We start from the raw sequence: 107,151 nt of genomic DNA on the forward strand, positions 1-107,151 counted from the left end.
ATTAGAAAAGGTGAGAACAGAGTTGCACCGACAGGAGACCCCCCCGCACCCCTCCCCCGGGGTTGTAGTGCCTCTCAGGGCGCCCCCACAGAGGGGCTGCGGAGCCCGGCTGCTCCCCACCCCGGCTCCCTGATAGGTTTATTGCACTTAAGAAAAAAAGCTCTGATCCTCTGCCCTGTCCCCCACCCACCCTGCTCTGCGATCTGGGGCTCCATCACCACGCACTGCCCCGGCCTGCGCCGGCCCACCCACCACCACCCATGGCACCCTCACGGGGTAGCCGGGACCCCTGGACCCCCGGGCCCTGTGGACAGCCTCATGGCCAAGGACCTCGCCGCCTCCCGGTGCCCCCAGCTCCCCCCACGGCCAGACACACACAGGGATGCTCTGGTGGGGCGGCAGGGCCCTGCTCTGGGCGTCCGCCCCCTGTAGTGTTGGGGGGCAGGGTCCCCAGGGAGGCCCCACCCCGGTGTCCAGGCCTCCGGAGGCTGGGGGGAAGGGCCAGCAGTGTCTCATGGCTCTGGCCTCAGCTCCTTGAAGACCCCCTGGAAAAAAAGGAACTTAGGGAGACGGGGAGGGTCAGTTGGCGCCAGGCTCCGTTCCCATCCCCACCAGTCTCCACTCCCTCACCTAAAGTGTCACAGTGTCTCCTGCCCGGAGTCCTGACTGGCTTCCAGAAGCAGCTTCTCGAGCTCCTGCTCATTCCGGGAGCAGCTCAGCTCTGCATGAGATGGAACTCCATGAAGGGGCAGGGGAGGGAACCCCATCCAGGGGCAGGGTTTCTGAGGCCCCAGCCCCTCTTACCGTGTTCCAGGCCACAGCTGCTCCCCTTGACCTCGGGCCTAGGGGGCGGCTCTGGGGGCAGGGCGAGGGCAAACTCGGGCTTCAGGCCGTTGGGCAGTGGCTGACCTGCCAGCGGCGGCTCCTGTGGCGGCGGAGGCTCCGGAGTGCCGGAGTCCTGGGGTGCCCTGGCCTCAGAGGGTGGGGAGAGCGGGGCAGGCAGCAGGGGGGCGTCCACTCTCTCCGGGGGACTCTCCACCCGGGTCACCACAAACACTTTGTGGCCCCGGCCGGGGCTGGACACGGAAATGCGTTGCTCAGCAGGGGAGGAGGGGCTGCTGGGGGGCACCAGGGCCGGGCAGGGGGCGACTGCCTGCTCTGCAGCCGCCTCCTCCTCCTCCCCATCCTCCCGCTCCGAGTCTGAGTCTGAATCCGAGTCCGGCTCGGGGCCAGCCGGGGCCCCGTTCTCGTGGGCGCGGGCTGCAGCGGGCGGGGGCGCGAGGTCGGGGTCCCCGTGGGCCGGGGCGGCCGTGACCGTGATCTCGGGCATGGCCGCAGACAGCTGCGCCTGCTCCTCGCGCTCCCGCGCCAGCACGAAATTGCGCTTGCAGCCGCTCTGGATCTCGGCCAGCAGCGCCTTCTGCGTCTCCAGGAAGCTCTTCACCTGCAGGGACAGGGAGCCGGGCTCAGGGGGCTGCTCTGGCCCGGCCCGGCCCCCCCCCCCCCCCCCGCCCCGCCCCGCCCCGCTCACCGCCTCCTTCTTGGGCTCCCGGTCGAGGTCCAGGCGCAGCAGCGAGTGGTTCACCTTGAGAGCCAAGGACAGCGCCATGAGCCCGCCCGTCTTGATCTCGTTCTCCCGCAGGTCCAGTCTGAGGAGGCGGGGGCTCTCGGCGATGAACTCCGCCACGGCCACCGCGCCTGGGAGGGGGACCGCAGGGGCTGGCCACGGGCCCACGCCCACCGCAGCCCCGCCCCGCCCGGCGCCCCGCCCCCGCCCGCCCGCCTACCCTCGCAGGTCAGCTTGCTGGAGGCCAGGCCGAGGCGCAGCACGCTGCGGTTGCTGATGAGGCCATTCTTGAGGCTCCGCGCACCCTCGTTGCCGATGGGGTTGTGGCCCAAGTTCAAGGTCTCCAGGCTCTGGGTGTGGGGCTGGAGTGGAGGAGCGGCATGAGTGGGCGAGTGAGGATGCCCCCCACCCCCACTCCCCCACCCGGCCAGCTCTTGGCACCGAGACCCAGATGTGGGTGTGAGGGCAGGTCCGGGCTCAGTGGGCAAGTATGGTGGCCCCCGTATCTAATAAATCAAAATGCTACTGAATCAAAACTGAAGGGCTGGAGAGAGGGTCCGGGGTGAGCGCAGGAGCCCTGTGCAGGTGCAGCCCTGAGCGCCCCAGAAGCCCCTGGCCCCCCACAGAGGACGGAACGCAGCAAGGATGGGGATGGCAGTCAGGTGGGGTGAGTGAAAGGCGGGTGAACCAAGTATGTGTGTGGGGGAGGGGGGCACCGAGGGCCAGGGAGGGTGCACTAAACGAGACTCAGTGGGCGAGGGGAGATGGCCCCCAGGACTCACCAGCGTCATGCCCAGGAAGGCCATGCCTGTGTGCGTGAGCTGATTGTTCCACAGAACCAGGGTCACCAGCCCCTTCCGCTGCTCCTTAAGGCCCTCGCAGATGTAGGCCAGACCTGGGGGAGCAAGGGAGTCCTGTGGGGTTGCACTCCTGGGGCATGGGGATGGGACGGCGACCCCCAGCCCCACTCGAGTCTCAGGACCTCTGCTTAGTCCTCTGCAGCCCTCCGTGGGCTGAAGGAGGTGCTGTCTCCTCCCCTGGCGGTCTCTCAGGGAGATCCAGGGGGTGGGGTATTCCCCCAACACACCGGAGCTCTCCGGGCTATTCTAAATGTTAGGGATGATCAGTCCTATTCTCAGCCCCACAGGCTCCATTCACTCCATTCAGTACTTGAGAAAAGTCCCCTGCTCCAGGAAGTCCTCCTTAAGCCCCCGTGCCTGGTCAGACACTGCTCTGGGCTCTGCAGTCCCGCCCAGGGTCCGCACCTGAGTCCAGCACGTGGTTGTTGCGGAGGTCGAGGATCTGCAGGGAGCAGTTGAACTTGAGCAGATTGCCCAGCTGGGCCGAGTCCTGCAGGCCGTTGAGCTTGTTGTCGGCCAAGTACAGTTCCCGCAGGTTCATGTTCATCTTCAGGGCGGTGGCTGGAGGGGACGGACAGACGGACGTGACCGGCCGGCCCCCGTGCAGGGCAGCGGGGCGGGCGGGCGCGGGCCTCACCGAGCAGCATGAGCGGCCGGCCCGACAGGCTGGCGCTCTCCAGGTGCAGCACGGCCAGGCTGCTGCGGATGCGCAGGGCGCGCGCCACGAAGGGCGCCGAGTGGTCGAGCAGCGGCGTGTTGCGGGCGTCCAGGTACTGTAGGCAGCTGGTCTGCGGGGCCAGGGGTGGGCTCAGGAGGACCCCCACACCAGTCCACCACCCGGGCTTTCCCATCAGGGGAAACTGAGGCCGGGGAGCGGGAAGGGGGGCAGAGACCCTGTGGGTGAGACGGGGGTCCAGTCCCCACTGAAGGCCACGCGAGCCCTGGAGGGAGAAGGCCCCAGGGGAACCCGGCACCCACCTTGCGCATCATGTGGGCGGCAGCCTGCCATCCGCGGGTGCCGATGTGCTTATTGAAGGAGATGTTGAGGTGTGTGGCTGACTCGTAGTACTCGATCATGTCAAAGAGGGCCGAGGCGCCCTGAGAAGACGGGGTTCAGTCAGCACTGGGCCCCCCCAACCTGTGGGGGTTGTGGGGGGGTGATGCAGGCTGAATAGGGGGGGCTAGGAGCCAGGGTGAGCGCCCGGAAAGGCTCCCCTCAGCCGGCTCGCTGCAGCTCCCCTGCTTCCAATGTGTCTGCTTTTGGGGTGGGTCCAGAGGCCCTGCTGGGGGCCACCAATGTTGGGGTCTCAGGAGCCGGCCTGAGACTCTGACTAAATCCCCTGCCCCTGAAAGAAAGAGCTGGCCCTGTGGCCCACTGAGACCCCAACACACCAGTCACCCTGTCCACTCTGATCCCCCTGCCCGAGGGTCCCCACAGCAGGTGCGGGCACTCACGTCCTCGTCCAGGCTCGTCTGCTCCAGGTCCACCACTCGGAACTGCAGTCTCTTGAAGACCTCCTCCAGCGCCTCGCACGTCTTGTAGTCAAGCTTCTCGCCTGCAAGGAAGTACGGCACTCAGTCTGCGACACGTCTGGCGCAGGGCCCCCTTCCCCCTAATGGCAGCCCCTTCCCCTTGGAGCTCTGGGCCCAGCAGGATCCATGAGCACCCCCAATGGGCCCCCGGGGGTCCACACACACCTTTCAGGTCCAGACAGTCGATGCGGTGGCCCAGGTCAGTGAACTCCTGTCAAGCAGAGGGTGGGGGCTCAGGCAGGGACCCCCCTCCCCCAAACCTCACCCCAAGGCCTGGCCAGACCTGCAGGTCTGTGTAAGCTGGACAGATCAGGGGAGCAGGGGATAGGGAGGTCCCTGGCAGCAAACGCTTTCAGCCAGGGAGGCATCTGGTGCAGAGGCCATGAGCTGGCTTGGGTGAAGTTCCAGCCAGGGTCACACAATACTGCAGAGCCATGATCCCAACGCCCACAGAGAGAGGCTGTGCCCCCTCCACGTGCCCAGGGCCAGTCTGAGTGTGTGACCCTGGGGTTGCGACCAGTAGCGATGCCTGGGGAGAGGGGACTTAGCAATTCCATTTTTTTTTTTAATAATAAGCTTATTATTTTGGGCTACACTTGGTAGTACTCAGGGATCACTCCTGGAGGGACTCAGGGGACCATATGGGGGGCCAGGGATCAAACACGAGTGGCCATGTGTGAGGCAAGCGCCCTCCCATTTGAGCCCCTGGGTTTTGTGTTTCAGGTGTGGAGTAGTTGCTGTAATTCAAGGACACCTAGATGACCCTGGACCCCAGACTACAGGAATGAGGACAAAGAAAGAAAGAGATTACGGGAGGAGGTGGAGGCGGGTGGGAGGTGATGGGGCCACATGCTTGTGTCTGGACCAGAGCCAAGGCCCAGCAACAGGAGACTTAGACCAGAACCATGGACACATCAGGAAAGTGAGCTGGGGGTGGGGAGGGACCTGGGGATCTTGGCGGAGTGAAGGTGGTGGGACTGGTATTGTTATACAATACCCAGAAACTCTATTATGAACTACTTTAAATCACAATTTTAAAGTGTATTCAGACTTTCAAGAATAGGGGTCAGGGGCTGGAGCGATAGCACAGCAGGTAGGGCGTTTGCCTTGCACACAGCCGACCCGGGTTCGATTCCCAGCATCCCATATGGTCTCCCAAGCACCACCAGGAGTAATTCCTTAGTGAAGAGCCAGGAGTAACCCCTGTGCATTGCCGGGTGTGACCCAAAAAGGAAAAAAAAAAAAGAATAGGGGTCAGAGAGATAGTACAATGGGGAGAGCGCTTGCCTTGCACATGGCCAATGAGGGTCAATCCCCAGCACCCCACAGGGTCTCCCTGAGCCCTTTCAGGAATGACCCCTGAGAACAGAGCCAGGAATAAGTCCTGAACATTGCTGGTGTGGCCCAAAAACCAACCAAAGTCAGACCCTTAAGAGTCAATGGCAGAGATGAGAATAAGCTCGGCCTGCAGCCCCCACGGTGCAGCCCCCAGACACTCGAGATGTAGGCCCCACTGTACCAGAGGATTTTGGGGAGTGCAAATCCCGAGATTTTTTTTTCTTTTTGATGCTCAGGGCTTCCTCCTCGCTCAGTGCTCAGTGTTCACTCCCAGCAGGACTCAGAGGACCGCATGGGGTGGCCACATGCAAGGCAAGTGCCCTAGCCACTTTATCCACCCACTCCAATATCCTTTCCCATAGTCTACATGGTGACAAGCTCGCCAGGGCCTGGTTCCCTTCACAGATGTGTCCCCACAGTCATGAGCCACAGGGTCCCCCAACTTTGTACCTGGAGCTGCCGGAGGAGCTTGGGGATCTGCCTGCAGCTCAACTTCTGGCACGCCTGCTTGTAGGCGCCAATGACCTCATCCACCGTCACATTCTGAGCTGTGGGCACAGGAACAGGCCGTGACTCTACATACCTGGGACCCTCACAGCCACCCCCACAGTTCCCCACCTCCAACCGCCCAAACCCAGTCACCATCATACCAGGTTTGTGCCCTGTCAGCACCCCCCTCTGTCCTTGATGCCACCCAAGGGCAAGACCTCAATTTTTTTTTTGGGGGGGGGCACCTCCAGTGGTGCTCAGGGCTTATTCCTGGAGGGAACTGAAGGTCCCTATATGGGATGCTGGGGAATCAAACCTAGGTCAGCTGTGTGTAAGGGAAATGTCCTACCCACCGTACTATCTCTCCGGCCCCTTGATTTAAATTTTTCAAAACTATTTTGGGGGGCCGGAGTGATAGCACAGAGGGTAGGGTGTTTGCCTTGCACGCAGCCAACCTGGGTTTGATCCCCTGCATCCCATATGGTCCCCCAAGCACCGCCAGGATTAATTTCTGAGTGCAGAGCCAGGAGTAACCCCTGAGCATTGCTGGGTGTGAACCAGAAAGAAAAAAAAAAACACCCTATTTTTGGGCCTCCAAGCCACTCCTGGTGATTCCTGGCCAATGAGGTCAGAGATTTCATGCGAGGGCAAATCAAACATGAGACCCTGTAGACTAGGATGTGCTCTTTAGGCATTAATCCCCTGCAGTCAGGTACACCCATAAACACTGCCAGACAGTCACCGCCCCAAGACAAAGAGCCCCTGTAAGGGAAAGGGTGAGCAGTCAGCAGACTGGTTCCAGGTATTTCTGGCCCCAAAGCTGTGCTGGTGCCATTCCAGCACCCCAGACCCTCTGCTGGCCCCATGGGGAACCTAAACACATGGCTGAGGTCCGGGCGGGTGCAGTCCCGCCTGCTCCTCCTTCATGCGTTCACCTGGACAAGGAGATACCACCCAGGAATGCAGGAACTCCCACACTTTGCCCCTCCTTCCTGGGTATGCAAAGGGGGTGTGGGTGGGCAGGGGTGGAGCTGAAGAGAATGGATCCCCCACTTAGAGACACCCACAAAGGGACAGGGTCTCCCCTCCAGGGTGCCTCAATGGGCCCAGGTTCCCCGCAGCAGAGAATCCCACATCGCCTTCTCCCCCAGAGGTCATGAACAGAGTTGGGGATCCATGTGCCCAGAGGGCAGCGACCCCTGGCATGTGCTCTCCCCAGTAAAGGGCAGAGATCCCCACCCCATGCCCCCAACTAAAGGAGAGACACAAGGGAGTGCAGGAAAGGGGTGCCCTGCCCCTTTCTGCAGGGACACAGGAGAAGGGACATCAAGTGCTATAACAGGCTCAGGAGAAAGGTAAGACCAGCATCAGGGCGTGGCCACCGGAACATCTGGGCAGGGGCCCCTCACCCCAGAGCAGAAGAAACCCAAGGCAATGTCCGGGGATGGAACAGAGGGAAGAGAAGCAGAGCAGATCCCCATCTAGAAAGCAGTAGTGCATGGGGCTTCTGGGGGAGCAGAGGAGGAGGTGGGGGGCTGTCAGGGGCCAAGCAGGGCTAGGGTGGCCCAGGGCTGATTACCCATGCAGAAGTCATAAGAGCTGGCACCACAGGCACTGCATGAGGAACCCAGAGTGGGGGCAGGGGTAGGGATCCCTCTACAAGCCAAGCCAGCACCTCCCAGGCACACAGAAAGCCCCTGCCCACCCATCCCAGAACTCCCCAGGATGCTGCTCCCAGGACTCAGATCTGGGGAACAACGTGTCCCTGCCACCACCAGGTGTCTAAGCTTCCCAGAGGGCAGCCACCTGGGGCCTCCCCTCGCGCATGTGCAACAGGAGCCAGTGGCTTCCGGGCTTCTTCCTGGTGCAGCGCTACAGCACGGTAGGGTGGAACTGGACAGGAGAGGATCTAGAGATCGCAAAGCCTCTGGGCTCTGAAATACGGAAGATGCAAAGCCTTCAGGGAAGGTCCCCAACTCCGGTCCAGCTCTGACCCCTCCCTCCAAAGTCTGACTAGCAGCTCCGACTTCCCTGGTGCGCAGCTGCAGGAGGGCGCCTGCAGAGCCCCAGCCACAACCCGGCTGGCACTTCCCTCACGGGCTCCAACTCGGTCCCTGTGCCAGGCCTGCAGGGCCCCAGGAGGTGAGGCTGGTACATGCCACTGCCTCAAACCAGGTCCGGGGCCTTCCTCCATGGGGCTGGCGGTACCCCGCCTGGGCGCCTCTTTCCACCTGGAGCCGGTGACACACCTGTCCCAGAGACCAGCCGCTGCCGGGTGCAGGCGGTGCTACTCCCCAGCTGCAAGCAGAGGCAGTCTGCATCCGTACCACTCACGTGGGACCCCCTTTCGACTGGGCTACTCTAACTTTCCCCATTCCAACCTGTCCACAGGCATCTCAGAGTTAACTCCCCAGAGCAGGGAGCAGAAGCTGAAGAACTCAGCCCTGAATGGCACAGTGGAGAGCTGGTTTACAGCAGCAGCAGCAGCATGGGGGGGGGGGGGGGGGGGGGGAGAGGCTGAAGCTCAGAGGGTTAGGGGGTGGTGGCTGGTCAGGTACTGCCAGGAGCAGATCCTGAATAGCATGGTGTGTGCCCTGTCTCCCCAACACCCCACAAGGAAAAGGAGGCAGGCGCAGGGTGGTGCCGTCTGCAGAGGTGGCATGACAGGCACCCGCACCCAGTGTGGTCTGAGTGGGGCGCCCAGTCTGAACTCAGACAGGGAGGGAGCATCCCCAGAAGTGGGGAACACAGAAGCGCCAGCCCCTCCACTGGGCTTTCCGGTACCTTCCTGGAGGGCAGAGGGCGCTGCTGGGGCCAGGTGTCCCCAGGTTCAAAAGCCAGTCAGGAGAGGTCACAGGGGAGCCCTCCCAGGCACCGGAGCAGGGCCCTGAGCCCCAGGTGAAGGTCTAGGCTTAGCTCGCAGCCGAGCCAGTACCTTGTGACCCCTGAGCACTGGGTGCAGCCCTAAGCCCAGCCCACCCCCAGAAAAGGGAGTGGGAGAACTGCTGCTGCACCAGGGCCAGGCCAGGGTTCACCCCGGGTCACCAAAGGGAGGGTCCCGCGGGTCCTCAGGCAGCGTACCTGGCGGCACCCTGAGAAACCTGACCACTAATGGTGGGCCACCCCTGTGAGCCCCCAAACCAACTGACTACTGTCCCAGCCCAGTTCCCAGGCGTCTCCGCACCCCTGGGAAGGGCTCTGAGCCAGGACCTCACTCAGCCCTGGGTAACACTCCCCAGACGATGCCTCTCTCGCAGCTCAGCTGCCATGGCTGTCAGCCTCCAAGGTCAGCCCCCAGAGTCAGTGCCAAGCGTGCCAAACTGACTGGCTTCCAGGAGGAAATGTCCTGGGCTCAGCAGGTCCCTCCCCCTGGTTGGAAGACACCCCGCCATCTGCCCTGTGTTCGAGGGCCCGCTGGTGGCCTGGTCACGCCAGCCTCACTAGGTTTCTGCAGGGGGCACCCTGTGGAGGGCGTGCCGAGGAAGCGGCACGACGGCTCACCACATCTTCTGCTGCACCTCCAGCATCCCAGGTCCCAGCTTCCACTGCCACCAGCTTCCTTCCCGCTTGAGCCCCCTGCTCCTCCCCTAGCCCGCCCCAGCTCCATATCACCTCCTCTGAGAAGTCCTCTTTGACTCCTAACCTCTGTTTACTCCTCTAATCTCGGTGGGAGACCAAGAAGCCAGCAGTGATCGCCTGAGTTTGGGGAGCCCCTGCAGAAGCCTCTGGCTGAGTGAATGAATGAGGGGAGGAGCTGTCCTCCTGTCTCCCTCCTGGACAAGTGTGTCAGGACTCAGGGTGCTAGGGTGAGGTCCTGCTGGAGGGCTGGGCTGACACAACATCCCTGCTGGGCAGGGCCTGCCCACTGACAGCTGGCAGGTGCCTGGGGCTGGCCCATTTACCCCTCACTACTCCCCATACCCTGAACTTCCAGCCCAACATGACACAGGCAGATCCTGTTACACGTGAGGGGCCAGGTCCCCCAGCACCCCCACCCAGCAGGTGCCAATACACAAAGGGAACGCCCCACAGTGCAGCCGATAGAATGAACACGGAGGGGGAGCCTGCACCCCAGACACGGCACTTTCCATGTCACTCCGTGGACTGCTTTTGACCACACCCTGCTTTGAGGGGGACGATAAGGAAGGGGGCCATGTGGGCACCCAGCCCTGGCAGTCTGGGTTCCACAATCCTTGTCATCACATATGACTGGCACCACCTTTCAAGATACGGACCCTCCCCCCTTTTCCAGAGGAGAAAAGTGGGGCTTAGGGTTAGGAGGACTCCAGCCTGGCTCCAGCGTCCCTCTGCGGGGGGTGCAGATGAGGGCCATGTGTAAAACAGGGACCCAGGATGCTACAGATCACATGTGCCTAAGATCACATCATGCCCAATCGAGGGCACTGCTGAGATGTGTGTGCCAGGCACACCTGGTAGTCTGAGCCTCCCGCGGGGGTGGGGAGGGAGTCCCTGAGAGAGGTGGGCATGCGAGAGCCTTGTCTGGGGGGCTGGTGGAGCCTGGGGGCACCCAGTTCAGAGACAAGTGCCCTGAGAGGAAGCATGTGGGTTCTCCTGAATCCGTAAGAGTACCGACAGACCCCTGCGGGGTCACCAGTCCTGGTTCTGGGGCTCTCCAAACTCCCTCCTGGGAAGAGGCCTGTGCACTCCGTGTGCCAGTCACTGCAATCTCCACACCTACATGGCAACACCAGGACACGGAAGCTTCCAGAAGCAGCAGTGTGAGAGCCCCCAGGGATGGGGTAGGGGGTCCCTGCTCTGATGACCACCCCACACTGCCCATCACCCAGTACAGCTCCGGGGGGTTGATGGCAACCAGCCAGTCTGAGCTGCCTCAGACTCCCTCATTTGTGAAACAAGTGACAATTGTCTGCCTGGTGGGACCGGGGAGGGGGGCCCACGTATGCTTCTATGGCCTCCGGAACCCAACTTTGCTTGGCTCCACCCCTTTCCTGGGTTTACTTCTTGCAGAGCTAGAGTCTCACCCCGACCTCCAGGACGCAAAGCTTGTGCTTAGGCCCTGGTCCGCTGGTCTAGGCTGGGCTCTGCTCCCAAGCCCACCAGCCTCAACGTCACAAAAAAGCAGCTCCAGAGAACACTCACTTCCAGGAGTGGATTTAGGGCGGGGGGCCCTGCAGCCCAGCTCCCCCCACCAGAGCCAGTCACTGTGGCCCCAACACTCCAAGGGAAGACGCTGCCGTATTCACAGGGGCCTGCTGGAAACCCACAGCCACACCCAGAAGCCAGCAGTCGGTCTCCTGAGGGGCACAGGTGCGTGGACTCCACCATCAGTGCACCCTGTGCACCTGGTGACCACCTTTTAAGAATGTCTGAGAAATCTGTTGAGACCCCAAGATTTCCAGTGGGCGGGTGAGGCCCGTGGACGCAGGCTGTAAGGGTGAATGGAGGGATGAGGGGCTGATTTCAGGGAGGGGACACACAGTGACAACACCAGGGTGTGTATGGGTGCCCAGTCCCTCCAGATTTACTTTCATCCTGCTGACCAGTGCTGGGGCATGTCCTGTGACAAACACGGGAGCTGGGGAATCCGGGATGTTTCCCTGCTGGAGAGTCCTCGTGGGATGCAGTTTCCCCCCAGTCAATGCCAAGATAATGTGGGGTGCCTGACTGCAGGATAGACAAGGACATGTCACTACATCCCCAGGAGGCCACAGGACTCCAAAGGACGAGATCAAGGGGGGTGAAGAGGAATCAGACCCCCAAGCGCTGCACTGTGGGGCAGAGAGCCAAGAGCCCCCATCCCTGGGGCAATGATCTGGCAGATGTTCAAAGCGTTCAACTCAGTTGCCCCAGAGCAGGCAACTTGGCTGCTGGAGAAACACACGCGCCCCCAGCAGCCCTGGGTGGGAACAGCCGCTGCAGCGCGGAAACCACCCAAGGGACCAGCAGTGGAAGGTATGACCAATCAAGCAGGCAGAGCCATTGCCAAGAGGTGGTTCCTACAACGAGTGACGTGGAACCACACGCCAACTAGACACGGGGAACTGCGTGATGCTGCAGGGGAACTCATGCACACACCAACATGCTCAGGCTCATACATGTGTTGACACACACACATACACACACATGTTCACAGACACACGCATGTTCACGCACAGGCAGAAAGAGAGTTCTGGAGCCAGTGCACAGGCTTCGTACATGGGAACCTGGGACTCGTCACCTTGCCACCATAGTCCCCAGCCCCAAGCTGGGAGGTAGCTGCCACAGGCCCCCAACCCAACAAAATATGGTGAAGAGAGAGCAGGTCAGCTGGGAGGGTGAGATGGGGGCAGGGGCCGGCGGGGAAGAGGTTTCTTTTTGGAGATTATGAAATGTGCTAAGGTTGATGGTGATGGTAAAGAGAAAACTCAGGGCCGGACATTCTCAGTGGGGAATGCACATGTCCAGCGTGTCACAGCAGAGATGTACTCAGAATAATACAATTCCACAGCGGGAGAGTGACAAGTCTGTGGTTTAAAAAACAGGAAATAATCAATGCAGAAAATGGGGCGGAGAGAGAACAAGAGTTAAGGTGCTTCCACCCAAGTAGCACCTGGTCCCCCAGCACTGCCAGAGGACCACCGAGCACAGAGCTGAGGATCCTCCAGCACTGCCAGGTGTGGCTCTGAAATTTGACTGACAGCTAGGGCACCCCAGCTTTCTGCTCTTTCACCAACAAGAATTCACACAAATGAGACTCTTCTCCCAGTCCCCTGGGGTGTAGCCTTTGACTCTTGGAGCTGCGTTGGGAGCAGAGGTAGGTCCAGGGTGCCCACACAGGCTAGCTGCCCAGAGAGGTGCACGAAGGTAACCCACCTAGGCCTGGAGCCATAGCACAGCGGGGAGGGGACTTGCCGTGCATGCAGTCGATCTGGGTTTGATTCCAGGTACCCCACCTGGTACCCCAAGCACTGGCAAGAGAGATCCCTGAGTGCAGAGCCAGGACTAAGTCCTGAGCATGCTGGGTGTGCCCACTCCCAAAAAAGCAGGTAAGCCCTGATTATCTAACTCTGAAGATGGGGAAGGAATGGACTCAGCAGTCAGTGGGCACAGAATCGCCGGCCCTACCCAGGACGGCTGGTGCTGCAATACCCACAACTCAAGTCATCCTAGAGCTCCCACCGCCACCCCAGCACACATACCAGCATGCAGCTGTGCCTTCCCAGGACTGTCCCCTTCCCAACAAGCACCACCAGGATGGGCGGGGGCAGGGGATCCCAGATAACCTCTGGGGGCAGAGCCCATGTCCTACATGGAAGAAGGTGCTCCCGGGGTGTGGGAAACTGTCAGATCATTTGGATGGCAGTGGCAAGAGCTGGGACAAGAGAGCTCCTCTGCCTGGGACAGGAAGCAGGTTTCTGATGAAGAGCGGGTGGAGGCAGAGGAGAACATCAGGCCAGAGCTGGGGGCTGACTGCTGCTGACAACAACACGCCGTGTAACAAGTGTTGGGGGCGAGGGAGAGCACAAGGGCTGGAGCTCGGGTTCACCCCAGCACTGCCGAGCACAGCCCTGCGCCCCCAGCACTGGTGGTATGCACTTCCCCAAAAGAATCTGGGCTCTCTCAGTCCTACCCAACAAGCCCTGGTCCCTCAGTGCCCTCGAGGGCCATGTAGGAGCAGCAGCCCGGCCCTGTCTGGGCGCAGAGGTAGTGAGCAGCAGCGATGGGTCTGCACCCACCCCATGTCCCACCAGGGCGAGGAGCTTGTTGACACTCCTCAAAGCCAGACAGTCTGTGCGTGGCCAGGTCAGAGCCGAAGGGAACCTGAGCCGGCCTGCAGGTAAACAGATCCAGGGCCAGCAGGCCCGCAGGGATGGTCCTCCCTCCCCCCAGCCTGCTCCCAGGACTGAATCTAGTAAGGCGCTGGGGTGCAGGGCCGGTGGGGTATGAAGAATCTGGGGAGTGATGAAGAGGGGTTGCACCTCCTTTCCCAGTACAGCCACTCTGAGGCCGAGCCACCAGCGTGCATGACCCAACGGTGTCCAACAAGCCCCTGCAGCCTTCCTCCAACTCTTGGGGGCCCCATTAGGCTGGGAGGGGCCTGGGAACGTGGTTCACTCCCTCCCGGGAGCCAGGTGGACAGGCTGCAGTCCCCCAGGCGCGCCCAGGAGGGAGGAGGGGCCAAAACAAACAGCAGTGGTGTGGGGAGACGCCATGGCGACCTGCGCCTGGGACTGGGGCCTTGCCCGCGGGACCTGGGCCCCCCCGCTGCTGTGAGGAAGGATGAACAGGCTGGGTTATGAGGGAGGGGACAGACATCTGCTGGGGGGCTCACACCTTCCCCTGACCTCAGGGTCTAAGGGAAGCCTCCTCATGCGCAGGGAGGCTCCATGCCTGAGTCAGCGCAGGTGGCCAAGTCCAGTCCGAGTGGTTCGAGGATGGCCCTTGTCGCCCTGTTACCACCTCCCGGAAGCCACGGCCTCCCCAGTGCGCCTGCCTGGTGCCGAGAAGCCCCAGAAGCCAGCTTCGCTCTGCGCAGGGACCGAGCAGCCGCCGGCAGCTGGCAGCAGCAGGAGCCGTGGGTGGGAAGTGGCACACGAGTCTGACCCCGGGTGCCAGCGCGCAGGGCCGGGCTGTGAGCGGGGCTGGAGCAGCGCTGCGGGAAGGGGAGGCGGCAGGCGCCTCACGCGGAGCAGGCGGCTGTCAGCAGACTCTGCTGAGACTGCTCAGCCGTTGGGGGGAGGGGGGCTGTACCCCAGCCGCCACCCATCCAGCCTACAGAGGAGAGCAAGGCCCCTAGGGATTGCCTTGGCAGTAATGCCTTCCTGAGGGGGACACAGGGCCAGGGCCCACTGCAGGGGGGTGGGAGGGTTCACCCCCTCCCGCATCCAGCAGGGAATTCAGGACTCTAGAACCTCCTCAAGCCCCTAGGTTGCCAAATAGGGGGATAAAGGCAAGAAGGAACACCTCGCTGCACCCCAGTTCCCAAGTGGTACTTGCAGAGTGGAGCACCCCCATACCCCACAGCCCCGCAGGCTGGGAGGGGCTAAGCTTGTTCCTGCTCTGGCCCACTCTCCCACAGAGTAACCGGGAGTTCTGGGGGCCGGTCCCTCCCTGCACGATAGTTCTGGGCTCTCAAGGAGTGGGGGTCACACAGACTCCTGGGGGCCCACCCACCAGGGCAGGTTAGCTGTGGGTAGGGGTGAGGGGCCCACGAGCTACAACTCAGGAGAAGCAGCTCCAACCCCCTGAAGGCTGGCACGGGCGAGACCTTGCGGGAGAAGGTCCCCAATACCTAGGGGGCCTTTGTTCCCAGCACCAGCTTCAAATCCTGACTCCCAGACTCAGTCTTCCCCCTTTGTCAAAGTTCTGATCAAAACAGCAGCTCTCCAAACGAGCCTTCCCTGGGGAAGTGGACTCAGGGTGCAGGGAGCCCCAGCTTCCATCCTAGCACAGGCCTCTGCCCTTCCACTAATCCTCCAGCCCTCTGCAATCACCCCAGTACCTTCGCGGTGGCCTTCAGTCTCAGCCTGGTCCCCGCCCCTGCCCCCCCCCCCCCAGTCCCCGGCTAATCAGTAGTGGCAATTGTTTGGTTTGACAGGCGCTGGTCCCCAGGTCTCCCTCATGTGACAGTAACCCCTGTGGATGCAGGGTCAGGGCACCAAAAGCCCAGGGAAAGGAGGGCCCAGAGGGCACCCCCTGCAGGTGGCCACTCCTCATTCTGGGTTCCTCTCGAAGGGACTGAGACCAGCGCTGTGAGCAAGCGCTGCCCCCAACCGAGTGGGCGCACAGCAGCAGCAAGTGAGGAACGGCCCCTTCTCTGCAGTCATCTCTAGGCAGACATTCCAAGGCTCATCCAACAATCTGCTCCCAAAGTAGCCCCTGAGGTGCACCCACAAACTCTTGCTGGGGTGGCTGACGGCGCAGCTGCCCACACACTCCCCACCCCCCACAGGACCCTCGCACCTAGGGCAGCTGCCCACTCGCCCCAGCTCCCCCCAGACCCCACACACCTGCACTCCATGGGCCCATGCCACTCTCCAGCCTGCATGTGCATGTGCTTTCTTTCCGAGGATGACGGACAGCACTCCAGGGCCTCCGACTGGCATGGATGGAGGGACTCCCAAATGCTGCCGTGTGCCACAGGGTTGTCACATATCCTTGTCCTCCAAGGACACCAGTGGACCAAGTGGACCATGGGGCAGAGGGCAGCATGAGGATTGGGGGGGGGGGGGGCTTCCTAAGGAGGGTCCGGGCCAGGCAGGAGCTGCACCTCAGACTGACCACTGTCCAGGTTGTGTGGGGGCAGGAGTCTGGACTGTAGGGGCAGCTGGCTCCCCACGGGCTGGGGACACCCTCACAGTGCTAAGCTGGAGGCTTTCCCATGCCTGTCTGCAGTGTGCACTGTGTGTGTGATTGTGTGTGTGTGTGATTGTGTGTGTGTGTGGAGAGGGGAACAGCAAGACTGTGGCCACTCTCCAGGTTGTGTGGGGGCGGGAGTCTGGACTGTGGGGGCAGCCGGTTCCCTTCCCATGCCTGTCTGCAGTGCACTCTGTGTGTGTGTGTTTGTGTGTGTGTGTGTGCGTAGTGCACTCTGTGTGTGTGTGTGCAATACACTCTGTGTGTGTGTGTGTGTGTGTGCGTGTGTGTGTGTGGCGGGGGAACAGCAGAGCTGCCCAAGCTATGCGCAGGTGGGAGAGGAAGCAGCGGGCAGCCAGCCTGGCCCTGTCCTCAGAAGGGGCTCTCTGAGCCCAGTGAGAGGGTGACGACAGCCCTGCTGGGGGGTGGCCCTTCCAGCGCAGACAGGTGCCCGCCACCTGCCAAACCAGTTTCCAAAGTCAACCTGGGGTTCAGTAAGGACAAACAGAGAGCCTCTGCCCCACCTTGCTCCCCACTGGAGAAGGGCACAGACCCCGGGTGCTGCTGCAGCTCAGAGGTCTGAGTCACCCCTCCCCCCCCCCAAACATCGTCCTGGTGCCCCCAGCTGCTGCCCTGGCTGGCCGAAGGTAAAGTAGAGGGTGAGTCACTGGCATGAGGGAGAGGGACAGTCACCACATCTCCCCCACAGATCCAGGATTGAGCTTGCCACAGGGTCTGGAGGGGTTCAGGGTCACATCTGGACCTGGCCCTCCAAACGGCAGGAGCCCCCACCCCCAAGGCCAATCCCTTCCCTACTGGCACCCCAGGGACATGGGCCACGGGGTGGGGGATTCCTCCCCTTCTGAGTCACCTCTTCCATTCACAATGTGTCCCCCCCACACACACAAACTGGAGGGCCCTGGAGCCCAGCCCTAGGCTGTCCCTGCGAGGACGCTTCTAGAAGAGCTGTGTGCCTGCCTGGAAGGTGGGGATGGGAAAAAGGGGTATTGTTTTATTCACAGGGCTGGGGGGTCACCCAGAAAGACTCAAATACAAAGGTGCCATCAGATGGTTCTGCATGCAGGGGGTCAGGCGGACCACTTTGGGGACACCTGGGGCCATGACCCTGGCCTTTTGTCAGCCCCTTTCCAGCTGGCTTCAGCTGCAGGAACCCTCTCCGGTGACCTCTTGCAAAACCTGCTGGGGGGAGGGGTGTGTCCCTGATTCTGCTACACTCACCTGATTCTGCTACATCCCCCCACTTGCATGTGGACCCTCCAATCCCTTGTCCCCATGGGCCTCAGCAGGGCACCTTCCCACATGGGCCCAGCATCAGGGACTCCTGAGCTGTCCCCAGCTTCCAGAGCAGCTCCCACAGGTAGGCCCACTCTTCTGGCACGGCACCAACCTCACCACCCCAGGCCCCCCACTTCCCACCTCACCAACCTCACTACCTTCTCCCTACCTAGGGGGCAATGTCCCCCAACACCTTCACTGACAGGCCAATTCCTTCCTCTGACAGCCCCAAAGCTGACCCCCACCCCCACTTCAGACCTCACAAAGTCCTGACCAGGCCCTTGTCCTTCTGGAAACTTCCCAGAATGATAACAGCCCGACCCAGCAATTCCTCCCCATGCCCACAGACCCTCTTCCTGGGCATACCTACCCACCCCAACTCCTGCGTGGCCTCTCCACGGGTGAGGGGATGGACGGAAAACAGCTGCTATCTCTTTTTTGTTTAGTTTGGGGGCACAGGTGCTCAGGAGTTACTCCTGGCCCTGTGCTCAAGAATCACACAACCATATGGGGTACCAGGGACCGAAGCTGGGTCGGCTGTGTACACGGCTGTCCCTGCTGGGTGATTGCTCTGGCCCTGACAGCCGCTTTTCCTGTGCAAGGCCAATCTGATCTCATGCCCCCCACGGATAATCAGCACCTCCACCTGCAGACTCCGAGGCTCCAAGAGGAAACTGCTCACGGAGTCAGGCAGCCATTCTTCTGCGGGGTACCCACTGCCCTGTTCCCCAAAGCTCCCTGCACCTCTGCCCTCCCCCACTCCATTTTCCCTGCCTTCGTCCAGACCCACTAACAAACCACCCTCTGGGTCCTGCTTCTGGGGGTCTATCTGTAAGGCACAAACAGACGGGCGCGGACAGAGTGCAGCCCGGCTGCACCTGACATGTACCAGTCAAGGGCTTCTGCCCACAGTCCCTAGCACTGCCGCCCCCTTTACAGAAAGGAGGGCAGGATGTGGGGGTACCTAGGAGACCATCCCAATCTGCCTTGGGGCGGCTGCCCTGCCCACTGGATCCCCCACTCTCCAGTGGTTGGATACCATGCGACAGACCAGTCCCTTCCTCAGGCCCACGACCCCCACTTCTCCACCCAAAAGGCAGCTGCTGTGAGGCTGGGAAGAGGCTCACGGGGCTGAAGCTTTGCATGCAGGGGCCCCAAGTTCCATCCTTGGTACCACGCAGTCCCCTGAGCAGACAGCACCTGGGGACCACTGGGTGTAGCTCCAGAAACTAAAAAAATGACCCAGTAGCGACTACTGTTTGCAGGTTCCTAGGAGGATGGGGACCCACACAGAGCTACCACTGCCTGGGCAGGTCACACTTCTTTCTCTGTCCCGGGAAGGCCCAATCTAGCCAGATTTCTCTCTCCACAGACCCCCAGCAGGACCCCCGCCTGCACACCCAATATCCCGGGCACCTTCCCCAGGTGCTCAGGAATCCCGATCCGGCTTCCCGACTCCCCACGCCTCAGGACCCCAAACTGATTCAAGGAGTCCACCTCCTCTGGGCACCTGTGAACCCTGTTCCCCAACTCTGGGGGTGGGGGGGAATAAAAGCCCCTTCCCACCCTGTTCCCAAAGTTCCTTTGCTGCTGAAAGGCTACCTCTGCTTCCCTTTGCAGAAAGGAGGTGCGCAGTGACCTTTCTCCTTTTTCGGAGGAGGGCTTTGGAGTCACACCCTCCGGGGCTCAGGGGTCACTCCTGGGCGGGCTGGGGGGGCGCTCCTATGCGGTGCCAGCGATGGGCTGTGTGCCAGACCAGCGCCCTGCTATCTCCAGCCCCTGCTTTTCTTGGCACCTCCCCCCGCAGCCCCCCGCAGCCCCCGGGCTCCCCTCCCGTCCCGCGGGCTGGCTGAGCACGTTCCCCCTCCCCAGGCCCCCGCGTCCCCCCTTCCCCCGCTCAGCAGCCCGCGCCCACAGTCATTCCTCTTCCTCCTTCCAGCCGCGACAGGAGCAACATGGCCACCCCTTGTCCCGAGGCCCGCAGGCCAGCCACCGAACCCCTCTCCCACCCCCGTGGGCCCCTCCAAGGCGATGTGGACCGCCGCCTTCTTCCCCGGGGAGCCCCCCGCCCCCGAATCTCCCCAGGGGCGCAACTTTCTTGAACTGCTCCTAAAACGATCACCTTCGGCGGTTCGGTTTCGTTTGGGGTTTTTTTTTTCTTGGGGGGAGGGGGAGCACTTTCCCGCTCCCCCACCCCGACCGCTGCCTGCTGCCGCCCCCTGCCTCGGCCCCGGCCAGCGCCTCTCTCCACCGTCACTCGGGGCAACTCGCGGGGCGCCCCGTGCGCGCCCGGCGTGGCCGCGACCCTCGGGTCCCCTCCCCGCGCTCGCCCCCGCGCCCGCGGGCCCCGGCTACCGTGTCTCCAGGGGTCTTTGGGCTCCACGGCTCCCGACACGATATCCTCATCGGAGGGGAAGGTGACGCGCTTGGCCGCGGCCTTGAGGCGCCCGTCGGCGGGGGGCGAGGTGGGGCTGGGCGCCCGGGCCTCGGCGGGGGCCTCGGCGGCGTCGCCGGGCCCGGGCGGCGCCTCCTGCGGCGGGACCTCCATCGCCGCCGCCGCCGCCTCCTCAGGGGGGCCCCGGGGACATGCCCCGGGCCCCGGACTGGTCTCTCCGGGCCCGCCCGCCGTCCCGGGGCATGGGCTCCGCCGCCGCTTCAGGCGCCGCCTCCGTCCGCGCTCCCGGCCGTCGTAGTCGTCGCCTCCGGGAGCCCGAGCGCGCCTCCCCCGAGCCCCGCGCGCGCCTGCTCATTCGCCACCGCACTTTCGCCAGGGGCCGCCGAGCCCGGGCCCGTCCGCCGGAGGCCGAGAAAATCCAGGCCGGCCGGGGGCGAGGGGGAGTCAGGCCGGGGGCCGGGGGCTGACGCGGGAGGCGAGAGTCGCGGCCCCGAGACGCGGGAGCGGCGAATCGGCGGCGCCGGAACCGCGGGGCGGGGCGGCCGCGTCTCCCGGCCAGCACGCAGGCGCCGCCCCCACCCCGCCTCGGCTCGGTCTAAGCTGCGCTCGGGTTCGCACGCTGGCGTCATGAGCTCGGGCTGGGGAGAAGGGAGTGGACTGGAGAAAAAGTGGAAACAGCTGCTTGGTGGGGCGCCGCGAACTCGAAGGGCGGAGCTGTGGTGACTCTATGAGCACAGGTGCTCGCGGTGGACAAGGGGGTCTCGGCCTGGAGACGCCGCCGAGACTCTCTGGCCACCTACTCTTTAGCAGTCCATTTGCACCCTCCGTTCTCTGACTTTGGAGCACGTTGGGGCCCGGCCACGCCTCTCCCGGCTCCATTCCCGCCCACCCTCAAGTCTAAATGTACATTTTAGACTTTAACATGTTAAAATAAATGGGACCCCCCCGTGAGGAGTCTGATTTAAAAATACAATAAAAGCGGAAGGAAGAAAACCCGAAAAGAGCTAAGTCTGCTAACAAAAAGACCAGGCGACGGCAGGTAAATTCAACAAGCCCGGAAAAAAAAAAAACCCGCACGAACCTAGGCCACGCCCCCCAGGAGTCCAGCCCTCCGGGCTCCTGCCGATTCGCCGCCGCACTTTCGCCAGGTTTTCCCAGCCCACCCCCACCCCCCCCCCGCGGACGGGGCGGGGCTTGAGAAAATTGGGGCGGAGCGAGCGACGTGGTTGCCAAAGCAACCCGAGCGTTAGGCCGGGGACCGGCGGGCGGCAGCGCGCTGAAGGTGTGGGAGCGGTGCTCTCCGCTGCCCCTTCTACATCCTCGACTGTCGTCCTTTCACGATTGAAGTGGGACAAAGCAAATCTCATCGGTGCTTAACGGAATTCCTCACTTGCGGACAGAACCTGATGAGCCTCAGGGGGCGGAAATCCTACCCCCGTTTTTTAAAAAATAAAGACTCCGAATTGATTGGGTCTGGACAGCTGGAAGGGTTTGAAAAGGAACGAAGCCTCCCCGGGGCGCCAAGCCTAAGTCTTTCCTCGAGGCGTGGCTGCACTGCTTCCTCGCCCGGGGAATGGGAAGCGAATCTGGTCAGCCCGTGGCGGGTCACTCCACCCGGGTCTGCGGGAAGGACGGTCTCTCCGAGACCCGGGGCTCATCCCCGCCCACCCTCCGCGCCAAATAATCGAGCCAACCAGGCTTTCAGATCCCTCTAGCCACGCCCAAAACTAACTGCACTTGCCTGGGCCAGGCCCAGCTACCCTAGACCTCGTTCTGGGGGAGCCACCCGTCCACCCCCTCAGCCTGGCTGCAGCCCTGAGGATGTACCTCAGGGTTGGAGATCCTGCACGTGTGAGGTCCTTGGTGGGATCCCAGCACCTCGCAAGAAAACAAAAGCAGAAAGTGATTTTCAGTAGCCGAATTGGTTCTTTGCTAGGTGGTGAGGATCTTCAGAGTTGCTCCACCTAGCAACCTCAAGAACCTAGAAAATAAAATAATTTACCTCCCTGGGGAGCACGTATTGTGTGCTGGGGCGCACGTTTGATCCCAGCACCTCATGAGTCTCCAAACACCCAGTGGTAAAAGGCTACAGCAACGCTCTAAACGTGGGGAGATTGGATTCTCTCCTTAGCACTGTATGATCCCCTGAGCTCAGCTGCTAGTACTTTGCATGTGAGGCCCTGGATTTGATCCCCAGGTCCACAGAAATACTCATTCTCGACCCTGGAAATAGGTCAGCATCTCAATTTAAGATGCACTCCCCACTTTTTTTCTCCTCTGGAGAAGCCTGTGTTCTCTCTCAAACATGTGTCCACCCTCCCCCATCCCACCTCCATACTCCTGCCAACATCTTTCTAAGTAAATTTATTTAAAACTACAGTTTTGGGGGCCGGACAGTTAGTACAACAGGCAAGGTGCTTGCCTCACACACAGCCAATCCAGGTTCGATCCCCATCATCCCAAATGATCCTCAAGCACTACAGGAAGTGATTACTGAGTGCACAGCCAGAAGTAATCCCTAAGCATTGCCAGATGTCGCCCCAAAAGCAAAATAAAACAAATGTGGCCATTCTTGGCGCTGTTCTGGCTAAGAACTCATAAAACTAGTTTTTACTAAGAAAAAGAAAAGCAAATTTTTTTTTTTAATGAAGCAATTTTCTGCTGCACAGTTCATGTTCCTTTATTCGCCCTTTCTTCCCCACTCGTCATCCTCCAAAGTCCTCAGGATCTGCTTTGGTTTTGAAGCCTGATTTCTACAGTTCTCTGAGGCAGGGCAAAATAACCTGGGCTGTAGAATTTAACTGATAGATCCAGGGTACCCCAAAAAGCTACAGTTGCTTGGAGCCCACTGTTGGAAAAAACGAGGCAGTTCTGAGCTTCCAGGGACACACGTACGGTTCCGAGCCCAGGAGCACCTGCAGGCCTGGAGAGTCCCTTGGGTTCATTCTCACAGCTTGAAGGTGTAGGCGATGATGTCGCTGCACCGGAGCAACGCCTCTGCCTGCACCCCTATCGGAGTCTGCAGCTGCGACACGTAGAAGTTGGCCACGTCCAGGTCGGTGGCTCCGAAGTGTGCGGTCACGTGCACCCCCTCGTGCAGCGTGAAGTTCACCTGATGGCCCACCATAGCCAGCAGGCTGCGCAGGTAGCGTTCACGCAGGGCGGCTCGTGCCCGCTGCTCCTGGACCTCGCGAGATTCCTGAGCTCCCGCGGCAGAGCCTGAGACTTCAGCCACATCCGGCTTCCGGGCCGCCCGGCGTCCATCGGGGGCGAAGCCCCGGCTGAAGCCGTCTGGGCCCCGGGGGAGCCGCAGCACGGGCACGGGCATGGCCAGCGGGGTCTGCATGATCCGGGCTGCGGGGGGAAGAGGCACAGGGAGCTGTTTGAGGGGCGCGGGGACTCAGGAAGGGGGCGGGTGTAGAGGCTGGTCTGGCCAGCGCAGTTCCACTTGCCGGACCCCGGGCTCTGAATCCCTACCCCAAACCCCCCGGGAGCCACCACAGTCCCTTTCTGACCCTCCACAGCCTCCCCAAGGCCCTTGGTGGGAACCAAGACTTACCCCGCCCCCAACACACACACACACACACACACACACACACACACCACCACCACCACCACCACCCCCTTCCTCTCCTTTCTCACACACAGACCGCCCCACCACATCTTACAGAAAAATTCCCAGTCTCGAGAAGCGGCTCCTACGGGCTGATTGGAATACAGAAATAATGTTAATTACAGATGATCAACCACCAACTGAAAAAGAGAAAAACCTGAGTACACAGAAAAAGGAAGGAGGGGCTGGAGCAATAGCACAGTGGGTAGGGCTTTTGCCTTTAACGCGGGCGACCCGGGTTCTATTCCCATCATCCCATATGGTTCCCTGAGCACAGCCAGGAGTAACCCCTGTGCATCCCTGAAGGCGACCCCCAATAAATAAATAATGGAGGTGGGGCTGGAGCGATAGCACAGCGAGTAGAGCATTTGCCTTGCAACCCGTCAACCCGGGTTCGATTCCCAGCATCTCATATGGTCCCCCGAGCACCGCCAGGAATGTGAGTGCAGAGCCAGGAATAACCCCTGAGCATCAATGGGTGTGACCCAAAAAAAGCAAAACAAAAACAAAAAACTGGGGGTGGTCCAGAGAAGTAGTATAGAGTGGAGGGAGGGAGCTTGAACACAGATGACCCAGGTTGGATCCCTGGTACCCCATACGGTTTCCCAAGCCTGTCCTGGAATCCTGAGTGGAGAACCCAGACCTGGGTGTGGCCCAAAGACAAAAAGGAATCGGGGATAGTATGGAGGTTAAGGCACACCTTCAATGCCCCACCAACGGGGCTCTGATCCCTGGCACCACCAGGGGTCGCTCCTGAGCACAGTCAGGAAAAGCATCCCCTCAAAACAGGTAAAAGACTATCAAGGGGGTGGAGTCTCAATATAGTGGGTGCATGTGGCCCACGCGGGGTTCAATCCCCAGCATCCCATATGGTCCCCCAAGCACTGGCAGTAGTAGTTCCTAAATGCAGAGCCAGGAGTAAACCCCAAGCATCGCTGGGTGTCATCCAAAAACAAAAAACAATCAAGGACCCTCTACACCTCCCCCCCCAAATCAAGCCTAGAAGACAACTGAAGACAACTGCACTCACTCACACACACACACACACACACACACACACACACACACACACCACTGCAATTATCAACATTCAGTTCTAGCCACCATCACTTCCTGTCTGCTGTGTTAAAGACCTCACCAGACTCCACCCTGCCCCACTTACACCTCCCATACCGCTAGAGAGCCCCTGTCACACCACATCCCTTCCCCGCTCAGAACCTTCCCCTGGCGGAAAAGGGAGCTCAGATAGCGAAGGGAGCACCAAATAAAGGGTGTTGGGAGGATCCTCCCAGGATGGGAGATGCATGCTGAAAGTAGACTATAGACCAAACATGATTGCCACTCAATGCCTCTCTTGCAAACCACAACACCCAAAAGGAGAGAGAGAACAAAAGGGACTGCCATGCCACAGAGGCAGGGTGGGATGGAGGGGATGGGGGGTGGGAGGGATACTGGGACCCGTGGTGGTGGAAAATGGGCACTGGTGGAAGGATGGGTACTTGATCATTGTATAACTAAAACCCAAGCACAAAAAATTGTAAGTCTATAACTGTACCTCATGGTGTTTCACTAATAAAAATAAATTAATTAAAAAAAAAGAAAGAACCCTTCCCTGGCTTCCAGCTAGTTATGTCAAAGCCCAGGTCCCTGGCGGCCCAGGCCTGCTGACACCCCTCTACTGCCCTTCTGGGTACTGCCGCTGCTACTCCCTGTGCGTAGGTCCTTGAGTAGCCCATCCAGGACAGGAGAGCACCTACTACTTGCCCTGCCTCTGTGCTTGCTTTCTGCAAGGTGGCTGTCTCCCCCCAGTATCCCCTGCTTCTCCCCTCCCACTCCACAGGAGAGGATTTTTTTCCCCTCTCGGCTGATTATCAGGATTCCACAGACTCGCACAGGACAGATTTGGTGGTGATTATTTGTCTCACATATTGTACTGAAAGACAGTACAGCAAGGAGGGCGCTGGTCTTGCGCTCGGTCAACTGGACTCAACCAACCCCAGGGATTTCCCGGAGCATCATCAGGAGTGATCCCTGAGTGCAGAACCCAGAAGCCCTGAGCATCACTATGTGGGTCCCCAAAACAACCATATTGTATATCTGGCCTACGAAAGGGACTGAACTCAGCACCAGCTGGGGACAGGATAACGACCGCCAAGGGGCAGGTGGACACACAAGTGTGGCTTTGTGGGGAGAACGAGGGCAGGGATCCCAGCTGGAGGCAATTACAACTCTTCCCTAGAGCTCAGCCCGCGGGTAAAGTGTTAAGTGGGGGATGCAGCTGGAGAGAGAGAGCGCAAAGGTTAAGGTTCTTGCCTGGCACTGAGACAAGCTTCCATCCCCAGCATCACATGAGATCAGGGGAGTGACCCCTGAGCATAGAGCCAGGAAAAGCTCCCAAGCATCACTGCCCCAAACCAAAACCCCTCAATAAAAGTGCTCTGTGAGAGGCCGGAGCGATAGTACAGCGGGTAGGGCGTTTGCCTTGCACGCGGCCGACCCAGGTTCAATCCCCAGCGTCCCATATGGTCCCCCAAGCACCGCCAGGAGTAATTCCTGAGCGCAGAACTAGGAGTAATCCCTGAGCATCGCTGGGTGTGACCCAAAAAAAGCAAAAAAAAAAAAAAAAAGTGTTGTGAGTTCATTGACAAAGTCCCAGCCTGGGGCCTGTGGGGCCAAGTAGCAGCGAGGGTCCCTTTGCTTGCCAGGCTCTTCCGGGCTCTGCAGCTCAGTGGGGAACCCTTTCTCAGGAAGGCGTGGGCCAGAGTGTGCAGTCTCCGCACAGTACCATACGGACCCCAACCGCTGTCCTGTTGATACGGGGAGGCTATGGAGAAACAGCTCCAAGGGCCAACTCCTGACTTAGCCAGGCAGGCCCAGGTTCTCACCGCAGCCTCCAAAGGGCCCCAAAGTTGGGCAACTTCTTCCCCTCTCGGTCCAGCAACTGTGGCGGCCCCACCCTCCACCTTCTCCTCATAGGCTGGCCCCCCAGGGAGTGGAAACTGCTAGAACGACATCTGATCATGTCTCCTCTGCTGGGGCACCTTGGAGCCTGCCTCCCAGAGCCCAGAAGCCTCATTACTCAGGGTACAAGGCGCCAAAACCAATCCCACCAGCCACCCGGCCCCCCGCCAGTCTCCAGAACAGGCCACACCCCTCCTGCCTCAGGGCCTTTGCACTTGCTGGCCCCGAACCCTCCAGCCGGAAGACTCATTATATTCCCAGATCCGGCTCCCCTCCTCCCCTGCCCTCAGCTCACTGCTCAAGGGTCCCCTTGTCCCCTCACCAGGGAAGGACACAAGTGACCTTTCCACCATGTGCTAAGCTTGACCTACCACCCCACCCCTCCTGACTATGTGCACTGGCCTGCTGTCACTTGTCCCTTCTCTCCAAGAACAGAGGGCCAAGAGTGGGGATCTAATCAGCATGTTCACCACGCCCTCCCCACCCAGCTCCGGGTCTGGCAAATCAATCAACTCGCATGGGAAAAACGAAGAATCACCCAGGGCCAGAGTGACATTACAGCTGGGAAAACATTTACCTTGCACAAGGCTGACCCAGGTTCCATCCCTGGCACCCCATGTGGTTCTCTGAGCCCTGACAAGAGTGATCCCTGAGCACCCCAGGTGTGGCCCAGAAACCAAAAAAAAAAGATCAGGATGGAACAACAGTACAAGGGGTAGGCCATTTGCCTTGCATGCAGTGGACCCAGGTTCAATCCCCGGCACCTCATATGGTTCCCTAAGCACAGAGCCAGTAGTAATAAGCCCTGAGCATCGCTGAGTGTGGCCCCAAATAATAATAAAGGGTTACCCATTCTGGTAATCCTTACCTGAGTGTCAGTGCTGTGCCCAGGCTGTGGGGGTCAGGAAACATAGGCTCGTGGCCAGACGAGGGGTGGCAGGGTGGTGGGGACAAGAATGAAGAAGCCCAGGGCCTGGAGCGATAGCACAGCGAGTAAGGCGTTTGCCTTGCACGCAGCCAACATGGCCGACACAGGTTTGATTCCCAGCATCCCATATGGTCCCCCGAGCACCGCCAGGAGCAATTCCTGAGTGCAAGAGCCAGGAGTAACGCCTGAGCATCGCCCCGTGTGACCCAAAAAGCAAAAAAAAAAAAAAAAGAATGAAGAAGCCCAGCGGAGGGGCTGGAGCTATAGTACTGTGGGTAGGATGTTTGCCTTGCACGCAGCCGACCCGGATTCGATTCCCAGCATCCCATATGGTTCCCCAAGCACCGCCAGGAGTAATTCCTGAATGCAGAGCCAGGAGTGACCCCTGAGCATCGCTGGGTGTGACCCAAAAAAGCAAACAAAAAAAAAAAAGAAAAAAGCCCAGGGGAGCAACCAGCCAAACCACCAAACCAGGGAAGAAAGAGGGGGCTCCAGAAGGGCAAGGTGGAGATCTCTGATTAGGCGTGCGTCGGCTGGAGATCTGAGGGAAAGGCAAATGCCACCCTCAGGCTTCGAGGGCGCAAGGCAACGTGTCCAGTTGGACAGGTGGACGACTGGGGCAGTGGCGAGACACTGGGCGTGTCTGGGTGAGCTGGGAATCTTCCAGGACTGACCATCCTCTGCCAGATCCCACTGCCCGCTGCCCAGAGAACGGAGGCGAGGGCAGGAAGCAGGCAGCGCAGTGAGGAGACCCCGCCGAGGGCCATGTATTAGAAGAGGGTAGGGGTGGACAGTGAAGATGAAAGAAGTAGTCAGATAAAGGTACATTTTATTTGGGTTGAGGGGTCCAGATTCTGCAGTGCTCAGGAATGACTGGGGTCCAAAGTACTGAATCAGTCTGGGGCTGGCAGCTTGCAAGGCAACAGTCTTAACCTCTAAACTATCTGTCTGGCCCATTCAAGCATACACTAGTGTTTTTGTTTTTGTTTTTTGCTTTTTGGGTCACTCCTGGCTCATGCACTCAGGAATTACTCCTGGAGGTGCTTGGGGGACCATTTGGGATGCCAGGGATCGAACCCGGGTGCCCTGGGTGCAAGGGAAATGTCCTACCTGCTGTACTATGGCTCTGGCTCCCTAGGATAGACTTTTAAGGTTAAAAGCCCTCATAATTTGCTAACAGACAAAGGGAAACAGCAGGGCAGGGGAGCAGCCCCAAGACTTTGCTGATGGGCAAGACCCCTACTAATTAATCTGAAATCGTTTCATTTTCATCTGACCGCACTTCGGGATGGAAGCATCCTAAATTCTCTCTGACCAATAGGCTCCAAGTTCTGGCAAACGCCCCTGGGACTACCTCTCCATCTCCCTAGAGCTAGAATTAGCAAAGGATCAACAGCAACAAAGCTGCGGCCAGGAATTACCTCCGGTGCTGAGATCAAGCTCAAAGGTGGGCCTGCCGGTGGAAGTATTTGTCCCCTCTACCAGGGGAAACCCCAGAGCAGAGCTTGTGGTCTGACCCACAGAATCCCACTTTTCCCAAAGGGGAAACTAAAGCTATTCATTTCTAGGCACAAGCTGGGAACTGGCAAAAAAGGGGCCTGACCCCAAGGGGCCACCGCCCACCGCCAACCCAGGGCAGAAGGGCAGACTGTGATGGACAGTGAGTGCAGGGCAGCCGTTGGAGTTTTCAGGGCCAAGGTGTGACCTGATAAGAAAGTTCTTTGAAAAAGGTCACCTAGGGTGTGCCCAGGCAGGCATTAGCCGCTCTCTAGGGAGTGAGCCCAAAGTTCTTAATCCTTTCAATTTATTGGATGAGTATCCTGCTCCACCCACCGCCTCCCCACCCACCCATGCACACACACTCCACTTTTCAGAACATCCAAATCCATCTCTCACTCCAGGAAAAAACAATCAGCCAGGCTCCTCCCCAACCTGGAGAGAGAGGGCCAGCGGGTGGGGCATTTGCCTTGCTCACAGCCTATCAGGGGGTCCATCTCCAGCATCTGCAACGGTCCCCTGAGAACCGCCAGGAGCAGGAGTGATCCCTGTGCTCAGAGCCAGGGGTAAACCCCTAAACATCGCCGGATGTGCTCCTTCCCCTCCCCCCAAAAAAAACTGGAGAGATAGTACAGCGGGTAGGGGACTTGCCTTGCACCGGTGGCTCGTGTCCCCAACCCAGAGCGATCCCTGAGCACAGAGCCAGGAGTAAGCCTTGACCCCCCCCCAAAACCAAACCAAAAAAGCCCATCGCTAGGTCAAAAGCAGGAGGACTGAGAGACGCGGCGCCCTCCTTTGGGGCTACGCGCGTTGAGTTTCAATAAAAGGGGGGGGGGAAATCTGCGTCTTGGAAGAACAGTCACCGGCGGGCGAGGAACGCGGCTGGGCGGCCGGCTCAAGGCGCAGAGTGCGGAGGGGCGCCGGGCCGTGCAGTGCCGTGCCGGGATGCAAACGCGCCTGGTGCGGGCTCCCCCGAGGTTCCAAACCCCCGCACCCGGGGCCGCCCCTACTCTGCGCGCCCCCCGGGGCCGGTCAGTTTCCATTGCATTCGGCACGTCCTCCCACCCCGCCGGCGTCCTCCGGGCGCCCAAGCCCTGGGCGTCGGGGTGGACCCGCGTCCCACTTGGGCCTCCAGGCCAGCGCGTCCCGCCCGCCGCCGCCGTTAGGACTGTTACGGCCGTCCCGGCGCTGGGGCCCCGCCCGAACGTGGACGATACGGAGCCCGGGTGGCCCTGCATCCGGCGTGGCCGCGCTGCCCGCGGGCGAGCCCGTCCGCGTCCGCCACCCCCACCCCGGGCGCGCGCCCCGCACTCACCCCGCCGCGGCGCGCGGTGCCCCGACTTCCGCCGGCGCGCGGGCTGCAGACGCCCGGCCGAGCCGCGAGCCGCCGCGCCCGGGTTCCGCCCGCGCCGCCGCCCCACGTGGCCGCCCGCCCCGCGCTGCCCCCCGCCCCACCCCGGCCGCCGGCGCGCGCCGCCGCCGCCCGCCACGCCCTGGGGACGGAGGAGGAAACTGAGGCTCGGACAGGCAAAGCCACGCCCGATCTCCTCTCTCCGCCCGCCGCGGTAGCTGCAGGCCAAGGCAGGTCTTGGCTGCTCCCTCCAACTCCTGCACATGTGCGCTCCGACTCCCACCCATACCAGCCTCGACTTCCCCCCGACCGAGAAATTGGGCTCGGAGAGTGGCAGCTTCCCCCATACACACTGCCCTCCCTGGGGTCATATTGTCCCCTCTGCCCACCCTAGAGTGTCGTTTTACATTGAGGCCCTACAAGGATTTCTGTCACCCCACCCCCAGACAATTGAGCGGAGACCCAGACTTGAGTGCTCCTGCCCTGGTCACTACCTCTCCACTCGGTCATTTCCCTATAGGGCCGCCCGAGAATATATTTCTCCCTGCGCTGGGTGTCTACAGGCTGTCAGACCCTTGGCTAATAGTTATTTAATCCACCTCACGGAGCCAGGGAAATATACAGCCTTTTTTCCCCCTTTTCTTTCTTTCTTTCTTTCTTTTTTTTTTTTTTTGCTTTTCGGGTCACACCCGGTGATGCACAGGGGTTACTTACTCCTGGCTCTGCACTCTCTGAATTACTCCTGGCAGTGTTCAGGGGACCCTATGGGATGCTGGGTAATCGAACCTGGGTCAGCCACGTGCAAGGCAAACGCCCTACCCACTGTGCTATCACCCCAGCCCCAGTATACAGTCTCTTCCTTGCACTCCACTACCCGTTTTGATCCCTGACACCCCATATGGTCTCTCAAACACTACCTGGGATAACCCCTGAGTGCCAGGTGCTCAGGAATAACTTCTGATCACCAAATGCTCAGAAATAACCTCCTAGTATCCCTGGGTGTGCTCCCTGCCCTCCCCCCCCCCAAAAAAAATGAGTCTACCTCATGTGGTCTAGGGTGAGGGAGCGGGTGTAAATTGTCCCAGCCTTGGGGATTTGAGTGCTAGAAAAAGGATTAAAAATGAGTGTAATAAGGTAACAGGATGAGGAGGGGACAGCCTGGAGAAAGCTTCTTGCACGGACTGGTCAGAGGGGAAAGCGCTGAAGAGGCCACCACCTCCAGGAACAGATGGGGGAAACTGAGGCCCAGGCGCTGGGGACAGATGGAGGTCAGGGAGTGTACCTTGTAAGGCCTTGGGCCAAGTGGGGCCACTTTAGATATGGTGGTCAAGGAGGCCCTGGGCTCTCCGGAGGACAATTGAACAGAGACCTGAATAACAATGAGCAGCCCCGGGGGGCCTCCGGCCAGCTCTGGTTGATTAGCATGTGAAATTCCCGCATTGGGCTGCGGACACTGGGGCTGGGAATGGAGGACAGATCCTGGCCCTGACCTCAGGGGATTTGAATTGAGTGGAGAGGACAGCCCACAAACAGTTCTGATATTATGATACAGACTGTGCCAGGAGAAAAGAAAACGTGTTAAGTGTGGAGGGTGGGGCCCGGTGTTGATGCCACTTCAAACAGTGATCAGAGAGCTGCAGGCAGGCAAGTTCAAGGAGGCCCGGTGGAAGGAGGTGAGACAGTTGGCTAATGAGTTCTAGAAGGGCATTCTAGGACTAGGAGCGAATCCGAGGTACACGAACGCCAACCTCCTCTGCTCAAAACCTGCCTCCGAAGACCAAGACCCTCTTGCTTGGGGATTTTATTGGGGGAAGGGCAGAGGTGCTCAAGGGTTACTCTGGAGGTGCTGAAGGCACCAGCTGCGCTCAGGTTGGGTTGAATCGGGATTGGCTACATACAAGGGGAGTTCTCAAGTGCCAAAGAGTTTCTTGGATCTAACCCAGACCCCCCACCCCCACCCTCCTGAGCTTCCTCCCATCATTAGTCTGGAATTTCCAGGTTGACCAGCCCCTCAGCTCCCTCAAACTCTACTGTCTGCTTCCCTGGGGAAGGAAGAACACTGAAAGCCTCCATCCCATTAACCCGTCCAGTCCTTAGAACCAGTCGTAGCATGCTTTTTTTTTTTTTGAACCAGAAAGGCCAGCGCCTTTCCCACTGGATTCTCTGGCCCATGCCATTTGTCACTGTAGAAGACACTTTTTTTTCTTTTTTGTCTTTTTGAATGACACCTGGCAATGCTTAGGGGTTACCTCCTGGCTCTGCACGGAGGAATTATATACTATCGCTCTGGCCTCCTTACAAAGTCACGAAGGCAAAGAAAATGAGGAACAGAATAATCAAGCTTGAAGTTAAGAAGCTTCAAAAGGCAGCTCTCCTGAAAGCTTCTCCCAAAAAAGCCGCTACTGCAAAGGGTGCAGCCACAGCCACTGCTGCTGCAAAGGTTCCAGCTAAAAAGGCTGCTGCAGGCAAGAAAGTCCCTGCCCAGAAGGCTCCTGCACAGAAAGCTGCAGGCCAGAAGGCAGCAGCATCTCCTAAAGCACAAAAGGGTCGGAAAGCTCCTGCTCAGGAAGCAGCTGCTCCAAAAGCATCTGGCAAGAAAGCCTAAGAGCACATAGAGTAATAAAGATTCTTGTTGACAAAAAAAAAAGAGAAGAAGACACTCTTTATTTTACCTACTTCTCTGGTCCAGAGCGATCTCCCTGAGCAAATGGGTGGTATTATAGAGGGGTGATGCTGGTTCACTGCCCTCTGTCTCCTAGCTCTACAAGTACACACAGGGCACTCAGCACTTTGTAATGTTGGCCCAGCACAGTTTTCTTGTCCTACGTTGAATGAAGAAGTGCTGATGATTAGAAGGTGACCAGTTCGGAGGATGACCCTGCTATTTTCTGGCTGGAGACAGGGTTTGGAGGACACACACCACACACACACACACACACGCATGCATTCTGTGCCTCTGTTCCACCAGCCCAGATATGGCATCAGAAATTGCCCTTCAGGGGCTGGAGCGTTAGCACAGCGGGTAGGGCCGTTTGCCTTGCATGCGGCCGACCCAGGTTAGATCCCCTGAATCCCATATGGTCCACCCCCCACCCCCACCTCCCCCGGCACCGCCAGGAGTAATTCCTGAGTGCAGAGCCAGGAGTAACCCCTGAGCATTGCTGGGTGTGACCCAAAAAGAAAAAAAAAAGAAAAGGAAAGAAACTGCCCTTCCTTGGGGCGGAAGCGATCGATGGACAGGGTGGGAAGGCTCTTCCCTTGCACGCGGCTGACCTGGGGTCCACCCCCAGCATCCTGCACGGCCAGGAGCGACCCCTGAGCGCAGCAGCGGAGCCAGGAGTCGTCCCTGAGCATCGTCAGGTGCTGCCCAGCCCGGAAAAAAGAAAGAAATCGCCCTTTCCCGGCGCGGTGGGATCCTTCACGAGGACTGGCCACCCCGCCTCTGCGGGTGGGCAGCGCCCTGACCGGATTGGGCGGCGGGTGGGGCCCCTGGCCGCGGCCCCGCCCTCAGGCCCCACCCCGGGGGCGGAGCCACAGGCCGGGCCAGCACGTGTAAGAGGAGTTCGCGGCGGGTCGCCGCAGCCACTCACCTGAGCGCCGCGGTCCGAGCGCGCACGGCTTGCGCGTCCTCCGCCCGCGACTCATGTCCCGCCGCAAGGCCGGCTGCATGCCCCGCCGAGTGGAACTCGAGCCCGCCAGCAGCTCGGACGACGAGCTGGAGATGCCGGACCTCGTCATCGACGTGAAGCTCGAGCCGGACGCGCGGCCCCTGCAGGCCCCGGCGCTGGAGGAAGCGCCCGCGCCGGGGAGCTTCAGGAGCGAACCCTACTTCTGCTACCCGGAGCCCGAGGCTTCCGTCCAGCCCGCGGACGCGCGGGACCCGTGCTGGGCCACACTGATCGCCAGCCCTTTCGGTGAGCGCGCGCCCCGCCTCCCCACCCGTGGCACCGCGCCCCGCGGGGACCACCCCCTCGCCGGTCCCCGACCCCCTGCCCCTCCCCCCGCCCCTCGGCGTGCGCGGCCACTCGGAACCCCCAGCCCTCATCCTGGCCCCACCCGGTGCTCACCAACCCGCTTCCTCCCTGCAGACCGCCAGCCCTGCACCGAGAAACACCCCGATCTGTTGACCTGCGGCCGCTGCCTGCAGGCCTTCCCGCTGGAGGCCATCACGGCCTTCATGGACCACAAGAGGCTGGGGTGCCAGCTGTCCAGAGGCCCCAGCCCCGGCCAGTACTCAGGTAAGTGCGGTGGCCGCGCCCGGCTTCCTGTGAGAAAGGGGCCGAGCTGGACCGGCGGGCAGCGACTGTACTTCCCCTTTCTCGCTCCCCTTTCGGGTGCAGCCTAGGCGTGGCCAGGGCCTGCCCTGTCCCCAGGGCTGGGACTAGTGGTGAGGGGGTGGTGGAGGCAGGGGCCAGCCTGCCGGGCAGGCAGGGAGGGCCGCCCACAGGGTGTGGCCAGCTCCAGTCTGGGGATTTGCCATGATCGTCGCCCCCCTCGAGTCCCCAAATCTGGTTTCACTTCTCCTTCCCCTTGGCCAGAAATAACTGGCCAGGTGGCTGGACCAGGGTGGCAGTAAGCGGGGAGGACCTCTGGGGAGGGCAGTGGCCTGGAGAGAGGCCAGCTGGGAGGAAGATTTTTACCACTTGCTGCCTCTTTCCCACTTCTGCTCCTTCCGATGGACGGGCCCAGGGGTGCCCCTTGGTCAGCCGGGAAGCGGGGTGCCTGTAGTGTGTGTGCCCCCCCCAGGGGCTCTCCCAGGCCTGCCTGCTGGGAAGCCCCTGGTTTGAGTCAGGTCTCTGGCCATGCTGGACACCTGAGTCCATTCTCTCAGGCAGGACCTAAGATGCCTTTCCAGGGTGGGCATCTGAGTGGGCTGGGGGCGCCTCCAGGCTCCGTGGGGTCTTTCTAGATGTTTGGGGTTTTTTTTGCATATCTTTTTGTTTCCCTTTGGGTGCCAGAATTAGAACCCAGAGCCTCATGCATCCAAAGCAGTTCTGCTAGGAGGGTGCCATTCCCAGCCTCCGAGGTTTTTTGAGAAATGGATTACCTGCCCTGGGTTCCCTGGAGAGAGGGTCTGAGAAGCCCAGTGCCTAAGGCCAGGCTGGGCAGGGGGTGTGGCCTCTCAGGCCTAGCAGGTCTGGGACAGGATTAAGGGGACTGAAGCCCCGAGGGCTCAGCTAGCCTGGTCCTGGTTCTGTGCTTCCCCATCACACTGCCTTCAAAAGGAGAAGGCCCCTGAGGTCCCCAGATTCTAGCCACTAAGGAAAGTGAAGCTCCGAGATGGGGCGTTTTTTTGTTTGTTTTTATTTTTGTTTTTTTGTATTTTTTGTCCAGGGTTACCCAGCTCAGAGGCAGGACTCAGAACTGGGGGCCTTGAAACGTTTATACACTACCCCTGGGTTCTCTGCATCCATCAACCGCCCCCAGGCTAGGATTTGAAACTGAAGGGCCAGCCGGTCCAGAAGCTGCCACAGGGACAGTGGCCAGAGAGGACAGGCCCGGAAGGCTATATGCCTCATGCCCCTCCCTGGGGGGCTTCCGGGGCCACTCGGGGCCCTCCCTGCTAATTCCTTGAAGAAGGCAGGTTTGCCCTTTTTTCCGTAAGCCAAACAGGTCTGGGAACCTCAAGTCTAGACAAAACACCAGGTTGGGGAGTTATCATTTGGGGTCCGGGCAGAGGGCGGGGAACTAAGTCACTCTCTGTGTGGCTTCTAAGCTTGTCCCCATCCAGACCTGGACCCGCTCTCTGGAGACAGGGATGCGGGGATGATGGGAAGCTGTTTCTGTGTGTCTGTCTGGGTTTGAGGCACACCCTTCAGTGCACAGGCCCACTCCTGGCTCTGTGCTCAGGAGACCCCCTGTGGTGCTAGGGATGGAACCATGAAGGATTGGCTGCACACAAGGCCAGAACCTCAACCCCTGTGCGAGCTCCTGGGTCACATGCTGTTTTTTAGTGCACAATCTGCCTTGCACTCCCTGTTTCTGGGTTGGTACCCCAGCTCTGCCCCTTCGCTGCTGTGTGAGAGGTGTGGGGACCAGTGGATGTCAGGGAGTCAGGGAAGACCCGGTTGAGCTCGGGCAGGAAGCCCAAGCCTGTCCCTCTCCGGCCAGGTCCTGGATCCCACGAGCCCCAAACATTCGGAGCTCTCCAAGCCCAGAAATCACCCCTTGGGCGGCAGCAGCATCCACAGGGGTGCTGTCTTCTCCGGGATGCCCCCTAAGCGCCTCCCACTCTCTCTGCAGATCACCCCGAGGACCTGAAAGTCCTGAGCTGCCTCCGCTGTGGCCGCCAGTTCGCCGGTGCCTGGAGGCTGTTGCGCCACGTGCAGTGGGACCATGGACTGTCCATCTACCAGACGGAACCCGAGAGCCCTGAGGCCCCGCTGCTGAGCCTGGCTGAGGTGGCCGCTGCCGTGTCCCCCGTGGCAGGGCCGGAGACCGAGATCAAGGTCAAGGTGCCGCGGCCAAGCAGCCTGGGACGCCGGAGCCCCACCTGCCCGGTGTGCACCAAGACCCTGAGCTCCTTCAGCAACCTCAAGGTCCACATGCGCTCCCACACGGGTGAGCGGCCCTACGCCTGCGACCAGTGTCCCTACGCCTGCGCACAGAGCAGCAAGCTCAACCGCCACAAGAAGACCCACCGGCAGGCACAGGCCCTGAGCCCCTGCCCAGCGCAGCCCCCCAGCCAGGAGCAGGCGGCCGCGGCCCCTCCTGAGCCCGCGGCCCACGCCGCTGCCCCGGCCAGTGCCCTCCAGCCCCATGGCGGGGAAGGGGCCGGGGCAGCTGCCACGGCAGGGATCCAGGAACCCGGGGCACCTGGGCTGGGGGCTCAGGCAGGCCCCAGCGGGGATGCCTGGAGCACTGCCCCCCAGGAACAGCACATGGACCCTGCCAAGCCCCAGAAGCCATCCCCCAAGAAGGCGCCCAAGGCCGGGGGCAAGAGCCGCGGGCCGGGCGGCAGCTGCGAATTCTGCGGGAAGCACTTCACCAACAGCAGCAACCTGACCGTGCACCGACGCTCGCACACCGGCGAGCGGCCCTACGCCTGCGAGCTCTGCCCCTATGCCTGCGCGCAGAGCAGCAAGCTCAACCGGCACCGCCGCATGCACGGCCTGGGCGCCGACGGCCCGCGCTTCCCCTGCCCGCACTGCCTCGTGCCCTTCGGCCTGCGCGCCACTCTGGACAAGCACCTGCGGCAGAAGCACCCCGAGGTGGCTGGGGAAGCCTGAGCTGCAGGCCGCGCCCCTCCTCCCACCCCGGGCGCCCTGATGTGAAACCCTGTCCATCCCCCCCGCCCCAGTAAAACCTCCCCCTGACTACCTGCATTTGCACTCTGGCTTTCTTGGGGTGTCGGGGTGGGGGGAGGCTGGGCAGACCGGTTTGGGGTGAGGGGTGAGGGGAGGCCAGCCCGCGGCGCCACAGGACTGGCACAGAAAGCCGCGCTCCCGGTTCCCGGCCAGGGCGAGGCCGGGCAGAGGCCTGGGCCTGTCACCAGAGGCCCTGGGCAAAGTCCTGGCCCGGCCTTGGCGGCTGGGCACCGGGCCCTTTCCCACCGGCCCTGCCCCGCTGGCCGCCCTGGACACCCACGCGGGCAGGCGGGACTCCCGCCGAGGCCCCGCTGAGGGGCACGGGCCTGTCCCCACAGGTAGCAGACACAAGGCAGGGTGGGAATTAAATAGTCTTTATTTCACTGGGAACCCTCGCAGCCTCACAGCCTCGGCCCTCGGCCCTGCTCCCCGGCCTCCCCGGCCCCCCTCTTCTGCTCAGTGTCGATAATGGGGGCTGCGGGACCGGGACCTCGAGCGCCTGAGGAGAGAAGGGGAGGGATTTGTGAAGCCGCAGGCAGGCGAGGGGTGCAGCGAGGGAGAGGGTGTCCCCAGCTCACTCACCTCCGGGAAGAGCTGTACTCCCGACCTGGAAAGGAAGGAGGCAGGTGAGGGGGGGTTGGGGTGCCCCTGGGGGTCCCCTGGCTCTGTACACACCCCACCCCCGCACTCACTGTAGCGGGGGGAGGGCGAGCGGCTCTGGCGGCTGTACTGACGCTCCCACTCTTCTCGCTCCTTCTCACGGCGCTCCCGCTCCCTGCAGGGTAGGGGGCACCCAGGGGTGAGCACACAGGCTCCGCACAAGGCCACCATCCCCAGTGTGGGACTGGCTGGACTGGGATCTGCAGGGCCAAGGGCCAGTGTGCCAGGAAGTGGGCCCAACGTGCCCAGGCTGGCCAGGGCACAGAACAACATAGGCTACTGGTCAGAAGCGGGGGCCGGGCTGCAGGCAGGAGGCCTGGCTCAGCCTCCCCACACCTGCCCCCCCACTTCCCCCAGGCCTCCCAGAGGCCGGAAGCAGCTGCCCGGAACTCCCCACCTCCATGCTAGAACTGATGCTTGCAGCTTTTTTCTGACTTTTTCAGAGAAAATGGTTTCACTTTAATATAACTTCACCATGTTCAATGACAAAAACCCAAGGCAGAGCAGCCAGGTCCTGAGCTGGAGCCGCAGGAGCGAGGCAGGACAGCCTGGCCAGGCAGGGGTGGGGTGAGCACCCTGCAGGAAACCAAGGGCAGAGCTGGGGTGCGGCCTTGGCAGGCTGGTCAGAGGCCTCTGCAGGGGTGTGTGTGGGGGGAGGGGGGGCATCTCGTAGGTATTAGGGACAAGGGAAGGACTTGGCAGGACTCTGGGGGCAGGGGTCTTACTTCATCCGGATCTTGCGGGCCATGGCGCGGAGCTCGTCTTCCCGCTCCTAGGACAGGGGGAATGAGGGGCTGTCGCGCCTCTCTGAGCCCCCTTCTCCCGCCAGGCTCCCGCCCAGGGCCCTCACCTGGCGCTCATGCTCCTGCTGAATCATCTTCTCCTGAGCCGCCTTTTTATCCGCCTTGACTGGGGGGAACACACGGCTGAGGGGTGCCCTCAGGAGCCTCATGCCCCAAAGCTACCCCCCACCCCAGCAAGCTGCGGGCACCTACACTGCCTGTTGAGGGCTTTCTGCATCCTCAGCTTCAGCTTCTCCTGGGGCGTCAGCTTGGGCTGGGGAGGGGAAGAGGCAGGAACGGGGGTGGGTGTCCGAGCCCCTGCACCCGCCTCACCCAGAGCCTGGGATGCCCGCTGGGGAGTGGGGGTGGGTGCCCAGGGCTAAAGCCCCAGGGGCCAGCGTGGAGGGGCGGGGCTCTCACGGGGCAGAACCCTCCCGGCCCCCCTGCAGGCCCGCCGGGCCCTGCTCTCGGGCACTGCCGCTGCTGTGGGACTTAGACGGGCGAGTCCGAATTCTTACTGACTTTGGCAGCTCCTGTCTCTTTACCAGCGGCAGGGTCGTTCCTGGGGCGGGGGCAGAAGCGTGGTCAGGCAGGGCTGTGGCCCCCATCAGCCCCAGGGGTGTGCCCCGGCCCCCAGCCCTGGTCACACACTCCCTCACTTTTTCAGCTTCTCGCCCACGGCGGGGGACGCTGCCGGCCTGGCCAGCTTCTCCCTCGGGGGCGACGGCGAGGGGCTGCAGGTGGGGCTGCGGGAGGGGCTGCGGCTGCGGGAAGGGCTGCGGCTCTGGCTGGGGCTGCGGCTGCGGGACAGGCTGCGGCTGCGGGACGGGCTCAGGGACCAGCTGCTCCGGCTCCGGCTGCTGCTGTGGGGCCGGGGACAACGGCCACCCCGCCGGTACCGGTCCCCTGAGCGAGAGCGGCTCCTGGGGTGGGGGGAGCGGGTGTGAGGCTCCGGGGCCACCTCTGGCTCCCCCCTGCCTGGCTGCTGTCCCCCCTGCCCTACACACTGGTTCCCCTCTGACCACAGCAGCCGGGGGGGGGGGGGGGGGTGGCTTCACGCTGCCCACGCTAGACGCCCTCTGGCCAGCACCCCTTTTCCACACAGGGCCCAAACCTGCCCCTCCAGCTCGCCTGCCGGGGTCTGCCCCCGCCCCGCCTGCAGCAGACCCACAGATCAGTCCGGGGACAAACAGGATGAGGGTGGAGGGACTGTCCTAGGGGCGCCCTCGGGTGAACATCTGAGGTTTGCCCGACGATACCCCCCCATAGCCCTTTCCTGTCCACACGCTCAGGCTGCCGGAAATGACCTGGAGCTAGAACGAGTGGCCACGCTGACCGCTGGGCTGCCCAAGAGTTTCAGACTCCAGCAGTGAGCAAACCAGATGGGGCCTTCAAAAACCTCCCGGGGGGGGGTGGCGGGGGGGGGGGGGGTGGCGGGGGGGAGGGTCCCACAGGGTGAAGGCTGGCGCACGGCCAACACCAGTCCAATCCCGAGGACCACCAGAGGGCCACTCCTGAGAGCAGAGCAAGGAGCAAGCCCTGAGCACCACCAGCGCGGCCCCAAATTCAAGACAAGTGGAGAAAAAGGACAAAAACCCTCAGGAGAAAGTGGGCAAGGGAGCCCCCTAGCAGCCCCCACCAGGCTGAGTCGCGCCGGGGTGTCAGGGAGCTGTTCCCCACCCACCCTGCGCACCACAGCACAGGGACTCCTGCCTTGGGAAGCCCCTGGGACGGGAGTTCCAGTTCCCAACCCTGAGAGCAGCAGGGCACCCCCACCTGCCACCTCGTGGGGCCTTTCTCAGTGGCAGCCCCTGTACCTCCCGGGGCTGGGTCCCCCCCAACGCACCTGCTCCTGCGGCGGGGTCCATGACCCCCGCGCCGGGCCGGGGAGCGGGAGTAGCGGTGGCCGTCCCGAGACCCACACCCCGAGGGCCGCCGTCCACGGCTGCGGGAGCGCGAGTAGCGGCGGGAGCGCGAGCGCGAGCGCGACCAGGAGCGGGAGCGGGAGCGGCCATGGCGGCCAGTGCGGTAGTAAGCCCCGCCGCGGCGGGAGCGGGAGCTGGAGCGGGAACTGGAGCGGGAGCTGGAGGTCCTCGAGGCAGAGGAGGAGGACGAGGAAGAGGAGGAGGAGCGGCGGCTGCAGGCGGGGCACGGAGGGTCCGTCAGTCAGCGCGGGCCAGGCCCGCGGGCCCCCCTGCCCCGGGGTCAACCCCTCGACGGCCGGGCATAGGGCGGGCGGCGTGAGCGTTACCGACCGGGCGCTGGCATTACGTCCCAGTGCGGGCCCGCCGGGCTGGGGGGGTGCAGGGGGCTTCCCTGCGGTGGCCCCTGATGCGGCGGCGGCAGCAGCGGCGGCAGCAGCCTCCTCATCACTGCCCCCAAAACTGGTGATGAAGGTGATCTTCTCCTCGCGGCCCGGGGTGGGGGAGCGTGAACGCGAGCGGGACTCGGAGCTGGACTCGGAGGGTGACCTGCTGGGCACGCAAGAGGAGGCCAGTCAGGTTCCCTGCGGGAGGGGGGGTGGCTCGGCCGGGAGGGAGGCGCAACGCCCCTGGACTCACCTCTTGTACGGGTCGTAGGTGGGACTGTCCCGGCGGGCATAGCTGCGGGAGACGGGACAGGAGCAGGGTGAGGGCTGGAGACGGGGCAGGCTCGGAGCTAGGCACGGCCCTCGAGGAGATGCACGGGCCGGACGCCAGCATGGGTGGGGGGCCCCGCCTGGCCCTGTGCAGCCACATGCCCCAGCAAGAAAGCCAGGCACAGGGCACATGGATGGTCTACAGCGTGGAACCCAGGCTGGGCCACCACATCCACCAGCTCAGGGGTCACAGAGCCGCCGTCACCCACAACGTGAACAACCTATCGATGGGGGCAGGGGAGCAGGGGCCCAGAGCAGTGGCACCCCCGAGGCGTCCCACAGGCCCACCAGGTCCGTCCGTAGCTGGACCGAGTCCCGGATGGAAGGAAGCGGGAGGAGCAGGAGCAGGAGGTCCCGTGGGTGCCCGCCCGCACAGGGCAAGCACATGCCCTCCCGGTCCCTCCCGCCGCTCAGTTTTTCTTGAGGAGCCCCACAGGGGGTGCTATCTGCAGGAAGGGTGCCCTCATCCCAGCCAGCCCCCATCCTATCAACCAAGTCTGGCCCTGGGGTCCCACCTGGGGGGGCTGATCTTGCGTCCACGAAGCCTCTTCTCGCGAAACTCCCTCCGCTGGCGCCGGGAGCGACGGCCCTAGAGGGGTGCCCGGCTGTTGAGGGGGCCGGGCCAGGCACACGCCCTCACTCAGCCCACCCCCCGACCGGCCCCACGCTCACCGAGTACATGGCCTTCTCCTCCTCCAGGGCCTTTGCATGCTTGATGGCTTCGGCCTCCTCCTTGTCTTTCCGGAGCATCCTGGCGTGGGGACGTAGGTCACTGGAGAGCACAGGCAGCCCGAGGACGGGGGCAGGAAGCCAAGGGCAGCCCTTGGGGCTCCCAGCACTGGGCACTGCAGAGCGAGCACCCCCGGCACAGCTACCCAGAACTTGCCAGAAAGCAAACCAAAACCCAGCACTCTGGGGAGCAGAGCAGTAACCAACCCTGTCCCTCGGGCCACTTGCACCAACCCGTGCACGTGCCTGGGGCCTCCACTAGGGGGCGCTGCCCACCACACCCAGCCCTGCGCACCTGACAAAGTCGCCATCCGCCATGCCATAGGTGGTGGCCTGCTTGTTGAGATCAGCCACCTGCTCCTGGTTCAACTCGTCCACATCAACCTCCACGTCTGCACCAAGAGAAACACCGTCAGGGACCATGGCCGCAAAGAAAGACAGGGCAGCCGAGGCCGAGCCCCGGAGAGGGACTGGGGGGCGGGGGTCCCCACCACTGGGAGCTCCCGCAGAAGGAACCAACCAGCTCACCTGGGTGCCCCTAGCCGGCACAAGCCGGGCTGGAGGCAGCAAACGGGGAAGGGCAGGCACAAGGTGCTGAGGGAAGCCCCAGGGGGATAGGGAAGGGGACAAGTGGGGGTGAGGGCAGGGAAGAAGGAAGAAGGAAGCAGGGGCACGGGCAGGCTGTGGAGGGAAGCAGGACGGTGCCAGGGGGTAGGGGCACCGATGTGTGAACATGCAGGAGGGGGCGCACCAAGGGAAAGGCAGGTGGGACGTCAGTGAGGGTCCAGGCGGATGAGAAATAGGGTGGGAGCCAGCCGGGGCGGGGCGCCTCCGGGAGCCACCCTCAGCACAGGCAGCACAGGCGGGAGGGGGTCGGGGGAGGAGGGTGGAGGTGGCTCTAAGCTCAGGGAGCACCAGGCGGGTGAGGGACCAGAGAACCGAAGCCCGGGGGCTGCTGGGGGGCGGGGGGAGAGGGCAGAGAGGGGACCCCACCGATGTCGGGGATGACCTCATCTTCGTCCGAGTTGCTCTCCTCCTCAGCTGGGGACTCCTCCTCCTCAGGCTTCTCAGCTGCCTTCTCCACCTCGGCCACAGTGCTGTCCTCGTAGGTGTAGCCGATGGACGCCTTCTTCTCCGCCAGCCTGGCACAGGGCAGCCGTGAGCCGGGGCAGTGCCAGAGGCAGGCACAGCCGAGACCTTCCCACCGCCCCACCCGCTGCCTCCTCTTGCAGGCCCAGCTGTCAAGAAACACTGTCCCCACACTGGATCCCCACGTGCTGCTGAACTGGGAGGCAGGCCGGGCGGCCTCTCCAGGGCCAGCCTCACCCCAGAAGAGAGTTTGGAGTCAGGGGGAGCCAAGAACTCCCAGCAGGCCTGGGAATTCTTCACCCATATAGGGCAGAGTAGGTTGAGGGCTATGGGGCTGGCAGGACACTGGGACTATGGGTGCAGAGGGGCCGGGGTGATGGCAGAGAGGGACCAAATGGGGAGAAGCAATTGCTCCCCCAATGCTAGGTCTGCAAATGGACTCGGGGGGGCTCCTGCTCTGGGGTCTGAGTCCCAGGCCCCTTCTGCCCTTTTCACTGTTCCAGGGACTTGGACTCGACAGCTGCACAGGGAGGGGGGAAACGATACACAAACCCGACCCAGCCCTCGCCAGGAGTGGCAGCTCAGGGAGGGCAACTGAAGGGCGGGGAGAGCAGACATCCAGGAACCCCCCATCTCCCTAGACCCCACTGTGTGCCCTCGCTCCTCCCTCTCCCCTCCCCATCCTGGCCCCCAGCCCACTCACTTCTTCTTCTCCTCCTCACTGGGCCGCTGGAGACCCCCATAGAGTTCATCGATGTAGATCTGGTACAAGCACTGCTCTTCGGAGACTGGGGGAGCCAGGACACAAGGTTGATGGGAAATCGGGAATTCAGGGATGGGGCAGGAGAGCAGGGAATCCCCCCACAGGGCTCAGGGCAGAGGTCACAACACACCCAGCCTTGGGAGCCAAGCAGCAGGAGACAATCTTGCGCTAGGTCTCCTGAGTCCAGTCCTGTCCCTCAGTTTCCCTCTCAGACATAGCGGAGCCTGGGGCCCCCAGGTTCTCACCCACCGCCCAACTCTGGGGGCACTGTGAGGGGCCGAGGCACCTCTCTCCTTCCCTGCAGCAGACACCCACCCGCTTGCTGCGGGGACCCTGGGAAGTTCCTCCACGTGGGCCTCCACCCTCCTCAGCCCACCCTCCAGCCCCAGTGGCAGCAGCCAGGTCCATGGCAAAGGCTGTGGCTGCTCCTGGCCCCTAGGGGGCGCAGGGCCCGTGGCCGGCCTCTGCTGGCTCACTGCCCCCACCAGCACAGTGTAACCACTGAGGTCTCATGAGGACTGGGTGAGGGAAGGGCAGGTGAGAGAGAGATCCTGCCCACACACCCACGTCATGGCCCTGTCTCTGGTGAAGACGGTGCCAGCAAAGCCCAATCTCCTGCTTCTAAGTCCTCGCTTAAGTTTACTACAATTTTGGCCATTTGGGGCCCACTTCCGGTTCTGTGTCTACAGCGCTGGAGATGAACTATCCTGGCTTCCCGCATAGAATCTGTCCCGGGCCCCCAGCAGCTTGATTTCTACATGCTGAGATACCTCCACACCTCCAACCTGGACAGGGAGCCCGGCAGGTGAGTGGGCTAGGCCAGGCTTCACACGGGGCTGGAGAGGACGAACCGTGGGGAAGGAGCCTGCCTGGTACCTGTCAATCTGGTTTCATCCCGGCACCTCCCCCCTGAGCACAGAGCCATGAGTAAGCAGGCCCTGAGCACTACCAGGTGCAGCCTTCGCCCCCTCCACGACAAATGAAGACAGCACAGCCCCTTTCTGCGGGGCCCCGTTCTTCCCCAGATTGCACAGGGAGCCCCAGAAATAAGCTGACATGTGGGGCCCTTGCCTGTTTTTATTTGGGGGTCACACCCAGAGATGCTCAGGGCTTACTCCTGACTCTGCATTCAGGAATTACTCCTGGTGGTGCTCAGGGGCCTCTATAGGGTGCTGGGGATTGAACCTGGGTTGGCAGCGCCCTCCTCACTGTGCTATCACTCTGGCCCCAGAAGGGACCCTTGTCTGTAGGATGAAGTGTCCCCACTGCCTTGAAGGGCGCAAGCAACCCCCCCCCCCGGAAGCTGCAGGTGAGGCATGAGCCCCCTGAAACAGTGAGACAGAAGCTGATGAGACAGGGAGAGACAGGGAGACCAGGCACCTGTGGGCTTTAGGGAGGCTTTGGCAAGAACCCGCAGGGTGGGCAAGGACACTGGGGACCTCCACGGCCCCCATGTGGCCAGGGAAGGCAAGCAGAGTCAGGTACAGGCCACAGGGAGACAGACTGTAGCAAGGACTTCCCTCTCCCCAAACTGGACCCCATTCCCAGGTTGCAGGGAACCTGCCCCAGGGGGAGGACTCACTCCCGGCAAAGTCGTTCTGCACCAAGCCCCGGTAACGCTCATAGTTGCACTTTCGCTCGTCCGACTCCTGCTCTGGAGAGCTGTGGGGAGGCCAGGGCAGGGGTCAGGGATGGGGAGTTGGCACCCCTCCCCGGGGGGGCTGCGCCAGCCAGACACTTACACGGTGGTGAGCAGCGGCGGGGTGTAGTCGGGGATGTGGTCCAGGTGGGCGCGGACGTCAAAGCGGTCGATCATGTTGTTGGTGTCCCCCTGCCAGGGCATCCTGGAATGGGGAGGGAGAGCCAGGGCTGGAGGGTCCCCCGGGTCCTCTCTTCCCCAGGGCGCTACCAAGAGGCACCCCCAGGCCCCAGGCTCAGCAGCAGGAACACTGGCGCCATCTCAGGGCCACTGAGCTGAGTCCCATCACCCCAGACAGTCCCACGCCGTCTCCCCACATGCCCCCTGCCTCGGCCAGTCCCAGTGCCCTCAGCCTCACATGTTGACGGGGCTCTCTGCAGCCAGCGCCACGGCGGAATCCAGGTGCACCTTGCATGCCCGCCCATGCACCTGCAGGAACTGCGCTGGGTCCTTCTTCTGCAGGGACAGGAGGGGCGTCACCACTGCACCCGACCCTCCAGCACTCCAGAGACGGCGCTCAGCCCAGCTGCCTCCCAGCCTCCCCGCAGGGATCCCAGTCAGCCAGGCTGAGCACCCTGCCGCCGTGGCTCCGGACCACAGGCCAGGCTGGAGACCAAGGTCACCGGGGGTGGGCTCCAGGGGAGCACCATCCCCCTTGGCGGCACAAGCCAGCTCACCCCAGGCCATGACTCGAAAGAATAGATGTGGGCACTGGGCTGAAGGGCCGGGGAAGGCACACACAGGAAAGTGGGGTTCCTGCAGGGAGGTGCAGGGGGACAGAACACAATAGACAAGAAAAAGGAGCCACCTAAGAGCATCACACAGCCGCGACGGTCTCTGGGGTCAGGCCCGCCACTGGGGCCACAGTTCACCATGGACCCACACGTCACTCAGCAGCCAGGACTGTACAGGGCCACTGACACACTGGTCACTGTTCACACAGCTAAACAGTGGAGAACAGGCCCTGGGTCCAGCCAAACACTCCGCACTCAACAACAGGGAACCCAAGGGTGAGGCGGACGCCTCGGGTCCAAGCCCGTCCCTGGCAGCCCGCCACGGCAACCAAGTGTGTGAAGCCGTCATGACCACAAAAAACACACGGGGATGAGAGGAAGGAGTGCTTGGGCCAAGGAAGTGGCACGGTGACAGTGCACATGGCGGACCTGAGGGATGTCCTGGGTCCCATTCCCAACACAGCACAGAGGGGAAGGGCCGGAACCCCAAACACATGGGAGGCCCGGGAATCACCAGGATCCAGAGTCAGCAGCGGGCACTGGCACTGCTGCTCAAGGGCACAGGGTCCTTTAAGGTTTCCACCCTCCTGAAGTCAAGTGAGGACCCCGAAAATGTACCACACAGACACCCAGGAACGGGGCTTGCCAGGTACAGCCTGGGGCAACGTGAAGAAGTCGATCTATGAAGCTCACGCAGGGCGCACAGCTAGCATGGGTGGGACCTGGACCCCAGCAACCTCCCCAGTGAGAACGGGGACTTGGGGGGGGGGGGGGCTGAGGGGACACGACGGACTGGAGCGCAACATGGCTGACCCCATAGGGTCCCCGGAGCACTGCCAGCCGTGACTCCTGCAGAGCCAGGAGCGAGCCCTGAGCACAGCCAAGTGTGGCCAAAAAAATAAAACAGTGAGAGAGGAGTTGGCTCCACAAGTAGGGGTCACATTACACGTGCCGGCTGCAGGTACCACCTCCCCCCAGGTACCATACTGTCCCCCAAAGCACCACACGGCCCCCTCAAGCACTACACAGCCCACCAGGTACCACACCACCCAAGTACCACATGGCCCACCAGGTACCACTGGAGCCACTCCCAAGTACCACCAGGTGTGGCCCAAACGCATGCACACAGACTCAGGACTTGAGGGGCACCAGATGCCAGAGCAGCCAAGTGCCTGCCCTGCCAGCAACCACAGTGCTGGTCCACAGCAGGCTTGAGCACAATCCAGAGCGCCCACAGCACGGGTCGGAGTGAGTGCCACCTCCTGGAAAGGCACTGGGCCAAGAGTGGGAGCTCGCAGGGAATGGGCGGCCCCGGCAGCACTGCGCAAGCCTGAGAGTAGACGGGGCCCCAGTCTTTCATTGTGGGTTTCTGAGCCACCCAAGCCATCCCAGGGGCGACTCCTGGCTCAGAACTCAGAGGACCACGTGGCGCTGGGAATCAAACCCAGGCTTCCCGCACGCAAAGTCCGTGGTGTCTGCTGCCATCTCTCTGGCCCATCCCAAACGCCAGCACCCAGACACCACAGCACAGGAAGGACAGAGAGCCGTGGGGGCGGGGCCCTATGCCAGGACACCTCAGCAACCCCGAATGGGGAGTCAGTCCCCCCCCCACATGGCCATGATCTGGGGAGCCCAGGCAAGAAGGGGCGGGAAGGGGAGGAGCTCAGCCTGGGGTCTCCATGCTGAGACCTGCTGGATCCGCATTTACACCAACTGAAGTTCTGGTTCTGTCCCCAAGAGCTCTTACAGCAAGGAGCCAACGAGGAGGGAGGCTGGGCTGGAACCCGAACAATGAGGGCTGTGCGGTGGGGAGTGGGGGCAGGAAGCACAGGCAGGGAGCACAACAGGAGCAGAGCGGGCAGAAGACAGCAGTCTCTAGCACTGCCCGGCAGCCACATCTGCAGGCGGGTCACGCAGGCTCCCAGGGACAGCGGCTGTTTATACAGGCTGGCCCACAAAGGACTCCACAGACACTCGTCCTGCGCCTGAAACTCTTCCTTGTCACCCCGTGAGAGGGACTGGTCATCGCCATCCCCAGGGAGAAACAGCTCAGGACCTGCACCCACAAACACGGAGAGCCCCAAGCCTGCTGAGTGGCCCAACTCTAGCCACCCTGCGGCTGCCCCACACTACCCTGGCCCACCGCTCCCCTTCCAAGGAAAACATGCGCTCACTCCTGTGTCCCATGCCCCCACCCCGCCCCAACAGCAATCTGCTGTTTGGTTTGTTTCTGGACCACAGCTGGTGGTGCTCAGGGCTTACGCCTGAGGATCACTCCTGGCAGAGCTCAGGACCACATGGAGCGGACCACAGGATCGAACCTGGGTCAGCTGCGAAGCAAACGCCCTCCCTGCTTTACTATGGCTCTGGCCCCAAAATCCACCTTCTTTATGCAAACTATTATCAATCCCCAGGAGCCCCCAAGGCTGCGACTGCCTCTCTGAGGGGCCTGGCGGCATGCTGGGGATGACAGCCTCCTCACCTCACTTGGGAGAAACTCTTCTATGGGACCCACTGACTGTGACAAGCCAGGACCGAATAGGTCGGGGGTGCCTCTGCCCAGGATGACAACCCGCCCCTCAGTGAGCACAGTCTGAGCCATTTCCTCCCCTGTGGCAGCCAAGCAGGGCCCAAATGCTGGCCAGCAGGACCGCAGGGGAGGTGTCAGGTGAAAACACTCCCAACTTCTCCCCCCACGGCACAGGGGCCTCCCCACCCATTCCTCCTGGCTGGCTGGAACAAAGGCGCAATGGCCACAATTTGGCAGCCCCCCGATACCTGGAGGTCCTGCTGGGATGAGAAGGTGGGGGTCGCTGAGGGACAAATGGGCCCCAGGCAGACATACTACCACTGGGCTTTTAGCTCTTTGCGGGGGGCCAGGGGGGCCTTTGGGACCACACCTGGAAGTGCTTAGGGTTTATTCTTGGCTCTGCAATCAAGAATTCCTAACGTGGCTCAGGGGGACAATATGGGAAGTCGGGGATCGAACCTGGGTCGGCCGCACCTCCCCACCATGCTAAGGCCCTGCCACCGGAGGTTAAAAAGCAAAGGTGCCAAAGTTGTTGCTGCAGCCTATCTGGCCACCACCTGTCTGTCAAGCTGCTTCTTACACAATGGGCCTGCCCACAGGCCCGCCCACGCTGCAGCCCACACTTCAGACCAGAAGCAGCTGGAATCTGAACCCAGAGGGCTCAGGCCAGAGCCCAAGGCCCTGCCTGTCTGCTATCTGCCTGCTGTCCACGTGGCCTTCACCTCTCAGCACCGGTTTCTGCAGTATGAAGTCGAAGAGAGAAGTCAGAGAGGCCTGGTGGGAGGCTGCAGCAACAGGGGACACTTCTATGACCAACATCAACCACCACTGGGACGCTGCCCCCGAACAGAAGGAATGAACCTTGAAGGCAGGGTGCTACTGAACACGAGAAAAAAAACTTACCAGGAGGCAGGCGGAAAGTAGCGCAAGGCCAGTGAGGCCTGCGGCATACCAGGTGCCTGAGCAGCATCAGGAACAACCCCTGGGCAGTGACCAGTGCGGCCCCCACCCCCAAGACAGAGGGGGTGCTGGGGGCTGAAGCGATAGTACAGTGGGCAGGGTGTTTGCCTTGCAAGTGGCTGACCCAGGTTCCACTCTCAGCATCCCATATGGTCCCCCGAGCACTGTCAGGAGTAATTCCTGAGGCAGAGCCAGGAGTAACCCTTGTGCATCGTCAGGTATGACCCAAAACGCCAAAAAAAAAAAAAAAAAAAGGACAGAGAGGGTACCAAAGGAGGGAAAGAAAGGAGAGGTCCGGGGCTGGACTGGCACCTGGAAGCCACTACAAGAGCCACCGTTCCTACCCAAGCACTGGCACCATCTCCCTGCAGGAAGCCGCACCCTGGGGGCTGTCTCTCTGAAAGCCCAGCCAGTCTGGTCCAGTCTCGGGACAAGATGATGCCCTCTGAGGGAGGGGAGCTGCCATCCTGCAGGAGTGAGCACTTCTCACTTTTCCAGGAGTCTACTTTTTGTTTGATTTTTGGGCCACACTTGGCACTGCTCAAGGCTTACTCCTGGCTCTGCACTCAGGAATCACTCCTGGAGGTGTTCTGGGGGCCATCTGCGATGCTGAGAATTGAACCTAGGTCAGCCACATGTAAGACAAAGGCGTGACCTGCTGTTCCATCACTCTAGCCCCTCTTGGGTGCATAAGCGGCCACTGCAACAGCAGGCGGGGTGGGAGGTGGTATCAAAGGTTCTGCACGCAGGAAGTCCAGGACACAGCTTTGGCTGGCTTGGGCTCCTTTGGTCTCAAATCCAAACAAATACCAAGAATCAAAGAGTAACTGCCCCACTCCCCTTCTCTGTCTCTCACCTGTCAAACCTCCCTCGCTGGCCTGACCCTGGGATTCAGACATGACCCAAATCCACGCTGGCCCCAGTCTGGACAGGATGGGCACGGGATTCCATGGAAGGGAAGGATGGGAAGCTCAGTCAGCCAGCATCTGGGGTGATGCTGGACAGTCATGAGGTTTAGGGAAGGCCGCACAGGGCGACATCGGCAGCTGGAGCCACAAGCCCGAGATGAGAGGGATGCGAAGGACTTGTGCCCAGGCCAGGGGCTAGGGCTCAGGGCACAGAGCCAGGTTCCAGGATTTATGCCCAGGAACACAATAAATGCAAATTCTGGGGAGACAGTCTTTTCATACCTCCTGAGTTATAAGAATCCCCCTCTGTTGGAAGCAAGAAGACCAGATTTTTATCGTGGGGGGGGCAGTTTGAGGGTTGGGGGAGAGAAAGGGGGGGGGGGGAGGGAGGGCTGGTGCCAGACTGCAGGGCCCTGAGGGTGGTGCTGTGGTGCTTGGGAGTCCACGCCCCACTCCCCAGATCTGAGCATGAGAAAGGCAGGGTGGATTTTGTGCTGGAGAAAGACCCTTCTCCCTGCCACCAGGAGAGAAGGTCTGGTCGGAGAGGGGCAGAATACAGGAGCAGCAGCTGGAGCAGGGTGGTGGCTGCAGGGGCTAAGATTGGTGTCACATGCCAGGAGACAGGGGGAGGCAGCATCGCAGTGACAAAGGAACAGGACAGGGTTTGCCAGAGAGAAAGGGGCCTGAAAGCAGGGTGTCAGGAGGCGGGGCCCAGCAACACAAGGTCCAGCCCAGGTGGGGGTCCACCTGCCCAGCCTCCCTGGGTGTCTCGGGTCCAGAAGCAGCCAGAGAAAGGACCCAACTGAACGCCCCAAGCACGAGCACCCCACACAGAACAGCCACGTAGGAGCACGTGCTCACCCACCTCAGGCTTCAGAAAGGCAGGAACAAGGGGGGGGGGGGCAATCGTCCTTCCTGAATCCCGTCCGGATAACCCCATCTCCACCCCCCAACACTGGGGTCTTTCTGTCGTCCAGCTTGTGTGTTTGCTTCTAATAAATGCTCTCGAAAAGGTGCCAAGAATCTGTCTGTGGTCCCGACTGTGCAGACGTCAGAGTCACCAATGGGAGCAAGGTGGGTCCCACACAATGAGCCGGCCAGCAGCCACACGAGACCCTCCTCCTTCCCGCCTGCCGGCCCTGGCCTCAGAGTCGGCCTATTCCTCATGACAAGCCACAACAGAAACCCCCCCGAAAACAAAGCAAGGCGTCCCCAGAGATTCAACTCAAGAGATGGAAGGCAAGCGCCAGAAGGATAGGACAGCAGGCAGGGCGCTTGCCTTGCATGTAGCCCACTCTAGAGTTCTATCCCTAACACCCTATAACACCCCATTATGGTCCCCTGAGTCCAGCCGGGGCGATCTCTGAAAGAAGAGCCAGGTGTAGCCGAAACACCAAAAAAAAAAAAAAACACAACAACCAGGACAAAAGAAAAGAGCGAGCTTGAAAAAGGATTTTGCCTGGGAAAACTAGATCTAGCCTCTACATGTTTCCAAGCCCCAACTTTAACAGGGGGCCCCAGCAGCCCCCCGAGACTGGAGGGCAGGACTCACAATCTTCTCATAGTACTCCCGCCGCCGCTCCGCCCGCTTCTTGTAGTCCACCATCATGCCTCGAAGCTTCCGCTCATGCTTGCGAGCCTCGTGCCACATGGTGGAGAGGCCGAGCCCAGGGCCTCCGCCTGTAAGAGGAGGAAGGTCAGACAAGCAGAAGGCAAGAAGGGCCCGGGGAGGCGGGAGGCGGGGGGGCCCAGAGAGCCTCCCCCCTCCCAGAACCTGATCCCTTCCCCTGCGTTTTGAAAGTGAAGTGTGTGTGTGTGTGGGGGGGGGGGGGGGGGGGTAAGGGGGAGTGTAAGCCTGGAAAAATGCTGTGCTGGGTTCCAGGTGCGGGAATCAGGTAGGGAGGCAGAATGGAAGAAATTTTGTTTTTTTTTCTTTTCCCTATGGTATTTTTTTTTAGTCTTGGGTTTTCAGGCCACACGCAGTGATAGTCAGAGCTTACTCCTGACTCTGCACTCAGGAATCACTCCTGATTGGCTCAGGGAAAACATAAGGGTGCTGAGGATTGAACCCCGGTCAGCTGCATGCAAAGCAAGCATCCTACTGGCTGTTCTATTATTGCTCTGGTCCCAATTATTTTTTTGGGAAAAAGGGAAAGTTTGGGGCCACACCCAGCAGTGCTCAGGAATTCCTCCTGACTATGCTCAGGGGACCATATGTTGGGTCAGGATCTAAACGGGGTGAGATGCACCTTAGTGCTTATACTGTTTCTCCTGCCCAGGGAGCATTTAGAACAAGGTGTGGAGGCTGCACTCCAGCATCTGGGGCTAATTCCCGGGAAGGAGAAATACAGAACTGGCTCCAAGGAGGTCCAACCACGCGGGCGGGGATAGGCTGCACAGCCAGGGAGATGCAGACGGGGAGAGGAATAAGGCATTTTGCGGAGGAACCAGAGCGATGGTACAACACGGGGTAGGGCGCCTGCCTCGCACGCAGCCAGCCCCGGTTAGATCCTCCGCATCCCATATGGTGCCCCTCCTGGAACGCTGCCAGAAGTGATCCCTTGGGTGTAAAACCAGGACAAAGCCCCCAAAACGGCTGGACGCGCCCCCCCCCCCCGCAAAAAAAAAAAGTTATTTTGCGCGGAGTGGTCTGGAGCGTGGGGTGCGTAAAATTGGGGACACGTGAAGGGCGTGGATGGATAATGAGCCTCGCAGGCACGCCTGGGAGGGGGGGAGACTGTGAGGGGAAGACCAGGGCAGGGCCGAGCGCTAAAGAAAGGATCTAAATTGGGGGCGGCCGAGGAAAGCAGAGGCGAAGGGGGGGGCTGAGCTGAGGGGGGAGAAGCTCCCAGACCTGGGAGGAGCCGCGGATTGGGCTGGGCAGTGCCGGCGGCCGGGATCCGGGTCGGGCCCTGGGGTCCCGCGAAGTTCTGTTGACAGGGGGCGGGTCCCGGCGCGGCGGCGGGCGCCGCGGCCTGCCCCGACCAGCTCGGCCCGCGGCGGGGGCAGCGGCGCGGCCCGAGGCCCGGCAGGCCGCGGCGGGGACGGAGCGTGCGGGACCGGCGGCCGGCGCCAGGCGGGGGCTCACCGCAGCTCGGGGGGACGCCGAAGCCCGTGCGGAGCCGCGCGGACGCCCGCCGCCGGCCAGGAGGTCCCGGGCCGCCGCCTGCACTCACCGGCTCCGCGCCGCCTCCCACCGCTGCGCTAGCGCGCTGCCCGCACCGGAAGCGGAAGTGGGCGGCCGCGCGAAGGGGGAAGCGGAGGGCGGTGCTCGCTTCCGCCGGCGCGAGGGGCGGGGCCGAGTCGGCGTGGTGGGCGGGGCCTCGCCGGCATGGGCGGGGCGTCGCGGAGGGCGCTCTTTTGTGGCCGGGGCCGGAGACGCAGAAGAGGCGGGGCCGAGCGGCGCGTGGTAACTGAACGCACCTGCGCCGCGACAGAAGCGACAACCCCCCCCACGAGGCTCAAAAACTCATCTTTATTGGGAAGACTCTGAACAAACACCCCCCACACACCTTCAGGACTAGGGAAGGAGGGCTGGGGATCTGCGTCCTCCTCCCCTTTATACGCTCCAGATGTGCCCTGGAGAAGGGGGGGCCCCCTCTTGGGGCTGAGGCAGTTTCAAGGAGCTAGTGCATGAGAGGCAAGCTCTGTCCTCTCCAGACTCAGCTTTCTCATCTGTAAAATGGGCCCAGGGGGAAATCGGCGTGCCGATGCAGCTTCTCTGCGGTGTCAACAATGTCCGGTTGCTTGAAGGAGGAGGGCTGATCAACTGAGATGGGGGTGCTGGGCATCCTGGCTGGGTGCCCCTAGCCCTGCTGCCTCCCTCCCAGACCCCCAGCATCTCTCCTCCGGTGGTGCAGGGGCTACGTGGCTTCGGGCCCTGGGGACAAAAGGCCACCTCCAAAGCCCGTCTCGCGGTATTGATTGGGGAACATGTTACTGCCCACAAGGCTAGCGGTGCCTCCATCCCCAGGGCCGGGGACCTGGTATGAGTCCAGCGTTAGTGGCTCAGGGCCAGGGGGCTCCCCAATGGCAGCCCCAGCACCCCCATTGCCCACAACAGCGCTGGCTAGTGGGGGAGCCGGGGGTAGTATGTCCAGCATGTTCAAGAGCGTGGGGGCTGAGAGGTCGTAGGTAAAGCTGTCCTCCAGGAGATCTGGCCCACCGGGGGGCTCCAGGCCAGGGAGGGTGACTGTGCCAGTGAAGAAGTCCGTGTCTGGCAGTAAGGCTGCAGGCGGGAGGAACGGGCCTGGCAGGGAAGAGAGAAGGAAGCATGATGGCCTCCCTGCCGACTTCTGGCCAGCTCATAAACTGAACGTCCTGCCCTGTGCTAAATGAGTTTTCAGTGGCACCTTTGAGGACTTGACTCCCCAGGAGGTGTTTTCAGTGGAGGTGGAGATGTCCATCATTGTCCATCATTTTTTAAAATTTTTTTTTCCCTTTGGGCCCTCCCCAGCAATGCTCAGGGCTCTGCACTCAGAAATCACCCCTGGAGGGGACTATTAGGGATACCGGGATCAAACCTGGTTCAGACATACGCAAGGCAAGTGCCCTCCCCACGGTACTCTCTCTCCAGTCCCTCATCATTCTCATTTAATAAGCAAACTGCAGAGTTAGTACATGAGTTAAGGCTCTTGCTTTCTGTACAGCTGACCCTGGTTCAATGTCCAACATCACATACGATCTCCAAACCCCACCAGGAGCAATCCCTGAGCACAGAGTCAGGAATAGGCCCTGAACACCAATGGTGTGCCCCCCCAAAAAAAAAAACAAAATAAAGTTAAAAAGAAATGGGGTGGCAAGACAGTATAGTTGAGGCAATACAACAGGTAGGGTGCTTGCCTTGCACACAGCCAACCTGGGGTAAATCCTCAGCATCCTAAGCCCACCAGGAAAAATTCCTGAGTGCAGAACTAGGAATAAGCCTTATAAACTGCTGGGTGTGATCCAACAAACTTAACCCCCTCAAAAAAATTTTTTAATAAAAAAACAGTTTTTCAGGGGCACTCTCAGAGGTCTTGGGGTAACAGGTGGCATCAGAAATCAAACCTGGACCTACTACATTTGAAGGCCTTTGAGTGCTCCCTGGCTCCTGTGAAGAAATCTTAAAGGCCAATGAAGCAGGCAAGTGGAGAGATTTCTCTTGTTCTTTCTTTTTTCTTTTTTTGCTTTTTGGGTCACACCTGGCAATGCACATGGGTTACTCCTGGCTCTACACTGGCTCTACACTCAGGAACTATTCCTGGCGGTGCTCAGGAGACCATATGGGATGCTGGGACTCGAACCCAGGTTGACCGCGTGCAAGACAAACGCCCTACCCGCTGTGCTATGGCTCCAGCCTGAGATTTTTCAGAGGAGCCCCCCTTAAGACTCAAGTGCAGCACCTTGGCCAAGGTCACGCCACTATTTACTAGCCCAGACTGGACCAGAGTCTCCTGACTGGGGCTGCGGATAGTACAGGAAATACGGCACTTGCATTGCATTTGATGATCCTCGACTGGGCTGGAGCGATAGCGCAGCGGGTTGGGCATTTGCCTTGCAAGTGGCCAATATGGCTGACCCAAGTTGGATTCCTCCACTCCTCTCAGAGAACCCGACAAGCTACCGAGAGTACCTCGCCCGCACGGCAAAGCCTGGCAAGCTACCCGGGACGTATTCGATATGCCAAACACAGTAACAAGTCTCACAATGTTACTGGGCCCGCTCGAGCAAATCAATGAACAACGGGAGGACAGTGACAGTGACAGTGACCCTCCACTGATCCCTGATACATACACATTTGGTCCCTGAAGTATGGCTAGAGGGCGCTCCTGAGCACATCTGGGTTTGGTCGTCCCTGACCCCTGTGTCTCCAAGCACAGTTTTGTTTTAAATTTTTTTGGGAAATGCCACCCAGCTGTGGTCAGTAGTTACTCCTGGTTCTTTGCTCAGGGATAACTCCTGGCAGGACTCTCAGAGGCGCTTGAGGTAACAGGTAGAATCAAACTGGACCTACTGCATGTGAAGTCCATTGAGTGCTCCCTGGCTCATGTTCAAGAAATCTTAAAGGCAGTGAGGCAGGCAAGTGGGGAGATTTTTCAGAGGACCTCTAAATTACAGGCTGAGTGATCAGATCAATGGGTTCCTCTGAAAAATCTCCCCACAAATATGTTGGGGATCCAGGCTGGGTCTGCGGTGTGCAAGGCAAATGCCCTCCCGGCTGTACTATCGCTCTGGCTCACCAAGCACAGTTTTTCATATTGCTAAGTAGCAACTCTTTTTTTTTTTTCTTTTTGGGTCGTACCCAGCGATGCACGGGGGTTACTCAGGAATTATTCCTGGTGGTGCTTGGGGGACCATATGACATGCTGGGAATCGAACCCAGGTTGGCTGCATGCAAGGCAAACACCCTCCCCACTGTGCTATCACTCCAGCCCCGGCAACTCTTGTCTTGGGAGAGTTCCTGGGGTCCTCCAAAGAAGCAGGGATGCAGTTTTGGGGGTGGGTGGTGGGAGGGACTTACAGACAGGAGAACCCACCTGAACTGTGGCTGGGCAGGAAGTGGTCCAGAAAGGCTGGCTTCTTCCTCCGCCGTTTGCTCTCGATGCCATGGGGATCTGAGGGAAGGCAGAGATGAGGGCCCCTGGGTCCAGCCAGCCCCACCTCCCCAACCTGAAATGAGGCAGGCCAGGGGTGTAAAGCAGTCCTTCCCCAGGTGTGGACGGGCCCAGGGGGCGTACCAGAGCTATTCAACTCTCCCATCAAGTCAGGCATCCCCCGCTTCCGCTTCCTGTCCACGCCATAGCTGTCTGCTCAGGAGAGAGAGAAGCACAAGTTATCCTTCCACAGTGATTCATAACTTATTGTCCAGACCACTTAAAGGGGCAGGAGAGCATGTGATAGGCTGAACTCAGGCTCTACATGTAGGAGGCCCACACTCGGAACTCCTGGTCTCCTCAGCTGAGCACTGAGCCCTCATCCAGGAGCAGCCCGAGTACCACAGAAGGTGCCTCAAAACCCAGAATGAAACCAAACCAGAGTACAAACCATTCAGAAAGTTCTTGAGAAGCTCAGGTTTCTGGCCTATCAATGCAAACATATCGAAATGCCAGAAGGAAAAACCCAAACTTGCTTCTAGCTTCACCAGCCTCAGGGCTTTTGCACTTGCTGTTGCAGTTGCTTAAAAGCTTCCCGCCTTGGGACTGGAGAGATAGCACAGTGGGGAGGGCATTTGCCTCCCAAGCATGTGGCCAACCAGGCTTCGATTCCCAGCATCCCATATGGTCCCCCAAGCACAGCCAGGAGTAATTCCTGAGTAACTGCAGAGCCAGAAGTAACCCCTGAGCATCGCTGGGTGTGGCCTCCCAGCCTCTCTGCAGCCATAGCTTCCTGGCTGGGGGTGATCTCTATCACCACTGGGTCCCCCATATCACCCAAAACAGGGCTAAGGCACAAGCAGGGATGCAGAAAGATGGAACCACGAAGTCCCCTCCCCAGCCCTGCCATGAACATTATCAGTATTTTCATTCTTCCCAGGAGATGGGCTCAGAGAGGCCAAGGTCACACAGGAGGAAGCGGTACAACCACGGTTCAAGCTCAGGTCTACGCAGCTCCGTACCTGTCTTCTGCATCCTGCGTGCTTCCCCTGTCCCTCTGGGTCACACGAAACAGAGCACAGAGGCCTGCGCGCACATGCACATGCATGAGGCGAGGGGGGAGGGGGCGTGTACACCATGACGTTACCGTGGTCTCGGGGCAGGTAAGTGAAGGGCAAAGGCTCGCTGCAGACGCCATCCGTGAGCCGCTGCAGGAACACGTTCACCGTCACGGGCTCTGCAATCTCCAGGTCCTCGTAAGGCGGCGTCTTTAACACGATGGCAATCTGGCGGTGCACGTCGGCTTGCGAGAAGTCAGCCCGGCCTTCCCAGGACGCCCTGCTGAACACCACTGAGATATCCTCTGGCAGGAGAGTGAGGTGTGTCAGCTGAGCAGGACACTGGCCCGACGCCCCCCCAAACCACTAGGAACACAACCTGTAGCTGCAGTTACTGTTCTTTTGGGCACTGGTATGGGATATGTCTGAATTTTTTAAAAGTTTTTTGTTTGTTTGTTTAGTTTTGGGGCCACACCCTATGATGCTCAGGGGTTACTCCTGATTCTGCACTCAGAAATCACTCCTGGCAGCGCTTGGGGTACCATATGGGATGCTGGGGATCCAAACCAGGTTGGCTACCTGCAAGGCAAGAGCCTTATCTGCTGTATTATCTCTCGGCCTCTTTATTTATTTATTTATTTTAGTGTTTGGGCCACACCTGGCTATGCTCAGAGATTACTGCTGGTAGGACTCAGGGCACCTTATATGGGATACTGAGGATTGATCTGGGGGTCGTCTGCGAGCAAGGCAAGCACCTTGCCCACTGCCCACTGTACTATCTCTCCCACCCTGTGGTTTGCCATTCTTCGCCTCAGTTTCCTCCTGTGTGAAGTAGGGGTCTGCCTCAAAGAAGTGTGGGGCAGCTGGATAATTTGAGGTTCTCACAGCAGAGCCAGGCATGCGGTATGTGTAGGAAGTTCGTTAGCTCTTTGTTAGTCTTGTTGGTGATGTTGTGGAGGGTGGTCGTGCCACAGCAAGTGCAGGGGTACAGAAGGAAGGCGGGTACCTACAGGCAAGAAGGCTCCTTCCTACCCAAGGTGGCTATTTATTTGGCCGGGGTGGGGGGTTGGGGAGGAGCGGTGGTCAGGTCATACCCAGTCATGCTCCTATGCCAGAGATTGAAACTGGGGCATGCAAGTGCCTCATCCCCTACACTATTTCTCTGGTCAAACCCCATCAAGTGGTTTTTAAACCCTCCGTGGGGGGCCAGAGAGAGAGTACAATGGGGAGAGCCCTTGCCTTGCAACCAACCAACCAACCCAGGTTCAATCCCTGGCATCCCATATGGGATTCCATATCCCCTGCGCACCACCAGGAGTACTTCCTGAGCACAGAGCCAGGAGTAGACCTCTGAGCATCACTGGTGTGACCTCAAAACCAAAATAAATAAATAAATAAATAAATCCTCTTTGAAAAAGGGATTCTATTTGTTGTGTTTTGTTTTGGGCCACACCTGGCAGTGCCCAGGACTAACTCCTGGTGGTGTTTGGGAGACCATACACAATCATCTGTTCACAAGGCAAGGCAAGCGCTTTACCTGCTATACTGTCTCCTTAGAAAGCTTTTTTTGGTGGGTGGAAATTTGGGGACACACTTGTCTGTGTTCTGGACTTACTCCTGGCTCTGCACTCAAGGATCACTTCTGGAAGACTGGGGGTGGGTCGAATGGGATGGGGAGAGGTTGCTCATACTGGACGCTAGTGATCAAGCCCAGGTCAGCTTTGGTAAGGCAATTGCTGTACTAACTCTCCAGCCCCATAAAGAGTCTCTTTACTTCACACACATTTAGTCTGAGTCTTCCTGACAGCAAGCCAGGGGATGGTGGGGAGCCTGGCACACAGCCTGCTCTAACTCAGACCTCGCCCCGTCACAGGAAGGAGTGAGGGCGCGAGTCCATCTGGCTCCAAAGACAATTTCACCTGCTCCTCCTGGTCCCACCCCTGCCCCATCCCAGTCCCAATCTCGCAGTGGCGACGGCCCTCACCTTTCTGCACCTTGTCACACAGCAGGTAGAGCTCCTCACCCCCCGTACACGGCCCACTCTCTTTGTTGATTCGGCAGATCCGCAGCTCTGAGGTGTTCGTGGACTCTGGAAAGGAGCCCAAGAAAGAGGCGCCTCATGAGAAAACACCCAGAAATGGGTCATCCATCCCTGAGCAGGGGATCTCAGAGGCCACCCAGGGCCACCAGACAAGGCAAATGCAGGAAACAACATCCCGTCATCCTGGAAGTCATGTGCTAGGGAGCAGGAGGAGCCTCAAATGTCCATCACAGTCATCTGTCCCCATCCCAAGGCTAGCTGAATCTCCAGTCAAAAGGGAGACACTCCCCACTCCACCCCATCAGATCTGAGATACCGGGCAGGGACCAGGTTGGTTTGAAACCACATCAGATGTACACCAGATGTCCTGAAGGACTTATCCTCGTTCTGGGCGGTGCTTGGGTGGGGAGGTAGAGTGGGGAAGTCCACCGAAAGCAAAGCAAGTGCCTTCACCCCTACATCCCTACTCTATCTTTCAGACCACAAAGAGAATTTTTTTTCTTTTTTGGGTCACACCCGGCAATGCACAGGGGTTACTCCTGGCTCTGCACTCAGGAATTACTCCTGAGTGTTGGGGGACCATATGGGATGCTGGAAATTGAACTTGGGTCGGCTGCGTGCAAGGGAAACACCCTACCCGCTGTATCACTATCACTATCACCCCGTTGTTCATCGATTTGCTCAAGCAGGCGCCAGTAGTATCTCCATTCGTCCCTGTCACGTGCTAGTGTAGCCCGATGGTATATTGGGGCTCTTTCAGGGTCAGGGGAATGAGGACCATCATTGTTACTGTTTTGGGCACATTGAGTACCCCACGGGTAGCTTGCCAGACTCTGCCATGTGGGCGGGATACTCTTCATTAGCTTGCAGGGCTCTCCAAGGGGGATGGAGGCTTTTGGGGCAGCCTTTAATCACCTGTGCAGGTTTTCCAGTCAGGCATATATGAGGGCAAGATACTCTCCGTAGCCTGCTGGGTTCTCTGAAAGCGAGAACTAGACAGTATCAGGTCGCTGTATAGGAGAGTTAATAGCATGCCATCTGTGGTTACTGTTGCTTTGCCCTTTTGGAGGGCCTCGCTCTTTCTCTTTTAATAAATTCTCAAGTTTTTGTTTTTTTTTCCTTCACGAAGGCAAAGACGACCTGGCACGCAGCCTGGACCAACTCAGAACCCTCCCCAGCTTTGCTCACGTGCCAGTGAAGGAGTACAATGCCATTTCTGCCTGAGCCAATCCCTAGTCTGGTAGTAATCATGTGACCCGTTCCAGCCAATCAGAGCACTGTCTCCCTGTAATTGGCCAAAACTCAGGCGAATGAGAGACAAGACTGAAACTCGTGGGCAAGAAAGACTGAAGTGGCCAAGTGGTAACACAGAGCAGAGGCGTTTGCTTCATACTCAGCTCCCCCAGGCTCTATCCCCAGATCCCACATGGTCCCCAGAGCCCTGCCAGAAGTGATCCCTGAGCACAGAGCCAGGACTAAGTCCTGAGAAATGCTGGGTGTAACACGCACGGAAAGGAAAAGAGGGTGTCAGTGCGATTATACAGCAGGTAGGACTTTTGCTTTGCACACGACCTACTGGGGTTCGATCCCTGGCGTCCCATATGGCCCCCCTGAGCCCACCAGGAGTAAGTCCTGAGCACTGCTGGGTTTACATAAGAGTAGGTCGGGGGAGGCAGAAAGATAGTCCAGTGGGTTAGGCTCTTGCCTTGCATGTGGCTCACCTAGTTGATTCCCCGTATCCAGAGTACTCCCAGGAATAATCCCTGAGCACTGAACCAATGATTTACTCCCGAGCACGACCAGGTGTGACCCCAAAAGCAAAGAGAAAACTGAGCAAGGGATGTAGTTAATACTAGTTAGTACTAGTGCTAATACTATTTAATGCTAGAGCAGGCCCTGCATTGCATTCCATCTCCGTCACCCCAGGACCCAACTACATCGGGCAAGAGAAGCTCTGGGATGGGAAAGATCCAAGCTGGTAGGATATAAGACAAGAGCAGCACAGTTTTTTTTTGCACACACACCCCATGTTGACACTGGGGTGCTGTACCAAGCATAGCTCATCTAAGGAAGTCTGCACAGCTCAGAGCCAGAGCCAGGGGCAGCTAGCCTGAATGCTGTTAACCCTGGACTGTTTTAGTAAATTTGGTTGTGGGTATTTTTTGGTGGTTTTTTTTTTTTGGGGGGGGAAGGTGAGGGTTATACACAATTGTGCTCATTACTTACTCCTAGATGTGTGCTTAGGGATCAGTCCTGGCCAGGCTCAGGGGACCATATGGGTTGCCAGGGATCAAATTCAGGTTGACCACATGAAAAGCAAGTACCCTACACTCCCTCCATACTATTGCTCTGCCGCCCCCCTCCCCATTTTCAGTTTTTGTTTTTGGGCCACACCTGACGATGCTCAGGGCTTACTGGTGGTGGTACTCAGGGGACCATATGGGATACCGAGGGTCAAACCAAGTTCAGCCATGTACAAGGCGAATACCCTACCCACTAGTACTATTGCTCTGGCCCCCAATATTTTTAGTTTCTTGCATCCACAATAGCCCTGAGTGAAGCTGGGAAGGCACCTCAGAGGAAGGACACACAGACCGGGCATGCGCCCATTTCACGGCCAGAGTGCGTGGTCCCCCAAGCAGCACTGTGTATGGCCCCAGAGGCCTCTAACAGCTCCTGCACAAGCAGCAACACATGGCAAGCTGGAGCACTGAATTGTGAGCCCCAAGACCCTCAGGCTTGCTGGGAGAAGACTCCAGACCTTTGAGTGTCACTGGAAATGCCCCTATTTAAAATGAAAATCCTGGCTGAATTAGTATCTCTTTCCATTTTAACTTTTTTTTTTTTTTGCTTTTTGGGTCACACCCGGCGATGCTCAGGGGTTACTCCTGGCTCTGCACTCAGGAGTTACTCCTGGTGGTGCTCAGAGGACCATATGGGGTGCTGGGAATCGAACCCGGTTGGGCTGCGTGCAAGGCAAATGCCCTACCTGCTGTTCTATCACTCTAGCCCCTCCATTTTTTTTTATTATTTTTGTTTGTTTGTTTTGGGGTCACACCCAGAACTCAGAAATTGTTCCTGGTGGAGCTCCGGGATTTCATGGGATGCCTGGGATCGAACCCAGGTCTGCTGTGTGCAAGGCAAGTGCTCTACCCACTGGATTATCTCTTCAGCCCCTCCATTTTAACATTTTAGACCGGAGGCAGGCCAAAACTTTTTTGTTTTGTTTTTGGGACACACCAGCTATGCTTAGTGGTTACTCCTAGCTCTGTGCTCAGAATCACCCCTGATCGTGCTTGGAGGACCATCTGGGATGCTGGGAATTGAACCCGGGTTGGCTGCATGCAAGGCAAGTGTATTATCATCACTCTAGTCCCGAGGCAGGCTAAAACTACTTAATGATCAAATCCCACCCCTTCTTCCATGCCTGGAACAGAAGATGAATATCTGAGCTAGCTGCTTTCCAGACTCCCCAGAATGTGGGCCTCCTAAGCGTGGCCAGGAGTCATGCCTGAACACAGAGCCAGGAATAATCCCCGAGCCTAAAAGAAAAATGAAAAGAAATAAAGAGAGCTCGTGCACACACTCTCCATGCAAAGGGCCCAGGTTTGATCCCCACACCACACGGTCCCAGAGCACCCCGTCGAAGAGGCCCTGAGCACTGCTGGGTGTGGAGCAAAAACCAAGAGTGAGAAAGATGGTGTGGGGACATGACCAACCAAGCTAGACTGCTCTAGACTGTGGTTCTCAACCTCTGTTTTTTTGTTTTGTTTTTGTTTTCGAGTGACACCCAGAATCCCCATGCTATCCACTCAGGAATTACTCCTGGACATGCTCAGGGGACCTTATGGGATGCCGAGGATCAAACTTGGGTCAGCTGTGGGCAAGGCAAGCACCCTCCCCACTATACTATCACTCCGGCTCAACCTTTTTCTGACCATGGACCCTCTGACCTTGTTTCCATCTTGTGGCGCCCTGTCCTGCAAGTTGGTGCCCTAACTTTGTGTCACAATCCCCCTTTCATTTTCACCTGGGGCATCCTTGGAATTTGAGCTGCCTAGAACGGTCGTACCAGCTGTGCATTTTAGTGTCTGGAGCAATAGTGCAGCAAGGGTGGGCACTTGTGGCTCTTCCGGGTTTGATACCAGCATCCCATAAGGTCCCCCGAGCCCAACAGGAGTAATTCGCAAGAGCCAGGAGAAACCCCTCAGCACTGCTGGTATAGTCCAAAAACCAAACCAAAACAAATTTAAAAATAAATAGCTGTGCATTCTACAACACCCTATAGCCACCGGCTATATTATAAATGCAAATCCCTAAAATTAGGCAGGTACAGCCAGCCTAATCACAGAGGGTGATACTGCTGAGTGGACCTTGAACATCAGACATGATGCCTGGAGCTATGGCAGCCATCTCTTGACCATGAGGAAAGGTGACTCAGAGCTGCCGATCTAGAGGCCTGAGAGGATCAGACTACGAACACCATCAGAAGAGACGGAAGAGATGTTAATAACTAGTGACAGAATTCTCTTCTTGGGCCCCAAGCCGTGAGACATTCAAGCCGAGGAGCAGCCCTGGGGAGTGAGCACTCACTCTTGTCGTAGACGGGCTCTGAGAGGACCGGGTCCAAGTGCTGCAGCTGTCCCTGCGGGTCCCTGTATGAGGCCTGGAAGCAGATCCTCACGACGTTCATGTCCACTTCCTGATGGTTCTTCAGGGACCCGGCTGGGGGCAAGACAGGGAGGCTGAGGGGGGGAGAAGCATTCCCCCTGGGGGGGTCGGGGGGGCAGGAAGGTGGGGACTCACCATTGTAGGGGTCGATCCCCAGCTGGATCTTCCGCTCAATGGCGGCCTCAATCTCCTTCTTCCTTACGCACTGGATGCCTAGGTTGTTGAAGCTGCGGGGGTCACGCAGGGAGAGGCCCGTGAGGGTTGGGGGTGTGCTGCTTTATTTTGTTTTGTTTGGGGTCATCACACTCAACGGTGCTCAGGAATCACTCCTGGTGGTGGTCGGGGGATACGTGGGGTGCCAGGGATTGAACCCGGGTCAGCTGTGTACAAGGCCAGTGACCTCCCTGCAGTGCTATCGCTCCGGCTCCAGGAGATGCTTGAGGCACCCCGGACCCAGGGGTCTACTGTAGAAAGCCCTAGAAGGAGGATTCTGGGCGGAACCTGGAACATGCTTGTTTATCTTGAGCACATGAAGTTACCAGCCAATCTTGTGTTGAGGATTGATTTCTTTGGTCTGGGGGCCTCTCCAGTGGTGTTCAGGTCTTACTCCTGGCTCTGTGCTCAGGGATCACCCCTGGTGGTGCTTGAGGGACCATATGGGATGCCGGGGATCCAATCCGAGTCACAGTGTGCAAGGCAAACACCCTCCCCACTGTCTTATCACTCCAGCCCTGTATGTCAGTTTTATCTTAGCAACAGGAGGAAGAGGACCAGATATGGGCGGGCATGTCTGTTTTGGGTCCTGAGCATTCCAAGCACTGCTCAGGAGACCCAGGGTGGCTCCTGTGATTCTCGACCACCACCATGCAAGTGTCTGAGGATTGGGGTATTGCTCAGGCCTGCCCTGTGGCTCTAGGGACTCCCCAAACCATCGCAAAGGTGCGCCAGGGTCCCCAGGGCTGCACCTGAGATGTTCAAGGAATCATAGGGTGCTGCTGAACCAAACCAGGGATGGGGCTGGGACAAAAATACAGTGGAAAAGGTGTTTGCCTTGCACGTGCTGACTCGGGTTTAATTCCAGCATCCCATATGGTCCCCCAAGCACAGTGATCCCTGAGTGCAGAGCCAGGCGTAACCCCTGAGCATCGCCGAGTGTGGCCTAAAAACAAACCAAAAAAACCCCAAGACATAAGCATTGCCTGTGGCTGACCCTGGTTTTTTTTTTTCTGGCTTTTGCTTTGCTTTGTTTTGGGGCCACATCTGCTGATGCTCAGGGGTTACTCCTGGCTCTACACTCAGGAATCACTCCTGGGGGTGCTGGGGGACCATACGGGATGCCAGGGATCGAACTCAATGCAAGGCAAACGCCTTACCCAGTAGGAACTGGCTCTGGGGGGTTGTTTTTCGTGTTTGCTTTGTCTGTGGGCCAGACCCCGCTGTGCTCAGGTATCATTCCTAAGAGGCTCACGGGACCATATAAGGTGCCATGTATTGAACCCAGGTCAGCAGTTTGCTGACACACGTCCAACCCGCTATACCCCACGTAGGGGTTGTTTCTTGGGTCACACCTGGCAATCCTCAGAAGCTACATCCAGCTCAGTGCTCAAGGGTCCCTCATAGCAGTGCTTGGAGGCCCATATGGTACCAAGCATCAAACTGGGGCCTCCCGCTTGCAAAGCCACTGTTCAGTTTGCTGAACTCCCACTGCCGACCTGGGTTCGATTCCTCTGCCACTCTCAGAGAGCCTGGCAAGCTACCCAGAGTATCTCGCCCACACGGCAAAGCCTGGCAAGCAACCTGTACATATTCAATATGCCAAAAACAGAAACAACAAGTCTCACAATTTGTTATGAGACTTTACTGCTGCCCGCTTGAGCAAATCGATGAACAATGGTGAGAGGACAGTGCAGTGCAGTGCAGTGCAGTCTTGCTCCCAGGCACCTGTCTTACACTGCGCTCTCTCTGGCCCCTAGAAGGGACCCTCCTTTTTGCTGTGAGTTTCTGAATCTTTATTTCACTGCTTACTTTCCTAGATTTTCTTTTGTTGTGGTTTTGGTTTGGGGGGCGACACCAGGCAGTGCTTCGGCTATTTCTGGTTCTGCACTCAGGAATCATGTATGATGGGGCTTGGGGGACCACAAAAGCTTTATTAAACTATTAAAAATTATCTGGGGCCAAGGATGCAGCTCAGTGGTTGAGCACTTGCCGTGCATGTGTGAAATTCCAGGTTCCATGCCCAGCACTCTCTAGAACACACACAGTACGTATATACACATGTTTAGGGCTAGACTGATAGGACATCAGGTGGGGCGTTTGCCTTGCACATGGCTGACCTGGGCTCGATCCCTTGCACCACAGAGGACCCCCGAGCCTGCCATAAATGATCCCTGAGCATCACCAGGTGTGGTCTCCCAAACCAAAGAAATATATAAACATATAAGTATGTCTGTTTCTATAGGCAAATATATATAAATTATCAAGTAAGAGATGGACCACAGCAGGCCAGTGTGTGGCTCAGCAGGACAGCACATACCTCATATGCATGAGGCACCAGGTTCGAGCCCAGCACCAAAAAAAATCAAAGATGGACTCGAGCCATAGTACAGCAGGGAGGGCGTTTGCCTTACAGGCAGTCAACCCGGGTTTGATCCCTGCATTCTATATAATCCCCCCATACTGGGGCTGGAGCGATAGCTGAGTGGGTAGGGCATCTGCCTTGCACGCAGCTGACCCAGGTTTGATTCCCAGCATCCCATATGGTCCCCCGAGCACCGCCAGGAATAATTCCTGAGCGCAGAGCCAGGAGTAACCCCTGTGCATCACCGGGTGAGACCCCAAAAGCAAAACAATAAAAAAAAAAAAAAAGAAAAAGCCTGGCCTTGGAGTGCGGAAGTGAGTTCAGCAGTCACTCTACTGAGGGGCTCTATCTCCTCTCCCCAAGGGCAGGTGGGTCAGTGAATACAGCTGACCTGCAGGCCACTGCAGACCCCACCTCCCTCCCTCGGGCTTCAGTATTTCCAGGAGAAAAGGCAGAGGGGAGGGGCTGGCCCAGTTTCCCAGGGTGCTCCTGGGCATGTCTGCATCCAGGCGCAGAGAGGGGGCAGGGGGCTCAGGTACCTGTGCCGGGGGCTGATGTGAGGCCGGAGCCGCACCCTGCACACGCCGTCCGTGCAGTCCTTCCCCACAAGGCTGTGTGGGTGCACGCGGTAGGGCCAATCCTTCCACACCAGGCAGGCGGTCACCTCCACCTCCCGCAGACCTATACAGTCCCGGAGCTGCAGGGAGACGGGTGCTCGCTGGGGTCCCAGGGCATTCCCAGGCCACCCCTCCCCCAGCGCCTGGGCTCCCCGGAAGTCCTCCCCCAGCCCCCCTGGGATGACACAGGCAGGAAGGGAATGAGACCCCCCCAATCCCTCTCAGATCCCTCCAGCGTGGTCTGAGGGGGTCACCTGGCAGCTGCACCCCCCTTGGCTTGGCTTTACTGCTCAGCCTTTTAGTTTAATTTTGAGGCCACTCCAAGGGTGTTCAGGGGCTACTCCTGGCTCTGTGCCCAGAGGTCACTCTCAGTGGTGTCCCACATGGTGCACAGGGGACCTTGTGGTGCTGGGGATCAAACTCAGAGCTCCAATATGCAAAGTCCATGCTCAGTACTCCGCACTATCTCCCCCAGTAGTACTGCGGGTCCAGGTACTTGCTTTGCACGTGGCTGACCTGGGTTTGATCCTGGCACCCCATAGGGGCCCCTGAGCTGCTCCAGGAGTGATTTCTCAGTGCAGAGCCAGGAGTAAGCCCTGAGCACAGGCAAGTATGGCCCCCAAACCAGGCATAGACAAAAATAAAAAGAAACGTCTTTCCTTCTTCTCCCTGCGCACGTGCTGTTTTGTTTTGTTTTTCCTTTTAATACAGGCCATTCGCAGCAGTGCTTGGAGGCTCACATGGGGCTCAGATCAGACTCAGGTCTCAGGGCTGGAAAGCTCACCAGTCCAGGCCTTCCATCCTGCTGATTCCAGCTTGATCTCTCACTCCGCTGAGAACCACCAGAGGATGCTCCTGAGCACTGAGCAGGAGTACCCCCTGCGCATTGATGGGTGTGGCCCTCCCAAGAAAATAAGTTTTAAAAAAGATTTCAAAATAGTCTGGTGATAGCTAGACGGTGTCTGTCCGAAAAGCATCCGCACTGCAGACACAGGGGCTGGAAAGATAAGTACAGCGGGGGAACGTGCTTGCCTTGCACGCGGCTGACCTGGGTTCAATCCCTAGCTCCACAGAGGAGCTCCCTGCCAGGAGTGCTCCCTAAGCACAGAGCCAGAAATAAGCCCAGTGCACCGCCAGGGATGACCTAAATAAATAAATAATAAAATGAAAGACAGGGACTGAAGAGAAAGTACAGCAGGTTTCATCCCATATATTCCTCCTGAGTACCGCCAGGAGCGATTCCTGAATGCAGAGCCAGGAGTAAGCCCTGAGCACCGCCAGGTGTGGCCCCAAAACAGAACATGAATAAAATATAATCAACACGGCCCAAACAATCTGCAACAGTGACTGCAGGCTTTGTTTGCAGGAGACCAGAGTTCCAGTCTCACACCGCACCGATGCCCCCAGCACAACCATCACCACAAACAGGGTGGCTGTGGTCTCTCCTTCCCCACACCAGATACAGACAGACGGCGGGCAAGCAGGCAGGCACATGCGCACGCATGCGCGCGCGCACACACACACACACGCGCGCACACACACACGCACACTCTAGCACGCAAAGAAAAAAAGTGTCTGAGTTGGGGAGTACTGCCCTCTAGAGGGCATTCGGAGTACTGGCGGTTGCTTGTAGCGGACCCAGCCAACCAGACTAGCAACGCTACGCGATTTACAAAAGGGCCAAGCCCCATACCAGTCCTGAGCGCTTTAAGCCTTGACCTCTTTTTTTTTTTTATTTTTGGGTCACACCCGGCGATGCACAGGGGTTACTCCTGGCTCTGCACTCAGGAGTTACTCCTGGCGGTGCTCAGGGGACCATATGGGATGCTGGGAATCGAACCCAGGTTGGCCGCGTGCAAGGCAAACGCCCTACCAGCTGTGCTATCACTCCAGCCCCTTGACCTCTCTTTTGTCTATTTAGTTTCTGTTTTTTGGCCAAACCCAGCGGTGCTCGGGGATCCCTCCTGGCAGTTCCCGGGGAACTTCGGCGGTGGCCAGGGTTGGAACTCGGGTCGTCTGCGTGCACTCTCTCTGCCCCAGCCAGGGGCGCTTACCCGCACGGATCCAAACCCGCAAACAGCGGGGAGGAAGGAAAGCCCCCCACGGAGTGCAGAGTGAGGGCCCGGGGCCGCGCCCCCCAGCCAGCCACCAACCCCCGGCCCCCGCCCACGACCGGCGCCCCCGCGAGCCCCACCTCGATGGCAGGCAGCGTCTTGCTGGCCTCGGTGCTGCCCTCGCCCAGGATGCTGCCGGCCGAGCGGCCCTCGCACTCGTAGCGGAAGCGCATGCCGCGCTGCTTGGGCTGCTCGGTGATGACCAGGTGCGGCCGCGGGCCCGGGCCCGAGCTGGGGGGCACCAGGCGGCCCAGCGCGCAGCCCCAGGGCGGCGGCGTGGCGGGGGGCGCGGGCGCCGCGGGGCTCAGCGTGACGGTGCTCAGGGAGGCCGGCCCGCCCCGGGCCACTAGGCGCGGCCGCCCCTCGCCACCGGGGCCCAGCAGCGTCCCGTCCACGCCGAAGCCCTCCTCCTTAATGAACTCGTCGATGATCTCTAAGGGAGAAGCAGAAAACGGGGGTGACTGCCGGCTCCGCCGCACCAGGTGGGGTGTCCCCCCCACCGCCATCCCCTCCCCCAGCCTGTGCTGTGAGTGATCCCCCACCCTTCATCTCAACAGGACTTTGTTTGGGGAGGAGGGGGCTTTCAAGGGATGCTCAGGGGGGACGCCTGGAATTCTCAGCCACCCAGACTCTATCTATTCCCGCCAGGGCCAGATGATGGCAGTGCTGGAGCATTTCAGCACTGCTGAGGGGACCTCCAGGGCTGCACCCCAAGATGGTCAGGCGCCCACGCAGTGCCGGGAATCCAGCATGCACCCTAACCACTGTGCTCTCTCCCCACCCTTCAAGACATTGTGGTTTGGTTTTCACATTATTTGGGGGGGGGCATCAAATTAAGTTCTGTGCTCAGGGATCACTCCTGGTGGGTTTGGGGAACCATATGGGGTGCAGGGGATCAAACCCGAGTTGGCCAGTGCAAGGCAAGCAACTTCCCCGCTGTATTAGCGCTCCAGTCCCTTTAAGACATTTCTTGAGGGGCCTCATCTCTCTGCAACACCCTGTGCATCCGGTCCCTCGGCTGCTGGTCCCAGCCTGTACAGCCTCTCACGTGGACAAAGGCAAGGATCAAGTGACAGGTTCCCCTTCCAGGTGGGAGCCTTCTGGGTTTGTTTGGGGGCCACACCCACCAATGCTCAGGGCTCAGGGGCCCTACCAGGTGCTGGGGATGGAACCCAGGTCAGCTGCAGGCAAGGCAAGCGTTCCTCTTCCTACCGTCTCCCCCACAGCTAGAGGCTCAGCCAGGGTGGGTGGGGCAAAGACTGTGCCTGATTCCAGCTGTTCCCCCCTGCCCAGAGCAGCCGGTGACAGTCAGGGTACAAGACACTGCAGGATGGAGCCAGCATCAGGGTCACTCCGAAGGCGGCTAAGACGGAGGCTGAGGCTTGTCCAAGTCCTGTCAAGCTCCACTAAGCACCCTAGGTACCTGCCCCCCAGCACCCGCCCCCCACAGGGAAGCGCCTCACCAGTCCCCTCAACCCGGTGCTGATACTCACCCAAATCGTCTGTGGAAGGAAGAGAGAAAGAGAAGGTGAGGTCCAGAAGGCGGCGCCCGCTTGGCAGCTTTTAAGACAGACACTCCAGCCCTCCCCTCCTGCACCCCTGCCTTTTTCCTCCTAGGGGGAACCCCAGATTCTGACTTCCCTGGAGTCCCAAACCCCTGTGGTGGGTTCCTAGGCAACCATCCCTTTGCCTCTCTCGTATGGGGTTCCAGAGCACCCTCCACGCCTCTTCCCCGAACATCAGGGCAGGGACGACGGGAAAGCCTGGACTTCTTGCCAAGGGGGAAAGGGACACCCAAGGTTCTGTACAAAATGTGGGGGTGTGCCCTTCTGGAAGCCCAGGGCCTTAGTGAGTCCCGGAAGTGGTGCAGGCAGGGCGGCAGGGCTGTAAAAGGCCAGACATTCTGTGCCGCCTGACACCTTCCCTCTCGGTATCCCATGCCCCCACCCCCAATCTGCGCCCTGGGCATTGGGGATATGGCACAACTCCCTGCCCCCTCCTCAGGCCAGCCCACCCGTGAAGGGGCTTGGAACAAAGTGAAACCAACCTCCCATCATTCTACAAACAGTGCAGGGGTGGCACCCAGCTGGGGAGGGAAGGCCAGGTGCTCCGCCCAGGCCACCTGCCTGGCCGCCTGATGCCCTACCCAGAGGGGGAGAGGAACCGTTGCTGGGACCTTTGGTCTCTGCCAGGTGCCCAAGAGCCACACCACACCCTTATCTGTGCATCTGTGGACTCAGCAGGATGGGAAGGGAAGGCTTGGGGAGAGGAAGGAGGGGCTCCTTATTGGGGTGCCCAGAGCCCCAGGATGCAGGGGGAGACAGAGGGGCTGCGTGAGCATTGGACTCCTCGGTTCAAATCCTGGCACTGCTGCCTGTCAGCTTTCTTGCCTGGAGCCCACTCGACTCCATAACTTCACTGTACTGTGCCTCAGTTTCTTCATCTGTAAAATGGACACACTAGGAACACACACACACACACACACACACATCATGGGGTGGAAATTCACTGAGCGCAAACAGGGGAGGCTTTGAAAAAGGCCACTCGGAAGAGCCAGGGAGATGGAACGAGGTTAAGGCACAAGCCTGGCATGGGTGGGGCTTCTGTTGGATCCCTGAGTCACAGGGTCTACCATCACCGCTAGTGTGGGTCCTGGTGATCCCCGGCACTTGTAGGACCAAGCAATATCTGTTCCTGAGCCCGTTCAACCTTCCAGCCCAGTTGTTGCTTAGATGCCTCCTTCCTGGGGCTGGAGCGATAGCACAGCAGGTAGGGCGTTTGCCTTGCACGCAGCCAACCTGGCCGACCCGGGTTCGATTCCCAGCATCCCATATGGTCCCCTGAGCACTTCCAGGATTAATTCCTGAGCGCAGAGCCAGGAGTAACCCCTGAGCATCGCCGGGTGTGACCCAAAAAGCAAAAAAAAAAAAAAAAAAAAAAAAAGAAGCCTCCTTCCTCCCCCAGAAACCCCCCGCAAAATAAACTGGCATCAGGGACCAGGAGGGCTGGAACACACAGGCTGCAAGCAGGAGTCCAAGTTTGATCCCTGGCACTGCTTGGTACCCTGAGTACTACCGGAAGTGCTCCCGAATACTATGAGTCCTCCAGTACCACTGGATATGGTCCAAGACCAAACCAAACCTGTCATGATGTTCGCCATGCAGGCTGGGAAGCACTATCCCCAGCTAGGCCTCTTGCTCTATAAAATGAGATGGGGTGGGGTGGGTTTGCAAGATCTGCCTTTTGAGCTACAGAAGTCTGCTATCATGTACCAGCTTGGTGGCCTTGGACAAGTCAAATAACCAGGGCTGAAGCCTCTGGGGATGGGGGTGGAGTTCAGTGAGAGGGCACACACACCTGTGTGAGGCCCTGGGTCTGATTCCTAGCCCCCCAACAACAAAACAAGACAGAAAGAGGGGGTCGAAGAGAGAGTACAGCGAGTTAGACATTTTGCCTTGCATGTGGGCTGACCTGGGTTTGATGCCGGCACCCCACCTGGTTCCTGAGCCCCGCTGGGAGTGATTCCTGAGCACAGAGCTAGAAGTCAGCCCTGAGCACCGCCGGATGTGGCCCCAAAACAAAATGAAATCAAAAGAGAGGATTGAGATGCTGTGTGAGGTCTTAGGATGCAAATTCAGGATCAGCCAGAGACATCACTTGGCACAGGATCTAACCATTCTAGGTCCTCTGTGTAAGCTGTTATTGTTACTATTATTATTATTATGATTATTTTGGATTGGGGGCCACACCTGACAATGCTCATGGCTTGCTCCCAGTAATGCTCAAGGGATCATAATGCATAGGGATTCATACCTGGGGCTTCTGCATATAAAACAATCTTTTTGCACCAGGAAACAATAGAATTATCTCTCTCACAGCTCAGCCAACACCAACCTCTTGCAGACTGGCCATACAGGGCTGGCCCAACATGAGCTGAGGTAAGAATTCAGCAGCATCTTTCCTGCCTTAGGGGGTTTGCACGCACTCTCTAGTCCTGTTCCTGTGGTCCTGGTGCAGGTCACACCTCCTCCTTGAGGTATTCTCTTGCCTGCTTAATCCAAGACAACTGCCCCCCCTTGCCCCCCCCCGCCCAGGTCTCCCTACACACTGTTGAGGGCCTCTTTAAAATTTATCATTACTTTGTCTTCTCCGCACTCCCCCTCCTAGATGGGCTCTGGGCTTCCTCCTGGCTCTGTGCTCAAGGATCAGATACGGATGCTGGCAGTGCTGATATGGGATGCCAGGGGTTGAACCAGGTCAGTCTTGTGAAGGTAAGCACCCTCCCAACTGTATTATCACTCCAGCGCCTCTGTCTTTTGATTGGGGGGGGGGGCTCAAGGAGCTAGGGTCATTCCCAGAGATACTTGACCAACCCAGCAGAGTGTTGAAGGCTTGGGCCTCGTGGGGTGGCTCAGCTCAGACCCAGGCATGCTAGAGTCGACGGGGGCCACACAGTGTAGGGACTGAACCCAGATCCGTGCATATGCCCTGGCACTATTAGATCAGTTTCACGGCACTGACAAGGCCTTTTGCCACTGTGATCTCTATCCGTCTGTTTCTAAGTGCAACCAGGCAGAGAACCTACCACCCCATCCCCACACGCAACCAAGCCCAACAGAGTGAGCAAGATTCCTCCTCTGTTCTCACTTGGAAATTCTCCCATTCCTGCCGAGCTATCAGATATCACCTACCCCAAGCCCGCTGCATGGCCTTGATCCCATTTTATTACTTCTATGTTTACCTTTATGGAGGCTCAGGCAGGAACCGGGCGGAAGTCAGGACTGTCCGGGGGTCCGCAGAGACCCCCACACGGCCCAGCACAAGGCCAGAGACAAAACTGGAGCTCAAAAAATATTTATTGAATGGCTGATGTCAGGGTCACGCGCCATTGAAACCAAAGATCCAGGCCTCGGGCCAGGAAAGTATTAGTCTCGCTCTTACCCACCGCTTGTCCCCAAGGCCATCTCCCCCCTCTGCACTCTCCAACCTGAGAACCTGTCCCACTCCACAGCCAGGCCAGCTCTCTGCTCAGCCCAAGAGTCTGTCTGCAGGGGCTGAAGCGGTAGCACAGCCGGTGGGGCGTTTGCCTTGCACAGGGCCGACCCGGGTTCGATTCCCAGCATCCCATAGGGTACCCTGAGCACCGCCAGGAGTAATTCCTAAGTGCAGAGCCAGGAGTAACTCCTGTGCATCGCCGGGTGTGACCCAAAAAGCAAAAAATAAACAAATAACAACAAAAAAATGGGGGCTGGAGCAATAGCACAGCGGGTAGGACATTTGCCTTGCATGCAGTCGACCCAGGTTCGATTCCTAGCATCCCATATGGTCCCCCGAGCACTGCCAGGAGTAACCCCTGTGCATCACCAGGTGTGACCCCCCCAAAAAAAAAGAGTCTATCTGTGGAGAGAGCTTCAGCCCCAGTTCATGGGGCCCATGAAATTTCATGCAGCTAAGAATCAATCCCTGCCTTTTGAGGGGATGGGGACTACAGAAAGGCCACTTCCAGTCCTGTGCTTGCGGGCTACTTCCTGCAGCACCTGGGGGATCATGCAGTGTTGGGGACCAAACTCAGCCTCCTCCAGGTAAAGCCTCCCTAGGTCTATGAGTTCTACCCCTGACCCTGAACCCAGCCAAAAAATTGTTTCTGGGTGAAATCTGGCAGTGTCTGAGGCTACTCCCAGTTAGGTGCTCAGGGGTACTCCTGGTGGGGCTTGGGGACCTTTGTGTAGCAATAGAATTATACCTCAGCCCCTGCATGCAAAGCATGCACTCCAGCCCATGAAGCTAGTTGTCCAGCCCCAATATAATCAAATAGGGATGGGGAGGGGAGAGTGCCAGGGATGGAACCCAGGGCCTCACACAGGCATGACCTCTTCTCTGCCAGTGAACCACATTCACAGCCCCACCAATCTCTTTTAGCACTATGGCACACAAGAGTTTAAGAACCCCTGTATCAGTCTAATAATAAAATGAGATTGTTCATAACCATGATCGCACTAGTAGTCAAAACTTATCGCACCTGTCATACGCAGCTCAATGAATTCTCCCACTCACATTATGTCCATTTTACAGAAGAGGAAAACCAAGGCCCACGAGAGGGAACGAGATGTTCACATAATGAGAGGGTGGTGGCACTAGAATGCAAACATCAGAATCTAAAATCCTGGTGGATCTCTAAAGGGGACTCTTATTTGAGTCTAAGAGGTGGTTAGTTCTACCTGTCCTAATGGGGGTCGGGAGAAGGAACCCCCATTTTTGGGTGACCCAATCTCAATTGTAGGACGGGGCACAGTCCTACAGAGAAAAGCTGGGGGTGGACCTGGAATAAGCCTCAACTCTACTTCCTGGGGGTTTCCCTCCCGCCCAAGCCGTCCTCAGCGGGCAGGTGGCAGGAGCTGTGGGGTCTCACCTGTCCTGGAAACACGCAGCGAGTGCGAGAAGTCCTGGGAGCCTGTGGAGAGAGGGGTTTTGGGGATCTCCCAAGCCGAATCCTGGTCCACCCTGGCTCCTCACCCAGCAGAGTCTGGCCTCGCTTCCTTCCCAAGCTGGTTCCCTAGTTCCTGGCGCTCCCTGGGGCAGGTCCCTAGGGCGGATTCCCGGGTTCTGGCGTCCACCCCATACTTCCTCACGCCCAGGCTTTGCTCCCCGATTCCCGTCCCTAAGAGGCTAGGCAGTCCCAATGATGAAAGTCCCCACCTCCTCCCTGTCTTCTTTGAGGGCCAGATCCTGCACCTGCACTTCTGCAGTGTCAAAGCCCATCCCCGTCTGCCTCAGGGAGTCAGACACTGCGCCCTCTCCCCAGACAAGGCTCACCCCTTCTTCCTTCTGAGTCAGGCCCCACTCCTTGTCCCTCACCCACCCACCTCTCCATCTGGCCACGCCCCTATACGAAGCACCGCCCCTATCCTCGGGCCCCGCCCCTTGCATTCGTTGCTCTTCCTCTGGCTCGGCCCCTTTCATCCCTCTCTCATGGCCCCGCCCCTCTCCCCAGCCCCGCTTCTCGTCCAATCATCCCTCGCTACATCGGCCCGCCCTTCTCCTAGGCCCCGCCTCCCGTTCTCTATAGGACCACCTTTTCTTTTTCGTATCTAGACCCCTCCCTCTATCCGGCAAGGCCATGCCCGCCTCTTTCTTGCCACAGGTCCCGCCCCCAGCGCCTTGCCCCGCCCCACTGAGCATGGCCCCGCCTCTAGGTCTGTTCCGGCCCCGCCTGCTCCGGTCGTGGCCCCGCCCCTTGTCTGCCTCAGGGGAGGCCCCGCCCCCTTCTCACTCTCCCGTCCGACGCCTCTCCGTTTCTAGGGCCGGCCCAGGTCACCATCCTTCCTTCCTTTCAATATCTCCTTCCTTCCTTTCAATACTGTGTACCCCCGCAAGTCGCACACTCTCCCCGGGAAGGCCACAGAGTCCTGCAAGAGCCCCCTGATGACTCCGGGACCCCCAAGAGACCCTGCATCTCCTGATCCGCGCCAGACTCCCCTCCCGTGCCCCGTCCCCGCCTTACCCAAGGTCCCCAGCTCTGGCGCAGCGGACGAGCTGCCGACGCGGCGACTAGGCATGGCCAGGCCAGCGGGACGGACGGCCCGGTGGCCAGCCCAGACCAAAACACACGCGGGCTGGGCGGACGCCAGACGGCACAGCCGGGAGGACGGCCGCGGGACAAGCGGACGGCACAAGGGCTGGGGCCGCAGGCCGGGCTGGGCCGGGCGGGTGGGGGCGGGGCGGCGGAATTCCCCGGCGCCGCCGGCCTGCGCGCCCATTGGCCCGCGCCCCGCCGTGACGTCACGCGAGGGGAACGGGAAAACCCCCGCTTGTCACGTGGGCGTGGGGGCGGGGCCGGCCGGGAAGAGGAGGCCGGGTGCCCGGGAGGGGCGGGCCGGGGCTGCTGCCCCCTGTGTCCCTTAGCCCGGCTGAGGCCGCCGAGGCCTGCTTGGGTCACTCACGGCCTTCTCCGCGGAGCGAGTCGGGAAACTGAGGCCCGCCACTCTTCGCCGCGGTGTGCCAGCGGGACTTGAACCCGCAGAATACTCTGGAAGGGACGCCTCGGAATCGGGAGATGGACGTTGCTCTGGGGCTGCTCTTCAAAATCTTGTTTAAGAAACTTCTGTGCCAGGGAACAGGCTGCTCTTCAAAATCTTGTTTAAGAAACCGGGCCAGGGAGCAGGCTCCAAGAGCCGGCGCGCAGGCTTTGCAGGTGGGGCCCCCGGGTCGAGCCCCGCCACTTCATGGGCGCCTGAGCACCGTTGGGTGTGGCTCTCTGCCTCAGTTTCTTCAGCTGTAAATTGGGAGGGAAGATACTGGTTTTCTACAACCTGGATGTCAGCGCTAGGATATTTTTGCTGCGTGCGAGAGAGAGCCTAGAACGTGTACAGTCAGTGCTCACTGACAGGCCCTACATGACTCTTAGTGTGGTAAGCACTTTCCAGTGGGAGGTTCCTTAACTCTGCTCGGGGGTCAGCTGGCAGCCTCCGGGAGGATGGAGAATAGAGACCTCACCCCTTGCACTAGCACCCCAGGCGCAGGATGGAGGGAGGACAAGGCTGAGGGGCAGTTTACTGAGCTAGATGGCATTGCTGGCTAAGCCTCTCCCGTCCCTGTGAATGACCCGATCTTTGGTAGGTTCCTACTTGCATTCTTCCAGGGTCTCCCACTTGCACCCTGAGAGGTTTGGCATCCTGCTTGCCCCTGTCCCTGTGCCAGGTGAATGCTTCTCTTTCTTATTTTTGGGCCACACCCGGCGATGTTTAGGGGTTACCCCTGGCTCTCTGCTCAGTTATTACACCTTGCAGTACTCAGGGGACCATATGGAATACCCGGGAGATTGAACCCGGGTTGGCAGCATGTAAGGCAAATGCCTCCCCGCTGTACTTCCCCTCTGGTCCCTTTACTGCAGATTCTTTACATACATTTAATCGCCGCGGATACTAAGTGTTTGATACAGATGTAAAGGCCCAGCATCCACTCGCCAGTCTCAGTACCTGCTCCTGAAAGGCAGAATGGGGTGGAACACGACTTGATGCTGTGTCCCCAGCCCTGGGGGATGTGGCATCAGATCAAGGTGGAGAACTGCTGTGACTCTGGCCACAGATTCAGCTGTTTTTGCAGTGGCCAGAAACAAGGTGGGAGACAGCAGGTTTTGAGACCAGCTAGACATCTGGCTGGCCGGAAAAGCAGCCAGGAACAGGGACAGACACTTCGTGATGAACATGCTCTTGTTCCAAGAAAGTGAAATTTTTAATTTTTCACCTAACACGAAGCTTTGAAGTTTTTTTTTTTAAACTTTGGAGGGTTTTTTGGGCCCTAGCTAGTGCTCAGAAGTTAGTTCTGGCTCAGAAGTGATTCCTGGTGGTATGGGCCGGGGGGGAACCATCTGGTGGGGGGGCTGGAGGTGAGGTCAGCTGCACGCAAGCTGTCTTTCACCCTGCACTATCTCTCCCCAGCCCTGGAGATGTTTTATAAGCCACTTAAAATATAAAATGACTCAGGGCTGGAGCAATAGCACAGTAGGAGGGCACTTGCCTTGCATATGGACAACCTGGGTTTGAATCCGGGCATCCATTATGGTCTCCAGAGTACCACTGGAGGAGGGTGGAGCAATAGCAAAGAGGTTAGGGTGTTTGCCTTGCACGCAGCCGACCCACGTTCGATTCCCAGCATCCCGTACGATCCCCCGAGCACCGCCAGGGGTAGTTCCTGAGTACAAAGCCAGGAGTGACCCCTGTGCATTGCCGGGTGTGACCCAAAAAGAAAAAAGAAAAAAAACAGCACCACTGGAGTTAATTCCTGAGCACAAAGGCAGGAGAAACCCCCGAGCACTGCTGGGTATGGCCCCCAAATCAAATAAATGTTAAAAACCACAAGCTTTTTTCCATCTCTTTTTTCCATCTCTTGAACACCTCTTTCTCTTTTTCCTCTCTCACATCAAAATTTCTCTAAAATCTAAATTGAAACACTCTGTTTTGGGGGCAGTGGGTAGGACGTTTGCCTTGCACACATCTGAGCCAGGTTCAATCCCTGGCACCTCATAGCATTCTCCAAACCTGCCAGGAATGATCATTGAGGGCAAAAACATGGATCAGGCAAGCCCTGAGCACCACCGGGTGTGGCCCAAACCGTCCTACTCCCCAAATTAAAACACCCACAAAACTTTAATTAGAAAAATGAAGAGCATTGTGACAAATGATAAGTGATGGCCTGGATCTGACCCTCTGAATTTAAACTGTCAACTAGCCGCCCAGTAGCTGTGCAGCCTCAGCCTGGCCCTCACCTGAACCCACTCCCTCCTCTGCACGTGATCTAGTAACACAGTTTATTTTTATTTTATTTTTTGCTTTTTAGGTTATACCCGGTGGTGCTCAGGGGTTACTCCTGGCTCATGTACTCAGGAATTACTCCTTGTGGTGCTCAGGGGACCATATATATGGGATGCTGGGAATTGAACCTGGGTTGGCCATGTGCAAGGCCCTACCCTCTGAGAACACATAGTTATGAGGATGAAATAAACACCAACCAAAGGTGACACATGTATCCAGCGCAATGAGGAACCACTTTGCTTTGGGGTTGCTCCATGTTCTCTCCTCCACTCTGGTGGTTCTATTTCACGCAGGGTCACCGGGTGGGGCACTGCGCCATTAGCTGGGGGTGGGGTGGGGGGACAGTCCCAGAGCCCCTGCCACTGTGGAACTAATCCAAGGAAAGAAAAAATATGTAGAAGACAGTTTAGTCAGCTGTGCAAGGCTTTGCATGCAGGAGACCAGGGTCCCATCCTTGGCAACGCATGGTCCCGGGAGCACCTGGGTGTAGCCCAAATCACACACCAACACACCCTGGTGGTACAAAATAAAGCAGAACTTGGGTCCCACTTGAAAAGTACTCTCTGAAGAGGAGAGAAGCGCCTGCCATAGAGGCAGTCAGGGTGGGATGGGGGTGGAAACCTGGGGACACTGGTACTGGGAAATGTACACTGATGGAGGGATGGGTGTGGAACACTGTATGACTGAAATCTAATCGTGAACATTTTGTAAAAAAAAATGTAAAAAACAACAAAATAAAATAATAGATAAAACAAAACAAAAAAAGTACTCTGAGCCTGAAAGTGAATATTATTTTTAAAATTTTGTTTTTTGGGCCACACCCAGCAGTGCTGAGAGTTACTCCCAACTCTGCACTCAGGGGTCACTCCTGGTGGTGCTCAAGGGACCCTATGGGGTGCCAGGGATTGAATCTAGGTCATCTGTGTGCAAGGTAAGTGCCTTACCTGCTGTACTATTCCTCTACTTTTTTTATTCTTTTTAAAGACTTGAGGCTGACCACATTTGAGAAGGAAGGAGCCTCAGAGTGAGTTACTCCAGGGGCCTGGTGTGCAGGAGCAGGGAAGCAGAGGTAAAAGGTGCTGAGGTGAGGCAAGCCAGAGGTCTGAGGGACAGAAAGGAGGCTGGAGACCAACAGGAGAGGAGGGAGAGGATGGCAGCATAGGGGCTTCTAAGGTGCTGGATACACTGAGGGCTACTCAGTCAGATGGATGCAGCCCCTAGACGGGGGGTGACAAACTGGCTTTTCTTTTTTTTGCCTTTTGGGTCACACCCATTGATGCCCAGGGGTTCCTCCTGGAGGTGCTCAGGGGACCATATGTGATGCTGGGAACTGAACCTGTATCAGTCGCCTGCAAGGCAAACACCCTCCCCACTGTACTATGACTCTGGCCCCAGGGGGCAATAAACTGACAGGTCATGCCAGAGGGTTTCTGTGGGACTCCAAGACCCCCAGTGCCAGGCCCCCCTGATGCCCACAGGAGCCCTGGCACAGGGGTCTGACCAGGGGAAGGGCTTAGCGAATTCCTGCCCGTGGCCAGCTGTCTGTCCCAGAGGAGTCTGGCCATGGACACTGCTGGCTCTCAGGTGCCTAAAGTGAAACACAGGGTTGAGCAAATCCCTCTGCACTGTTTGCCCTCTGCCCACAGCATGGCACGAAGCAGGGCTCTCAGGCCTCCATGCAAGGGCAGGAACCCTAGAGGCCTGGGACAGAGCAAGGCACCTGAGCAGGCTTCCTGGAGGCGGTGATACTGGCATGGGAGGGAGGCGCAGGATGGTCCAGGTTAAGCTCAGAAGTCAGTCTGGGAACACGTGCCCGATGCAGACAGCATGGACCAGAGCCAGGAAGGACAAGACGGCGAGTTCTGGCAGGGGGAGGGGGAGGGGAACCCTCCAAGATCCTTCTTGAGAGCTCACACCGTTCAGAGCATGCACTGGTCTCCCGAGAGAACTGAGAGGGGGTCATGGGCGTGTCTCAGCAAGCAGAGGAGGACTGTGCTACGAAGGTGCGGTGGACAGCACAGGAGAGGCCGGGTTAGCTGGGCTCTTGTGAGCGAGGGCGTGAGGCTCCCAAGTGGCTGTGGGGTATGTTGGGGGGGGAGGGGGCTGCTGCCAAAGGGCGGGGTGTGGACCCATGGGATGAGCCAAGGTCACCGGGTGTCCCCATGGGTCATCACAAGCCCTGCTGGCAGGTGGTTGGGATGTGGGGCCGGGCTTTCGAGGGGCACCTCGTCACAAGACCCCCCCTCCTCCCGGGGAGCCTTCCTGCTGAGGCTGCATGGCAGGCTGGCGGCTGAGCCAGTGGGAGCCTGAGGAGCCTGAGGATGCCGATGGCCCCCCGTAGCCAGGGGCAGCCACAGCTGGGCCCTCTGAGGGGCTTGGAGGGGTTCCCAGAGAATCCGAGGTGCAGATGTGGGGCCACTGGCCCAGGCTGGAGCTGGACTGCTCTGGGCATCTGCTCTCCAGGTGGTCAAGCTGCCCCCATGCCTGGCTGACAGCAAGGCTGGGACTCCCAGGGTGAGTGACAGAGGAGGCCCCAAACTGGGGTGTCGGGAGCGGGTGCCTCTGGACGGCTCAAGGTCCTGCGGGGAGGAAGGCAGGCCGCAGGGTGGCGGGGTTCCAGGTAAACACCCATATGAATTTATTAAATCCAGACGGTGACAGGGTGGTGGTCTGGGAGGAGGGGTGGTCAGGGGATGTGGGATGAGATGCTGGGGGGCCCTGGGCACCCCAGAGAGGGGCCCGGCCCCTCCCCTGCCGGCCTCCCGTGACTCCTCATCTTCCAGGGAGCAGACAGCAGGCCGGAGACTCCCCCCATAAAAGGCGCGGCCCCTGCATCACACAGCGGCCCGCCCGGCCCCGGGTAGTAGGGGGGGCACCTCCTGCCACCCACCCGGCCCATCTGTCCAGGGAGGGGGCAACAAGGGGGGAGGTGGGGCCGAGACACCAGTCGCAGGTGAGGGGACCAGAGTGGCTAATCCCTTTTCTTGTCCTCTGCTGGCTTTGGAGGGGCTTCCTGGGGCGCAGCGGTGGGCTTGGCGGGCAGGGGCGCGGGGCTGTCCTCTCTGACGGAGGCGGCGGGGGGCGAGGCGACCTCTCCGCTCACACCAAACTCATTGACACGCGTGGGGTCCACGCGGTAGATCCACCGTTGGTAGAGGTAGATGAAGAAGACGACGTCTGGAGGGGGAGGGGCACGCAGGGGCGCCAGGTGAGGGGGAGGGGGGCCGGGACCGGCTGGGGCGCACCCCTCCACCGCGCCCCGCCCGGCCTCACCATCACGCAGGCAGCCGATCCGGTACATGACGGGCATCTTGATGACAAAGGCGAAGAGGTCGTCGATGAAGGTGTTGAGGGCCTTGTAGGTGAGCATGCGCCAGGGCAGGTGGGCCACGGACTTGAGCTTGTAGTTGATGAAGAGCTGGGGCGTCATGGTGATGAAGCCTGGGGCGGGGAGGGGTGGCTGTGAGGGGCGGCCGCGTCCTGACCCCACATCCATGCTCGGAAACCCCCGCTCCGCCCCGGGCAGTGTCCAGGCCGCCCTCAGGCCTCACCAAAAGTCAGCAGGAAGCCGTAGAGCATGCTGAGCACCCACGAGTACCAGCCCTTGTGCTCCAGGTACAGGAGGCTGTACACGGCGTAGCAGCCCAGCAGCGGGAAGAGGATCCAGGACAGGTACCGGAACGCCATCTGGGGACACGGCGGGGACCTCAGGCCTCTGCCCGGCACTCCCCCAGCCTGGCTCCCCCCTCCCCCACGCCTCGCCCATCCCGTCCCCGCACCCCCAACCCGGCAGACCGGTCCGCGGGGATTTCCAGACTTCTCTGGATTCAGCAGGAAACCGACTGGCAGGTGGGGGGGGACGGGGCAGGGCGTGACCCAGGCCATAAAGCAGGGCCCACGGGACACTCACGTCGTCGTACACTTTGGTTGAGGACTCGATGTACGTGGACTTGTCCTTGAAGGTCGGCCGGGGGAACAGACCTGCCACCTTGTGCTCTGGGTCCAGCTGCGGCCATGGGGACAGGCCGTGGTCAGTGGCCCCCAGCGTCTGCCCTTCCCAGTTCCCCTGCCCCACGTGGGACCCAGAAATCCCCTGGTGCGAAAACCCCCTTGGTCCAGGGAGTGTGGCTTGCGCCGGGAACCCCCAGGGCTACTCCAGGGCCCCTTCCCAGCCCCTGGGGGTCTCTGGACATGTGGGGCAGCGGCACCTTACCCGGACATCCATAACCTTGGTGATCTTCCAGAGGTCGATGAGGACCCCGATGAAGACGCTGACCTGGACCACAAAGTTGGTCTCGTTGTCCAGGATGTACAGCAGGACCACGAAGGACTGGAAAACGCCGAAGAAGACAGAGCGCACGGAGAGGCCCTCCAGCGACTGCCGGCTGTTCCAGAACTGGATGTCTGTGGGCGGGAGGGAGCCCGGGGATTTGCGACCCAACTTCGAGGGGTCCCCACTGTCCACCAGGGGCACAGCAGCAACCTGGGTGGTGGGCCTGGGCCCTCCCCAGTCAGGCAGAGCGAAGGTCCAGCTCCACATCCAGCCCGGCCCCCTTGAAGGCTCCCTACACCTGACCTGAAGGGCGCATACCTGACTGGTGGCCCTGCGGGCAGAATGGGACCCTAAGGACCCCTGAACCAGCTGGACACAGGCAGTGAGCAGGGCTGGGGTCCGGTCCGGTAACCCTCTGGCTACCCTAATCCCCTTTCCTGAGCCCCAGCACACAGGACAGGCTTCCTGCCCCACCCTCAGGTCTGGAGACTTTCCCGGACAATCACTGAAGCTACCAGTCCCGAGTGGGGGAAATGAGTCTGTCTGGAGGGTCTGGAGAGATGGTCCGGCAGGGTGGGTGCAGGGTGGGCACAAGCGCTGCATGGAGGAGAGCCTGGTTCCTCTCAGGCACACTTAATGGCTGTGTGTATGCATACATGGTACATACATGTGTATGTGTAAAGGGAAACAGACCGTGTACACACAGCCCCAGGAGTCAGGCTAGACTGTCTAGGGGTGGGGTGTGTGTGTGTGTGTGTGTGTGTGTGTGTGTGTGTGTGTGGAGGGGTGAGGGGAGAACAGACCATGTACACTGTACTCACAGCCCCAGGAGTCACACACACACACACACACACACACACACACACACACACACACACACTCTGCTGGCAGGCCCTGGGGTGGACCCCACTGTGTGCTGTTGAGTGGGTAATGCCTCTCATTGCTCTTTTCTGTCATGCCAGGGCCTGGGCACCCTCCCTGCCAAGACCAGCACTGCTGAACCCCTCAGTCTCTCTCTCTTAAGCAGTGCTCCCGGAAGTACTCGGCCTGGCGGTGCTCAGGAACTGCGCAGAGCCCAGCCTGCTCCCAGCCCCCTGGACAATGCTTGGACGCTGCCCTCCTTTGGGGACGCGGCCTGGGTGCAGTGCAACCAGGAACACCTCTCTCTGTGGCCAGGCCAGGGGCTGGGGGTGTGTGTGGAGGATGAGAGGTGCCACAGGGCCCCAGCTCCGCTGCCAAGATCCATCGGGGAGGCAAGATCCATCCCCAGCTCCGCTGCCAAGATCCATCCCTTGGTGGGGGCGGAGGGTCCCCACTGGACAGATGGCCTTGAGCTCCTCTGAGACACAGGACTGGCCAGGCTCCCAACCCCAGCAGAGCTGAGCTTCAGAAACAGGGGTGTGACCAGGGCAGTGGCAGGCAGGGTCCTGGGGCAGCCTGGGGGCTTCCCTGCTCCCAGCTCCAGGAGGCCTTGGAGTTCCCCTCTCCGTGGCTGGTCACTGCCCCGCCCCCGCCCCACCCTGAGGCCGGGAGTTTCTGGGCCGGGAGTTTCTCCATCTCTGGAAGGGGCTGGGCAGCAGGTAGGGGAGCAGAGACCCAGGTAGGGGAGGGCTCGCTGGTCCTACCATTCTTGAAGGCCAGGAACTCGAAGATACTATGGACAATGGACACCACGATGGTGAGCGCCAGCAGGTAGGGGTTGGTCTCCAGGAGGGCCACCTAAGGGGGTGCAGCCATGAGCCCAGAGTCAGCCACAGCTGCCCTGGAGGCCCCGAGCATGGGGCAGGAGAGGGGGCGGGTTGGAGAGAGGAAGGCGGAGGGGGCAGACAAGACAGACAAAGGCAAGGAACAGAAACCCAGCTCCAGCCCAGGCAGGGTGAGGGAGATGCTGGGATGGGGCGGGGGGAGGAGGGAGAAGGTCACGAAGGTGTGAGGCTGGCGGGGGTGCGGCAGTGAGCGAGACGGGGCGGGCAGGCGGCTTCCTGCGGTCGCGGGAGGGGTCCCAGCCCTGCTCCCACTTCCCCTTCCCGCCGCACCTTCACCGAGTCCTGCTCCTCGTCCGACTGCTCGTACAGCTCATCCCCCAGGAAGTTCCAAGGCGAACGGGTGCTCTGCGCAGCGTAGAGCTGCCAGCGCCACAGCGAGAGCGGGCAGAAGGACACGCGCAGCGGCAGGCGCGCCAGGCTCTCGTTGATGGGGAAGTAATCCTTCTGCAGGTTCCAGTAGTCGTTGAAGTAGATGATGGGGTAGTAGTCGCCGCTCACCGCGTCGAACTTCACGTCTGCAGGCGGGCGGCCACGTCACGCGTCTGCAGGGACCCGATGGGGCCCCACTGACGGACGTCTGCCAGGCAGGCCAAAGGGGCCCGCGAGACAACCCCCCACCGCAGGCGCCCTGGACCCGGGTTTCGGGAGAGAAGCCAGAGCTGGGGGTTCTGGGGAGTTGGGGAGTGCCACCCCAACTTCCAAAGTTGGCAACTGACGGAGGGGTTGTCAGTTTGGTTTGGGGGCTATTCCCAGCATGGTGTCGGCCACCCCCCAAACCACAGCAGGTGTCTGGGCTCCAGTTCTGGGTGCAAGGCCTGTGCTCAGGCCCTTGAGCCGTGCCCCCCCACCCCGGCTTGGCCCCAGAGCAGCCTGGACTGTGGGTGGCTGGTCCATTGGGGAGAACAGGGGTGCGTGTGGGGGGAAGGACTCACACTGGTCCAGGGGTGGAGGCACGCTGCCCTTCACCCAGGGCGTGTGGTCGTCCACGATGTTGATGGTGATATTGGGGTGCCAGTGGGAGATCACTTCCACGGGGCCATAGTCCTCGGCCCTCTGCAGGGTCACAGGAAGAGGTGGACTCAAGGCCCCACCCGCTTGCTCCCCCAGGCCCCAGCAGTCCCCCATAGCAGCTGTAACCCCCACCCCACCCTGGACCCCTGGGGCCCTGGCACAGGCAGGCAGGCAACACAAGTGTCCAGTGTGCTCGGGTCACCTTTATCATTTCTGGGTCGGCCTCAGTCTCACCCGTGAGCAGGTTCTTGGTTTTCTGGAACCGTCGGCGTTTGTATTTGTTGATCACTGTGGGGGAGGGTGGCAAGGAAGACCTGAGACCCCCAGAACTCAGCCTACCGTCAGAAGCTCACTCAGCCACCGGCCGCCTGCCTCTGCTCCACCTAAGTGCCAAAAGGGGTCGCCAGAGAACAACCCGGCCTGCAGCCACACAGAGTGCGGGAGACCAGCAGCTGGCTCCCCTGCCTCCCCTCGGCCAGTGCAAACCCCCACAACCCCTCACTCCCAGTGGCCCCGGATCTTCTCTCTGGGGAAGTCGCAGGTCCCCACACCTATTTGGGCTGTTGACCCCTTTCCAGACCAAAATAAAATAAAAACCACTGTCTCCCAGAAACGGGCCTTCTTTAAGTAAATACAAGATGACCCCCAAGTGTGCCCCCGCTCTGTTACCACCCACCCCATGTCCCAGTGTCCCCAAGGGTTGGTCCTGCACCCCCATCAAAAATGCTGCTCTGAATCAAGTGTCGGCCAGGTGGTTCCCCTTGGCCCCACCCCACCGCTGCTCCCCAAATCCGCAGCACAAACAAGTGCCTGCCATGGGCCAGGGAGGCCCACGCCTCTTCAGCCCTGAGCATCCCTGTCCTCAGAGCCCCCCACTCTTTACTACACTCCCTGTGGCTGGGGAGGGGGAAGGGGGGCCACAGGTCATACCCAGAACCCTGCGCACTGCTGGGTATGACCCCAAAACAACATAAAAAGGAGCAGAGGTTTTGGGGTGCTGTCCCTGTCAGGGCAAGACCCCAAAACAACATAAAAAGGAGCAGAGGTTTTGGGGTGCTGTCCCTGTCAGGGCAAAGGAGCCAACCCCGGACCCTATATCCCTGTGTGTGTGTGGGGGGGGGTTGTTAAAGGCCCCATTCTCAGCAAGGTCTCGGAAGTGGCTGCTCCCGAGAGCCCGGCCAGCACCAGGGGCCCGCACAGCTGGGGCTACACCCACTGGTGCACAGGGACTAGTACTGGCTGTGCTTTAGGGCTCATTCCTGGTAAGGTTTAAGGAATCATGGGGAGCCGCAAACCCAGGTCAGCTGCATGCAAGGCAATGCTGTACTACGGCTCTGGCTCTGAAACTCATTTTTTCAGTTGTGATTGTCTGCGGCAACAAGATGCTGAGCTCAATAAAATGATCACGTGTGTTAATTTCATGTTGTATTTTTGGTTTGTGTGTTTGGTTTTGGTTTGAGGCCACAGCTGGCAGTGCTCGGATCACTCCTGGCAGGCTTGGGGGACCATACGGGGTCCCGGGGATAGAACCAGGTAGAGCCACAAGTTACATGGTACTATCACTCTGGCTCCTGGTTTGTCTATTTTTGCGGTGCAGAGATGGAACCTGGGGTCTCAATACATGCAAAGCTGCCACAGAGCCTCCCAGCCCCATTCTCCATAACTGGGGGATTGCGGGAGGGATCTGCGCCACACCCAGTGGTGCTTGACCGGAACCAGGGTTGGCAGTAGAAAAGGCAAGTGCCCGAAGCCCTTTGGAGACCTTTTAGGATATATATACACACATATATATACACATATATACATACACATACATACATATATACATATATATACACAATTTTTTTTTTTGCTTTTTTTGGGGGGAGTCATACCTGGCGATGCACAGGGATTACTCCTGGCTCTGCACTCAGGAATTACTCCTGGCAGTGATCGGGGGACCATATGGGATGCTGGGAATCGAACCCAGGTCAGCCACGTGCAAGGCAAATGCCCTACCTGCTGTGCTATCGCTCCAGCCCCTAAGATCTTTTTTTTTTATAGGAGAAGCAGAGAGAGCCCTAAGCCCAGCACAGTCCATGCCTCGCCATTAGAGTGGCGGGTGGCAGGGAGCTGGGGAGCTCCACCAGACCACGGTGGTCCTCAGGGGAGAATGAGTGGGTGGAAGGCACAGGAGGCCTCCTGGGAGGAGGCTCCAGGCCCACTGCAGGACGAGCATGAGAGATGTGGACCTGGACCTCCCCCCACCAAACCCCTCACAAGAAGATGGGTGGAGAGGAAAAGTAGCAACAAGCCCCATTTCATTTGGGGTGAAGCCATCATCACCTCCAAATCAGCCACTGAACCCCCCTGGGGGAGGGTGCTCTTCCTCCAGGGTCAAAGGTCAGAAATTGCAGGGCATCGAGCCTGAGTAACAGCACAACAGGTAGGGTGGTCGCCTTGCACGCGACTGACCTGGGTTCAATCCCTGGTATCCATATGGTCCCCCAAGCACCGCCAGGAGTAATTCCTGAGAGCAGAGCCAGGAGTAACCCCTGAGCATCGCTGGGTGTGACCCAAAAAGAAAAAAGAAAAAAAAAGAAATTGCAGGACATCTTGAGGGGACTGGGGGCAGGTGGCACAGCACCTTGGGGGGCTTCCAGGAAGCTGCCTGTGCAGGCAAGGGGCTGTGTGTGTGGGGGACAGTTCAGCAGCTCCTGGCACCTGGAAAGCCCCAGGTTGGGGGGGGGGGGACCAGGAAGTGGCGGGCAGGGTGTTGAATGAAAAGAAACGTTTATTTGGATCATGAACTCCGCAGGAGCGATGGGAGATTCACTCTGAAGGGCTGAAGAGACAGGACAGGGAGGGGAAAGGCACTCGTCCTGCACAAAGCCAGCCCCATTTGGGTCCCCTGAGCACTGCTGCGTTCTCAGACTTGCAAGGCTGCTCCCCCCAGACCTCCTGAGAGCAAGCCTGCGACGAGAGGGGGACTGGACCCACTTCCGGGCAGTTGGCAATGCTCCGGAGGAGGAGACGGGTCAGAGTACAGTCAGGTGCCCCCAAACCCACTGGCGCCCACCCCAGGGGTCCCCTCGCAGGACTCACTCCGGGACGTGTGCACCGTGGCCAGCCGGCGGTACAACGCCTTCTGTCGGGGGTCTGGGTGGAAGCCGCTCTTGGTGAAGTAGGCATGGATGTAGATGGAGCCGTTCTGCTGCACGCTCTGTGGGCGCGGTGAACGCTGAGCCCCGGAGATGCCCTCCCCCATGCCCCCCTCTCTCCCCACCCCTACACCCCACCCACATGCTCCCGGTTCCCGGCCCCCCACCTGCAGAGACACGCCCCCCACACACCCCTCCCACCCGACCCCTGAGCAGGGTTCTGGGGCAAGACTGGAGGGGAGGGGCTTTGGCAGGGGTGATGATCCAGGAAGGAGGTGGGGGCCATCCAAGAGCTCCGCATGGGGCTGATCCAGCTGGACCGTGTCCAGCTGCACCCTCCCCTCTGCTCCCCTGTCACTCACTTTGGAGGGGGCAAACCGGAACACCGCCTGCACCGCAGACAGTTCCAGGGACGGCCACATTAATCCCTGACCCTGCCTGTCACCCAGTCACCCCGGCCCACCCTTCTGGGTGCCTTGTGGCTAGAACAGATCAGGCCAGAAATGGTCTTAGACGACCGCGGGCTAGAGCAGGTGGGAGACCATCCTCTCAGAAGCCGGGCAGGTCTGCCCGCAAGTGCTGCCCTCCAACAGCCCGTGCCCTTGCCAGGGCAACTCCAGCGCACCCCGAGTGCCCCACATCCAGTTCAAGCTGCTGGCCTTTGGCTTCCAGGCGGTGCCCAGGGGCTACTTCCGGCTCGCTGCCGTGGGGAGTGGGGGGACAAGGGCATCCCCAGTGGTCCTGGGGGTCTGCAGTGGTTGGTGCCTGAGACAGAACTCAGGATACCTAGGGGCAATGCCCTTTACAGGTCTCCCTGGCCCCATGTCCCAGTTGCTACGAGGGCATCACCACCCCACGCTGGTCATGTGACTGATGTGGGGATGCAAAACATTAGCCAGAGCGGAGGTTTCGGGAGAGACAACACAGCGGGCAAGGCACCTGCCTTACGGGCAACCCAGAGTCGAGCCCAGCACTCCTCCAGGAGTGATGCCTGAGCACAGAGCCAGGAGTCAGCCCTGAGCCCTGCCAGGCGTGGTGTGGCCCCAAAACCAGAATAACTAAAAGAAAAAAAAGGAAGTTTCAAAATGTGAAATGACCGAAACTTGCTCCCAATCCAGCACATGCTAGAGTCACCCTCGGGGCTGTCCGGGCATGAGGGGGTGAAGGAGGCTGCTCCATGCCACCCCAACCCACAGACCGAGGGTGCTGCACCAGGAGCACCCTGACCCCCACCAGGGTGCCCATGCCCACCTGCGGTATGTCGAGCTCGGCGAAGTGCTCATAGCAGCCGTCGGCATGCTCACCGCTTGTCCAGTCCCCGTACACCAGGTCCTGCTGCTCCCAGAACAGCGCTGACGTGGCGTTGAAGTCTGTGAAGTGCTCGTGCTCGGAGATGTACACGTGCAGGTTCTGGGGGGCGGGGGCGGCGTCAGGGTCCAGCACGCAGCCATGTGAGCCCCTCTCCCAGCACCCACCCCAGCCAACACGAGGGAAGGAGAGCTGGCTTGCGGTCCCTGCAGGGGGCGGGGGTGGGATGCAGGATGAGGGATGCGATGTGGGGTGAGGGCTGCGGGCAGCTGCTCTCTCCTCCCTGGGCAGGCACCCGGGTAAACCAGGGGCGGCACAGAAGGGCAAGAGCGGCCATGCTGGGAGTCTAAGAGAACTGCCCTATCACATGTCCCTGCAGCCCTGACATGGAACAGGTCACAGTGATGTCCTGGAACTCCCAGAGCTGGACGCTGCCAAGGAAGAGGCCGGTGCCCGGGGTCAGATCGCAGCCCGGGTACTCACCGACTCCCCGCTCGTGCCCCCGCACGCAGCCTTTTGGAGAACACCCAATGGTGCTTAGGGCGGACTCCTCGCAGGGCTCAGGGAACCACATGGGGTGTTGGGGATAGAACCGGGTGAACCGTGTGCCAGGCAAGTGCCCTTCCCACTGTGTCCCATCTCCTGCTATGAAAGCCCCGAAATGCCCCTGAGAGTTGTTCCTCAATTTACGCAGTCAGGGACCTGAGCTACAGCACAGCGGGGAGGGCGCCTGCCTTGTATGCAACAGACCCAGGTTCAATCCCCAGCACCACTGAGGGTTCCCCAAGCCCCGCCAGGAGGAATCCCTGAGCACTGCCAGGTACAACCCAGCAGACAAAACCAACAACAGAATCAATGTTGTGTATGCTGCAGGGCACACGCGAGGCTAGTACTCCAGAGCTGAGCTGCATGGCCTTACCCCAGTCCCCAAATACACACAGGCCTGGCTTCCCCTGGGAGTCAAGCTGGGCACGTGGGGTTCAGGGCCCAGGAAGGACCCCTAGTACCTCCTTGGGGACCTGTGTACAGACAGGTGTCAGGGCGCCGGTCTAGCCCCTCCCAGCCCCCGTTACCATTAAAGTGTCTTTGGGGAACAGGTTCCGGCTGGCGACACGCGTGGCTCCTCCGGGGCCTGCCTGGTCCTGAGGGGCCGGCCCTCGGCGGAACCAGCTGCTGATGGCCCAGATAATGAAGATCCTGAGGAGGAAGTGCACATGGGGTCAGACCCGGCATCACCTGCCTTAGGCCCCCCCCGCTCCAGAGTCCTACACACTTGACACCTGTCCTCTGTGTGTGTGTGTGTGTGTGTGTGTGTGTGAGAATGCACATGGGGTCAGACCAGCATATCCCAGGCACCCCCCCTGCCCCAGCGTCCTACACATTTGGCACCTGTCTTATGTGTGTGTGTGTGGGGGGGGGGGGAGCTGGTCCACTGGGCCCGGGGGTCCCAAACAAAATATGCCCCACCCCCGGACAGACTTGGCGGTCACTATGTCTTCATACAGGCCCCCAGCCCAAGCCCTGTGGCAGCCTTGGGCCCCTCGGTTCCTGAGCACCTGTAAGGCCGGCATCTCAGGAAGAACAGTCTCTCAGAGCAGGGCTGACACACATCACTGGCCCTGCACCTGGCCAACCTAATTTTGATCCCTGGCACCTCTCAGATGGTCGGTCCCTGGAGCCCCATCTGAGCGCAGAGTCAGGAGTCGGCCCTGGGCTCCGCCAGGTATGGCCCCCAAACCAAAGACAAGAAAGCACATCGGAGACCCTGTCTGAGAAGCACCAGCTTCCTTTCTGGGCACAGTCCCTGGGAAACCAGAACGTTCCAGCAACAGGCATGCGGCGAAGCAGGCACGAAAACCGGGCTCTCGTCAACTGAGGCTCACCGCACCCAGAAGGATCTTTCTTTTTGGATATTGGGCTATAAATGGTGGTGCTCCTGGCAGTGCTGGGGGGGCCCTATTTGTGGTAGGTATCGAACACAGGTTGGCTGTGTCCAAGGCAAGTGTCCCCCCTGGCTGTGCAAGGGGTCGGCCCCTAAATTTGTGCTAAGAGACTCTGTAGGCACCCGTAACAAGCACCCCAAAGCCCCATGCGGGGCATGACAGTGAGGCACATCCCGCCTCAGGGCGCGTCCCCCCACACTTCCCATATAAAAGGACTCTTCTTCAACAGACGTCCATAGGTCACATGGGGCAATGGCTCAAGGCTGTCTGCCCGGAGCTGGAGCAACAGAACAGTGGGGAGGGCGTTGACCTTGCACACGGCTGACCGGGTTTGATCCCTGCACCCCATATGGTCCCCAGAGCCCACTGGGAGTAATTCCTGAGTGCAGAGCCAGGAGTGAAGCCTGATTACTGCCAGGGCTTGCTCAAAAACTAAATAACAGGGAGCTGGAGAGATAGCACAGCGGGTAGGGCGTTTGCCTTGCACGCGGCCGACTCGGGTTCGATTCCCAGCATCCTATATGGTCCCCTGAGCACTAAAGGAGTTACTCCTGAGTGCAGAGCCAGAAGTAACCCCTGGGAGCATCAGTGGGTGTGACCCAAAAGAAAAAAAAAAGTCAAATAACAAAGGCGGGGTCCAGCCTGCTGCCCACTTTGGGGTGGCCCTGGTGTCCCAAGCCCTGGTAGTGACACCAGAACTGAGGCCCACAGAAGTGAGCAGAGTCACTGGGACCTGATACCACCCTCACCCTACCCTGGCTCAAGGACAGCTGGAGAACCCCTCCCCTCCCCTCCCCAAACAGACAAAACCAAAACAAGAGTCACAGGGAGTTTGTGGTGGGCTGCTCACACCAGCGTGGTCTGCGGGAGGCCTGGGGCGGAGCCGGCACAGCACAGGATCCCCGGCACTGCCATGTGTGATCCCAACGCCCACTGGAGCGCCTGGTCACGAGCTCAGATCCCTGGTGCCCCCCATGCCGACAGACTGTACTGCACGGGGATGAGAGCTGTGTGTGTGCCACCGCCAGACACGAGTCCCCTGCCAGCCCCTGTGCCCCAGGGAATAGCAGAGGGAGGGAGCCTGGACTGAGAGTGTGTGCCCCGGGGAGCACTGCAAGCTGAGCCCTGCAGGCCCAACCCTAGCAGTGCCTGGCCAGGCCTGGGCCGAGGCGGGGAGGGGGGGTAGGGAGGTGTGCCCGGGCACAGAAAACCACCAGGAGGAAGTTCTCACAGAGGCATAGTGCCTCCCTATGGAGCCTGAAGCCTGCTCAGCGGCACCCGGGGCAGGCCCTCAGGGACTGCAGCCCAGCTGTGCCATCTGCCGCCTCCCCACAAGTCCCCGGGGTGCACCACGAGGGGAGGTCTGGAACCAGGACTCTGGGGGACCCATCCGCCTCCAACAGAGGTTCCCGTTTCAGAGAGAACACCAGGGAGATTCTGGGCACGGGGGCGGGCAGAGGCAGCTCTGCGGGGTCCAGTGTGAGCTGGGGGATTCCGGTCACTGGAGGCTTCCGGGTCTCCAGGCCCTCCCTACCGAACACATGCCCAATTTGGGGGACCCTCGCCAGGGGCTTGTGGGCACAGCCCTCCTACCCCAAGGCTGCTGACCTACAGGGGACAGGCAGCATCTCACAGTTTCCTGGGGTGCACAGCTGAGAGCCCCCAACTCCTGCATCCCACCCAGGCTCCACATCCCTGACTCGGACAAATGGACAATGCAGGAAGACAGACAGCAGGGCCCCCTTCCCGCTCATGGATCTCCCCAGGTATCACCAACTCCCAGGGAGCTGCTGACAACCAGGACTTCCCCACCCCCACCACCCCCATTGCCACTCCCAAACCCCTGCATGAAGCCCCAGGGCCACTGGCCACCAAGAGTGACTGTCCAGGCGCCAGGATGGCAAATCAGAGGGCAGAAGCAGACGGAGCCCCGGGTTCAGTGCTCCCCAGGCCCCCTCAACACTGCTAAGGGCAACCCAAAACACCAGAAAAGAAGTTTAACTGAAAATGAAAGAATTGTGAGACGAGAGAGAAGGGAAGGGAGAGAGAGAGAAGAGAGAGAGAGCGCACGCACAATGGGCTGAGCATGGGCTGTATACACGGAAGGTCAGATTTGACCTCTAGAATGGCAGGATCCCCCCTGAGCATCACCAGAGTCCCGAGTCCAGGCCCGAAGTAGCCCCCAGGCATTACCCAAAATCTAAAAAGGAAAGAACGGCAGAGACAGTCCCTGGGCACAGCCACTCCACCGAGCCCGGGATGTCCCTCCAAAGGACACAACCTTGTGGGGTGAGGTGGGAAGATTTCTGAGGTATCCAGGAGGCAAAAGACACTCACAATGCAGAACTGGCAGGTGGACAGACAGCACACTGCGGAGGGAGCTGCCTTGCACACAATTAACCCAGGTTCAATCATCCCTGGCATCCTATATGGGCTCCTCGAAGAACACCAGGAATAACCCCTGAGCACCATCAAGTGTGCCCCCTCCACTAATAAAAAAAAAAGAAAGATGTAGAACCATATGCAACCAGCTGCCTCTCAGAACATGAGGGGTCGAAGAAAACCCACTTTACCCCAGTTGCTAAGAACACTGCACCTGAGGGGCCAGGGCGACAGCACAGCGGGGAGAGCATTTGCCTTGCACGCGGCTGACCCGGACTGGATCCCAGCATCCCATATGGCCCCTCAAGCACAGCCAGGAGTAACTCTTGAGCACTGCAGGGTGTTTGTGTGTGGGGGGAAATGTCCAACAGGCTGGAATGACTATACAAGGGGGAGGGCACTGGCTCTGCACACAGCTGACCAGGGTTCAATTCCAGCACCATGATCCCCTGAGCACCGCCCCTGGGAGTGGCCCAAAAGCCAAAAAGAAAGAAAGAAGAAAAGTGACAGGTCCTAGAGCAGGGAGAGGTGCTGGGTTCAAACCTCGCCCCAGGCGTCTCCAAAGCAGTCCCAACAGTGTCCACAGCAAGAGCAAAGGAGGGGCCCCGACAACACAGCAGGGAGGGTGCTGGCCTTGCAAGTGACTGACCCAGGTTCAATTCTCGGCATTCCCATATGGTCTCCCGAGCACCTCCAGGACTGATTCCTGAATGTAGACCAGGAGTAACTCCTGAACATTGCTGGATGCGGCCCAAAAGAGGAGGGAGGGAGGGAGGGAGGGAGGAAGGGAGGGAGGGAAGGAAGGAAGGAAGGAAGGAAGGAAGGAAGGAAGGAAAGAGGGAAGGAAGGAAAGAGGGAAGGAAGGAAGGAAATAAGGGGGGGCTGGAGCGATAGCACAGCAGGTAGGGCGTTTACCTTGCATGCGGCCGACCTGGGTTCAATTCCCAGCATCCCATATGGTCCCCCGAGCACCGCCAGGAGTAATTCCTGAGTGCACGAGCCAGGAGTAACCCCTGTGCATCGCCGGGTGTGACCCAAAAAGAAAAAAAAAAAAGAAAGAAAGAAACAAAGAAAGTGAAAAAACAAGCAAGCAAGCAAAATAATGCTGAGGCCCATGCAGGGGCCGGGCAGGGTTGGGGGAGTGAGAAAGCACAAGAGAAAGGACAGGCTCCCCAGCGGAGGCAGGAGGGGGAGCCCCACACGGCTTCTCAGTGTCCTACACGGCACTGCCACGGGCACCAGGCAGGTGGTCAACCCCACCTGGAGTGAAGGCTATGCCTGAGCTTTATCTTTTGTTTTGCTTCGTGTTTGGGGGGAACCATACCCATCAGTGCTCAGGGATCACTCCTGGCGGGTTTAAGGCCCTACTGGGTGCTAGAAACAGGCCCGCAGTCAGCAGCGTGCAGGCTTCGCCCTTCTCCTCTCCCTGGTCTCTGCTTAGGTTTTTCTTGTTCGGTTTTTGGGCCACACCTGGCGGTGGTCAGGGGTTATTCCTAGATCTGCATTCAGGAATCACCCCTGGTGGTGCTCGGGGGACCATTTGGGATGCTGGGGACTGAACCCTGGTCGGCCACATACAAGGCAAACGCCCTCCCCTCTGGACTATCGCTCCGGCCCCTTTGCTTAGTCGTTTTAGGTTAACTCAAGGCCACAGATAGGTTCGTCTTGCCCTAGCCTCTGTCCCCAGCTCTAGTGTGTGTCCGGCTGGGATGCCCCTTGCAAAGAGGAAGAGAAGGGAGGCGCCTGCCTGCTCCACGCGTGAGGATGCATACACGACAGCACGTGTGGCCACCTCCCGACCCATGAGGCTGCACCCCTTGGTCAGGCGGGCCCCGTGTTTTCCCATTGTGGGGCCATGCCGGGAACACCCTCACAGGGAGTATCCTTGCTGGGCACAGGGCTCCTGCAGCCTCATCTGTGCGGCGTGAACAGCTTTCCTCTATCCCCTCAGCCTTGCTGCTCCTGAGCACAGGTGTGGGGCCCTAATGAGAGCATGAGGAGAGGAGCAGTGCCCCCCGGGGTGTGGTCCAAAAGGCAAAAAATAAAAGAGAGGCCAGGGCCAGAGAGTACAACTGGGAAGGTGGTCACCTGGCGCATGGCGACCCAAGTTCGAAGGTTCGCGTGCCAGAGGTAGAGCGGTCACGTGGCTCCCCTGAGGCCAGTGCCCTGCCTGAGCCTGATTGCACCCCTGCCTGGGGCCCCGCCTGGTTACATCCCTGCCCAGCCCTGCCCTGCCTGGTTGCACCCCTGCCCGGAGTTCTGCCTGGTCACACCCCTGCCCGGGGTTCCACCTGGTCACACCCCTACCCCAGGCCCCACCTGGTCACACCCCTATCTGGCGCCCCCACTCACCTGAACAGTACGCCTTTGATGACCTGCCAGGCATTGGGTGCTGGCTGGGGCGCTGGGTTCTGGGGCTGGGTCTCCGCCGGCGGATCCCTCCCGATGCTGCCATTGCTGGTCACCTGCAGGGCACAGAGGCTGATGAGGGCCTTGGGGTGAGTGGGGCTCAGGACAGGCAGAAGCAGGGGATACTCTTCTCCCCGCAGAACTGGGGCAAGGAGAGAGCGAGGGTCATGGGCTCAGCTGCCACAGCCCCAGGTGCCATCCAGGACTGCAGGGCCCCCAGAGCACTGAACCAGGAACAGCCTTCGGGTGGCACCAAAAAAAAAAAAAAAGAGGGCAAAAACTCCCGTAAGGTCCCCTCTGCTAGGGACAAAGAGATGACCCTATCCCCTGGGATGTTCTGACGGGGCCAGAACTGTCTCAGAAAGGGCAAACCCAGGAGCCGGAGCAATAGTACAGTGGGGAGAGTATTTGCCTTACACATGGCTGACCCAGGTTCATTTCCTGGCATCCCGTAGGGTCCCGGAGCACCACCGGGAGTGACTCCTGGGGGCAGAGCCAGGAGTCACCCCTGAGCATTGCCAGGTGTGACCCAAAAGAAAAGTAAGAAAAGAACAAACCCGGAGGGATTTGACCTGGGCCACAGGGGACCTAGGGGGCATCTGGCTCTGGCAGGAGCCAGGAGGGCTTCCTGCGGGCCAAGCCAGAGGGGACGTGGGAGAAGCAGCAGGAAGGTCTGTGGAGATCTCAGTGCTGGCCCTGCCTGGGGGCCAGAGGCTGAGGTGCATGGGGGACCCCACAGATAGGCTGTCGCCAGCAGCCCACTCCCATGAGGCTGGGCAGAGCCGGGCTACAGTGCCCATCCGGGCGGCCACACAGAGCTCATGGGGGCCTCACCCCAGGGGCACAAGAGGACCAGCAGACCCGCACCTGATCCCACAGCCCTCCCTCACTCAAAGTCATTTCTGCTAATTTAGGGTCCCCACCACCGCCCAGGGCAGCCACTGCCGGGAGTGAACCCCGAGCACTAAGGCAGGAGTCCTCTCACAAGCCCTCCCAAACCCGGCAAGTGCTTCTGCAGGGCAGCCCCACAGCCCCAAATCCTCTCCCCACTGGGCTTCTGCAGCCAGACTCACTCCTCCACCCCCCTCAGCCCCAAGCAACCTAGGAGCAAGGAGAAGTGTCAACAGAGGGGATGGCACCCAGGAAAAAGAAGGGGGACTTGGGGTCCAGCAGTCACTGCCACACGCTGCCCTCCTGGGCCTATGCTGACCCGGAGCAGGAACTGCCCAGACCTCACAATGGCCCAGGGTGTACAAAAGTGGGTCCCAGGGCACAGAGACGGGTTCAGGGTGGAGGCGAAAACACCCCGACAGCCAGGAAGGCCAGGAAGACGCCCAGGCTGAGGCCCCATCCAGCCGCAGCACAGCTCGGCGCCCCCCTAAACTCACCAGGAGCAACCTCCGAGCACCACTGGGGATGGCCCAACCCCCCCCCCCCCCCCCAAAGGCAACAGCAAGAGGCCCGCTGGGGGCGACAGGGTGGGGGCAGGGAGCCACACCTCTGCCCGAGGGGTGGAGGGGGTCTTTGGTTCAGGGCAGCCGCAGGCGTGAGCTGACTTGGGGTCCCCCAACCAGGATGTGTCTCCCAGACTCCCCTGACAAGGGGCTGGAAACCACTCCAGAGGGCCGGGAGAGGGTTGGGGGCCCCTGCCCCTCAGGCATGAAATTAGGGCTCACCCCAACACCGACACCACAGGGGGTCATACCCCAGGATCATGGTAGGGCCTGAGTGAGCATTCACCCGCCAGACACCAGCGTGCTCGACCAGACACCAGGTCCAGCACCAGGGACAGAGGGACAGCCAGCAGGCGGGACATGCGTCCAGCACGGACAGTGAGCCCAGGGCCCGGGACCTGCACGGACCACAAGTCGAATGCTTCGAGCCAAAGGACGCTTGCTGTTCCCAGAGAAGCAGAGTAATCCCACCCGCAGCCACCCTCCGCTCTCCTGTCCCCTCACACACCCCGGCCCTTGGCAGGCGGCACCATCCCAGACTCCCTCCCGCCCTCCTGCTAGCAACCCCTTGTTAACCACAGCACCCCAGTTTGCCTCGGCCCATGGTGCCATCACTTTCTCACACGCTGACTGACAGTGGCTGAGATGCAGATCCCACTGGGACCCCTATGTCCAGGAACCCCCTCAGAGGGGACAGGAAGCACCTGAGACTGTGACAGGGGAGTGGGGGTCTTCGCCAAAGCCACAGCCAAGGGTATAACCATGGCAGCACGGAGCATGTTCCCCCGCCCCCCACCCCGGCCACCCATGACCCAAGGTCCTGCTTCTGTCCTCTGAAACCCCCCCACCACCACCACCAGGTCAGTGAAAACAGAGTCATTGATTGTAAAAAACTATGCACGCAGAAGGTTGTGTGTTCGCGGGCTCTCTGGACGGCTCTATCTCACCGCCCGCGTTCGGTGCCCTAGAGCCGCTGTGTGTGGCCTGCATCGGGACGGCTGTTGGCCAAGGGCAGATGAAGGAAGAGACGAGGGCCAGGCCGGTTGATCTTAGTGGCAGTTTATTACAAGGAAGTTTATCCCATAGAAGAACTTATGTTGTGGAGGGCCTAGGTTCTCTCAAGCACATGTTCCCCTTGCTAGTCTCTCGGTAGTCCATCTTTCAGCCCTGCTCTCTCCTTCTCCAGCTCCCTTCTAGTCTGGGCTGACACTCCACCCAGTCAGGTAGCCAAATCAACATAAGAAAGCCCTTCCTGATTTTCCTGATTGCTCAAGGGCAAGATACCTCTTAAGGTGTTTTTCTCTTTTCCTCAGTCCAATAAACTATCAACTATTCCTGAGGTTATGCAGGAAGGACAGAACAGTGTTATCCTACAATTGATGACCTGATGGGTACGAGGTTCGTGGCTGGCAGGGCTCAACCAGCCAAGGTGGGGAGAAGCATGAGAAGCTGATGGAGAGAGAGAGAGCGAGACACATTTGGGGGGAAAGGGAGCTCAGGAGGGGCTAATGACCACCATGTCGAGGGTGGTGTCCAGCCAAGATGATTCTGTGGGGTTCTCTCCCCACCCCACTGCAATGTCTGGGGGGGTTCAGGACTGGGAAAGGGGGGGTGTGCCATCCAGAGGGCAGAAATGCCACCAAGCATGCCACGGTAGCCAAAACAATTATCCCCACCACCGCCAACAAAGAACTAGCCCCCCCGAAAGCTGGCAATGATTCTGGTGCATCTGCGCAAGAACTTCATCAGCCAAGGAACATCTGCTCCTGGGCCGGAGCGAGAGCACAGCAGGTATGGGATCCCCGGCATCCCATAGGGTCCCCTGAGCACCGCCCAGGAGTACTTCCCGAGTACAGAGCCAGGAGTAGCCCCTGAGCACCGCCAGGAGTGATCCCTGAGTGCAGAGCCAGGAATAAGGCCTGAGCATCATCAGGTGTGGCCCCCAAACAAGAACACAGAAAAACCAAAGGAAAATCGGCTTCACCACAAGGGCCAAGGCTTTGATGACAGGTGTGCTCGGGGGCCCAGAGGAGCCTGGAGTCGATTCTGATCACCCGGCCACCAGCAGCCACACAGAGGGGGCAAAGACAGGTCAGTCACAGGTCAGCGTGGGCAGTGTCTAACCCGCAGCCTCACCCCAGACACGGCCTGCCACCCCCAGCTCCGCAAGTCCCTGCCTGAAGATCGTGCAGGAATTCAGACACCGGAGTACTGGGCGCCAGTGCACCGCCTCCTCCTTCCCAAGGCTCCCCAGGCTCACCCTTCTGTCACCCCAACCTAGTCATTCAGGGTTCCAAAACCTTGGTTTTCCCAGCAGTTCTCCTCTCGCCCTCTCCCCTGGAGGAGAGACCTGGGGCTGGAGCAAACTTTGGGGTCCAGCTCTGGGGCGCCCTCCCCTTCCCCCCACTCCCTCCGAGTACCTCTGCAACCCCCCCCCCCAGAAAGGAAGGCCCAAGGTCACATGGAGTCAGCCTCACTCCTTCTAACCTGCACGCCTCTCTCCCCGCTGCCTCCCACATGTCAGGCACATCCCAGTGGGTGGGTCGACTGCACCTCACTGTCACTCCACCGGTTCCCTCCACGCCGGGGAAGGTGACTGCCTCAACTCCGAGGCTTCTTCGCAGCCTAGGTCGGCTGGAGGCAGCAACGGGGAGAAAGTCAGCAGCTCGCGCCCCCCAACACCCCCCACCCCGCCCCATGCACAAGGGATGCTCGAGGCACAGTCTCTGGGGTTCTAATCACCCAGGGCCGGCCATGCCCCGGCCACTGTGAGTCCCAATCTCTTAAGTGGGTGGCCAGCTGCAAGCTCCTCCGTCTCCGTCTGTGAAATGGGTCTGTCGCTCGCTGTCCCCGGCCCCTATGCCCCGCATCAGCACCAGACTTCCCCAGCGCGCAGAAAGAAAACCCGCGAATCATCAACCAGCGCCTGCACCTCGGGCTCAGCCAGGCAGAGCCTGGACGCCAGCCCACTCGACGATCCGTCTCGGAGACCGGGCTCGCTCGGTCGCCAAGCCTCCAGGACGTCCCGGGGACGAGTCTGTGCCTCTCCGCGCCGCGGTCTCGCCGGCTCGAGCGAGGGGCCGGCTGGCGGGCAGGCCGGCAGCCGGGCGCGAGCGTGCAGGGCACCCGGGCGCGCCGCGGCGGCTCCTGCTCCCCGCTCGGTCCGGCCTCCCGGGCCACCGGCCCCGCCTGGGCCCGACACTCAAGGTCCCTCTGGGCACGGGGCTCCCCGTGCACGGGGTCCGGGGAGAGGGGGCAGGACACGCCCCGTGAGAGCCCCCCCGGCTCGGCAGGAACCCCTCGGGCCCCTCTCGGCCGCCGTACCTGACCGGAGCCGCCTCCCCCGGCCGCCACCACGGCGCTGCCGGCCCCGTCCGCCTCCTGCGCCGCCGCCATCTTCCCGCTCCGGGTCCCCGCCCCCGCCGCCAGCCCCGCCCCGTCCCCGACGGCGCCAGCGCGATCGCGCGAGATTTCAGCGCCCCGGACCCGCCGGCCACCGTAGTGCGCAAGAGCGCCCCGCCCTCCGCCGGCCGGGAGCGGGCCAACGCGGCCACCGTACTCCTCCCTCGTTCCGGCCGGCCGTCCGCTCTGAGCTCCGAGGATTTTTCTGGGCTCTCCCCGACGGCGCCAGACCTTTTTCTTCCCACTCGAGCAGACCCGCCTCTTCTGGTCGTAGGCGCCCTCGGCACCATCTTGCACGCTTCGTCCCTCCGGCTCCGCGAGGCTTTTTTTAGCCCAAGACGTTTGAGCTTTCTCGGCCACCGTAACAGTTCGAGACGTTCCGCCCAGCCACGCCCGCCCGCCTTCCAATGACCCTCCCTGGCCACCGTACCGGGACTCGGCGGGCCGGTCCCTTCTTCGGTGTCCCGTTCTCTCTCTCCTCAGGCAACCCACTCTTCCGACAAGCACCCCAATAGCTGTACACTCAGTTACCATCGCAGTGTCCACAGGGTCACCTTACCGCTATGGGGCGCCTATTGCCTCGTCCCAAGTACGGGGGGGGGGAGGAGAAGATGCCTTATGCGCATGCGCGTTCCCCAGTGCTGGTGGTAGGAGGTTCCTTGGTTTTCTATCACAACCCCAGCACTTGGCTTCCGGAGCCCAGAACAGTTTTAAACTCTTGGAGAGGGGTTGGGCCACACCCGGTGTTGCTCATGGTCTCTTGGGTCGCTCCCAGTGCGGTGCCATGGAGACCAAGAGATACCGGGGTCTAGCTTGGGGCTTTTGCATGCAAAGCTTCCACCCCAGCCCCAGCCGGGTCTCTGCTTCTTAACTAGTTTCCTGCTGCGACGCCAAAGCTGGACACATGTTGAGAGAACCTGGTTCTAGGCCTCGGTGCACAGAACGCTGGGCGGCAGTTAACCATCACCAGTGAGTTTGGGGAAGTCTGGTCTGGGTTCAAACCCAGATTATACTGTGACCGGCGCCTCCTGGTACGCATCTCTAAGCTTCAGTTTCTTTCCCTTAAGGAGCCGGAGATACAGTGCAGTGGGTTGGGCATTTGCCTTGCACAAGGCTGACCTTGGTTAGATCCTCAGTATCGCAGAGTGATTCCTAAGTGCAAACCAGCCCTGCGTCCCCGGCTGTGGCCCAAAAACAAAAGAAAAAGAAACAGTTTCTTCTTTGTCTATTAGACTTTGTGCTACTTTCTGCCTTTCCTTTGGCCCACCTACTCGCCCGGGGCTGCCAATTTGCTGATCAAAATCTGCACCATTAGGTACTTTACCCGTTCTCTCCCTCCTAAGGCAACCCACTCTTCCGACAAGCACCCCAGTAGCTGTATGCTCAGTTACCATCGCAGTGTCCACAGGTCACTACCGCTATGGGGCGCCTATTGCCTCGTCCCAAGTACGGGGGATGCCTTATGCGCATGCGCGTTCCCCAGTGCATGGGAATGATTTGAACTTGGGAATGATTTATCATTTTACTGTCTACTTCCTCAACTTTCCGCTCGGTCTGCTTCTCCCCTAAGAAGATCCTCCCTGTGCCTCCCGGACTGGGTGGTCACTGGCTCCCCATTTTACCCTGGATTCCTGGACTCCCCACCCGGTTCCTAACCACTTTGTGTTCTGACTATGCATTCCCCCAGGGGCTGATGAAAGGATGACAATTTACTTTCTTTTTGTTTGTTTTTGTTTTGGGGACCACACCAAGAGACACTCAGAGGTTACTCCTGGCTTTGCACTCAGGAATCACTTCTGGTGGTGCTCAGGGACCATATGGGGTCCTGGGAATCACTCCAGTTACCAAGGTTGCCAGTTCCCAAGGTTGAAACAAATATGTATCAACCCCCAGGTCCCCCTAAGGCTGTGACTGCTCCTCCGGATGGGCCCCCACTTTGGAAAGATTGTTCTCTAGTACCCAAAGACATCGCTCTGATCCTGGCTGGAGCTGGTGACAGGAAGCCAGGCCCAGACAGTCCATTAATGGGGTGCCAGGGACCAAATCCGGGTCAGCCACATGCAAGGCAAGCTCCTTAGCCACTGGACTATCTTTCCATCCAGAAAGGATGACACTTTCTGAGTGACTTGCCTCTGAAAGCCAGTGAGAATGGACAAACATATGTCCCTCGGGTACGGAAGGAAGGGTACAACGGGTAGGGTGTTTGCCTTGCATGCAGCCAACCCAAGTACAATCCCCAGCACCCCATTGACATCCTTAGGAGTCAAGTCCTGAGCCACGGCCCAGTTTGGCTCCAAACCAAAAAACTCGCCCAATCCTGTTTTGTTTTGTTTTTTCTTTGAAGGGGGGGGTGCCACAACCCCCTGCACCACAAAACTTCTCTAGCACCCCCAGGGGTCACTCCTGAGTACAGACAGGACCAGCTCTGAGCACTGCTGTGTATAGCCCCCCCCAAAAAAAAAAGTTTATTTAAGAAAGTCTGGAGTAGGGAGAAACTCCAAGGACTGGAGCACTTGGGGATGTAAGATCCCCAAACACCACCAGGTGCGACCCTGAGCAATGAGCACCGCTGAGATTGGACCCCCCCAAAAAACACACACAAATTGAAGTAGAAGAACCCCAGAGAGCCCCAGCAGGTGAGGGGCCTTGAAGCTGTGTACCCAGCTTTCCTGTCACCCCCCTCTCTGCCTTCAGCATAGACTGCACTCTGTCTCTCCTGCACTAGAGCTCCCCACCACCAGAGGCATGTGCACGGTGGTCTCCCCCACCACGCATGCACTGTGCCCTCCAATGAACCCAAGCCCTAGTCAGCCCTCCCCGAAGCCAGCCTGGAAACCAAATTCTCCAAGGCAGCCCCAGCCAGCCGTCCACGAGGGGGCGCCCGTCAACCACGGCAGGTTGCGGGGTCAGCTTGGAAGGGCCGAAGGGCCCTGGGGGCCCAGACTTCTGGGGCTTGCGGAGACGGTGGGGGGATCCAAACTCCAGAGACGGAGGAGGGAGGGGGTTTGTGGGGTCGCGAGGGGAGTGGGGCTGGGGCGGGTGCTTGAGAAAGGAAGGAGGGATCTGGGCCTGGCCACCGGTTGGCTGGAAGCGGAACTGGCCTGCGAGGCTCTTTGGTTTGGCCGGAGTCCGTGGGAAACAAGTGGACAGAGCAG

At 59.7% G+C, this 107,151-nt stretch overlaps 6 protein-coding genes across 12 annotated transcripts; 1 reads left to right on the plus strand and 5 right to left on the minus strand.

Annotated features, from left to right (window-relative positions):
• Window positions 1-334: 334 nt before the first annotated feature.
• PPP1R37 (protein phosphatase 1 regulatory subunit 37) lies at window positions 335-20,221 on the minus strand. 2 transcript variants are annotated; one of them, XM_056135512.1, is made up of 13 exons: window positions 19,756-20,221; window positions 5,749-5,846; window positions 4,126-4,171; window positions 3,883-3,983; window positions 3,406-3,525; window positions 3,065-3,215; window positions 2,833-2,988; window positions 2,350-2,462; window positions 1,788-1,929; window positions 1,532-1,698; window positions 805-1,444; window positions 631-721; window positions 335-545 (listed from the first exon to the last, which is right to left on the minus strand). In XM_056135512.1, exons 1-12 carry the CDS (start codon window positions 19,946-19,948, stop codon window positions 639-641), a joined length of 2,010 nt encoding a protein of 669 aa, XP_055991487.1. In that variant the 5' UTR covers window positions 19,949-20,221; the 3' UTR covers window positions 335-545; window positions 631-638. The 2 variants fall into 2 exon arrangements, with proteins under 2 accessions (XP_055991487.1, XP_055991486.1); XM_056135511.1 differs by having other exon boundaries at window positions 336-560; window positions 19,756-20,220.
• Window positions 20,222-22,442: 2,221 nt separating this feature from the next.
• GEMIN7 (gem nuclear organelle associated protein 7) lies at window positions 22,443-30,219 on the minus strand. Its single transcript, XM_056135525.1, has 2 exons — window positions 30,110-30,219; window positions 22,443-23,149 (listed from the first exon to the last, which is right to left on the minus strand). Exon 2 carries the CDS (start codon window positions 23,139-23,141, stop codon window positions 22,743-22,745), a length of 399 nt encoding a protein of 132 aa, XP_055991500.1. The 5' UTR covers window positions 23,142-23,149; window positions 30,110-30,219; the 3' UTR covers window positions 22,443-22,742.
• Window positions 30,220-33,741: 3,522 nt separating this feature from the next.
• ZNF296 (zinc finger protein 296) lies at window positions 33,742-37,374 on the plus strand. 2 transcript variants are annotated; one of them, XM_056135518.1, is made up of 3 exons: window positions 33,742-34,059; window positions 34,234-34,383; window positions 36,389-37,374. In XM_056135518.1, the coding sequence occupies exons 1-3, from the start codon at window positions 33,789-33,791 to the stop codon at window positions 37,372-37,374; spliced, it is 1,407 nt and encodes a 468-aa protein (XP_055991493.1). In that variant the 5' UTR covers window positions 33,742-33,788. The 2 variants fall into 2 exon arrangements, with proteins under 2 accessions (XP_055991493.1, XP_055991492.1); XM_056135517.1 differs by having other exon boundaries at window positions 33,742-33,978; window positions 34,132-34,383.
• A 442-nt stretch (window positions 37,375-37,816) lies between these two features.
• Window positions 37,817-54,182, minus strand: CLASRP (CLK4 associating serine/arginine rich protein). 5 transcript variants are annotated; one of them, XM_056135510.1, is made up of 21 exons: window positions 54,121-54,182; window positions 52,497-52,624; window positions 46,171-46,268; window positions 45,856-45,957; window positions 45,696-45,775; window positions 44,054-44,138; window positions 43,255-43,403; window positions 42,557-42,653; window positions 42,205-42,283; window positions 42,048-42,121; window positions 41,456-41,497; window positions 41,150-41,365; window positions 40,741-41,031; window positions 39,554-39,817; window positions 39,417-39,456; window positions 39,108-39,168; window positions 38,963-39,021; window positions 38,838-38,884; window positions 38,145-38,227; window positions 38,035-38,059; window positions 37,817-37,951 (listed from the first exon to the last, which is right to left on the minus strand). In XM_056135510.1, the coding sequence occupies exons 2-21, from the start codon at window positions 52,593-52,595 to the stop codon at window positions 37,909-37,911; spliced, it is 2,034 nt and encodes a 677-aa protein (XP_055991485.1). In that variant the 5' UTR covers window positions 52,596-52,624; window positions 54,121-54,182; the 3' UTR covers window positions 37,817-37,908. The 5 variants fall into 5 exon arrangements, 3 of the variants coding, with proteins under 3 accessions (XP_055991485.1, XP_055991483.1, XP_055991484.1); XM_056135508.1 differs by having other exon boundaries at window positions 41,150-41,368; XM_056135509.1 differs by lacking the exon at window positions 54,121-54,182 and adding an exon at window positions 53,799-53,945 and having other exon boundaries at window positions 41,150-41,368.
• Window positions 54,183-54,406: 224 nt separating this feature from the next.
• On the minus strand, window positions 54,407-78,355 carry RELB (RELB proto-oncogene, NF-kB subunit). Its single transcript, XM_056135598.1, is given in 14 exon segments — window positions 54,407-55,193; window positions 57,463-57,540; window positions 57,664-57,732; window positions 58,667-58,882; window positions 60,562-60,666; window positions 65,212-65,343; window positions 65,425-65,516; window positions 68,407-68,564; window positions 70,679-71,031; window positions 72,092-72,100; window positions 77,008-77,049; window positions 78,100-78,165; window positions 78,168-78,211; window positions 78,270-78,355. Coding segments are annotated over 14 exon segments (1,836 nt in total). The 3' UTR covers window positions 54,407-54,807.
• Window positions 78,356-83,522: 5,167 nt separating this feature from the next.
• CLPTM1 (CLPTM1 regulator of GABA type A receptor forward trafficking) lies at window positions 83,523-104,015 on the minus strand. Its single transcript, XM_056135513.1, has 14 exons — window positions 103,919-104,015; window positions 99,084-99,196; window positions 93,480-93,603; window positions 92,350-92,508; window positions 91,043-91,160; window positions 88,161-88,246; window positions 87,880-88,000; window positions 87,218-87,462; window positions 86,807-86,900; window positions 85,122-85,312; window positions 84,819-84,914; window positions 84,460-84,595; window positions 84,182-84,349; window positions 83,523-84,085 (listed from the first exon to the last, which is right to left on the minus strand). The coding sequence occupies exons 1-14, from the start codon at window positions 103,988-103,990 to the stop codon at window positions 83,880-83,882; spliced, it is 1,929 nt and encodes a 642-aa protein (XP_055991488.1). The 5' UTR covers window positions 103,991-104,015; the 3' UTR covers window positions 83,523-83,879.
• Between the last annotated feature and the right edge of the window lie 3,136 nt (window positions 104,016-107,151).

This window comes from Sorex fumeus, unplaced genomic scaffold, assembly GCF_029834395.1.
Source record: "Sorex fumeus unplaced genomic scaffold, SorFum_2.1 ptg000122l, whole genome shotgun sequence".
In the NCBI taxonomy this organism is placed as follows: domain Eukaryota; kingdom Metazoa; phylum Chordata; class Mammalia; order Eulipotyphla; family Soricidae; genus Sorex; species Sorex fumeus.

Coding starts and splice junctions, on each gene's coding strand:
- PPP1R37 (XM_056135512.1), bottom strand. CDS start 19,948: ATGGAGGTCCCGCCGCAGGAGGCGCCGCCCGGGCCCGGCGACGCCGCC. Junction 3,984..4,125: donor CGACTGTCTGGACCTGAAAG/GTGTGTGTGGAC, acceptor ACTTCCTTGCAG/GCGAGAAGCTTGACTACAAG. Junction 3,526..3,882: donor AGACGAGCCTGGACGAGGAC/GTGAGTGCCCGC, acceptor CCGTCTTCTCAG/GGCGCCTCGGCCCTCTTTGA.
- GEMIN7 (XM_056135525.1), bottom strand. CDS start 23,141: ATGCAGACCCCGCTGGCCATGCCCGTGCCCGTGCTGCGGCTCCCCCGG.
- ZNF296 (XM_056135517.1), top strand. CDS start 33,789: ATGTCCCGCCGCAAGGCCGGCTGCATGCCCCGCCGAGTGGAACTCGAG. Junction 33,979..34,131: donor CAGGAGCGAACCCTACTTCT/GCTACCCGGAGC, acceptor CCGGTCCCCGAC/CCCCTGCCCCTCCCCCCGCC. Junction 34,384..36,388: donor CAGCCCCGGCCAGTACTCAG/GTAAGTGCGGTG, acceptor CTCTCTCTGCAG/ATCACCCCGAGGACCTGAAA.
- CLASRP (XM_056135508.1), bottom strand. CDS start 52,595: ATGTGGCACGAGGCTCGCAAGCATGAGCGGAAGCTTCGAGGCATGATG. Junction 43,404..44,053: donor AGTGAGGAGGAGAAGAAGAA/GTGAGTGGGCTG, acceptor GCCCTGTGCCAG/GCTGGCGGAGAAGAAGGCGT. Junction 42,122..42,204: donor AGGAGAAGGCCATGTACTCG/GTGAGCGTGGGG, acceptor GCACCCCTCTAG/GGCCGTCGCTCCCGGCGCCA.
- CLPTM1 (XM_056135513.1), bottom strand. CDS start 103,990: ATGGCGGCGGCGCAGGAGGCGGACGGGGCCGGCAGCGCCGTGGTGGCG. Junction 85,313..86,806: donor GTTCCTGGCCTTCAAGAATG/GTAGGACCAGCG, acceptor TCCCGCCCACAG/ACATCCAGTTCTGGAACAGC. Junction 84,915..85,121: donor CCAAGGTTATGGATGTCCGG/GTAAGGTGCCGC, acceptor CCATGGCCGCAG/CTGGACCCAGAGCACAAGGT.